At 41.0% G+C, this 139987-nt stretch overlaps 1 protein-coding gene across 2 annotated transcripts; it reads left to right on the plus strand.

The window, feature by feature from the left end:
* The first annotated feature begins 10710 nt into the window (after positions 1 to 10710).
* Positions 10711 to 118475, plus strand: NOX4 (NADPH oxidase 4). 2 transcript variants are annotated; one of them, XM_049823458.1, is made up of 18 exons: positions 10711 to 10767; positions 11504 to 11599; positions 22670 to 22780; positions 23795 to 23879; positions 24529 to 24626; positions 27165 to 27192; positions 30273 to 30345; positions 34925 to 35005; positions 39433 to 39661; positions 41717 to 41881; positions 42030 to 42092; positions 58850 to 58910; positions 82501 to 82582; positions 106834 to 106953; positions 110320 to 110428; positions 111011 to 111079; positions 113165 to 113265; positions 118355 to 118475. In XM_049823458.1, the coding sequence occupies exons 1-18, from the start codon at positions 10711 to 10713 to the stop codon at positions 118473 to 118475; spliced, it is 1749 nt and encodes a 582-aa protein (XP_049679415.1). The 2 variants fall into 2 exon arrangements, with proteins under 2 accessions (XP_049679415.1, XP_049679416.1); XM_049823459.1 differs by lacking the exon at positions 106834 to 106953.
* Positions 118476 to 139987: the final 21512 nt, after the last annotated feature.

Below are 139987 nucleotides of genomic sequence, written 5' to 3' on the forward strand. Positions count from 1 at the left end.
ATACAATTTGTGTTCTTCTTCCTTTTTGGTGCCTGAATTCTGCATCATTTACTGCACTGGATGAGAGTTTCTGTGGCATATCCACACTCCAGCCTACCCTGGAAAAATGGTGGTAGGGAAATACAAGTCTAAATTTCCTTGTGTTGAGGATACAATGCATAGGCTTAATATCAGATGCGACTCAGTGATAAGCTCTAGACCTAATGGTCATCCTCAATGATCTGGGATTCATTCAACTGTTTTCTTACTTGCTCCACTACCACCACAGACTGTGTTTTGGTTTCTTGGAGCGAACTGATCGTCTGTTTCCAAAAAAACCCTTCATGAAGGACCTACTTCCAAACCAGAGTTGAAATCTTTACAGAGATCAACTGTTACACACTGATCAAATTGCTCTATGTCCGGAAATTTTAGATGGGTAACTAAAGTCCTCAGTTTCCCTCAAGAGAACATGTCTTGGCAGAAGAAGGTGTATCTACAGTCCAGATGACAGGTAGCTCTACTGGCAGAGAAACCTGATGAGAATGTATCATCTGTGATTTCCTTTACCAATGTGTATCAAAACAAGGAAAGGAGAGAAACATTGAGAATGAAAGTGAGCAGCTAATAAAAGCAATTTTCTGCTGAATGAGCTTTTTCCTATTAAAAGCATAAAATAGGAATAATGTCAAATCAAATCTTACAGATTTACATACTTAAAAATGCCAGTACCTTAGTGTTCCAGCACTCTCCTTGTAGACGCTGGGGAATGTTATCTGATAAAAGACTCTGGCATTGAAATGAAAAATGTATTTCCTTTGGGAAGCAGTTTAATTACAGAAAAGTGTTTTTCATTTTCACAGAGAATTGACTATATCTTGTTTGTTTGTTTCTTTTTGTCTCCGATGTCAGTCAGTTACCTTTACTGGCAGGAAAATGTAAATGCATTTCATTCCTGGCAAGCGTATTTCACCTTCCCCTAGTGTCTCTTAATCAAATAGCAAAATTTGCTTTGTATTAAATTATTGAAAAATGATGCTGTTTACTGACCTTTGGATTTTAAACATCTTTATAAATCTTTCCACTCTAAATTCTTTAAAATTAATTAATATGAACTGTTTAGTTGATACCGCAATTCACATTTTTGGCTTCCAAAGTAGATGATGATAGCTTAAATTCCACTGAGGGTACAGGGCAATAAAAAGAACATCCAAAAAATCTGCTCAAGAATACTTGGTGTATCATTCATCATTTAAACGATTTAATGTGATTCAAATTGTGTATGTGAAAGAAAAAACTTTTCCTTTTTAATAACATTTAAAGAGTGAAACTGCTTTTAGGCAACAAATTACCAAGTAAGGAGGAATTACTGCTGTAATTCCAAAAGCCCAGCATAATTGAAAATAGATGTTATTCATCTATTCTAGTTTATAAAGCGTTCATAATACTTTAAACAAAAAAGGATGAATAACGATAGAAGAATTCTTACTTGGGGGAACAAGAGCAATTTTTGTTAAGTTAGTTATATCTTATATATTTTTGCTGAGATGAAAATTGGAATTACTGAACAATTAATTTTAAATGAATTGAAGAAACCATGTCATTATTATCTACACTATTCCTTTATTTTTTAATCAGTGAAGCTAGACTTGCAGAAAGAAAAAAATGTTTGAAGAGAATATGTATTAAGAAACCAAGCAATTCCTGATACAGTAAGTATTTGCAGAAAGTGTTTGTTCATAAAGAATGTACATTTATATTTTCCTAGCATGGGATCTAGTAACAAAAAAGGTTATCTTTGTAGGTACTCCACGCTTTTTTCATCAGCTACAAATCTTGATACTCTTATACAAGGTGTCCCAGTTTTTCTATTTCTTCCATTTGTTTCTTTTGTTTTTAGCTTGCAATACTCTTACCTACAAATGTAAACTTTGCTCTTCTTAATTGATATGTAGCAAACTCTCCCCTGTAATAAATTCGGCTTTGGCACACTTGCCTTTTGGAGCAGTAATGTGCCTCTTTTCTGGGGATATTTCCTTTCAACAACCTTTTTCACTGACAGACCTCTGTGACTTCTTATGCTTCTCTTATATGAGAGAAATGAGGCAAGTGAGTTGGTTACAGCCTTTAGTTTTAGTGAGGCTTAACATCACCTACAGTGGCCTTGTTCTTAGGGGGAGGCCTTTGGCAAACATAGTTTGGAGGTGCAATACAGAAAGGTGACTGCAGCAAATTTTTCAGAGGCACCATGTAAATAAGGAAAAAGAGAACAGTGCTGTCATAAAACATGGTCGGGGGGATACTAAATGTTTATGGAAATAGTTCGCTTACTGCGTAGCTGAGAGGTGTGACTGCCATGCAAGAGTATTTATTTCTCAGTTGTGGAATTGGTCTCACACAAACTCAAGACCCGGCTTTCATGATGCTCTTGGTTGGTTCAGTTTAAGTAGCCCCACCAGAAACTGTGTTTCATTAATTTGCAAGGGTTTGTGTAATGCTTGTGGCTCCAGAGGAATAAAGAACATTAAGTCCTTATTACACAGTGAGGACACCTTCAGCTTCTCCCAGAAGACTGTCTAGTAAGAAAGCCCAAAATAGTTTCAGATAACGAAGACTTGTCCTAACTTTCTACTAGATACTTTGCAAAAGAATGGCGTGGTCTGAAAAAAAATCATAACATCAGCTACAAGCATATCTATGCAAGAAAATCATAAGCCTCTAGATATTCAGTAACACTGAAATGTGTTATTAAACTTTAATTGCATTTAAAATTAAGGTTCTCAAGCCAGCAGCACTTTGTGTCAAGGTTTGTCATAATGGCTGTTTCTAATAAAACTGGCTCTGCTTACTCAGAATACTAAGGGGACAACAAGGAGAAATACCAGCCATATTTTGTTATCAGTCTAACTGACATAATTCCAAGCACTTCAGTAATATTGCTTCTCATTTACTCCTGTGCAAGACTTTGATTCAACAAAGCACTTACATATGTGCTGGAAGCCCTCACCAAGCAAAGAAATCCCTTTACTTAACTGTAAGGAAAGTGAGACTGGACCTCAGTGCTTGGTTTTTTTCAAGTTAAATGTGTGCCTAAGACCTTCACTGGATGACAGCCTAATTGAATAAAACAGGGGATTCGAGTCTATCCCCTATAATCTTCTCCATAATGTTCACAATCTTTCTTCTCTAAACTATCTTGCCTAATGCTGTTTACCTTGTCTTAGCACTAAATGCAACATGATCCACAGAAAGTTCCACATGTCATTGGGCTTCATCAAACTGAACAGGGGGTGGGGATCCTCTAACATTGTGAGATTGCCTCTGTAGGTCGTGCGAAGCAAGGAGTGTGAGTTAAATTCCCAGTGCAGTTAATTGCCAAGTAAGAATATTAAGTATTACTTCTACAAAAATAGTTGAATTCTGGAGTAAGGCTCCATAACTGTGACAATAATGGTTGCATTCTCAAGAAAGTTCAAGAGGATTTTAATTAAAAGAAGGAGAGAGAAACATTGTGTTCAATATTAAATTGAATGTAAAATGTCAGAAATAACTTAGCAGTTCTCACCCCAAAAACTGCTACTAAAAACAGACGGAGTGGTGAAGTCAGGACTGTGCGCCTGACTGTTGGGAGTCCTTGGTGGCAGTCCCCAGTCATTGTAGTGATTGCTGGAAGGTGTGTTTGGAGTGGAAGACATTTTCTGAAACTGGATTGTTTAACAGTCTTCCACTTACCTCTGGAAGATATTATACAGTCCTTTTCATAAAATGATAGAGCTCTAACATTTAACAAGGGGTTTTTTTTTTTTCCCCACTACTCTTACTGGAAAGCTGTTCCAGCACTTCACTGCACCTCGTCTAGTTTCCAGGCTAAATTTAATCATGAAGAGGGTATAAATATTTATTCACGTACTGGTGTTACCCTTTATTTAAAGAGTGGTAGAGTGCTTTCCCTCATTAGTATTTACACTTTTACTGCCAACTATAGCTGCTTTGTCTGACTGAATCCCATAGCACCATTTCTCTCCAAGCTAAGCAGATCTTGCTCTTTCATCATATTTGCATTACTCCTCAACTCCCCAGCAAGTGCAGCTGTATGGCACAGTCAACTTTTCCGCCTTAAGTTTGTACTATCGGCCTGGCAGGTTCCAGTCATTGATTATGTGTTTTTCTTGGGGTTTTTTTTTTGGTGGTTTTTGTTTGGTTGGTTGGTTTTGGTTTGTTGGTTTTTTTAATTGGTACTGTTACAACCTTTCATCTGCACGTGAGCATCTGGAGATTTTCATATCTCTGGCAATAGCATGTACTGCACTTCAGATTCTCTATCTCTGCAGGCAGCGAGATGCATCCTGAAGGCAGCCTAAAGGCATCTTTCAGAAGGCAAACTTTTTAAGACAAAGAAATTAGGGGAGAAATACCTGAATATCTCTTTTTCTGCATTCCCATGGGAATTTCTTTCTCAAATGTACAGGCGGCAGTGAACTTGAGTGATTTGAGCAAGTTTTACAAAGACAAATATAACCCCAGATTAAATAAGAGTAATAAAGTTGGCACTTTTCTAAGAGGATTCTGTGGTGTGACAATGTGAATAGACAAAGAATGAACTCTTCCTCAGGTAGTAATTTCTAGTATCTGGGATATTGGACCAAAATCTGGTCACTTTTTATCTTGAAGTATCAAAAGTGCTTTCCTGATTTTACTTTTTTTTGATCATAGATAAAAGTCAGCTTTAGTTCTCAGAGCTCCTCTGTTAGCTTTGTGCCCTCCTTTGCCCTTGCTTTTCCAATTTTTTGTCGTGTCCCGCTAACTTTGTAGTAAGAGTGCAAACACCAGTTTGGCAGAGTTAATGTGGAAGAATGTGCCAATTTCTTGGATCTGCAGTCTTGATGCTTTTAACTTTACAGTCATCCGAGGAAAAACGTTTTTCCAAGAATTGGGGAATTATGAGTGTTTACTCAATGCTGATATTTATGATGCTTGCACAAGCATGTTATTGGATGTTGCACTGTAGACTTCAAGAGTTTCTGTAAACTATGCTCAGTAAATTGTAAGAGCTGTAGTTTGTACTGTAATTGTTTAAAATTTTTCAGTTAACCAGGACTGACGTGTTCTCGATGAGCCCCCTGGGAAACTTGGATACTGCAGATTATTTGCCACTGACCTTCATGTCCTGGCACTGAATCAGGATGCCCTGGCACAATGTTAGCACACACTATGTCACCTTGGGATGCAAGTTACTGGAGATGTAAAAGAATGAATTTCTTGTCTTAAATTATTGCTGCACACTCTTAACCAGCCGTCCTCTTCTACCTGAGAAGTAACTGTGCTGATATGAGGCATTTCTTGCCCAGTTCTTACTTATTCCATGGATTGTTCCATGACTCAGTTATTAATGATTCCACTAAAGCTCTGGCCTCTCTTTGAAGGATATCACTTTTTTATTACGTGCATATCACAAGGAATTGTCATTCAGTGGTAGTGTGTTAGTGTGATTGTTCAGTAACTTTTTTTCCACACCAGCTCTGTTCAACAGCTTTTATTCATGGTCTGGAAGCATTAATAATCTTCAGTGCAGTGCTGCAGCTAAATTGGCAAATGCAGTAACTTAGCATATAAGCAGAGGAGTGTCCTGTAATGTATTAAGATACTCATACTCCTACCTATAGTATATATTAGTGAGCCTGGTTTCGGACTGTTATATAAAAAGAAGGAGTTTTCTCTTCAGAAAGAAAGATGAAATGTCTACTAAAATGCTTCTAATGCTGGCAACCTTGTCTTGGAGGGAAGAATTAAGAACTAAATGCACAGTCTATTCAGTTAACCAGGAAAAAAGTAAAAAGGTGACTTATAATAAGTTACCTGAAACTGAAGAGAAAAGGGATTTCTGAGGGTAGATTCATTTCCGTGTAACAGCAAAATACATGATAAAGCCAGTGCTCCCAAAATGTTTTTAGTCTTGTTTGGTCTAAAAATATGGTGCATCCAAAAAAAAAAACAACCAGAAAGCAAAGAATAATGAATTAAAGGATCATTTAGCTTGGTAGGTTGTGTTTATTTCCCTCTTCAAAGACTGTAAAATAAGGCTAGCAATTTTTTTTTTTACAGAACTGGTCGAGCTCAAACAGAGTTGATGATTGGCCAAATACAGAAATAATTGCTTGAGTATCTCTGGAAAGCCAGTGCGGGGGAATATAATAGTTCCTTTAACCTCTAAAATCAATGCAATGTACATTTTAACTCCTGTACTATTCTCAGACCTGGTCCCCACTCGCAGTGAAATCAAGGAAAGGCCTATAAATTCATTGGAAGCTGGATTTGACCTAAAACCTTTTAAAAGGTACAAGATGCTGCGTGTTAATGATCTGTAGATATGTGGTTCAATTTTGTAATAAGTGTTCAAGAAAATCTTACAAACAGTTGAAAAATAAATGTAACTGACATTTCTCTCAAATTGTCACGGAATGCACTCCAGCTGTATTTATTATACACATTTTCCCCATGTGCTATGTGCTTGCATTCTTTCGTGATGAACGATGTTGCCGTGTGTTGGAGTTGTCATGCTATCTTTGTTGTTTAAATCAGGAACGTGTAGGAGGTTATTTGAGGACAAAATACTGTAGGACCTCCTGTCATATTTTTGAACTTGTAGCGTGGAGCTGAGCAGTGGCTGAATGGCTTGATTTAGGAGAGAGTTTCAACAGAAGCAAAACACAGCCTGCTAATGCTAGCGGTGCACTCGCGCCTTGCTGCCTGTTTTGCTGTGTCTACAAGAACCGAGGATCAGATCTCCATCTGCCATTGTCTGACTTTTCATTTGAAGTCTTTGGGCATAGATTTTACTTTTCTGGTAAGGTAAAGCGTGGGCCTGGGCCATGCCCAGTACTTCTAGACACTACAGCAGCAGTAAATAATGCATTACCATGAATCACTGCAGCTTCATTGAAATTAATAAACTTGGCTGTCGCCCAAATCTGGAGAAGCATTTCACCCTAGGGAGGCCTCTGAGTCCGTCAGGGAGCGTGCAAGAAAGCAAGCTGATCTTGTGGTATGCAGCAAATGTAAAGATCCAGTTTAAAAAAAGGAAAGAAATGACACAACATGTAATGCCATAAAAGCCATATGCCATCGCACAGGATATTACATGGCACAGATCTTAAGGGTGACATACATTTTGATTGCTATTTTACCCTTATGTTGTGACTACACACTAGAGTTACAGTAAAAATGATGAAGGCAAACAGCATGTAGTTTAAGTTTAATGAGAAAGTTTCTAAGAAATACAAGAAGTTCATTTGTGGGGGAAACCTTTTTGTTTCTGGTTTCTCCTGTGATTGCAGTTTTCTCCTGAAGATTTTGAAATTTGTTCTGCATTATTTCTTCCAATAGAAACAAGAAATGAACCAGTATCCCAAATCTCCTTTTCCTAGATGATCCTCTCCCTTCCTTAGATGCGTGCTGTTACCACTTGGCCAGCATGCTTTTCTGATTTTCTTTGACCTCTCTTTCTTGCATTCCTGGCTGCACAGTGGCTCACTTGGAGATTGTTTCCTTCCTTAACCCTAGTGAAGGGCAGCAGTTAGGAAACTTTCCTGGGATGTGAATGCCAGGCTTCAGTTCTTTGAGAAAGATCCAGCTCTCCCACTGTTGGGCAAGTGCTCTAATCACTCAGCTATTATGCAGAAACTGCACTTTTCCCGTTCTCTGTAATGAAATCAGTGCCAACATTTCCTTCTCCTCCCATGAGCTCAGTGTTAAGGGAAAATACTCTGAGAAGGCATACTGGATCAACCCCCTTAGGGATGCAGGCAGAATTTGAGGGCCTGTCTGCCTAAATCTAGATTGCAACAGAGCAGAAGACGAGGTGCCTGGATCGCTCCCCAGACTGGAAGGACGCAGCGTTGTGCTCACAACACGTGCAGTCACTGCGGGAACTTGCAGGACGATCATGATAGGCTGAGTGATGGAGACATCCAGGAGTTTAGGTGATTTGAATCTGGATTACTCTCAGGTACTTAAGCAAAATTTTGGCAGCAGATGTCTTTTAAGCCGTGTCTGTAACATCAACTACAACACCCAGCAAAGTGTTGTAAAGTACCTCAATAAGCTCTGGGAGAGTAGACCTGAGTGTAGCGGATGTTGACAAGGAAGTAGGCTTGGAAGTCGAATGTGCGGTCAGGGTGACTTTGCTGATGCAGTAGAAGCAACGTTTTCAGAGCAAGTACGTGCTCAGTCTCTAAGAGGGACTGCCTGCCATGACAGTGGTCTGTCGGCTGGTAGGACAAAGCACAAAGACTGTCATAACTGAAGAATGGATGTTCAGGAGGCAGAGAAGAGGTGAGCTGGTGCTCAAGTGATGTTTGAGAGTCGTGTTATAACTTTTCTAATTATTCAGGTTATAACTAGCATCTATGGTAATTTCTGAGTGCTCTTACCGAGAAGTTTAAAACACATGCTCATAATACAGCTGGGATGGTTTAAAAACAGAGGAAGAAGACAGGAAACTTCCAGAGATCCCTGGGAAGGCATGTTTTAGCCATGTGCAAACTCAGCCTTTTCTACGGAGGAGGAACGCAGTTGTATTAAGTGCGTCTGGTCTCTGCCAGCCTCTTCTTGGCATACTGATTCAAAACCCCTGGTTGCTTCCAGGGAGAAAGAAAAAGGGGATGTTTTCTACAAAAACACACTCCTTGCTCTGTACCTAGATATGATGTAGGATCCGATGTCAACTGGAGCATGAGTCATGTACTCCACGTGCATTACAGCACTTGGTATGTGGGCAGTGAAGTGCAGTCACTGGCTCATGAGTCATCAGCTTCATGTAAGTGGGCAGTGAAATCCTGCATAAGCTAATTTTTCAGAGACATTTCTAAGAGTATTTTGAGGTATAGGATATGGCACGGGCAAATTATTTGGGTTTTGTTTGTGCTTGCTGCGGCGTCAGCTTTGGCCGAGGCCCCACGTTATTAGGCATGACATATCCTCGAAGTCTGTTCTGTCATTCCAGCTTTGACATGGTTGTCTAGAGAAGTTTCATCATCTGGTTCTCCATGAGCAGCTTCCGTTTCTCTTACGTTCCAACAGAAATGAGGAAGTGAATGGGAACAGCAAACAGGATAAATAAACTATACTATTTCTTCTGCTTAGAGCTGCTCTGGCATCAAACTGGCTCTGGTGAGCCTTAAATTCAAAATATGTATTTTCCCTTTCACTAGTTCTCCTTTTAGTGTCACTTGATGATACGAAATAGCTGTAATTCTCTGTCCTGCTGTTCCAGAACTTTACCTGGCACCTCATACTGCCACTTTCTGAGACAGGGCTCCTGCCGCAGACAAAGTAGCCCCAACGGAGTTTCACAGGAGCCATGCCCTACTCGTCCTCTTTACGCTTAGGGCCACATATGTGTCAGACGTTCCCTCCATCTTTATATGGAACTGGAGGAAGAAGGTATTTAGCCTCCTCCCAGTTTTCTCTGGACCTTTGGTATGTGGCTCGTGAGGAACACAAAACCCGGCAACTTTCCGAGTTGTAAGAGAAAGACAGCCAGCTCAGGCTGGACTGGATGAGGCTTTTCGGCACTGCTCCTTGGACTTGGCATCTCCTGGCAAACGCTGCCTTGCTCTGCTGCCAGCTGTCATTGCTGCCGCTGTATCAAGGAGCAGCCGTGTGTACCACGATGCCTGGTCTGGAGTGGAAGCTCCCCTGGTGACTCACGAGGGTGTTGTATTTAAAAGCTGCTAGCAACAAGGGGTTTTTTTTTAAAAAAAAGCTTTTTCTTAATATAAAAATCAGTATCCGGTGCAACTCCCACTCCAAAAAAAAAACCCAAAAACCCAAACCAAAATCCCAAACGCAAACCAAACCCAAAGACCACCACAAAAAGCAGACTGGTTGCAAAGCACAGCAATGGGAACTCGGGACGCGGTGGATGTGGAGGTGCCCCCAGCACCCCTTTCTGGCGGCTGCGGCAGGATTACACACCCGGCTGCTTTGTGCCGGGCACAGGACCCTGCCTCTTCCCCTGCCCCTCCGGGACACCTGATGGAGCAGGATCAAGCCCCTTCCAGCCCACTCCGGCCCTCCCCAGCTTTCGCAGACCTCACGTACAGCCCCACAGCAGTTCCTCGGACAGCCCAGCCCCTTTGTCTCCCCCCCGAATTGCAGTACAGTTGCATGCGCCGCTGCTCCCCCACTCCCTCCTGCCTTTTCGGATCACATTTCAGCCGGCCGAGAGTAGAGGGGGGGTGGGGGGGGGAGCCCCACGGAGGGGTTTTTCCCCACGGGGAAATGCGCTTTTCGAGGTGTGTGTGTGTGTGGGGGGAGATGCCAGAAGCCGGCCACGTCGCTCCGGGGCAGAGGCGCTGGCGGCCCAAAACGCCTTTGGGCCTCCCCCCCCCCCCCCCCACCTCCGCCGCGGTTCCCGGGGGAGCCCCCGCGGGCGGCAGACAAAAGCGGGGGGGTGAGGAGGCGGGGGGGGGGGGGGGGGGGGGGGGCAGCGCCCGGTGGTCCGCGGCGGGGCCGGAGCGCGGCGCGGCGGGGCTGGAGCCCGGCGGCCGGAAGACAGGGCGGGGGGTGAGGGGTGGGGAGAGGGGGAGGACCGGCTCAGCCCGGCTGAAAAGGAGGGCTCGATCGCCCGCCCGTCACCCCCCCCACCCCCCACCCCCCCGACCCACCTTCCCACCCGCACCCCCCCCCCCCCCCATCTGGGTGCTGCTGCCCCGCAAGGCGGCCCGCACCATGGCTCTGTCTTGGAGGAGCTGGCTGGCTAATGAGGGGAGCAAACATCTCTTTCTGGTAGGGGGGGCTGCCCCCTTCCCCGGGGCAAGGCGGCGGCGGGGAGGGTGTCCCCTCGGCGGGGCTGACCTGCGGGAAAGGCTCGGGGGTGCTGCCGGGTGGGCGGCCGGGGGGTCGGGGCGGTTCGGCCGCGGCAAAAGGGTGCAGGAGGTGCCGGGCTGAGGTGCCCGGGGGTGGGGGGGGTGGGCACCACGGCGGGTGGGATGTAGGTGCGGGGGGTGTCGGGGATGTGCTCCGTGCGTGTCCCGGTGGGCGGCGGGCAGAGGTACACGCGGGTGGCCGCGGCCCCGGGGACGAGGACGGAGTCCGTGGTGGCGGTGGGGCTGGGCGGACGCTGGACGTGTGTTTGCCCTTTGTTTAGAGGCTCTTTGGCGAAGTTTGGGGGAGAAGATGCGTCTTCTCGGAGGTTAAGTTCTTCCTGCCTTTGTCTCTTTGTTGGCAGTTTTTAGGCTTTGAGCCTCTAGCTGCGGTACCGAACGAAAGGCTGGAGTAGGGCTTTGTACGCGGGGGGGGGGGGGTCGCCAGCTCAGTGAAAGTGAAAATTTCTCACACGGCGGCTATTCCTTTTAATATTTTAAAATGTTTTACGCTAAATGCTTGCAGTTTGTTTTCCCTTCCCATGTACATGTGTTTATGAAACTGCAGGCGTATGAGTTCTGCGAATGAAATGAACGCTGAAAAATTTGCACGTGTAACTTTCTTTCACTTACAATCTCTTGTTTCTATTTCATTTTAGTTTTTCTGGCTCTCCCTCAATGTATGGCTCTTCTGGAAAACCTTCCTGCTCTATTATCAAGGGCTGCAGTATTATTATTTGCATCAGATGTTAGGGGTGAGTGACCCAGCCTTTACTTTTTGCCCTGAAAATCGGGATGCTGGGAGATGGGAAAGGGACAGAATGCATCTGCTAATCGAGGATGACACGAACTGCCTGTTAACTCTGCAAAGTGGGGAAAGATCAAGTAGGAAATTACTGGGATACTGTTGACAGTTGCTTAGGAGTAGAAAGGAGTTGAGTTGAGAACAGAGTTGAGAAGAAAAAGAGCCAGTCAAGTGTGGGACGGCTATCCGTCCCCCTCCTCTCCTCCCTCCCGGTGTTCCCAGCTGCAGGCAGGCTCGCAGGAACACAAACATGCTCAACAGAGGACTGAAGCTCAACTTTTTGTCATCAAAGCATCAGCCAAGCTTATGGGCTCGTGCTGGCAAATTCTTTCTAATCCCATTATTGTGATACATATTTGCTGAAGGAATTCTTCTGATAAGTCTTAGTTCTCTTCGGTCTGTGTCATCCTCAGAGATCCTCCATTCTGTGTAAATCATTGTAATGTATGTAATTTTAGTTTTGTTTTCTAATAACAAATTCTTGGAACCTGAATGGTTTAATGAAAATTTGACTATTTTGATTTAGCAAAGGTAACATCCACCACTACCAGAAGAACCCAAGAAGGTGATTTGGGGAAGTGAGATACTGGTCTGTCTTGTGAAGTTATCCACAGCTACACCATTGCAGTTCTTTGGAACGACTTCTATACAAAGGCATAGATTAAGGGTTAACAGCTTTCTGGAAAATGATCTAGGGTTGGTCAGAATTTGAGAATCCAGCAAAAAGTAGATGAATAACATGATGCTTTGTAACACTATGTCATACTCGGGAATGGATTTCGATGGAAAGTTGACATGGGGTTAAAGCACAGATGATGCACAATCTAACCTGCTGTAGAGCCTCTGGGTTTTATCTTTGGTAGATCCAGTATATATTTTTTCATATGATTTATATCATTGCCATAGCTAGCCAGTTCCATAAGCTTTTGTGAATTTGTTTGAAAGTAAGTTGACCTGATAGACTTATCTTTTTTTTTTTCTTTTTTCTCCTTCTTATGGCTGACTTGGATGTGTTCAAGAAATGGATCTTAGCAAAGGTAGTGCAAAAAAGAGGGAATGAAAATACTTAAAACCTTCATGATGATGACTTTCTTGACAGAAAAAGCATGAAAACGTGTTTAATTTTATCATAATCTCTAATGGCTTTGCAGCCCAGTGCATCCATTTGAAAACTGTGTTTGCTCATGGCAGAACAAGTTGGTTGCTTATAAAGCAAATGTTCTTGGGTCAACATGTTGGGCCAGTCTGTCAACTGGTATATCAATCAGCAAAGTTCCTCTCAATTCAGAAGACTCGTCTGCCTTGTACCAGCTCATCATCTGGTCTTTTTCTGGTTTTCTTATACTTCAGAATAAAAGGCACATACAAAGTTATATAATGTGTGTTCAGAACCTGTGAGATGAGTCAAGCAACCGATTCCTTGTCTTGGTCAGGAGATGAGGACCAGGAGGCCATGCATTTGAGTTTGTCTAACTGTGTCTGCTGCTGTGGGAAAAAATACCAAAGAAGTTTAAAGACTTTCTAAAATGAAGAGGAAAGTGAAGAGCTGAGTCTAAAAAATACTTTTGGTCAAAGTTCTAAAACTACTTTCAAAATTTTGAAAATGTTAAAGACTGTAAAACATTATTACAATTCACTTTTTACACTTTGTTTAAATATCATCCTTAGACCATAAAGTTTGCTTTCTCCTTTCTCTTCTCTCTCTATATTTCTATATGCATATAAATCATACAGATTTTTTTGCAAGGGTCGGGAAAACTGAACCCAATTTTAGTCTCGTCAGGAAGCTGAGTAAGCATATCCATACTATGGCTGCTGTTACCTTCCATGGGGATATTTGCTCCTCTTCTTTTTCTGTATCGGTTTGTGTAGCCACCGGCCCATGGCCCATCTGCATAACCAGTCTCCTCTCTGTTCCATGTGTGTGTGAGTGGCTTGTAGTGCCTCTGTGTGCCGTTTCTTGATGTTTGAAAACGTTGAGGTTTAGATGGAAATTCTTCATTTATAATTAAACAGTTGCTTTTTTTTTTTTTTTGTCTTAACAGAATGAACTTTTTTATAGATACTTTCATGAAAATTGATTCCCTTTTCTAGCCAGTGAACAAAAAATGGCAAAAAGGAATGCCATTTCTTTAATAAAAAAAAAAATTCTCTTGTTTTTCAGTGTGGTTTGCTAAGAAGCTTTTTTGTCTCTTTGTATGCTATGATAGCCTAAAATCTCCTTAAGAACTTCTGCACTTGCAGCACTGAAAGATTTACACAGGTAATTTTATTGTTTGCCAAGTAACAGGATGGAGAACAAGAAGAGTTGCTGTAGGAAATCAGATCGTGATATGAAATGAGGTATTGGACTGAATATTCTGAATATATTCAACTCTTGCCACATTTTCATACCATGTCTTTTCTTTCTGATGTGAAGAAAGAGAAAGAATGAGGTTAGTCTTTCATTCAGTGGTCACTGAAGTGGTTCACTTGCCTTCAGCCTTCTGCAGAAGAAGGAGGCTCAGTTTTATTCTTTTCCGATTGCATCCTCTGCAACCTTGAACGAGATACTTAGTATATGATTTTAAAATTATGTAGCTTCCTAATTCCCACTCAGTCTTTCAATGACAGTCTTTCTGATCCTGAATGCTATACCTCTAAAAAGGCACTAAGAGCATGGTGGTGTCCTGGAAGTGCAGAGAGAAGAAATAAGTCACGGGCACCGATGTGCTAGGAGGAGGAGGAGGTTAATCAGCCTATTCTATGCTACAAAATGTAGTGGGTAAACTTATGTTGTGTCAAATGTCACTGCTTTGCTCAGTTTGAGTCCAGTTAATGAGACCATGAACTCTTCACTGTGGAATCTCCATCCCTGGAGGTTTTCAAAAGCTAATTGGGGAAAACTCTGAGCAAACTTAGTCTGAGTTTGGTGTTGAACCTGCTTAGAGCAGGAGGTTAGAATAGAGACATCCCAAGGTCCCTTCCAACTAAGGTTGTGTAAATTCAACCAGAACCTAGTGGATGTAAACCCTTTCCCTTACTTTTGCCTTGATGACCATCCCTTTGGATACTTAATTGCTTATAACGCTACAGATCCTGTAGTCTTTCTGCATGAATGCATTCATTGCTGCTGGTTCAGGAACATGATTCAGATAAAGAATCTCAGTTTTTCATAATTTAATAAATGTTAACTTGTGGCCCTACATTGCTTGAAGAGAAACCTGGGAAACACACAACAGGCATGGATTTCTTATAAAAGAGTGCGGCAAAGGGGAAAGGAATATTTTCATCTTCATGTTGCTAATAGATACTACAAGATGGAGTAGGCATGAATTACAGAAAGGAAGGTTCATAAATTACTTGACGTGACTCCACGTCATTGTTGGAGGTTTTGTGTCTGCTCAGGGAGAGAAATTGTCCAGATGATTAATTTCTTTGCAGACTTCAAGATTTGTCCCTTTAGATTAGCTTGGCTGTATTTTTTTCCAACAAGTTTGCTTGTGTCTGACCAACAAATTCAGTCCTAAATTCAGTACTGGCCTTACAGAACTCAAATCTTGCTTTTGACAGCATTCAATGAAATGCCTGTTTCTTGTTGCTCGAGTTCCCCATGAATAGAAAGAGCATTGGGCTCATTTTATCATGGCGTAAAAGGTCTCTTTTTCCCTATTCCCTGTCTAGTCCCTGCTCAAATAACTCTAATGTCGTCAAATGGATGTTAATGCAAGAGATAAGCTTCTGGGTTTCAGACCAAAGTGAAGAAAATGCATCTCAGAACGATCTCTTTGGGAAAAGATTGAATAACTGAAAATGGGACTGAACAGGAAAAGTGCTACCTCACTTTTTTTATCTATACAGTTGCTGCCTTCTTACTGTGCAGTACTGTGCATCACATTTATCTCATCTTTATTCACTGCTTGGAATATATTCCAGATGTTCCAGTAACTTGCATGTGTCTCCTTGCTAGTTTATAGTAATGATAGAGATTTTATGAATTAAGGCCAAATTCTGCTTTCATTGATCCTTATGCAACCACACTGCAGCCTGCTTCCCCCACACATCTAAGCATTGGAGGGAGTAGTGTATCTTGACCCTTTATTTTCCTGAATGCATCGTGGTTTTGCTAGTTAATTGTCTTGTAACCAGGCTATTTTGGGATTTGCTTTTTAGAGTGTTACATGTAACAAAAATACAAGATTTATGTTGCTATGGAAGCTATATATTAGATATGCAGGACTCCTAGCAAAGACTGAGTGTGTTAATCCACAAGACCTTATCGTGATAGTCCCCTTGAATTTACAAGTAAATCTCTTCTTGAATTGCATTCTCTTTGACTCATTCTAGATTTTTTTGTTTGCCAAAACATTTTTTCCTTCAACTCTTTGTCCTTCCTCAGCAGCCCACAGTTCAGCATCATTGCTGAGATTATTCTCCATTATAAGCCAATGAAGAATTTGGGTTTTGTGCCATGTACTTCTGTTTGCTTGTTTGGGTTGGGTTTTTTTTTGTTTGTTTGTTGTTTTTTTTTTTTAACTCAAGTAGCAGTAATCCTGTGAAGGACATCTATATTGTTAACTTTTATGGGAGAACTTCCACCTTTGCAGAACTTCTTGTGAAACTGTCAGTAATGGTGGTTCAATTAGTAGAGGTACAACTCAAATAATTAACGGAAATTTTTACTACTGTATCAAGTAGTCTTGTGTTAAAAATAGTCTTCTTATCATCACTACCCCTCATTCTAAGATGATTATGGCATAATACTCTGTGTAGAACAGAACTGAATTATGGCCAAAATGTTTCTTTGCTTGATTATGCATTATATTCTGTATTATTGCAGGGTTCCCATGGTAGTCCAACAATGGCAGATCTTAAAATAAAAATAGCTGTATTACACTCCAGAAGACCAGTTTTACAGCCCATGTTACCTACTGTGTTGTGATAAGGGGAAATAATTCAACATAAAGGAAGCCCTTAGCAGCAGACGTTGCATCAGTTCTGTGTGATTGTGATTCAGATATGACAATAAGCAGCTTCCTGCTCTGGCCAAGAGTTGCAGTGTGTTGTGAATCTCTTGCAGGACTTGGGTACCCTTAATCCCTTGATTCATGACTGAATTTGTGGAGTTTAGATCATGCTGCATCTTGCGGCATCAGCCATTCAAGCTCTTGTTACTAATTAATGTATAAAATACTGTCACGCTTTGTGATGTTGCTGCGGAATAAGGATGGTCTGGAACACTCAGATCTGGAAGATAACTTGAGATCCCTTCCAGTCTGTGTGTGTGTCGTTCTGCCTGGCACGAAAAGAAAGCTGTAACTCAGCAACATCAACAAAAGTATTTTTTAAAATTTTATTTCCTGAGGTCAGGATTCTAACAGACTAAATTAACTGATTAATAGGTTAATAAAGATGAACATTTGGTCTGAAATCCTGTAAATGAATACACTTTCTTTGGAGATTGTCAGAGAAGTTGAAAGCTGATATTGAATTCCAGGTTAAGACAGTTGCTTTTTTCAGATTTAATGACTGATTTAAGCAGAAGGAGTACATCTAACGCAAAGGGTCTGTGTATAAAGTGAGAACGTAACCTAAATATGTGGACAAAAAGAGAAGGAAAACCTTCAGGGAATGCCTGTTTGGTGAGTTACAAGTGAATGGTAAGAATATTGATTCTTAGTAGTGCAGGGAAGATACCCCATACCTCATGAAACAGCTAAAAATATTGTTGCCATTGTCCACTCCTGATGTTTCTCCCTTTCTATAATATCATATCCAACTTCTGATTCATATATCCAAGCAGAAGACTGAAGTTGAATTAGCGTAGAGAATTGGGCTGCTGTTAAATTCTTTGTGTAAAGGATTGCTGTTTTTTGTTGTTAGTTTTTTTTTCTTAAATACTTAATACACTTTTTCAAATGTGATTCAGAAATATTATACCACTTAGCCTTAAAATAATTTTTAAAGGGGTGCAGTACATGAGGTTGGGATTTACAGAGTCTTGCCTCAAAACCTTCCATCTTCAGGAGCAAAACCAAGTCAAACTTTTGTATAAGTTTTCACATGTTCTGGTAGGTTTCTGCTACCCTCACATTTTCCTTCCCTTCAGCTGCTTCGGGATTTTTTTGCCAGATCTCCAACCAGATTTGTCAGGCTTAGGGGCAGTAATTGCTATCTGTACAATTCAGATCTCTCCTTCATCTTAGATTATCTGTGCTCTATTACTCAAAACAAGGAGTACTCTATCTATGAAGAAGACGAAGTCAGGTCAAAAGGAGGCACATTTGTGTAGCACAGTTTGTCCCACCTATGAAAATAAATAGTTGTAGCTCCTCCAGTACTGATTTGGGGAGGTGGTCTGTGATACTCTGCAGAGCAGTATGTGGCTTATGAGTCCGCCTGCAACCTTTCAAGTTACCCTGAGCCACAGAAGATTGAAAAAGTTCAAAGAAAGGCCTCCAGAGAGAGCATCAAGTGTGTCTCTACTGCCCCATGACCTGTTTAGGATTGTTGCTTGTAGATAGTGAGGTCTTGAGAAACAGAATCGCATCACTTGTAGGTGTGGAAGGATTTGTGGTTTTCTTCCACGTTTTTGCTACAAGATGGGCTTAAAAGGTGAGATAGGACAGTATTTGTTGAAGTCTTCCTGTATTCTCTCTCCAGTACATTTTGCAACCACGTATCGGATACTAGATTTATCTGCACAGCAGTTGCAGGTAACGTTCATCTCTGTGTTTATAACTGATGAACTTTCAGGGATTCTGTGGTACACAGTAAGTTACTTTAGCCCTCAACCTAGTACTGAAACCATTTGCCTAAGTACGGAGAAGCTCATTTCCCCTACTTTGCTGGCAGCAACACACAGGACATCCAACAAGAACTGACTCTTTACTTCTCTGTCCTACTTTTTACATTGTATGAGCATAGCCAGGAGTCCATCCTGATTTCTCTGGGACTGTACATCAGGCAGGGATAGCTGGAGGACTTACATTCCCACTATATCTCTGGCGCCCTTTGCTGCTGCTTTGGAGAAGGAGAATACGGTGATTGCTTTATACTTGTCTGGAGAAAAAAAATCTAGCCTAGTTTTTAGGATTTGACTTTGTAGTGGGTCCAGTTCCCTACTATCCTTGCGACACATTTCCTCTGTGAGTTCAATTAATCCTTTAGTTTTTCTGTGCCTCTTTGCCCCTCCATGAAATGGGATAACAGCATGTGTGGTACTGGGTAGGCAGAGTACAGAAGGAGGTTGTCAAGTGCTTGGATTTGGTATTGGCAGAAGTGGATAAAAGAGAGTGTCCAGCAGAGATTTTGGGGGTGGTTTTTTCTCTCTTTTTGATCCTACAGAAATTTCACATGTTACTAACATGAAATAATACTTTTTTTTTTTTTCCCTTAAGACAAAGATAATCTTAGGAAGAAAAAAGGATTATATTTCTCTCATTTCTTAGCTACTTCATAAGGATATATATTCCATTCTAGAACCAGTGAGTTGCCTTGGAGCAAAAATCATCTTTTATTCTACTATTGTTTAAAAATCCGACAACGCACTGTGTTAATTCGTTACTATGCCACCCAGGCAATGCAAAGGAAGTCAAGAAAGAGACCGTTTGGAAACCATTTGGAAGGAATTAGTTTCATGGGGATATTTTTAGCCTTTGGATATATGTTAAGAGCAAACTTAGTACTCTGTTATTCTTCTGGGTCTTGCATGAATTGTGATTCTAAGCATTGTTACATGTATTACTTTACCATTGTTTTCAAATTGGTCATGGACTTGTTGCAGCAAACATGCCCAACTTTATTTCTTCAGAATAAAACCTTAAGTGAACCATTGGTGAAAATATTTGAATCGCACTTTCCTAGAAGTGCACTGCATATTTGAAGAAGTCGTTTCCTGCTCTCCTTTTTTTTTATATGCTTTTTCCTTTTTACAGATGCTGATAGCATTGTATTAGAATTAATGTAAGGGCATTCTTCCATCGTAATTGCATTATGAATGAATATTTGCTCTTTGTTAACTAGTGGCATGGAAAACACAAAGGAAGGTTAGTAGGGTAGCTTTTTCGACTCATAGCTGATTCATATTTTTTGTACTAGTTAAATTATTTGGCATTGTCATTCATTTAATACTATACAGTGTAGAATTAACTATTCTAAACTACTCCAAACTAGACTGTTTTGTTGAAGTTTTGTAAGAAGAGTAGTTGTGCTTGATAAATGAAGTCTTGGATAATTGATACCATGCCTGGTGTATGTTTAAACTCAAAGACAACAAAAATTCTCAAGAAACTAATGATGCATCATGTAGGTCATATAATAGAAATTATTACATTTTTTTAATTGCTTTACTTATTAATTGTATTGAAACTTTTTTCAGCTTTTGGGTGTTAGTCAAGAGCTACACAAATGGTTCAGTTTACTTCTTGGTTTTGCATAATGTTACTTCCACATAATTCTTCAGTTTTTCAAATCATGCTCATTAGATCACTGAAATACTGTAGCATATCAGCAAGCTCTAATAAAAATGCTTATATGTGTTTAAGGATCATGGTTTTGGACTTACTGCTTTTATGAGGTGTATAGCTTATTTTTAGCTTCTTTTTAGAGGAATAATAATTAATGAAAATAGAGGCAGTCTTGTAGATGGAAACAGCACATTATAGAGACATTTTACTTGCCATTAAGTCCAATCATTTCAAGGGTATTATTGCCATTTTATCTGATAGTCCAAAAATATTTACGATGTTCTAAAGTCACTTTAAGCTACTGTGGGCAAGAATAGAGAAATATTTGTTGTGGTTGTTCACTTTTTTTTTTTTTATCATACTTTGAAGTGGAAAGTGACATCAGCATTCAGTAAAATCTCAGCTCAGTTGCTGAGTCTGTGGCCATTGTAGCTGGGGCTCAGTTGTAGTCATTGCACTTGGGCTCTGGACCAGTTGGGAGAGCCCAGGGCAGGGAGGAGAGGATGATCTAAAATATGAAGAACATGACTTGTGAGAGAAAAGCAGCCAGAATAATCTCTTATTGTGCATGTGAACAGAGTGTGAAGTAACAGACAAAATAGAAGCAAGGGAGGTTTTATGGGAGGAAAAAAAAGACTAGCAGTGCATTGGAAGAAGTAGTGGAGGAGGTCTGGAGAGTGGGAAAGAACTAAGTGATGTGGTTCATTCTAGTCTTACTTTCTATCATTCAGTAGGTTAGAGATGCCTCTGTTGTAAGTGTCACTCTCAGTGTAACTTTTGTGAGATCTGCTCCAGGGACGTGTGCCAGGGATCCCGCATTTACATGACAGAGAACAAGGTAGAGCACATTTTGTGGGGTAATTCCTCCTGCTTCTCAGGGGCGAATTTGAGAGAAGGTGCCCTTACGACGGCTTTGTTCTGTGGAAGCTGGTAATGTCTGGTGAGGAAGTCCCTAGCACTCAGGTCTAACTAACTAATGTAAAGTAGAGCCAGAAGAGAAATGGGATTGAGGTGGGGAGCTTGATGCTTCAGGCAGATTGAGCATCTTTACCTTCTGGGTACCTACTGGTTTTGTGCCCAGATGTACTGCAGAGAAAGTGGGGTACGTGAGTGTGACCAACTGTGACGGTAGGCAGTTTTGATGTTTTATGGTACTGAGAAGCTCCTGTCACGCCATCGTGCTTGTCATCTTGATAGACATGCTGAAGTCCAGTTATTTTGTTTACTTTATTTTTACTAGTTTATGTATTCATCCATGTCTGTGACATGTAGGTAAGTCTGTAAAAAACCAACTTAATAGCAATTATAAATATTGAAATTACAAGGCTTTTCTAATAATTTTTGTAAAAAAATATATTTCCAAACAAATGAAATCTCTTTGTTTCTCTCCGATTTTATTTCTTCTTCTTTTCTTCTTGATACAAAAGATATGAATATAATAAATTTTGCACTGATGAAATTTCTTTTGACTGAGAAATGGGGTCTTTTTTGACATAAAGTTTCATTTTAAAAAAACTAATAATCTTTACTAATTTTTATTAGATAACTTGTACCTGTTCAAATCATTCACATACCTCTGCAGTATTTGAGTTATCTTATAATATTATAATAGTTATTTATTAATTTCTTCAGGAGTTGAAAAACTTGGGGTTTAGAGAACATTCGAAGAAGTATCCTTCCAGAAATCTGTTGACAGTCTGAAAGCATCTTTTATATAAGCTAGTAAAATGGTAATTCAACCTAATAACTAGGAGAACAATGGCATTTTGCTAACTTCTTTAAAAATCATAAATGAATGAGAGAATATAATAAGATTAAAAAATACAGGGTTATGACATTAATGTGTGCTTTGTTCATTTATTTGACAAGCTTTTTTGTTCTGATTATGTAAGTTTCAAATACACCAGTGAAAGCATTACTCAAATTAGATTTCAGCTAGTGAGTAGTTAAAATGAAGAAAACCTACTTTCTTTAGGTCCAAATATGGCACTGCATAGTGTGAATGGATGAGGAGTTTTGTGACAATTCCATAACAGCCATTGAAACAATATTATCATTTCAGTTTAATTGAATCAGGTTTTTTTTTCACATCTTCTTCTGGCTTGCTTACCAGAAAATCATTACACTTTACTTAAGTGGCTGTCTAGTGTCTTCATAGTGTTTATCCCTCTTTCTTATTTAATTATGTCTGTTGAAGCTTTTGGGTAATTTCTCGGTGGACGCTTATTGTTGTCTCAGATATGCTTTGTTCCATATGGCTTTGAGCACTAATGAAGATATTGGTTGTTTCAGTAGAAAATTGTCATTTGCTGACATTATTGCTGACAAAATTAATTTTGACTAATTTTTTGATGCAAAGGTGAGAGCTCTTTCCCTCGGAGAACAGCATAGCATGCTGTGTGTACAGCGTTTTTTCTAGTACATGGAAAACATGAAACTCCACTATTCTGATGAGTCAAGAGAGCATGGGAACCCTTTGGTTTCACAGTAAAGAAAAGGAGGTTGAATACTGACACCTGAACCATTAGAGCATCTTTTCTCCCTGTAATCTAACTCTTGCTGTATTTGTTCAGCTAGGATTGTGTGTTAGCAGAGCTTCAGCATCTGTCCTCAATCTCAACTGCTGCCTGGTCCTTCTACCAATGTGCCGTGTTCTCTTGGCCTTCCTGCGAGGATCTCAGAAGGTAAGTACTGTCCTCAGCATGCAGCAGTTGAGAAGAGGAGGGCCCTGGTCCCTGTTTACTATAAAAATAATAGGAAAAAATCTGTTATATCCCTGTTTATTATACAGTATGTGCCTGCAGGGTGCACGTATCGGACCTTCAGCCTAGATTCATGACTCCTTTGAAGACAGTGCCGTGGCTGGCATTGTCTGGTTTGATTGGACTTGTTGTGAGCAAGCTTTCTTCAATGCATTTTTGAAGGACGGGAGTTGCTGTGGAAATGTAACCAGACAGAGTCTTCTCTTTCTTTCCCAATTCTAATATTAAAGACATCTGTGTCCTCTCTACTGCTTCCTGGTAGAATTCAACAGAGGAAAAAGAACTTCATGTCTGCGTAACCAGAAGTGTCCTACTAGAGTTGATAGAACTTTAAATAAAAATACCCAACCTGATATATTCTTTATCATGGGAGAAAAAAAAAAAAAGTTCTGGCAAAGCTAAGAGGGTTTGTTTTCTGTACCAGTATTCAGTAAACAATAGTTTAGCTTGTTTGTGATTCACCAGTTGCTTTTAGAGAAATATAAGTAATGCTTTTGAGGAACATCTGTTTTCTAGGTGGTTGCAAATTGAACCTGTGAGTTCTGTTTGTCATGTGACAGTACCTGTAAGATTTGATCCCTATAGATGCATTTATGTATGCAAATATACCTTTCCCTCTGATCCTGCTCACTAAAGAGTTAGTGAAGCCTACAGCAATTAGTGCTGGAGTTCCTAAGTTTTAAGGCCAGCAGGGACATAACTTTAGGTGCTTTTGACATCTATGTAATACAGGTCCAACTGTAATTTCTTCATTAAGACCTCAAAATTGGCTCATTGACATAATCCTGTAGTTTTAAATTTAGGTACTGTGCTTGCAAGGGTGTTAAACCTAGTAAAATCTGAAGTTGCTATTAAATCACCTCAGTTGCTCTTAGTATTTTTTTTTTATTTTGCTTTGTTTTCGAAGAGAGATTGCTTGAATTCTTTTCTTCCTAGGTTGCCAGCAGGAAAACCAGAAGGCTCCTAGATAAAAGTAAAACTTTCCACGTGACGTGTGGTGTTACAATATGCATCTTTTCAGGTGAGATCTTACTCGGCTTGTTTGGGAAACATTGAAGCAGTACTTTGAGGTTTTTCTTGTACAGTACATTTGGGGGTAGTCTTGCTCTGTGCTTCCCTGCCTTAAATTGTGAATGCTTTCTCGGATGTGTGTGGGGTTTCGTTTATTTTTTCCTTTAAACACATGGGCTTACATTCTAATGCTGGGCCTTTCCTTAAATTTCCAGTTTCTAAAAGGACAGGTATATGAGATCAGATCAAAATCTGCTGTTATGAGTGACCCTGCATTGTGCCTAAGGAATTAGAGTGAAGAAGCAGGGGGCTACAGGCTTATCTGCAGAAGAGCGAGCAGTGGAGACAAATACCTAATTTGGTGAAGAAGAAATATTCTTGGGTGGACACCTTTGAATGTTGTCTCCCAGCTGAAGCATTGCAGTACAGAAATGATTGCTGTAGTGTTAAAAAAACTTTAAAATACATACAGCTTTCTGCCATGAATATCTATAACCTAATTTACTTTAGAAAAAGAAATCCTTAGTCCCTGATGCATCTCATGCAGGTGATGTGTTTATAGCTTGGCATCTGGGTAGCCACTTTTCTTCAGGGGAATATCTACATCTTGTTTACGGATCTCAGCTTTACTCTTTTTTTTTTTTTTTTTTTTTTTTTAGTCCTACATGTTGCTGCTCATCTTGTGAATGCTCTTAACTTCTCTGAGAACTACAATGAAGATTTTCTGGCACTAAATGCAGCGAACTATCGTGGTGAGGTGAGCCAGCTGTCCTTTCATATTTTGCTTTTAAGTATATAATTTAAATATATGATTATCTGTATATTCGATTCCATTGTATGATCCATCTTTTGATCTAGACAGTGCTGCTGTTTTGTGCACTGAAAACTCACCATCATGTGGATTGCTGTGAATTTTACTTCTTTCTCTGGACAGAGCATGTATTAAGCACTTTCTGTTTAAGCCAGCAGGATTCAATCATATTGGATTATGAGGTGGAGAATGCTGTCATAAAGTCCTTTCACCTTGTACCTTGTTCTTCTGCTTCTCTTCTGCTTCTCTCTGTTCCTTGTGTGGGCCTGATCGAGACACTTCTGCTGCTGTTTGGGAAAATACATTCTGCGTTTGCGCAATTTAGAATGTAGTGCTATGTGACATATACTGGGCATTTTAGGATAGCCAGATTTGAGACTGATTTTGTGTTTTTAAACTGCTGTGGGTACTGGAGTGTATATGTTAAGAGTGGAATTAGTTACTTGCGTGAACTGGGCTGGAAGCTGATTTCTACTTATGAAATAGTTGGTTTGCGTGCCTTTCTCTGACTTTGGTGCAGATCTCTTGGAGGCATACCAGAGTCCTAGTCCCTCTTCCAGGTGCTTGCTTGTGCATTTGGCACTGCAGAGAGATTTGCATATTTGGGGAGGAAGACCAGAGTCCAGGACTCTTTCTCCTTTGGGCTACAATCAAGTTCTCTCTTGTTTATATTCATTCTAGTCTCAAGTCTGCATTTCTTTTTCTACCAGCTTCATTAGGAAAGATTTAGAATGACCCTATCCCAGCTGCATCCTTTCCTGGAAAAGGAGCTTGACTCAGCCCAGGCTCATAAGGACCAACAACCAAGGTCTTCCACTCCCTGGGTGAATGATCTAATCACCCAGCTATTCTGTGGCAGACAGACATGCCAACACCAACTATTGTGCTGAGGTTCTGGATTGAACTCCAGTGTCTGCATGTGTTAGGAGTGGTGTAATAGACTTAGCCTCATCAGGAACATTAGCAGGAGCTTGCCTCAGGCTAGAATGTGCCAGGGTGTGCATGGCAGCCTGTACTAAGCAGCCCTAGGAATTTTGCAATAGAAAATGGAAATAATAACAAGTTTTTAGTAACTCTAGGATTAAAACCTCTCGGATTTTAGGTGTTTTGGTAGCTCTTGAACCTTTGTTCTTGAATTCCACTTTGTTGTGGTTTAACCCCAGCCAGCAACTAAGCACCACGCAGCCTCTCACTCACTCCCCCCCCCCCCCCCAGTGGGATGGGGGAGAAAATCGGGAAGAGAAGTAAAACTCGTGGGTTGAGATAAGAATGGTTTAATAGAACAGAAAAGAAGAAACTAATAATGATAACACTAATAAAATGACAACAGTAATAATAAAAGGATTGGAATGTACAAATGATGCGCAGGGCAATTGCTCACCACCCGCCGACCGACACCCAGCTAGTCCCCGAGCGGCGATTCCCTGCCTCCACCTCCCAGTTCCTAAACTAGATGGGACGTCCCATGGTATGGAATACACCGTTGGCCAGTTTGGGTCAGCTGCTCTGGCTGTGCCCCCTTCCAACTTCTTGTGCCCCTCCAGCTTTCTCGCTGGCTGGGCATCAGAAGCTGAAAAATCCTCGACTTAGTCTAAACACTACTTAGCAACAATTGAAAACATCAGTGTGTTATCAACATTCTTCGCATACTGAACTCAAAACATAGCACTATACCAGCTACTAGGGAGACAGTTAACACTATCCCAGCTGAAACCAGGACACACTTAAACCTGTTTTTTAAGTGTGGCAGGCAGTCTGGATGCTACTGTCATCTTCTGTAGATGGGTGTGCACATCTGGATGCAGACAAGTTCAGGGAGAGGGACGCTTCGTTTTTCCTGACCTGTATGAAAGCTGCTCACCTCCCCTCACTGCATTTTATTGCAAGTTTAAAAAAAAAAAGTTTTTCTCCAAAGTGCAGACAAAACCTCATGAGGTGTAGGACTCAGGGGGAGTGAGGCAGTTTCCTGTGAGGTTGACATATCCCCTCTTCCTTTCACATGTGGTGAAGGACACAGGAACATCTGGCCTTGTGTTGTCAGCTCCTTTGTGTTCAGTCCTGCTTCACTGGAGTCCACTGTAAATCTCTTGGTGATGTAACTGGCAGTAAAATGCTCGTGGCTTGTCTTTCATTTTAATTCAAAATCTCTCTCTATTCTGCTCCCCTCTGTCCTCCCAAAGGTATGAGAGAACAGAGTAAAGTTAAGCTTTCAAAAAATAACTGTCTGTAAAATTATCTGGATCCTAATTTTTCGTAACAGACTGGGGGAACGCAAAGGCTAAAAGTTTAGCTTATGTTGAGTTGCAGTCAGTGTAAACTGTTACCAAATACCAGATCCATTCCTACATCCAGATTTAGGGATTGCTTATGCCTTCAAGTGTGTGCGCTTTATGAGCTACTTATTATTATTACATTATTCACATAGATGTAAAATCATGTGTGTTGATATTTTTTTTTTCTTTTTTTCCCCTGTCTGTTTTTCAGGACCCAAGGAAACTGCTTTTTGCTACTGGTAAGTCTGTTGCAAAACTGAGAAAGTTTGCTGCTTCTCATCATCACTCTCCAGACAAAACATTTTGATCCTGTGTTTGCATGCTCCATTTGTTGTATCTCAGCTAGGTTGAGATGTGTTGTGTTAATATAACCTCGGTTTGCTTATCCAGTAGTCAGGAGGGAGGAGTTGCATAAGCCCTCTAGTAGGATGAGCGGCATCTTCAAAGTTGTTGTTGTACAGATGAGTCAGTGGAAAATCATTAGTTTCAAACAGAGATTCTGCATAATCTTAAAACCAAATTCCTAAATGATCCAATTTCTAGAAAAAGAAACATAACAAAAAAGCCGTCTTCTTGCTTCAGCTGGTTTATTTAAGGGTTAGTTTGACTTCAGAGCAATCTAAACTGTTACACAGGAATTGGGCTTCAGCACTCATAAAGAATAAATAAGCAAAGACACTTTTGGTGCAGGAATTTAGAAGGGAACAATGTTTGGGTATGGAGGGGTAGGCAGAAGCCTGAGCTGTAGAGCTTCACACGCAGGTAAAGGTTCTTCCTGATGTTATCTGTCTTTCACCAAAAATCACAACTTGGGAGCATTTAGGGCAGGGTCCAAAGGAATCTATCTGGACAGCAATGAATGCGATTCTCTGTCTGTCCATCCCAATACGTTTCCTAGAATTAGCAGCCTGTGGGGACAGGCTTTCCAAAAACCCTAGGGAAGGTTTAGATCAGTTGAGAGTAGAGGAAGTGAGAAAATTATATTATCGAAATTGAGGTGGTAAGTTAACTGCGAGCTGGAAATAGGTTGGGTAACTGGTGTAGTTAGTGAGAAAGAGGGTTACCGATGGAGGAGGGAGTTAAAGAAGGGGAGGGAAAATCAGAACAAGCAGCTAAGGATTTTATTTAGTATCTTGGATGAAGGAGGACTTGGGGTGGAGAACCAGTGCAGAGGCCCCATCAAATATTGTCCCGGCTTCTGGGGACACCTTGAGACCTCTCTAGTTGCGCAGAGGACCTGCAAGGTGGAACTCCTTTTACCCTCTGATAGCCAGGAATATACTGCATTTCTGAAAGTTCGAGCACTCTGTTTCAAAAAGCAGTGATTCTAAGTCATCTTAAATTTTAAATTACTCAGATCACTCCCCATCCTAATGACTGGTAATTAACATTTATTATTTGTGCTGAAGGAGTGCCCAGACAGGGACCAAGATTTCGCTGCACTGCGAGCTGTACAAATATGCAAAAAAATGGTCTCTTCCCAAACAGTTCAGAACTAGATTTATTGGCTGATTTTTTTAACATAGTGAGAAGGAATAAGGAATTTGAAGGATTTATAGTGTGATGGCTTTTCAGATCATTCCAGGAAAGTGCCTCCTTGTATAATGGTGTGAGGCTAATTGTGGGAGGAATAAGTATTCAAGATTATAGTTAGTGGAGGAAAAGAGAGACAGGGACAGGGAGAAGAGGAAACACTGAAAATGCACTGATGAATTGGGACAAGGCTGTGAGTGATTTCATTTTTGCAGTTTGATGGAGAAGAGACTTGAAGAACTGGATGTAAAAGGTGACCTGTGGCTTGAGTGACAGTTTAGGAAGCTGGATCAAGTGCTGTACTGCAATTGGATTGGAAGTATTTGTGTCAGAGGGGAGATTGATTACATGCTACATATCAAATTAGATTAAGAAAGAAGAAATGAAGAAGGAGGCAATGGAAAGAATGCACATTTTTTATTGCAGCTGCTTTTAATTGTAACCTTTCCCTGAAGGGGTGAAATTATGTTTCTTATGCAGTCCATGGCAAAACTTCCGATGACTGTAGGACCAGGATTTTTGCTACAGTTTGTAAAACTGAGGAGTGATTTGGGATGTATCAGATTTTGGGTATCAGACTTTTCAACAAGTGGAGACTGAGAGGTTTATAAAAAGATAAGATTTGAAATTGTCTCTTTACTGCTAAAGAGTCTAAAATCACAATCAATTATTTCAAAAATTAGCTTGGTCTTATCATTAGGATGTGATCCTGCCAAAGATCCTGGACCATTAAAATCTTTAGGTTTGCCATTTAAGTCCATGAAAGCTGGTTGAGATGCTTATGTTCTGACATTAAAACAGCACTTATTTAGCTTTGTGCTTGGTGATTGGCCTGACTGACTTTGAAGCCAAACACGTGGCTTTTAGGGTGACCAGAGACTATGCTTAAAAACTATCAATCTTTGAGAAGTAAAAGGTTTTGATGTAATGCTTCATGGATTTCAGGTTCTTAATTCTTAATTAAGATTCTTAATTCCTGGGATGGCAATTTTGAAGATAAGGTGCTCAGAAAAAGTAGTAACTTTGGTTGGGATTTTTCTAATCTGTCTTTAGGCTGATGGTTTACTGTACTTTGTGGGCAGGATTCTGCTTTAGGGTGAGATGAGTCATGCTGTAGAAATACTTGTTTCTCTCCTTTGACTTAAAACAGAGCTGAGGATTGTCTAGTTCTGCTACATGTCTGCATTTGAGCAGATGAGTCCAGTCCTTAGTATTTTTAACCTTTCCTTCTCAAATGCTGCCTGTAGATCACTCTCACAGACTTTGCTCTACGGGCAGCGATTTCAAGCATGATACAATGCCATGGAGAGTAATTTCAGGCTCTTTCTCATTCCAGGATGAAACGGGTTGGCAAACAATTGTGGTGACAGCTTGCATAGAAATTGGTTTGCTTGAAATTTTGTCCCTGACCAGCTTTTTAATTGTGTTCAACAGAGTTTGGGGTTTGGAATAAAAAAGAGATACAGGAACTTGTACAGTCAGTCTTACAAATAAACAAATAGACAGGATTTGTCCTTGCTTAGAGACAAATGTCGTGAGCAAAAGATGACAGGAACAAAGACTAATAGGAAGTTAGTGATGCATGATGAAATGCAAGGAAAAGGGCAGTTTTCTCTGGGAAGGGGGGAGATAACACAACAGCTGTCTTCAAGAGAAAAATATCAAATGCAAAAGTTTGATTGAATCAGAATTTGTATGTCTAATAACTTCCACTTTCTTGAAAGGTCATAGGAGACAAATATACCTCTTCACCGTTCAAATATAAGTTATCTTATGTCCGTTTTAGTTCCAGGTCTGACTGGAGTCATTATGGTGTTAGTATTATTCCTAATGTGTACAGCTTCTACATATGCCATCAGGTAAGACATAACCTGATCATTATGCTGAAAAATGCCATTTGTGTAATCATATTCTCATACTGATTAGAGGGAATGAAGAATAAATGCAGTACGAGGCAAGGAGTATTTAAATGAGTATTAAAAATACCGGTTTTCTTGCCCTGTTTTTTTTTTTTTATTAGCTTGCAGGTAAATTAGCACAGTGAATTTTGTATTCAAAAAATTACAAAACCTGATTAAGTTGCCTTCAGAGAAAAACACTGTTTGAGGAATGCGCTCAGTCAAAAATCTAGGCCTTTAAAAATTCAAATAGTTCTTTTTTTCCTGTTTGTACAGGGATGCAGTAAACTAAGCATATGGGAAGTTCTGTCCAATGCATATATTAAGTCCACTGGAAGTAAAATAAGATGATATATTTATCTTAATTCTTTTCACCAATTAATTGTGACAACAAACTGTAAAAAAAAGTCAAAAAAACCCAGCAATGAAGCGAACTGGAACAGAATTGTTCTACTTAAGTAGAATGTTGCATCTTTAAAGCTCTGCTTCTGGTTCTCAGATATATTCTTTTAAACGTCGATTATAATTCAAAACAGCAATGCAGTATTGGCTCAGAGTAGCTGCTGGGATTTCTAAAGGTTTGGTCCTCCAGTGGGTTCACATTCTGCACCAACATTACTGAATACATATTATAGTATTATATATCATTTGAGTGACCAGCACCTTGGAGGATCTCGCCCTACATCATAGCCTTTTTAAGGCTTTGATTCTGCAATTGAAGCATATAAAAAACTCCTTGATTTTTATAGCAGTCTCTGATGAATTCAAAGACTGGTTATGTAAATACATCATCTCAATTCAGCAAACACTGAAGGATATTTTGATTCCGTATCTTCAAACGGTAATGGTGCTTCAATGATGTGAGCTAGGTATGTGGGTTTGAACTTTGAACTAATCTGTCTTCCCTGAGTAGCAATGTTATCAGGCACTGATTCAAGAAAGTAGTTCAGCAAATACTTGTGCACTTCTTGTAGACAAAGATACTTACAGGGTTGAGACCTTTGTGAGGCACTGTAGGCTACAGAGTGCAGGATAAGACTGCTGCACAAGATGTCAGACATGGCTGCACATTATGTAGTCCACACAGATGGCTCTACTTGCAAAAGAAAGCCAGTTTTGGGAAGATGGAAAAATATAACCATTACTTTACTCTGCAGCAGTGAGCCAGAACAAAGTCCTGTTTTCTCCAAGGCCATGATAAATTAAAAAAAAAAAAAAAGAACAGCATTTATTAATGATTGGGAAATTTAGGAAAATATAAGTAGTCGCAACCAAAGTCTTGGAAATAATTTTGGGATTCATGCAACAAAGGTTTCTGTCTTTTGAAGTTACATGTTTGTTATTTCCTTCTTCAGTTACTAAGTGCAAGTGCTTTCCTGTCTTTCTGCCATCTAGCCAGCAGAATCAAAGTCCTTAAGAGAGCACCTGCATCTCCTGTTACTCTAGCAATAATTCTTATTTAGAAATTTTATCCTGCCTTCTCCCTCAGGCGTATGGCTCAGGCTTATCTTTATAGTGTGTTTTCCTAAGCAAACAAGCTTCCTTGTGCATCTTTCTGTCCCTTTTCAATCTCTTTCCCTGTGGATTCTCACTTGCTTACGATGGCTAAGCTCATGCTATAGTCTTAGGAAAATTAATTGTAAATGTTCACTGCCTATCAGAAACTGGGCTTTTTAGAAAGTATTTTAGAGACTATTATACTCTGATTTCAGCCCTAATCTGCTCTTGCAGACTAACGTGCTTAATCATTTCTTCCTTCATATGTTCTTCCTGAATTTTTTCTATACATGATTATCCTGCTATTTTCGTCGTTTTACTTGTTCAGTAAACTGTGCGAATCAGTATTAGGAGATCAAATTAGCTGCTAATGTTTTCAAAGGGGAAAATGAGTATTGTTTGAAAAATTTTCCAGATTTTTGCTGTGTCATACCAGAGAACTAGACCAACATTTTCTATTCAGTAGTTGTTTATTGGAAGGGTTATGAAGTTATTAGAAAATACAATAAATCCTGTGAATACCAGACCGACATTTTCTGTTCAGTAGTTGTTTATTGGAAGGGTTATGAAGTTATTAGAAAATACAATAAATCCTGTGAATAAAGTTGACATTTCTGCTAACTTTCAAATTAGTGTTGTTCAGGGGTATTTCCATTGAACACAGTTACAAGTGACTTTGGAAATCATATATTTACGCTCCCGTGCCATCTCTCTTTGTAACCAAATATTCCAGTCTTCAATTTCATCTTCTAAACTACCACATATATCTTCCTTTTCAAAACTAGCTGTTACAGGGTTAATAATATTTTTCCAGAACTGTTCTGCTTACTGTGTCCCTTTAAAGCATGGCAATCTCCCCTCAGTTTTCTCAGTAAGTTAACTCTTGCAGGGCTTCACCTGCAAAATTTTAAAGTAGGTTAACCAACATTAAAATTAAATATTCAAGTTGATCTCAAATTTTCAGGACTTTGTGTTCCTAAGAAATGCGTTCATTCTGTGAATAATGTCTATTTTAAGCCCTAAGAAGAGGGGAAAGAAAGTAATAAATGTTCTGAAGAACTATAAAAATATATATGTAGCAGTAGGAAGATTATTGAGTATATTAGAATACTGTATGTATTTGTAGGATACACAGTTGAAGAAGGATACAAGTAAGAAGTATATAATTATTAAAATATTGAAAAATACGCTTCATGGTAAGAGGTTCAAGGATCTCCATTCCTTTAGTTTAAGAAGGTGAAGTTGGGAGGACTTGATTACATTTAGGGGAACTCGATACATGGAAGGAACCAGGATTTTATAGTAGAGATATCTGCAGGAATGCTGAAAGAAGAATAAAATGCTCAACTGGCTGGAGGCTGACATTTAGACATATTCAGAGAAGAAGCGTACAGTAATTTAATCAGTAATAATAATTAGCTGTTGAAACCAACATGTCAGAAGCTGGGAATGACTTTCCATCACTGAAATTTTGAAAAATTCTGAAAAAAGTGCTGAAGATTTAATAAAAATGAATTCAGTGTGCAGCTTTTGGTATTGTAGCAAGATACCAAATTAAACTCTGAGACCTGTTTCGGGTCTGGGGGTAAATGTTATTTTCTTTGTGCCTTCCCATCGTGCTTCGACTCCCCACACCGTCATCCTTTACTTTCATCTTACTGATGTTCTCTCCCACAACTCCTTACAGATACTGATGAGTGACTGCATGGAATTGCCAGCCAGGGTGTGGGCAGTTAGAAATAGTTTGAGCAGCCTCAGGGAGGAAAAAGTGTTAAGGTGGTGCTGAACGGAGGAAGGATGGCAGGGTGAAGGGGGGGATTCAGAGCCCCTTGCTGTTGCTGGCTTCCTTGGAACTGCCGTTCGTTGGATTTTATTTTGGTGGCCCTCAGATTATCAGCATTATTTTTTCTGTCTTGAGAAAGAAGACAAGTCCTGTATTGACAGAAACAAATGCAGTGTACATCTCAGATCTATTGAAGCAAGGGCAGGTAGCTGTTTATGTAAAAGGCCAGAGGAGGGGAAAAAAACTGTGAAAAAAGTTATCTATGTCAGAGGAGTAGCTTCTGAAACTATGTCCTTGAATTTAAGATTGTTTTTTATTGAATAATTGTTTTGGCTTATGAATGGGGGTAGGTTTTTTGGTTTTGGAAGGGACTCTCCTACCATGCTGTGTAGTGTGAAAGGTGTGTTTGTGTGCTATGAAGTAGACTATTTTCTTAACCATTTGGTTGTTGTTGTGGTTTGGCGAGTATTTTCCTCAAGAAAAAAACAAACAAGCTTAACAGAAAACAGTTCCAGATGGGTATTTTGTTTGGTCTTGGTTCTTTTTACATTACCTAACAAATCACTGATGAAAGGAAGTCCTCTTTCCCCTTCACCTCTCCTGATCCTCACAGTGGTAATGTTCTTCTTGTTCCTCTCGAGACCATCCGTCCTAGAGCCCCACCGTACGTGGCTTCCTGCCCTGAAAATTCTCCTACCTGTCCTCTTGTTGCCTCTTTGCTCTAGTTCCCTTTCCTCCTGTGTCTCCTTCCACTTCATAACCTCACGAGTTTCTTTCACCTTTCCCAGCAGCTCTTCTGCTGCTGTCTACGCTACCTGTTTGTATGTTGTACCAGTAGTGACACATTAAACACCGCAGCCCTGTACTGGGGCAGGGAGGACGGAAAGAGGCGCTTGCCGTAAAGAGGTTGAGTTTTGAGCCTGGAGATGGAAGAACTATTCTAGGCAAAGGATCTGACAGGGACTGAGTAGGACCTATGAAAGCAGTGAAGTCTCCTAATTTAGGAATAGTTCTTCAGCTGGCTCTGTACTTCTTTGTCCTTCATCTCTCTCTCAGCTTTTTCCTTCATGCCAGCCACCTGTTCTTCTCAACACTTAATTGCTTGCAAGTACAGTGGGCCTGTAGGAATACATACCGGGCTTTGACTGTTCTACATGACTACGTGGTGTATAATGATGTCCTGTGTGCACAGATCTGCTTTTCATTAGCAGTGATTCCATCTGAGTGAAACAGCATTGAACCATGGTTTATTCTTTTCAGGGTTTCAAACTATGACGTCTTCTGGTACACACACAACCTTTTCTTTGTCTTCTATATGCTGCTGATGCTGCATGTTTCTGGGTAAGTAAATGGAAAACACTGTCCCTTTTCCTGAAGCACAACCAGAAAGAGCAGTTCCCTTGATTGCTGCTTTTCCTGAGCTCGCTTGTGGACAGTGGGCCAACTTCTTGACAAGATGCTGTCCTCTTCAGTTTTTCAACAAGTGTTTGTTTAAATAAAGTTCAAACTGCAGCTTGGAGAACTTTGTGTTACTACAGCCAGCTAGCACAAACTTCTTCACTTTCAAGTTTATTCCTTGTCCATTTTACCAGTTTCTAGTGGGAAATGAAGAAAACGTTTCTTTTCTGCCCCCTCTTACCTGGCTGCCGAGAGGAGAGTGTGAAGCAAAGTTGGTCATCCCTTTCTCTTTCCTCTCTACCTTCCATTTTGACTCCTAAGGAGAGGGAAGGAACGGCCTCTCCCTAATTATCTCTTTCTTATTGCTATGATACAAAATTTATTTGTTTTTCTTCTTGTTTTCACAAACATCAGAGCAGTGTTCATGTGCCATGAAGCTGATGGCTAGGTCTGTATCGGGCACAAAGAAGTCCAGCTTTACCGCAAGGTAAAGCAGTTTCCACAGGTTATACTGAGTGAAAATCTGGTCCATTAACATCTCTGAAGCTTCCTTTGTGGATGTAGGTGCAGAGATTGGTATAGGGAAGGGAAGGTGTATTTGAACGAGGTTTATTTCGTCATGTCATCAAACATCTACTGAAACACAGGGTGCTGGAATGTCTGTGTGACACTGAGCACCGCTGCTTAAAGTAAACAGTGAAAGGTAATTAGGCCTAGCAAGATCACGGTAGGAATATGTTGTTGAACAAAATAAACGCAGCTTGAGATCTGGTGAATTGAAATAATGAGTTCAAAGCAATTGAAACTCCTGGACACAATTCTAGTTTTCTGTGTTTTGTTTTGTTTTGTTTTTCCGTGGCATAGCTCTTGTTCATGGCTGGGGAAGATGGATCTAACCTGTTCTCTCCATCCTGGGGCAGGGTGAACTTTTGCTAAATTATTCTAGTTTGTCTAACTTCTTGAAAACACCTGGTGACTGAGATCCTCCAGCCTCCATAGGCACTCTGTTCCAGTGATTGCCTTTGGAGTATTTTTCATGTCTGGTTTAATTCATCTTCTTCACTGTATTATCCTTTGCCCATTGTATTCCAAAACATGTTGCCACTTCATGAAGGAAGAAGTCTAGATGGAGAAGTTTGCAAACCAAGGCTGCAGTAATACACGAAGCATTAAACAGGCATCTTCTTGTACACAGCCTCCTTAGTATTGAATTGGAAAGTCGTTCAGTGCAAATCTGAAAGAACTGAGTGTCAGTGAAAAGTGGGAGAAGAATGAGTCATGAAGAGTGGGAGTCCAAGTTTAAGATGCCTAAATGTAGGTCTCTACATGTTTTCTAAGTGTCTTTTTCCCATTATAGTCTAATGAGTTCTAATAAATACAGTGAGTGGAGCCTGAAGGATGCTTCAACTAACCTGCTACTACAAAGACCTACATTCAAGTGAGCTGGATTGATTTCTGGCCTCCATTCCCGATAGTGATTAGAAGATCTCTTCTGAGAATAAAGCTTAGACACCCACGCTTAGGTGCCCAGATGACTCCTGCAGGGCATGTCTTAGAGATTTGCAGACGCATGGCCAGTTACTCTGCATAGAAAGGCATCTCCTGTGGCTGAACTGTGCAGGCAGATGGGGTGAGGATTTACCTGTCCTGGGAGTCTTTCCTTTCAAGTATTTCCATAGTATTCCTGGATTCTTGTTTTGTTTCAAACTGTTATGGGTATGTTCTTATAGTATCCTCTTCTTCAGAGTAGCCAAGCACTTCTCAGCAGTGTATAAAATGATATGATTCATCTATCATGTTATTGGTTTGTTCTTTCATCCCTACCCTAAGGGAGAGGACAATCTTTCATGGAATTATCCTTAAAGTCTTTCGTTGCTCTTGTACTTCTTGCAATGTGACTTTGAAATATTTTGGTGGCTTAAGGCTTGGTGCATATCTACATTAATTTATCTACATTTTAAGCTGGTAATAGCAACAACAAAAATAGTTTATGTAAAATAGAAGCTTCATGTTTCTAGTACCAATGTAAGGAGCTATAAAACATACAAAACATTTGGGCCCAGCTGATCCAAATTTGGTATTGCTGTGGAGTTAAATGGGTTATGCTGGTCCATAGGAGCTGAGAATAAGGCCTTTGTGCTGTCACTAGAGTTATTCAAGGATTTATCTTCCAAAGGGTGAAAATTCTTAAGATTCCACCCACACATTGACCTTTAGCAGACCCCTCAAGCAGCTCACCTTGAGCTGAGCAGCAAAAGATGGATGAGAAGATAGGAGCAGTGCAATTCCACTTAGAACCATTGACCTCTAGCTTATCACCATAAAAATCTCAAGAAATAGTGATATGTATTTTCCAGCTCTAGACAGAAGTGAATTTTGTCTGTGTTTTGGGGATGGAAAATTGGGGCAGAGGTTGATGTATGCCCATGCAAATCCTGCATGCTGTGTTGCTCAGCCTGTAGGACACTTTCACTTGACTCACCCTTATTGTCTCTCCCATTTTTGTTTGCTAAAGACGTCTGTCTTCTGCCTACTGATATCCACACTGAGTTTTTCTGTATTCGAGTGTTGCACCAAATAAATATATGAGGATATATCTTAGGCTCCTTAAGAGTTGTGCAGAACTCAACCTTTCTGGGAACTGATCTTGGGAGCGTAAGACACCTTGCCTTTCCTTGACAGCTTCAGAAATGAGAGTCACTGCAGCTGCTGTTCACAGGCAGCTTTGTCATCCCAGTTTGCCACTTAGTTAGCATGTTTGTAATAGTTTAAACAAACCAGAGATCACTGGAGGGGATGCTCTTGTTTGTGGTTCAGCTATTCATGTCTCAAGGAAAACCTGGAACCCTCTTTTGGGATGCTCTGAGAACAGGGAAGCTGTGGGAGCAGCTGGCAGGCATGCACACAAGGTTGATTGGAAAAATATTGCATGTGCTGTGACTTCTAGCTAAATCCGTGAGGCACCATAACATTTACGGAGCAGGGAACTAGCATAGTGCTAGGGGTATCTGTCACTTTGTAAATATGTGATGGCCAACGGTGATGCCAGGTGCAAGCGATAAGCATGATCGGGCAATAAAGACAGACAGAAGCACAGGTGTAGGCGCACGGACACTTCCCAAGTGATTCTCCCAGGGTCAGATGTGGAGTTTAGAGTGAGCAGGTTTAACTTCCAAGCTGTACATTATTCACTGGACCATGTGGGAAGCTTGTTACTAGCTGTCAGGACTGCATTTCAGTAGGGAAGATTGCCAGTAGCCTGTCAAAGCCCATTTAAGTTGGGAATATTACAGCTGTCCCACTTCTCTCTCTTCTTGTGAATTAAACTCTGTCACCGCTGCTGCCGCTGTGTGTGTACTTTGGGGAGAAGAGCGGGGAGCATATGTCCTTAGGTTTGATTGTATACTTGAGATGAGCCTTCACCACACGGCCTGGCGCTCAGAGGGCACGTCTCACCAGACGTTGTGTCAGTGTGCCTTGTTTCCCACCCAGCACCATCCTATACAGCTGTCATTTAGTCGTTTGGTTTTTTAAATATTCCTCCTTGTGGCTTTACTGTCATCAAATCCAGATTTGGAGGCAAGTAGTACTTCCGAGGAATTTTATTACTAGCATTATCAGTTCTTCCCCATTTTCAGTGATTCATTCATGTGTTGAGAAATCCCAGAGTGTCTCAGGTTTCCACTTCTTTCTTCATAGTTTCTAGCTGCAGCTGCAAAGTTCTCACTTCATTTTACTATAAATCTAACTTTAGCGTAAAAAAAAAGCATGGACCCCACAAAATAATTTGCAAGAAAGGTTCCTTGGCTATCATGCAGGACTTTCTTTTTTCCTTCTATCTATTTGACAAGGTGATATTTAAAGGAGCAAATTATACAGTTGTGTGCAAACCTGACAAACACTAAGTTGTGGGAACATTCCTGCAGTTTATGATTTGGCAACTTAGGCCACTTCTGCTACAGATTGCCTTAAAAAACACTGCTTGCTGACTGTAGGGTACAGATTGCCTTAAAAAACACTGCTTGCTGACTGTAGGGAGGATGGGTGAAAACAGCCTGGGTGTGATTGAACTGGAAATGTGATTATTTAATTTTTTTTCAAGGCTCCTACAATATCTTCCCCCTTTCAAGCAGTATTAAGCTTGAGGCTGTTCAGTGGGGGAGTGCCAAGTGAGCTGGAAAAGTTAAACCTTGCCTCTAGTGACAGAGGGCTCTATAGTTGCAAAGCTTCGATCTCACTGAAAGCAAACAGAATAAAAATTCTTGCAGAAGATGAGCCTTGTGACTTTTCTAAAACCCTCTCTGAATCAAGATAAGTTGCTTGGTTGTGACTGTTACTTCAGTGTCTTTGCTGTTTTTATTTTCCTGTAGGGGAGTGCTCAAGTACCAGACCAACTTAGAGGAACACCCTCCTGGTTGCTTTAATCCTAACAAAACACTTCGACAGAATATGACGGTGCCAAAGGCTTTTGACCAGCCGTTTCCTGACTATACTACTGAGCCTTTCCCAGAGGACTTAGCAGTACCAGAAGCCTTTGTACAAAATAACTTTATGAGAATTTGTTCCGAGGAACCCAAGTTCCAGTCACACTTCCCAGAGGTCTGTATGATCCGACGTTTCAGGTATTATAAGCCATGCCAAGCCTTTCAGTCAGCCATAACCACTAATTATTGCTTTTCCAGACCAGATGTTTTAATAATGGAAAATATTATTAAAACCTTTTCAGACATTCAAAGATTTGGTAGAGAAAAAACAATCTGTATTAAACCTTGAACTGCATTACAATGTGGTGCATAGAATAGGGCGGAAAAATGTCAAGAGATTGGCTGTAATGTTCTTTTTTGTGCGACATAAGAGATGTATTGGTCTTGCTATAAATGTGACTTTAAATTGCAGCATAGCACTTCAGAGAAAACATTTATATAACATATTCATAAGGTCCCTTTGTAAGCATTGTGTGGCAGTAGTTAATTGAAATAATCAAACTCCATTTGTTCTCTTTTTTGCCATGCGGCTGCAAGTCCTAATACTCATTTCTGGGTTGCAGTTGGTTGTGGTTTGGCTTTGTATAGCCTGTTGTTTGCAGACAGGCTTGTTTTATATGTGACATGGGTAAATGAGTATGATGATGATGGGGATAGAAAAGCCTTTTCTTTTCCTGTTTTCCGTTTTCCTTTTGTTTCTTTATGTTTTGTGGCAGCAGCTTTTTCTTCATACAAATTTTCTCTTTTCTTTTGAGAAAAGATGAGCTGGGCTGTATGGGCAAGTAGCCTGAGGAAGCTTGAGAATAGAGAGTTTACAAGTCCAAGGCCCACCATTCAAGGTGGTCCCATAACAGACCTCACAGGAGTTTCTCTTTATTATTAATTATCACTGTTTTCTGTAGAACGCGTATGCCCCTTACTAGCCACAGTGGGAACCCATTTTACCATGGAGCATGTACTCATAATAAGAAACAGTCAATTCTACACTGAATTTGTCCAACACAGTTCTTTGGGTTTGTATTTTGTTGTGGTAATACTCCTGAATTAAAAGCGTCAATGTATGTCTAGCTCCATGTGACCCACAGGACATCAAACAGTCTTTTTAGGGCCTTAAGATGCCTACTGTGGAGCCATTTATTGGAAAAGAAGAGCCATGGAAAGAAATGACCACACAGTGTTCTCCTGGTAGCTTGTAACATTATTTAGGACTTCTTTGGATTTGGAACTGTTTTATGCACTTAGCGATACCAAGTCTCAAAAAAAAGCCTTAGGTCTTGTGAGCTACTGAAGTTTTTAAGGCCAGAGATGCTTGAGGAAATTAAATACTCTGCTGGTTGCAAGAGAATCTGATGTGTAGCTTCAAAAATTGGGAAGGGAAGATGGATGACCATCGAGGGCACTTCAGTGCCATGGCTTGAATGACTGAGCAGGTGTGGAATTAGGAGTTATCTCTGCCATAAGCTGTTAGTAATTGACTCAGGATGGGATTTAGCTGAGCAGCTGCAAATGTTTCCATCTGAGGTAGTCACCCAGGGCTCCCTGTATGATCAGTGCAGGGAAATGGGCATTTCCAGGGGATTGTTTGTCTAGCATATACATCTTTCACAGGGGCAAATGAATCGTGATTCGGAAGTGCCCATTTCTCTCCCTTGTCTATGATTTTACACTAGGTTAATATAAGCATAAGTTCTATAGCACAGGAATGCTTCTTTCTTAGTTTTTTGCTTGTACCTGAGATAATTAAAAGGAGGTAATAGTCACATAATACTGCATGTCAGACAGTGTTTTTCCATGAAGGTTTTCCAGTTTTATAGTCCTCTGGTCTGTTGGATTTTGAAATGTACTGTGTCATTCACTGCTGAAACCAGTTGCAATCTAACTACTTAAAACCAGAGTAACGTGGTTGCAAATGAGGTCATTAGCATTTTGTTCCTGATGAGTTTTATGATTGAAATTGTTTGTGCTGGTGGATGCTGCTGCCGGTTAGACTGATTAAGCCTCCATAACGTGGTTGGATTTCTGCACGTAGAGAGATGTGGAGGTTACTTGTGACCAAAGCACTGTTCCACAAAAGATGTGAAATGAGGTCCTGCAAGCACTCATGTAGTTTTGAAATTAGAAAACATAAAATGAAAAGTCCTTGAGGTAACATATTTTTGTTCTCCCACAGACCTGGTTTTGGATTTCTGGACCTCTGTGCTTGTACTGTGTGGAAAGGCTGTACCGCTACATCCGCAGCAATAAACCAGTCACAATAACTTCAGTGATAAGCCATCCTTCCAATGTCCTTGAAGTAAGGATGATGAAAGATGACTTCAAAGCAAGGCCTGGTCAGGTGAGTTAATGTGCCCCTAAAAAATCACAGCTGTTCACGTAGCATTGTCTGTAGGGATGACTTTCACTTTGTATATACTAACCCATCACTGAATATTTTGAACATACCTTTTCTATCATTTTATTTTCTCTGGCTGATTTTGTTTCAGTATGTTATTCTACACTGTCCAAGAGTGTCTGCACTGGAAAGCCATCCATTCACGCTTACAATGGTAAGAAATATGATATTTTTCTGTACTTCCCCTTCTATTTATATTTGGTAAGCAAATGGTCTTTATTTCCTTCAAAGTGAAAATTCCCTCCAGAAAGGCTTATGTTTCATTTATGAGAGTACCAATGAATATGAAATGGCATGATTATTATGTATGACAGTACTCGATACATATTTAATTTTCTCCACTGTTGAGAAAGTGATAATGGGAACTTTTTTCAAAGTCTTCCATAAGTGAAAAACAATAATAAATAAATAAAATCCATGTGATTTTGATCATTGTTTCATAGAAGGGATTTCAGCCATTTTTGTAGACCTTAACACAGAATAAGCACAAATTGTAATGAGTTTTCTGTCGTCTTTCCTGTTCAATGAAAAGACATTCTTCAACTGCCTTTTCATTAAGTGTAAAAAAGAAGTTTCTGAAATAGTCTTCTGCTTTATTTTTATATTAAGAGATATATTGATGACTTAAAGTGATTTACCAGTGAAGTCATACAACATTGGGATTATTACTTACTTAGCTCAATTGATCTAGAACGGGAATTGGACCCCCGGGGAGAAAGGCTGAAATAAAGTGAAATTGTATATAGACCTGAAATTCTTCAGGAGCGAGCAGTGCAGAGGCCTGGGAGATGCTACCAAAAAAAATCACTGTACTGCACTGGCTATGTTGTTACGAAAAGCAGAGTCTAAGGTTGAATAATAGTGGCAGCCTTTTCCTTCCAAAGGTAATAAAGGCTTTAGGATTGCCTGAAATGGAAATTCTTCTTCAAGAAGACTATGGAGATAAATATTCCCATTTGATTCTTTTCTTTGGACTGATAACTCATACTTTATCCCCACTGAATTGTACCTAGCGCTATGGAACAGCTGAGATGTTTTTCTGTTACCTGAAACTCAGAGAGCACAACCAGGTCCTGTCCACTTCCAGTTCATTGGTTTTGTGGGGTGTTTTGGTTTGGTTTGGTTTGGTTTATTAATTTATTTACCTATATTCTGAGCCAGGAGGCAAGTACTGTCACAGGGGAACCCACACTAAATTCCGCCCAAAATAAATTTTGTGCTGTAAATCTGGGAGCGAATCACTTTAAGGGAAGCTGCCTCAAAGTCGGTGAAGCGGTATTGGCACTTGTGTAGCCTGATTTTTGCCAGGTTTTCCTGGCTATGCACTTTACCAGTAGAAAGCAGAGGCATGTGTTATTTATCTGTTGTTAACTCCAGCAGGCAATTTTTATGGCTTTCCTCTGTGTAGTGCAGGAAGATGACTAGATAAGCAATGCTGAAAAATGATGTGGATTGGGTATGATGGAATGGTAGCTGTTTTTTTGTGCAGAATGATTCAGTCAGTATTTATTTATATATTTTATTCACTTAGTGATCGGAAGGTAAATTTAAAGAGCTTAGTGTAAGTCTCAGATTGCTCTTTACACTCATTTGGCCCTAGCATAGCTATATTTAATAAAGTTAGACCTGTTCTATACCAGTGGACACATCTTATTTAAACATTAATCCCAAAACATCACGTTCCTAATTTCTGACTGTCCATCTCAGTGGAAATTAAAATAATGGTGGTAATTTGATCATTAGTAGTAATTGCACGGTTTGGAAAGTATGGGACTTTTAAAAAGATTTACTCTTTTTATATTAGGACACTGCTAAAACAATGGATCATGTGATTCTAATTTCCAGAAATAATGTCATCAGAGATTATTAGGCCTGGTTCAGTGGTCTTTTCTCTGGCAAAAATTCTTACTTGTTATGATGAGAGGTTTTATTGGAAGAGAGTCTGCTGACATGGACCTACTGGGTTAGATCATAGGATGAAGTTGAATAGGATGTTTTACTGAAGTCTGATTCTTTGCATGAGTTGAGGATTTCATCCAATACTTAAAATGGCATACTCTAATACTGCATGTTATGAAAAAATATTTTTGCACGAAAACGTCTAGATCTAGGAGCTATGGAAAACAGATCTCTTTTTGTGAGGCTGAGTTTTCTTAGTGAATATCAGTAACTCATTTATATTCAGATAATGTGCAGTATATTTCCGATACATAAGTCTAGTTGATAAATTACAGTTTGTGTAATTTTTACAGTCATGTATTAAATATGTAACATCAGAACTAGCAATTTCCACTCATGCACAATGCATTATATTTTAAGTATGTAATACTAGACCAGGCAATTCCCGTTCATGCTCAGTGCTTTACACTTTAAAGTACAGTGATATCGTTCAGCATAACAGCATATCCTTCAAGATCACATACATATTTTAACTATTACAAGATATGAAGTTGCCACTGAGTTACTGAGCTTCATTTTTATTGCCACAAACATATTTCAGTAGAACATCAACTATGCTGGAGAAATGCTCTTATTGGGTAAATGGCTGTTTTACAGCATAATGAGGATTTGAAATGTCTAGGTTTATGACAGTCTTTTTCCCCAGCCTAAACAGGGGACAATCACTTCCACTTGTCTTTCTAGGTCACAGAATATGCCTTGGGCTGCTGTCCTGCTTAAAAAGCTTTTTTATTGTTGTTTAATATGATGCCGGGCATGGGACTGTGCTTATAGAGTGTGTAGGCAATAGTTTAACTCAGTATTTTTTCTGCTCCCATCTGACCTACTTGTAGTTACCAAGAAGCTGGAACACTGCTGCTGCTTCTTTTCTTGGGTGATGATAACCCCAGGGTTATTTTTCAAGGCTGGTGTAGGAGCGTGGGACTCGGAGCCACAGCAAGAGCAGCACAAGGGGCGCGTGGGGCTTCAGATACTGGAAGCGCGGTGCAGCGATGACTGCAGCAGAGCTAGGGGGAAGACTGCAGCCGTCTTCCTGGTGCTGTTGTCCTGCTTAGAATCATAGAATAGTTGGGATCAGAAGGTCAGCTCGTCCAGCCCCCCTGCAGTGAGCAGAGACATCTTCAACTAGACCAGGTTCCTCAGAGCCCCATCCAACCTGACCTTGGATGTTTCCAGGGATGGAGCATCTACCACCTCTCTGGGCAACCTGGGCCAGTGTTTCAACACCTTCATTGTAAAAGATTTCTTCCTTATAGCTATCCTTATATCCTTATATCTAAATTCACTTTTAGTTTAAAACCCATGTCCTATTGCAACAGGCCCTACTAAAAAGTCTGTCCCCAGGCTTTATGTGATGTCCTGTCTAAGCTGATGAAACATCTCACTGTGCCTGGAGTATGCTTAAAAGGCAAGAAGTGACCAGTTCTGGCATATCTTTTTACTCTAAGTGAGGACTAAAGTGGAAAGGAAGGGGTGAGTCAGCGTGAAGAAGTCATGCAGATATTTTAATGGTCCCTTCCCTTTTCGAGGTTGTGTAATATTTACAGTTTAGCTCAGTTTCTTACATAATGCCGGGGTGGAGGAAAACACTGGGAGGCTGTGTAAAGGGCCTGAACCCCCTCCCATTGCACTCTGGCAAAGCTCCCACATGTTTCACTTGGAGCCAGAGGGAGCGCTGAATCGTTACCGAATGAACATAAAGAGGTAGGCATTGTTCAGAAATGTGTGCAGTGGTGTTTATTTTCTTTTCCTGTTTGTCAATTGAAAGCATCATTCCCCCTGCTGATGGAAGGAATGAGGAGAATTCATTGGTGCAAAAGGCACATGAGAATTTGAAGAAACAAAATCCATGTTGCTGTGAACTCAGAGCTGCCAGTTTGGCTTCTCTGCTAACCTGTGACCTGGCTCTGCCATCAAAGGTTCCATGTCACAGAATCACAGAATGGTTGAGATTGAAAGGGACCTCTGGAGATCCTCCTCTCTAACCCTCCTGCTCAAGCAGGACCACCCTGAGCCAGTAGCCCAGGACTATATCCAGATGGCTTTTGGATATCTCCAAGGATGGAGACTCCACAACCTCCCTGGGCAACCTATTTCAGTGCTCGGTCACCCTCACAGTAAAAAAGTGTTTCCTCATGTTGAAAGGGAACCTCCGGTGTTTCGGTTTGTGCCCATTGCCTCTTGTCTTGCCACTGGGCACTACTGAGAAGAGCCTGGCTCCATCCTCTTTGCATCCTCCCTGCAGGTATTTGTAGACATTGATAAGGTCCCCTTGAGCCTTTTCTTCTCCAGGCTGAACAGTCCCAGCACTCTCAGCCTTTCCTCATAGGAGGCGTGTTGCAGACCCTTCATCATCTTCATGGCCCCTGGTTGGGGTCTCCCCACTGTGTTCGTGTCTCTCTTGTAGTGAGGAGCCCAGAACTGGACACAGTACTCCCAAGTGTGGCCTCCCCAGTGCTGAGGAAAGAGGAAGGATCCCCTCCCGTGACCTGCTGGCAGTGTTACTTGTACACTCTGAAGTTCAGGCACTCGGAGGTCTCGGTTTTCTCTCATGATTGATGTGGAAGGTGACATTTTTAACTCCATTTTTGAAGTGTGCTTCCACCGGTTTTTATTCACTAGTGACTTTGTGTTCACTACTGTGACTCCTTGACTTTGTTATACATTGGAAAGGCTGGGAGTGGTAGTGAAGGGATGGATGACCCAACGTCTGGGATTCCTGCAAGTGACCTGTTGGCCAGTTCTAGGTAATTCATAGTGGGCTACTCACTTCATATTGTCTTCATCGCTCCATTGTCTTTGATTTCACTTTAGCAAAATGCTTTCTTTTTAACATGTTTTTCCGTGCTTTTTTCACCGGTTTCTATACACAGCTGTACGTAACTGTTACTATGCTGTTTAAAACAGTGTGAGTAATGTTTTCAGTCCTGTATGCCCTTCAGTCCTGTACGTCCAATTTACGTACTTTAGATAGGACATCGTTGCATCTTACAATTGAACCTGAGCAGAATGCAGTCAGCTCCAAGATATTTTGAACTGTAGTGGAGAGAAACATTTTCTGTAAATATTTTAATTGAGGGTTTGTAAAGGGACAGATGATTTTTGTGTGTTTCCACTTGAACTGTTCTAAAGAGATCTGTCTTTCAGACCAAGTGTACAATACGGTCTGGAGATCAGACCATCCAAAGAAATATCAGAAATCTTCTCTTTAGTGCTCTGCTTCCTGAGACTGACATTTCTTTACACTTTTGTGGACGATAGTGTGGAACTCATCTGCTGTGGAATACAGTTTAAATGTCATTGTCTATAACAATCTTTAAAGCCCTTGGAAAAGAAAACAAGCATCAGCAATAGTACAAATTTCTGGTAGTAAGGGTGGTCCTTCATTACAGTTCATATATCCAAAACATTGCTTCTACTCTTTAGCACACAAAGCCTCACCTGTTATCAAAACTAAGAAAAATAATTAGTTTATGGATATTCTTCCATCTTTTTTTTTTTTCCTTTTTGGAAAGTGTTTGTTTCCCTGACTTCATTTTGGTTGCTCTTCGTTTTAACCTGTATGAACAAGGAGAGACTAAGGCTTGCTGTTTACAGTAGCATTGGTTTTCTTTCCACCTCCATCTTACATTTTTCACTTTGTATCGAGTTCCCTCTCTTTCCAGACACTTAACCACACTACTGGTTATTTGCAGCAGCATGAAACCATAGTACTGACCATTTATGGCTGCTCGCTTCCTTTTTTTGCTAATGAATGACTTCAGAAGTAGCTTCCCATTTAGAATTAGTGTCTTAGCAGAAAAAGTGACTTCTCTTCTATGTTTTTGGAATTTCTTGCATTGGCATGCAGTGATTGGCAGTAAGCCTCATGGAAATAGCCTTGTGTTTTGCAGATGTTAAGTGCTTCAGAAGATGTTCTGGGTTCTTTCATGTGGTCTCTGCTGAATCTACTGCAGCGTCGATGCAAGCCACAAACTCTCACAAGCTGCAGTTTAGACATCTTGGCTACCAAAAAAGACTGGTGTCTACTCCCACCACCTCATAAAGCTTGGTAACCTTGTTGTTTCAGCAGTGTTGATTTGCTTGTGGCAAAAGAAGGTAGGAAACAGTTACATCACTTCATGTGGAACTTAGAGGAGCCAAACTTAGATCCGCTGAATCGCATTATTGCATTGACTAGAGAAGGTGCTACAGTTAGTCCCTGGGAATCCCCCCTTGGATGCTGTGGGTGCTGGAGAGGAGAGAGTCTTTAGAAGTTTCTGGGAACTGAATTCTGCACTCTGTAGTTCCTGTCTAGTGATTTCAGTGACCTGAGCACAATTCCTTTCTTCACTGAAGTCACTCAGGCAAATAATCCATATTGAATTTCTCTGAGATTCAGGACATCATTTTGTTGGAAGTGGTGAAACAATAAATCTTAGCCCGCTAAGCTCAGGCTCTTCAGGCAGAGAAAAAGCATTGCCTGGTTTGTATAGATCAACCTTCCACTGACTGACTGGACATAGAAATTTCATTCCTTTCTCCATCGTTCCTCCTGACCGAGCACCTTTGGTAGGATGCCCCCTCCCATCCTGCAGTTCCCCTTTAAGCATCCAGAATCCCTTTTGGAATCAATTAAAAAGCCACCTGTTATTAAGATAAAAGGCTTAACATGAAGATTTTAATCTACACTGTAAGAAGTTGACTGTCTATGTAGTAAAAGTACCACCTATTCTGCTCCTGTGAACAATGCAACCTTAAATATTTTGGATAAATGTCCTTGTACTTATATCTATAAAGCTGTCCAGGACCTCATTTGTCATTCCAAGAGATCTATATCCTGAGCTTGATGTTTGTTGTCTTTTCAGATTAATAGTGTTTTAGCATTGAAGTCATCCATCGGTGACTATTTTTTTAACACATACGTGCATCCCAAGATACTCTTGTTGATACTCGGACAAAGATAACTTGCATAAACTCCTGTTGAGCTTTCTCTGCCTCTCTGTTTAAGACGTACACTGCATATCCACTGATTAGTAGCTTTGTGAGATAGAGTTAATAGAGGCAGATGTCATGGAAGTGGCACATATAAAGCAAAAAATAAAACCAAAACAAAGAACCCAAAGCAAAGACCCCAGCCTTCAGACTCCAGGACTTTATGAAATATCTGCTTTATATTATGTGAGTGGCTGCTTCTTCAGATCCTCCAAAGAGTTTTGGCTCTTCATTCAATATCTAGATCTTAGTTCTGGTAGTAGGTAAGCAGAGACCAACTACCTGCAACAGGTAGTTTGAAACTTTATTTGAAACTAGAAGTTTTCTCCTGTGTTATAATGTGCTCTGCCCTCCCCTACTCAAAGTACTGCATAAGAAATCTGGTTTTAAATCCCATTGAAGTATAAGCTGGAAGAGTCTGGTAATAAAAAGCTCCAAGAAGTTCTGCCCTTTTGCTGGTTCTCCATTATTTTGCACAGATGGTTAATTTGAAGCAGATCATATCAGGAGGATTTGTGACGTTTTTCTTCCTGTCCTTCCACACAGAGTTCTGTATGAGTAAGAAAAGAAAGTCTGGAGGGAGTTGAATTCTCTGCTCATATAAATAGATGGTCAAATCCTTGCTATGTCATTTACGGCATGTAGCAAGTTAGGAGGCCAGTATGTGTGTGATTTTTAATAAATCAAAGCTGAGTTTTGAGGAGGGGAGAGGACAAGTTTGCATATGCAAATACTCAGATCCACAGACAGAATCCAAATATATATTACTGAAGAAGAATACTTGACTGATTAGTATCCAAATTAAAATTCTGTAAAGTAATAATTGCTTAATCCCGGGCAGAGAAACACTTAAGTCCATTAATCATCTCAGAATAGGTAGAAGAATTACCTGAAAGAGGCTTCTGGATGTACATGAACTGTACCTAAATGTCTCAGAGCTATTACTTAGTCATACGTTTTCTACCTTTAAGGTTTTTGTTTTGGTTTGGTTTGATTTTTTGTGGATTGAGTTTTCCTTGTTACCTCCACACCTCTAAGTCCATTTGGTATCTGGATTTAGGCATGATGGGATTACAAGATGATGGCCCTTATCTGTACATTTACATTTTTGGATTTGATGCCTTGTCAGAAAGCTTTCAGCAAATAATACACGAGTATAAACAATGTCACAAGTAACACATTTGGTTTTGTAAGAGAAAACCAGTGTTTTGTGGAACCAAGGTTGTCTTTATCCCTGGATAATCCAGAGTTTATTTAAAGTCAATAAAAATATTAACAGTTTGGCAGTGAAGTTTTAGCTTTAAGCTTCTTTTAAGCAAGAAATTTTGTACTGCGCAAGAAGCAAAACCAGAGATGATGGAGAAGCACATGTCCGGTACTGTAAACTTGAGAAATAAACTATCCACAAGAGGAAAAGCCTAGGGGTCAAATTCTGAAATACGTCACAAAAAAGAAAAAAAAAAAAAAAAAAAAAAAAAAAGAGAGAAGTTATTGGAAGTTTCCCTGAGTAAAAAGTATGTAAGGACATCAAGAGCTAAGTTCATACTGACAGATAAATACAATAAAAACAAGATCTCACATGATGACATTCTAATAAGATTTGTTAAATATCTTGTGCAAATGGTTATGAAACTTGTCTTTATGAGATGACTTACAGAGCATTTAGGGAAATGCAGATATTGTGAAGTATCTTGCTGGCAAACTAAAGAAATCCCTAGAGCTTGTCTGCTTTTCATAGAAGTAGTAGAAAATCTAGCAGCTGTTTGACAAAGAATTTAAGTAAAACAAAAATAAAATAGATTAATATTTCAGATGCCTTTAGTACATCCTTAGACTTGTTTGTTTGGTTTGGTTTTGGGCTTAATAGTTTTGGGATCTGTATAAAAACCCTAAGTAAACCTTCACTTTCATTTAAACTTACAAATCTGACTCTTTTGGGTCAAGGGAGCACAGAAGTTATTACATTCAAGTTCACTAAATCCTGAGTCCTCCTTCAGCAGATACTTTAATCCAAAGGTGTCAGATCCCTCTCATAAGTAGTTTTTTTCTGATACTATGAAAGTAAATTTACGATGTATAACAAGCATCTACTGACTTTAGCAGAGAAGTGTGTTTTCTCCCATCAGAGGTAGCGCTTCTAGGTTACCTGCTAAGTCAGGTCAAAGAAAGGTCTAGGAAGTGCAAGAGAACGTCAAAATGAAAAAAACCAAGCACAACTTTTAATCATAAATACAGTTAACATGTGGACAAAGTATTAGAGGAGATGAAGTGCCCTGCCTTTCTGTCCTAAAATTAAGAGCAGCTGACTGGCTGGGATCTGTGTTGTAGGCTGGCAAAATACTGTGTGCGCTGGTAGGGTAGTTTGGAGAGACACAGCAGTCCTCAAGGTGTTGGTGATCCGACTAGAATACCTATTGATGCTTTGATGGTTCTTTCCATGAGTGCCTCATACCACTGGGAGCCAGTTAGTGCAAGTCTGGAGGTGCCCTATGGTTTCTGCTCAGGGATAATGGAGAAGGAACGTTTTGTGCCATTCAGTTTTCCCTGTTGGTGCATTTGTCAGCTCAGCACAGTGTTGCTTGGCAATGTGTCCGCATACCCTTGGAGGACTTGGAGAGGCAGCCTTGGGCAGAAATGTTGCTCTGCTGCTTTTCACTCCTTTAGGGACAAAGGCTTGCATCCTGAGCATCCCATAAGGAAGTGGTTTGGTTTTTCCCCTAGCTAGCAACTTGAAATGCATAAATTATATGGGCTGAATATTGCTAGGATTGAAACATTTTTACTATATTATAGGGAGTTGGACTTGATGATCCTTACGGGTTCCTTTCAACTTGTGCATTGTATGATTTGTGATCCAGTGAAAAGTAATGTGTCTCCTGGGGTGAAAGGGTAGTCAGCAAGTTTTTTACTGTGATTGAACTGCAGAGGTAAAGAAATACTGACTCGTCTGTAGAAGTGTATCTTTGTAGTGCGTCTGTAGCAGCAATAGAGTAGCAGTTGGGCTATTACAGACTTACTAGAAAACAAACAAAATAATTTCATATTATTTTTCAACAATGTGTGTATTTTATGCAACTATTGGTCTATTTACAATCCTAATCTATTACAGTAAAGTTCTGTGTTTTCTTGTGGTGCAAGAGTGAAATCAAGGAACAAATGCTCACAGATTGAGACCTAGAAAAAAAAAAAAAAAAAGATAGTTGAGAGTAATTTAACAACTGAGACTTCAGGGAGTGAAGTAGCGAATGCTGAACTACAGATTCACAGGAATTAGTGGGTGTGGGTTTGTGGTTTATGTTACAGAAGAAGTTAGACCCCAGATGACCAGAACAATCCTTCTTGGCACTGCAGCTGACCAGTGATGCATCTTGAGCATCCCACAGTGTTATGGCGTGGTTTTTCCACTAGCTACACTGCAGGTGTTTGGGGTTGTACAACAAGGAGTATAAGGGAATGGAAAGTGAAAGGGAAAATTGTTTGGGGTATGTTTCTGCAGCTGGACTGCTCGCAAGCAGTCAGCTCTGCAATGGGAGGGCTCTGGCTGAAGCAATGAGTATTCAAGGCATGGTGGTCTTGCCTTGATCATCCAGACACCCTTGACACTTAAATCATGCTCCATGGTTAGGATTTCCCCACGTTCGGAGATGTTATAATGTCTGCTGTTGTCTGCCAGTTAAATTAGGAGAGCTATAAGGCCAAATCTCTAACAGGGAAAGCTCTTAGACAAAATCCGATCTATAAAGTAACACGACACAGAAAAATAAACAGAGCCATTTTAGAGAATCTCCTCGCCTTTGAGGCAGAGAGGTATTTAGAAGAGCAACTCCTCATTAACTTTTTTTCCTGTGAAATTTGCTTCTTATGGGATTCATTAGTTAAAACAGGGGTAACCCGGTGTAACAGGTCACCTCCTGTGAGTCAGACTGAAGTCTAGCTACTATTTTTTGGCTACCTTTATATAGCATGCCTGTGTTTGTCATCACTCCTCTTCATTTTCTGATGTCAGGATGAATCATTTTAGGAATGTTTATATCAGTTCTGTATGAAACCAGACAAGCTACAGCTTACTGAGCTTCCGAGGTTCACATTTTCTTGTCAGTTGACAAAATTGAAAATCTTTTCTTTCTTTTTTTTTTTTTCCCCCCCATCTACAGGAGGGAAAATAAGTTGGTTGTGTTTACTTCTTTTTTTCCCCCCAATTCTGCCTCTTTCCCAAACATGCTAAGTCTTTAATGTGTTTTTCTTGATCTGTGTAAGGGTTCATCTGAGTCTGGAGCAAGGATATGCTGATGAAACAGGGTTCGTGGTGCAGCTGGTTTACCCTGGCAGGTGGGCAGAGGGATGGAAAAAGATCAGGGGCTCAGCAGTGTTTACAGTCCCTGCCAGGATATCTGCAAATCCATATTAGGATCGTATCGTGGCTTTTTCCCCAAAGTGAAAGCCGCCTTTGAAGGAGTTTCCCTATATTTAAACAAACTCCACAGTGAGATTTTTAGTTCCCCAAATCAGACGAAGATGAGGTTTCACTTTGTTCTTCCAGCTGTGGCATAGATATTCTTTGTAACTTTGGGCACTGTTCAGGCCACCTACTACAGCATCAAACACAGAAGTTGGTGTTTACTGTGGTGTATCAGTTCGAGAGCAGTATCTCCACAGGAACTTGTAAGGAGCTTTATTTGCAGAGCTACATGGGGGTACATAACCTGGGCATCCCTTTCATCTCCTTTTTTCTGATAATAGGTGTTCTGCAGTGTTATCCTGCTGTATGCATTAGTGCTTCTGAGAGAGTGCATGTAATCGTGTTCGCAATGTAAAACTGATAAATAAAATACATTTCAAGTATGTATTAATCTAGTGGTGCATTAAACGTTAGTTAATTAGATTATTAAGATTGTTAAAAACTATCATCTATATTTTATCTCAGCATAGAGATAAATAGTAGAGCTACAGCTACCGGTGAGTGTAATTAATTTGGTGGCTTATAAGCGTAAAATTCTCCAGGGATTGTTGCAAATTCCCTATGTGATAATTTGCATTTGTATTTCAAGTTAGATTGAAAAAAAAGGAAAAAAAAAATATGGAAAGGTGTTTTTTCATCAAGATGTAGAACAATCTGTATTCCATTAGTTTTAACTACATATAAGATACTATTCTCACTGCTTTGAATGTGAAAATACATTTAAAAAAAACCAAAAATAGGCATTGTAAACTTGGTCACATGTGATCAACAGCTCTGAGGAAATCTACCAACTTTCCAATGCTAAGAACATAGTTTGGTTCCTCTGAGGGTGTAAATCTGCACAGCTCTTTTAAATTTAACAGAATTCCTTTGGTTTTCAATTGGTTTTGGAGGATGACAAATGCTGGCAGATATTCTGATTAGTGTAGACGTTCCTACCTGTGAAATCTTTCACTTTTTAAAGGTATAGATAGCTTGAGGTTAGAATAAGATTAACTTAGCTTCACGTAATTACACCATCTATCTGCCAGTTAGTTTGTGTACCACAGCATTTTAATCAAATGAGTGCGGCAAATGAGGTTCATTTAACTCTTCAAAATGCAGAAAGAACTACTGAAAAACTTACCACTTGTGATCTTTTGTTTAACAACGTCTAATGTCCCTTCTCATTACAGACTATTCAAGTTAGTATTTTACCTGTTTGGAAAACATTGTTTATTTAAGGTAAAGGAAGTAAGAGAAAAGTATTTTTTTATTTCAAGATTGGCTAATCTTTACAATTTCCTCTTGGGCAGTGTACTGGGCAATAAGGAAAAAATAAGGGGCTGCGTGCAGCTCTTGCTACAGAACAGTTAATAGTCACTGGATTTTTTCTTAGGGCTCCCACATTAAAAGGGTCAGGGAAATCCAAGCACTATTTGCCAAAACACATTTTAAAAACAGTTTTAATTCTTTTTGTTTACAGCTGCAGACAGGACATCATGCGTTGCTGAGGCCACTTTGATATGCCTTTATTTGACCAAGGCTCATATCATTATTCTCTTGATTTCCAATTCAAGAGGCTGCTTCAGCTTGTGCTTTTCTTCCTAGAACATAAATAGATGTCAATTTAAATGTGTGTATGAACTGACTGTAATAAGGATCTTGAAGCAGTATTTAGCTATGTAGTGTTTTAAAGATGAGTTATTAAAAGTAAAATTAAAAGTAAAATAGGTGATCAGAGACTTAGATATGTAAAAATGGACAAGACCATCATAATCCACAAGATTTTTGACACTTTCTCATAAAATCCTCATAGAGAAATTGATGAAGTGCAGAGTAGATGAATAGGCAGGGAGGTGGGTGGAAAACTGGCTGAACTGCTGGGCTGAAAGGATTGTGATCAGTAGCATGAAGTCCAGCTGGAGGCCAGTCAGTAGTGGTGTACCTCAGGAGTCGATATGGGTTTGCAAATGCTACAAAACTGGGAAGAGTGGTTGAAACACTAGGTGGTTGTGCTTCCATTTGGGTGACCTTGAGAGGCTGGAAAAATGGGCTGACAGGAACCTCATGAAGATCATGAAAGGGAATTGCCAAATCCTGCCTCTGGTGTGGAATAACCCCAGGTACTAGTCCGTGTTGGGAACTGACTGGCTGGAAAGCGGCTCAGCAGAGAATGACCAGGGAGTCCTGGTGGACACCAGGTTGACCATGAGCCAGCAATGTGGCCTTGCAGCAAGGAAGGCCACCAGCCTCCTGGGCTGTATTAGGCAGAGCATTGCCAGCAGGTCGAGGGAGGTGACCCTTCTCCTCTGCTCAGCACTGGTGAGGTATATGTGGAGCTATGTGTCCAGTTGTGGGATACCCAGTACAAGAGAGAAATGGGCATATCAGAGCACAAAGGGCCATGAAGATGGTTAAGGAACTGGAGCATCTCTCATATGAGGAGAGACTGAGAGAGCTGGAACTGATGGAAGAGTGAAGAAAACAGAGCCAGACTCTTCTCAGTGGCACCCAGTGACAGGACAACACGAACTGAAATACAGGAGGCTCCATCTGAACATAAGAAAAACCCCCACTTTTTCTGTGAGGGTGGCACAGGTTGCCCAGAGAGGCTGTGGCGTCTCCATCCTTGGAGACATTGAAAGCGCAACTGGACACTGTCCTGGGCCACCTGCTCTCGCGTACCCTGCTTGAGCAAAAGGATTGAAGTAGCCAGTCTGCAGAGGTGCTTTCTAGTCTCAGCTATCCTATGATTCTGTGTTTTCATGGAAAAGGTTAAATATCTGAGATGATATTTTCATTGCACTTCATTACGCATGCCCAGTGGTCTGTTAATAACATGGGAAAGTTTACCCACTTTCATGATTAAACTTCTGGAAAACTGTCTTTGAATGTTTTCTTAAGCTTCTGGAATCTATTCTCTAGCAGTTTGGAAAAAGCCACAATTTGGAGACTTAATTGTGTTTACGGAGATGAGAGAGGTAAAATAAGCGTTCCGTGCAGTAAAACCATACTTTTTTAAAAGTTAAAATTACAGGTCCATCGGAAAGTCTTAAGTTGGAAGAGGCCTCTGGAGATTGTCTGGGTCAACCTTCTGGTGCAAGGGCCGTAGATTAGGTTATCCAGGGACCTGTGAAGCTGAATTAGCAAGAGAAATTGCACCATTTCTCTGGCTACCTATTCCGTGGTGAAGAATATTTTTCTTATATCCAGATGAAATTTTCCCTGAATCAACTTGTGCCCCTGGTCTCTTGTCCTGTCACCGTACATGGTGCAGAAGAGAGCACCTTCATCTTCTCTACAGCTGTATTTTTAGGTATTAGAAGAGAGTGGTGTCCCTGAGACTTCTCATCTGTGGGTCACACACATTCGCTTTTTGACCTCTCTTTGTATGTTAGGTTCTCCAATCTTCTCATTGTCTTGGTGGCCCTTTGCTGGACCATCTACAATCTTGCTGTCTCTCGAACTGAGGGAAATTCACTCTGTGTAGCGTAGATGATGCATGTGTTTCTTTTGGTAAGATTTAGCAGCACAATAAGATTTTTCCAGAACTCTCTGAGGAACTCTTATACCCAGTTATAGGTATCAAAATAGGCTTCCTAAAGTCCAAAGAGAAATAAATCTCTTTTTTATTAGATAATTTTTCAAAGTAGTGCAGAAAGGAGTTAGTCAGAAGGGTAATGTAAAGGATAACAGGTTTGAACCTATTCTGGCTGGAGACAAGGGGTATTCTGCCATTAACTTTATTGGAAAGAGGGAATGACAGACAATTTTATAGAAGATGTGCTGAACTGGGACAGTGCATAGTTGGGCTAAGAAAATCACTCAACCTCCTGTGAAACACAGAGAGCCCTGGGACAGCCCAGACTGAAAAATAAACTCTGCTAAATGCTTTTATAGAAGCCCCCAGGAGAACAGATCTTTTTGCTGCCAGTATGCAACTTTCTAGCTGAGAGACTGCTTACCTACTTTTATATGGAGAATTGGTCTTGGTATTTTTGTTGGCAGATATTGCAACGAGCCACAGCAAATACTGGCCTTGTTGTGGGAGGTTTGTCTGCATCCCTCCCTTGATGCCATTTTTTTGAAGGCTAAGGCTTGCTGAAATAATTCTGATTAAGTTTCTGTACCAAATTTTTATAGGAAGACTTTAAAGATGGCAAGGAATTGAATATTAATCTGTCTAGTAATTGGTACTCTTAACAAGAATGCTCTTCCCCATCAGGAAAATGGAGTGACTAGCTGGGACATTGTATTCCCTGTTCTAGGTTTGCCAAGGCGTAGAGAATACTAACCTTTTATCTGTGTCTGCTGCTAAATAAGGAACTGATAGGAACTGATCCTCAGCCCTGAGACCAGTGGTTTCCCACTGCCTAACAGATAGATTATCTTGGGAATGCTAATGGTAATGGTCCAGAACAGAGCCGAGGAGTGTCCTCACAAGCACGATGGATGATTGAGTATTTGGTGCTTGGATTCCCTACCTGCGCCTCTTTTATTTATAATATAGATGTGTTCCTTGAATTTAAGCCCTCTCCTCAGAATTCATATTTGTCTGTAGCAGTAGAAAAAAAAAGACAGGAGTGTCATCTGTTGGGTGTTAGATTCATGATGGAGCTTGGATCAGTCATTAACAGGTTCTAAGAAAGGCATCAAAACTCAGTAGTAATATCTTCTATCAAAAAGAAACCAATGCTGTTGGTTTATAGAAGGAAACTGAAGAATCTTTTCTTGAAGAATGGTTGCTTGCCCTGTTTATCATTTGGTGTACCTGCAAAAGCTGTCCAGACAGTGCATTTGAAATCTCCCTGTAGCTAACAAAGAACAAAACTGAGGGGGCTCCTTAGACTTTTGACATGGCTTGACTGGAGGTTTTTAGATGCCATGGTGTGGATAAGATTGTGAATAATATCATTCCTGTGTTGATAGTCACAAGTAAGTAGCCCTGAGGTGAGGGCATAGGTGCAGAGTGAGAGAATGGTGGCTGTAAAGTGATTTTTATGATGTGCCATGCAGTCTGGTCTTTTTCCTTTGCAAACTCTAAGCTCTTGTGAAATGCAGCAAAATTTCAGTTTCCATTTAGAAGAAGGCATCACTTGTGTGAGTGATCAGCTTGAAAGCATGTGCCCTGACATTCAAGAACCAGAAGTCTTTTAAATGCCTTGTTTTAGGAGTGATGGGGCAATTGCTGATTTTCAATGATAAGTGTCAGTAGTAGAGGGAGTAGTTCTGTGCTGTTGTATCCTCAGTTGGTATCATTGCTGAGTAATGCTTAGTGAAGTGGCTGTTCCAACGCACCCCCCAAGACAAGCCCATCCCAAACTCCTCTGTGACATGAAGAAAGGGTTAAGACTGTAGGGAGACTAGCCATGCTTGGCTTCCTGAACTGTACTGATGCTAGACTTGCTTTTTAAAGGGTATGGCTGCTCAGGAATGACCTATTTGCATCAGGTTCTATCATAACAACTGTACTTTGAATGCATTTTGTTATTTTCTTGTTACTCAGAAGTGGTCCTTAATATATTTAATATTTTTAGTGCCCTACAGATACCAAAGCAACGTTTGGGGTCCACCTTAAAGTAGTAGGAGACTGGACAGGTATGTAGAAAAACAATTCCTTTTCAGAGACAAATACCTTTACTTGAACTGTTATCCCTTTCTGGCTTCAGTACGATTGTACCTTGATTGTGGTGTATTCTTACTAGAGATCGTTCATGCTTGTTTTCCCAAAGTTGTTTTTATTACATTCTTGATGCAACTCCTGCTTTATTCAGATGTACATTTCTTCAGGTAACAAGTTTTCCCAACTACTAACAGATCTTCTGATGGCAATGTAACGATTTTCAGCGGTCCTCCGTTTCTGCCTCTTTTTCTTATTTTTCGGTAGCCTGCTACCCCTGTGCAGTGCAGTGCCTCTCTGCGTAGTAGTGCCTGCAGAAATGCTGAAATGTGCAGCTCCCAGATAAGCGGATTTTGATGCCAGCAGTTTGGATGGCAGCCAGGTTAATTAACGCCTATGGTACACTGAGATTACAGGTTGCTTTCATGTTCTTCCATGCTCTTCCATTGCTCTTTGAATGTCCTCCAGACCAGGAGTGTAAGCCAGGATTCCCTGCAGAGGAGAATGATAATTCGCTGCTCCCTGTGACAGTTGTATACTCAAGCGATAGTTGTCATTATTCCTTGGTGGCTGACTTTTTTCTTGCTTAGCATAGCATTTCCTTGCAAGGAAGACAAATACGCAACACCTTCTTGTTCATTTCTTATGAAGAAATGTTTTTCATGTTAGTTTGTATCAGCTTGTGTGTTTGTGGAACTGAGTCAAAATGAGCTTGTCGCCCTAAAAGCGATTAGACCAGTTCTGGGAAAATAAGTCCATGAATATCCGTTGAACTTGGTCTGGCTGCATACTTGGCTATGGAAGTCGCTGAAACTTTAACAGGCAAAGGTTAGGAGGGCAGTGCCATATGCATGTGTGCTCCTTAATCACCCTGATGTTCTGTTCGTGCTCCAAGTATAGGGTGTTGGCCAGACAGAGGCAGATTATGGGCCTAATTAGCCTCTGGCCTGCCCCAGTATGATGGCTCTTCTGTTGTTAAGCATCATTCCTACCTGGGAGAGGACTGGAGGCTATTGGGACAAGCAGAGTGGAGAAGTGCTAAGTAAATCAGTTTTCCAAAAGAAGCAACATCTTTTAAGTTTTCTGATTGCTTCTGTGGCATGAATTGCCCTCTATTAGCATTTAAATGTTATTCTCCCAACTCAGTGTCTATATTGTCCATTGAGAGACAGGTCTGCCTTGGTAGGACTGTATGAGATTCAGGACGCTGTCACATTACAGAGACCGTTTGTGGTAGTAGTTTTGCTAAACGGGGATATCTCTCTGTGACGGGTTGACCCTGGCTGAACACCAGGTGCCCACCAAAGCCGTTCTATCACTCCCCCATCCTCAGCTGGATAGGGGAGAGAAAATATAACAAAAGGCTCGCGGGTCGAGATAAGGACAGGAGAGATCATTCACTATTACCGTCACGGGCAAAACAGACTCAGTTTGCAAAATTAACTCAATTTATTACAAATCAACCAGAGCAAGGTAATGAGAAATAAAATGAAATCTCAGAACACCTTCCCACCACCCCTCCCTTCTTCCCGGGCACAACTACCCTCCCGGATTTCACCACCAAGCCCCCCCAGCGGCACAGGGGGACAGGGATGGGGTTTATGGTCATCACACGTTATTTTCTGCCGCTTCACCTCCTCAGGACGAGGGCTGATCACACTCTTCCCCTGCTCCAGCGTGGGGTCCCACCCACGGGAGACAGTCCTCCACGAACTCCTCCAACGTGGGCCATTCCCACGGGCTGCAGTTCTTCACGAACTGCTCCAGCATGGGTCCATTCCACGGTGTGCAGTCCTTCAGGAGCACACTGCTCCAGCGCGGGTCCCCCACGGGGTCACAAGTCCTGCCAGAAAACCTGCTCCGTGGGCTCCTCTCTCCACAGATCCGCAGGTCCTGCCAGGAGCCTGCTCCAGCGCGGGGTTCCCACGGGGTCACAGCCTCCTTCGGGAACCCACCTGCTCCGGCGTGGGGTCCTCCCCGGGCTACAGGTGGAGATCTGCTCCCCCGTGGAGCTCCCTGGGCTGCAGGGGGACAGCCTGCCTCACCAGGGTCTTCATCCCCACGGGCTGCAGGGGAATCTTCGCTCCGGCGCCTGGAGCATCTCCTCCCCCTCCTTCTTCACTGACCTTGGTGTCCGCAGGCTTGTTTCTCTTACATGTTCTCACTCCTCACTCCGGCGGCAGTTTCTCTCCGTCCCAACTTTTTTTTCCTTCTTAAAAAATGTTATCACAGAGGCGTTACCACTATCACTGATTGGCTCGGCCTTGGCCAGCAGCGGGTCCGTCTTGGAGCCGGCTGGTATGGGCTCGCTCTCTCTCGAACACAGGGGAAGCTTCCAGCAGCTTCTTACAGAAGCCAGCCCTGTAACCCCCCCCCCCCCGCTACCAAAACCTTGCCAAACAAAACCAATACACTCTCCCGGGGTCAAATGTGCTGTTGAGAAGCAGACAGTTCACCCAACCCTTTATGCTGCATCTGTGCCATGGAGCCCTGTTCTCACTCGGTCCCTTAAGCCCTGTGACAATTAATGGTTTCTAATCCTCTGACTGTTTGAGGAAGGATTATTATATTTGCCACGTTCCTTATAATCTTTCTGAAGTGTGCTGTAATGGCTGCTTCTGCAGACAGAATATTGGGCTGGAGAAGTTTTTATGCGACATACTGTCATTTGAGCTTTTCTCATGACCTATTCTCTCAGCCTTTATCCTATTTATTCAAATTCTGTTTTGTATCACATTTTCACATTCCTGACAGTTTATGCCTGTCTCCAAAGAGAGTTAACAATTTATTTCAGAGAACTCAATTACAAGCCTAAATTAAAAGGATGCAAGAAGAGTGCAGATATGCTGGGAAATGCAGAGAAGAGCTAGTTAGATTTAGACATTTCTCCTGTTGCTGGCTTCAGCTTCTGCTGCCTGCACCTCGAAGATGTGAAGGAACAATTTCCTGCCATTAGTTGTAAGGACTTGAGTGGGGATACACACTGCTGGCAAACCAATTCTGCAAGTTATGTTTTGGGTCAAGTCTCTGACACTGAGTCTTATGTTTTGAAAACTTAATAGAATACCTCGTGGCCTTAGTGACTTTGTTTTGTAGGTTGGGAAAGCAACTGTGTGTCAAGAGAAAAGATAGCGGGTAATAGAATTATCATCTCCTGATGAGAAGTTGCTGTTATGGAAAGTCATTTATTGCCCATATCCCAGTGCATATAATTTTAAATATCCAATAGAAGAAGCTGCAAGAAGCAGCTTCTGAAAAAGGCAGTCACTCTAGAAATAATTTTTGGCATAGAAGCAGATATTTAGTAGATTTTCAGGCAATACTGTTATTTGCTTTTTAAAGCAATGATTTGAATAAGGAAAAACATAGGACAGAAAAGGTAGGGAAGAGAGGAAGAAACCTCGGAAATGGTAGCTCTGAGACCTTTGCAAACCAAGTGGTAATCCAGACTCCTAACTGATGTATTCTTGCTCCATTGAAATCAAATGGTACTATCTGAGCTTAGAACAGCTGAGAGCCTGCCCTTCTCGGAAACAGGTTTGGATAAAGGCACAACATTCCCTCCCATTATGTAGGCAGTGGCATCCTTTAGATAAACTTCCAATACAAATCTGAGCTCTTTCTTTTCTCATCTGTGTTATGGTGGTGTTAGTAACTGTATTGTGCTTAGCTTTCATGTTTGTCACAGAAAACAGAGACACACAGGCACTGGTATTGCTGTAATGTGCCCTCAGATGCCTGTGTAGCACATACTGTCACCTGGAATACTTCCATGGCTCCCTTTTTAGACCTCTGACCTGTTTATGTGTCTAGTTTAGGATGAGATGAGCCAGGCTTCATTCATTGTGAAGAGAGTCTACATACATACATCACTACCTCAGAGGTAGTTAGTTTAGTTAATTGACAGTCAGTTGTGATTTTTCCCATGTGAAAGTTCCTAACGTGAGTTTTCCATCTTTTGTCATGTGCCCTGGGTATTGTGAATAGTAGAACAGCTATTACAGACCTCCCTTAAAGAATGGGATAATGTAATTACTATCCCTGTGCTGACATGTGACTACGTAAGTCAGCACCTATTGTATTAACAAAACAGTTTATGGCATTGTGGTGGCTTGTACTATTAATGCAGTTCATCATATTACAGAGACGAGGCCTATGGCCGTAGACCACAGCTTAGTTAGCCTGTCAGGATTTCAGGACATGGTTTAGTGGGCATGGTTCATGGTTGGACTTGATGATCTTGAAGGTCTTTTCCAACCTAAATGATTCTATGATTCTGTGACTTAGACACCCAAGGTACAATGGGTTTACAGTGGCCGATCTGTGGTAATTGCAAACGTGAAGCCCTGCAGGTTGGCTTCGCCCCGTGGCTCAGAGCTAAGTCAGCGTGTCTTCCTCTGCAGCTGCCTGGCAGTTACTGCAGCTGAGCTGGTGGATGGCAACTTTAAACCCTGCAGTAACATTGAAGTCCCTGCAATGGCTCGTGTACGGATCAGAGCTGCGAGATCCATGAATTAGCTAATAATCTGATCTTGCTACTAGCCTCCCCTCCAAACACCTCTTTTATTCTGTTTCTCTCCTATCTCTGTGGTCACCCGTTTCTCCTTCAGCTTAGAAGAAATTGTTGGCTTGGTATTTACAAAAGGGTTTTTTGAAAGTTTTTTTTGTCCCACTTACTGTCTAGTTTGTCGTCAGCGTTGTCACCTATCGGCCTTATGCTTCCTCTGTCCTTGCTGCTGCCTCAAGTACTACTGCTTGTTTAGTTTTAAAGCTGACATTTCATCTGGCACCTCCAGAGGGAAAAAGAGAGGCCACCGGCCATGCCTCATGTCCAACCACTTGACAGCAGTGAAAAAAAACCACGGCAGTGTTTCAAGTCACTGTGTCTCATTCACTAGACAAACTTCAGGGTGCGAGACAGAAAGTGATATTGATGATGCCGAAATAACAGACTTCTGAAGCCATGCAGCATGTTTTTGTGGAAAACAAATACAGAGCACTCAGAGGTGTTAAGGTGAAGTGCGTGCCTTACGGCAATAAAACATTGCTGTTATGTTGCAGCCTGTTGCTGGTACAAATTGAGGTGGGACTGTGTTTAAAACACTGCTGCTGTTCTGCTCTCCACGGTAATTTTTATCTTGTAGTGACATCATCCGGCTGTGTAGTTGCGTATGATCCTAGAGACGTCTGCGAGGCCTGTCCACCATTCTGAGCAGCATGGTATTTATGGTGGGGATGCCATAAGAGCACTTTAATACCACCCATTGAATCTGAGACTTCTGTCCTATAGGTTACTAAATGTCATGCTGACAGGAGGTGTTGACGTGTGTCGGAACTCTCCAGTTAGAGCCAGAACGGACAGATCATGGGGTACCGATCCGCATCACTCTAGTAAACTCTAGGTCTCATCAGAAAATACGTATCTTTGCTTAATTCTTACATACACAGTTGCTGAGTCATTTAGGTAGTGACTACCTTATTTTGAATCTGATGTGGTACAATGTGAATTTTTGTCAGATAGTTAGATATATAGATATATCTATATGTCAGATATATTGTCATAGTCCTTTTTCTGGAAGGTCCAGATTTGGAGCAGGAAGTTTCGGGGAGAGGGAATATTTTTCAGTTAAAACCAACAATTTTCCAGAATATGGCAAATGTATGAAAGCATGGATCTTGTTTAACTCCCTATGGAACTAAAACCTGAGACAACTTAGAGTACACACCCCAGATTTCTTATTTTTAAACAGAGAGAATTTTTAAGGCAGTTGTTTGGGATGCTGAAGGCTGACTAAGGATTTTTTGCATGCTTCCCAGACGAAAATAAACATACCTTTTGAGTGGCTCTGAAGGAAGAATGATCTAAACTTGCTGGGCTGGGAGGGTTTGTCAAATTGTTCAGGAGTATCTATGTGACCTTGTTATGCCCTTGCAGCTCCTGGTTTAGAGAATGCCTGAAGCATCCCAAGGCTTGCTGTGCATTGCTGCGCTTAGCTGGAATTTATCAGCAAGTGTAAGAGCTAGCAAAGAAGCAATATTTTATTGTCAGGAACCCCAGGGACAGTTTTAGAGATATTGAAATAGTGGATCATTCAGTCAGTATCTAGTATATTCTTAGTAGATCTTGATTCAGACTGGACAAATGTGTGAAACAGAAGCTGACAAGAAGGAATAATAAGACTACAAAGTCTGCCTGCAGGATGTGACAAGGTTGTCCAAGGATCACTGTAACTGCTGCTGAGTTTCTTTAAAAATATCTAGTCACTGGTGATGAACAGTTGGTCAACTGTTTTATTATTACCTCAAGCTCTGTTTGATTTCGGCCTTTTTTGTTCCATAGTAGCATGTATTTTGTTGTGTTTGGTTATTCCATGAGATTCCTGCCAGGGTGTAGAAGTGTTAATGTTGTGGTACTGTTGGTTGTTCCAGCAAAATCAACATGTGGTTTTGGAAGCAGAAGTCAGAGATGGGATAGATGTTATTTCCCCCTGTTAGATTTTATGACTACTGATTCTTATATTGTCAGTGAATTCTACTTACACTTCTGATAGCAGAAGATAGCAGAATTGAGTGCTAAAAAGGTTTAATTGTGTTTCATTTTATATAATTTGACATTAGTAATAAAAGTAATACTGTTACATTACTGGGAGGTTAAAATGCCTTAACAATATAATTAGCTAAAGTGTGCCGTAAGGAATACTAGTTTTATTCTTTGTTGCCATTAACATTCATTAATTATTTTATTTATGACTGCAAACAAGCTCACTAAAAGGATTAAGAGAATGGAGAAAAAGGAGAACAGATTTAGTTTACGGGGTCAATGCTGAAAGCCCCTTTCTTTTGATTAAAGAATTAAGGCTGAAGGTGAACACATCTGAATTTTTGGCTGCAGTCCTGGATTGTTTTACATTACTTGAACTCCAGCTGACTTAGTACCAAAACAGTATAACTTTCGTCAACTCCAATTTGAACAGTTAATGAGTTTTACCTCTACAGGGAAAAAAAGACTTTTAGATGAGAAAGTTGCCTGGAAGGAAATTTTCTCCTACTCTGAAGTATTTTCTTCATGCATCCTGTTATTTGTAAACTTCCACCTTTTTACATATTCCAGGATCTTTTTAATCATGTAACTATTATAGAAAATGGCATGGCTGAGTGATGTAAATTATTTTTGTCCTTTGACATAATATGCACAGGATGTGTGGATGTTGCTGTGGTTAAGAACTGATCCAAGAATACAAGGCTGAAAGATTCCTTGCCATGCCTCAGATGTTTTAAATGCCCTTATGAGCTACAGGAATGAAACCTGTGGAGCATATTAACATGTAGCAGCTGATGGGATCTAAATGAATGTAGTGAAAAAAAAAGGCAAAAAGCTACTCTCTACTTTGAAAATAGAGTCACAAGATAGAAAAGCTCTAGGATATGTATTTGAGTGGACTGCCAGGCGAATTTCTGGTTTTGTAATCACTATCTATATGCTGTGTTTGCCTGTTTAAGAAGGCAAAGTTGCTGTTCTGGAGTTGCCTGTGTTTCACCATTTTTCTGTTAATCTTTGCCTAGGGAAGCAAGTCTTTGCATAGTGCCACCATTTTTCTGTTAACCTTTGCTTAGGGATGCTTAGGGAAGTCCCATTCTTGTGGTAGTTTCTGTGCAGGGGTACACCAGCTGCTTCAAGCAATGAATATACAAAGTCTGGCTGGACTTTCTGGTTCCTTTGTATGGGCACCTTTAACAAGCTCAGGTGTGTAATGGATTCTAAAGAAATGAGAGAGTTCACATCAAAATGCCAGCTCTTCATGCATGCCTGCACTTCCCTGGGGGCAATAGTGGAAACCCCTAGATGCCACTCAAGTTTTACTGAAGAATCCCTACCAAACATCATCTTGTTTTGTTCCCAGTTCATTGAAACTTCTCTCTCAACGACAGAAGAGAAAAGCAGAGACACTTCAACTTGGAATTATGAGTTACCACACTTTAACTATTGCTAGTTAAAATAACTTAAAAGTAGATTTGAAAGGTTTCTTTTGGGGATCATTTTAACAGGTTGTTAAAAATGCGGTAGTTAATTAGGAAAAATATATTTCAAATTTGGAACATTAAAAAAAATAGGAAAAACTTCTGTAGGAACTGCTGATATTTATAAACTTTATGGTCAGAAGGGACAGTTGTCTTTCTGCACTCCCAATTCCCACATCATGCTTTAGAATTTCTTAGAATAATTTCTATGCAGAAGTTAACATAAGCCAAAACCAAAACTTGGGGTTGAAATAATCTGCAGATTTTTCAGCTTCTACCTTTGGATGTCCATGGACTCTTTCTGTGCTGTTTGTGAAAATGAAGCTCAACTTTGTGATGATGTCATAATTTAGTGGGTTTTCCTGTTTGGGTTTTTTTGTTTCCCCCTTTCCTCCTTCATTTCAGAGCAAGAACCACCACTGGATAATGCGTGTGCATTTTAGTTGTTGCCTCTTTGTGTGCAAATACGTACAGAAAATGAGCATGGCACCTTTGAACCTTTGATTTAGTTGATCTGTTGTTCGAAGTTCAAGTTTTGAAACCTTGCATTTGCCTGGCTCTTTGCTTTCTGCACCCTCTCCACTTCTAACATTCCTTTTAAATCCAGAAGCGGGCTTGCTTTCAGTAGAGGTCTCATCATTGACTGGGGCTGTGCTATGATTTAAAATGCCATAAAGACCACCAGCAGTGGTGCTTGCTGGGCTATTCAGAAGACGTACCTATCCTGCTACCTTGTATTGCTCCTTATTCCTTGGTCTCTCCTACCTGGCTGCTTATCTCTACAGGTGCCTTGTCTAAGCTTGAATCGGAAGGGAGAGGGCCCATCACTTGCTCAGAATTTGTTCTGTGCTCAGCAGGTTAGCTCTATGGGCGTTAATTAAAACGCCTCCAACATTGCAAATGTCGTCATGATCAAATAATGTGGTCAAATGACACTTTCACCCTATTTACACAGCAAATATTGTATAGCTCCTTGTTAGCATGATATTAGTGTTGAAGTTCTGCTTAAGATATCCCACCTCCTTTATTGCATTTTTTTTTCTCCTTCATTCCGTAAGTATATTTACCCCACTTTTCACCAGCTGCATGTCCTCACCCCAAACTTCAGAATTCCTTGAAACAGCAACTGACTTCCAAAATCTTTTTGTATCCCAAGATGCATTAAAATCAGTGCTGGCCTTGTTCATGTGAAGCAAATCCTACACCACGAATTTTAGCATCAACTCCCTACAGCCCCTTGCAACCCAGCTCTGCATTCGTGTGCCACACACCTTCCTGTTGCTTCATCCAGTCCTTTGACTTTCGTATGTGCATTGTTTCTCCGAGGCATCGAGCAGTAGCTGGAGAATTTGGGTTTCACCCTAAGGAAATACAACCAATCTGTGATCCAAGAATTTTTGAGGGGAATCTTGCAGCCACAGCTCTTCTCTGCCCCAGTCCTCCCCTGGAGATCTGTCGCATGAAATCATAAATATTATTAATAAAAATCTGCCACCAACCAACTGTATAGTTATCAGCTGCAAAAATAGACTTCCTGTGAAAAAAAGGGGTGTGTGACAGCTGCAAAAGTGTTACTTCTTCCTTTAATGAAACAAACCAAACCTCAGAACCTGCATGGATAGCACCATGTCATGACAATAGGCCAACAGCAGGTTTCCACAACTTCTCAAAATAGAAATTTTGGTATCTGCTATAAGCAGAATAGAAGAGTTTAACTGAAAATGTTTATGGCTATGCAGTTTGTATGTACTTAAATGACACACAAAACTGCATGGTAGTCACAGCTCTGTACTGGGCTATGAACCTCGTAATCCCATGCCTCAGAAAAGTGGATACCCCATGCAGAACACAGATGTGGGGGCAAGTTCCTAATGTGAATGGAGTCAGACTGCCAGTGCAATCCATTTTTTAATATAAAGGCCTCTTTTTGTGAGTGTCAGTCCACTAAATTAATTTGTAATTACAACCCATTTTTTTTCTTTTATCAGGCTTTGAAATTTCAGAAGGTGGCGAGGCAGAAATGCCTTAAATACTCTATAGAGTTTAAGATGCTGCAAGGTAAATGAATTGCTAGTGCATCCGAATTTTGAGTGAAATTTGAAATGGCAGTTGCTACGTGCTGAACGTGGCTTTTCTTAATGAGGCTCAATTATCTCAGTATTAACTAAAGCGCTGCGAGGAGAAACTGTAGGAGGGAATTCATAGGCTGGAAATGACTTTCTAAAATGTGAATGGGATTGCAGCCTTGCCCGTTGTGGTACGCAGAGTAGAGTGTGCCGCGACAGCAATAAACGGCACTTTGGTATGAAATACAGCAGCTGATGGGCAGGGTGCAGTGTGTATTTTGTTTCACTGACACTATAACCCACATTTCTGCAGCTCAGGCATGTTCTTGTTCTTCTTTTTCTTCTTTATTTCAAGTGCTTTTTGCTCAGAATAGGGATAAAGTGACAGAGCTTGTTTCAAAATGGATATCATGATTCTTCTTATTTATATAGTTTGCGACATTTGTAGCAGATTAGACCAAAGTACAGTATAATGAAATAATATTCCATGAGAGGCCAGTTTTGTAGGGAGAGGTAATATCTTTTATTAGATCAGCTGAAACAGCCGGAAAAAACAGGTTGTCTTTCAGGCATGCAGTGCCTTCAGCAGGTTTGACAAAGAGGCAGCAAACTCAAAGCAAAGAGCGGGGAATGAAGTAACACTCCCTGTTACTTTTTAAAGCAATTTTTTTCCTTGAGAAATATGAGCCTTAAAATTGCCTAGTAAATGAATGGAAGATGCCCCCCTGCCTTTTTTTAAAAAGGTTGATTTACCTTTTCCATGAGAAATAATGTTTCTTAAAAAATACATATGGTCAAAAATACTGTCTGAAAGCCAAAAATATCGCTTGTAAATGCTCTCCCTACTGCCTCTTAGGATTTGTACGTCTCCAGCTTTCTTTATCTTGTCTTGGCTGGCTTCCCAGTTTAGGGTATATTTGTTGGAATATGCCATGGTCTCACTCCCTCCTGGAGAGAGAAAGCATTTGCATCATGGCAGATACAGTCCGGCTGGCAACTCTAATTGGGGAAAGAGACGGGCACGTGACAAAACTCCACTCTGACTTGCATGAAGTGCTTATACATGCCCACATGTATATAAACTTCCAGCATTTGGGTGTGGATTTTACATTTTAATAGGTTTTTTTCTCTTAAAATCTCAATATCCCACTCAAACATTTTGATTGAAAATGTTTGACCATCTACAGAGAGTAAAAACTGGACAATGCTCTACGCAAAGCCTCGCTGTGTTTTTAGTAATTTGAAGGGACCCTGTTCTGTATGTAGAAGCCGATACGCAGTGGATGACTGTTTAGCTTTGTGACTTACCTGGAACCAGAAAATATTAAGTTATGCTGTAGTAAATACCATGATCATGAGTAAGAGAGAGTGCTCCTCTGCTGGGGAGAGAGCCTCTGAGGTCTGTGCATCCAAACAGGTACATTTGTGGGTTTATGTGTGTTGGACAAGGGGGGACTCACTCAGTGGAGGGTTGTCGTTACCGATGGCTGTTGACACTTTTTTCAGAGTTGAAAGGGGACTTGGGGAAGGGGAGGAGTTTCAGAGATTATTGGCTATTTTGAGTTTTGCTGAAATGGCTGCCGTGATGATTTTACTGTACTGTCGACGATAACTAGTGCGCCTACAGCCCCCGAGAAGCCTCCTTGTGTTACGTGAAATGAAAATAAATCAGTGGGCAGGTTGTGCTCTTCAGTGCGATCAGCAGTTTTAAGGACTATCTCTGCCCATAAATTTAACATATTCCCTTATTCATTACGCACACTGTAAGTGCCATTTCCTCAAGGAAAATGCCACAGACACCCACACATGTTTTCAAAGACGAAGCTGTGATGCTTTGCTGTGCTTTGCCAAGTGGCTGGTGCCAGCCCGACTGCACAGGGCTTTCCCTCAAGGATTTCACTTACACTGTGTTAGCTGAGTATCTCTTGAGCTTAGCTGTGACTGGTTTGAAAAAGGCAAAATTTATAATTAAAGGAAGACATTTTTATAATTTCTGTTATTTGATGTTTGCATTTTTTTTAATGGGTTGAGGGGATTATGCTAATTGTGCCCCATTATTAACAAGCATGGCAAATGAAATTTTCTCAGTGCAGTTTCCAAATAAAGCAGCATTTCATTAATCCAGAAATTTGTTTAGAAATAATATTTCTTTATAAGTCTCCCATACCTCTCAACACATGTACTAGCATGTGCCATTTCTACATGAAGAAGTTTTTTTCATTTCTGTGCCGGTTTGTATTGCTGAACTTGTACATGGATGCATTGCTATATGCCAGGTCATGACTGGTAACTAAAAGAATCAAAAGATAAATATCTAATCACAGCTTATAATGATAAGAATTGGCAAAATCACACTTTTAGAAAAGTACATGCCAAACCGTTTCCTTGCAATGCTATGAGGAACTGTGCGATCTAAGTCATGTTAAACCACTGGTTCTTTGTTCTAGAAAATAGTTATCAACGTAGTATTACATGGTAACATTTTGAAGGTTTTCTTTCCTGTCCAAGGCTGGGAATACTTTTTCTGTTGACTTCAGTCGTAAAAGACTTTCTGTCATGTAAAAACATGTCTATTTAATATTTCATTGCATTCATAACATCGTGATAGTAGAAAGGTGGAGACGACAATCCGGTAGAAAATCCTACAGCATATTTTAAGGAGAGTCTACACAAGAGCTAGTGCTAAGTAAGCAAATATATGTATTTTTAAGAAATTATTAATTAAGAATAAACAAAAAGTACCTGGACTAGGTTATATACAGTAGTTTATTTCAGGGAGTGGGCAGGCTTAAGCTCTCAAGAATGACTTGTCTAATTCAGATGTAAGAAGAAATAACAGAATTGCTCACAGCAGGCTGAAATGAAACCAAACTTTTGATACATTTCCTATTATACTTGTGTACATTATGTTTATCACCTACCCCCCCAAAAAAAGAGGAAAACAATATCTAATAGCTCATTTCATTTGCTAGTCATTCAAATTATTTCCTGCTAAGGTTTTGATATTGCCCTTTGAGAGATGTTATAAGAAATGGAGCCTCAGATGTGATTAGATCCTTGGAAAAATTGTGCATTTCTTCCCAGTGGATCATCCCCAGTTGCCTAGCAAAATTTATATAGAAAATAGGATCTGGCTGAGCTCTGATCACTTTATCCTGTGTTATGCTTCAGCGCAGCGAGTGCTAGGAGTGCTTTTAGAGAAGAACTTGTATGTGTTGTCTGAAAGACACAGACAGCTGAAAACACAGGAGAAATTAGTTTTATATATAAATGGAGTTCCTTTTGTTTCTTATTTGGAGTCTTGTTACTGTTATTTCTAACATTTTAGTTTAGCTAAGTGGTTGGCTGGACAAGGGTTTCCCCCACAGGGTGTCTATCAGAGCTGTCTCTTCCAAGCACCATCTCTTAAGTATTCAGCATATTTCAGCTTTGTGTCTGGCCCTCAGCACAGACCCTGAGAATAACTTAGCACCTTCTTCAATGTATGTATTCACACAGCTTAGCTGTGAGGAAGTAAAAGTTATGCTTAATGACCTTACTAACATCAGTTAAGCCTCAGTGATTAGCAACATCATTCACACCTGCAGCTGGAGGCAAGAGGGCTGGGCAATCTCACCACTACCTTATATTGCAAGGCAGGCAGCCAGTGTGCATTAACAAGGAAACTCCTATTCTTTTTTGCAGACTCTTTTTCTTTAGCATTTTCCCTTCCTCTCCCATCCCCGCCCCAACTAAGAGAAGCCAGCATCTAACTTGCCCAGCATCTATGAAGCCTATGGCAGGGCAGTGTCTTGGCTGTGTTTATCAGCTGTGGGGACAGCTGCCTTCTAACCTGCTGTGTCCCTTTTCTCAAATAGGTGTGGTTTAGCAGTTTTATCCAAAGGTGGCGATCAACAGAAACAGCACAAAATACTGGTATTAATATTTTTTCTTCCCATAAGCAGACCTGCTCATTATATCAGTTAGTGAAATTTAGGATGACTTTTAGGAAAGGAGCTGACATAAAGGACTGGGATGTACTTAGCGGTGATGTGTCTATAAGGCATCCTTTGCTAGGCCAAAATCTGCTAGTGCTTCTCTCTTGTTCTGCTGTAACGGAGGAGAAGTGCTTCGTACAAGACCGGCCTGTTGTGTGGTTTGGGTACGCAGAGCATTTTGTGCATCGCCCGCCTCAACAACAGTGGCCAAAGATAAAATATAATTTTGTCAGCCTTACATCACCCCTTGTGTTGCACAGAGAAACGTTCATTATCTTGACTCCAAGTCTCATGGCATGTAATTTTTCACTCCAAAATCTTTCTTCTTGCCTACTTTTACTTGGGAGGAAGTAAAGCAGATGGAGCCAGGCTCTTCTCAGCAGTGCCCAGCGACAGAACAAGAGGCAAAGGGCACAAACTGAAATACAGGAAATTGTTTTTAAATGTAAGAAGAAACTTTTCCACTGTGAGGGTGGTCAGGCACGGAAACAGGTTGCTCAGAGAGGTTGTAGAGTCTCCCTCCTTGGAGATATTCAAGACCCAACTGAAAATGGCTGTGAGCACCCTGCTCTCGCTGACCCTGCTCAGAGCAGGGAGATTGGACCAGACAATCTCCAGAGATCCCTGCTACCCTTAACTATTCTGTGATTCTCTGAAATTATTATACAGTAACTCATCTGCATATTTGACTTCAATAATGAAGCTGTGTCTGTATCAGTAAGAGGGTGAAGTGGTCCCATGCTTACAGTCTAAACTGAGACCAAATATGAATAGGCAAGAGCTCAAGAATGAGTTCCCAGTGACTGCTGATGGTGTTGTTTTGATACAAAATTTTAGCCTTGGATGGGATTAATTTCATTATTTTGTGACAGCCATTTAATACTTTTAATGAAAAGTTCTTGTAGCTTGTTCAAATGCGTAAAATATATTACACTCGCAAACCTATTTATAGACCTGGCTAAAAATACCAGTGCATGTGTGCATGTGGGTACATACTGGTGTTTGATATATTTGGTGACAAACTAATACACATGGCTGGAGATGATATGACCATGACAGCCCAAGAATAACACTTTGGAGTCATGATAATTTTTTCCATGGAGACATCAGCTCAGTGCTCAGCAGCAATAAAGAGAAAAATTATTAGGAGAAGAGTAGAGAATAAAGCAGAGGAGATCATTGTGCAGCCGGGTATTTTTGTGGTGCTCCCAGGACTTTAATCCCCTGTGCAGGTCTGGTCCTCATCTCTCAGACAGAACACTGCACAAGGTTTGGGAAGGAATGACAAAGATGATCAAAAGCATGGAAAGGCTTCCAAACACAGGACAACTGAGTATGCAGGGACTTATTGGCCTGGAAAAGAGATAATGTAGGGGAATATAGCAGTGGTCTACAAAATCATGCATAGCACTGGAAGAGTGAGTGGGTAGGGCCTGGCTATTCACGGTTTCTGCCAGTATCAGAACTTTTGGCTATCAAATACAGTCAGTAAGACGCCATTTCAGAGCAAACATAAGATGATGGATCTTCATGTAGTAGGTGAGAGACACATGGAACTCCTTGTCAGAGGATGTGGGATAGACTAGGAGGTTTACATGGGGGACTGGGCAAGTACTTTAAAGGGAAGTCAAGGCATTAGAGACAATAGACAAAGCACCGTAGGCTCAGGAGATCCACTGAGATAGAAACAGTTGGAGGCTGGGAAGGTGAGAGCAGGAGGGTCTTGCCCTGTGCGGGTTCTTCCATAGGTGTCTGCATGTGAAGCAAGATAATTAGGGTAGGGGGGCCCTTGGTGTAAATCTGTACAGCCTGACAAATTGTGCTTTTGCTCAGCTTGTTAGAGGCAGCTTTGCGGTGCCGGATAGTATTGCAGTAATTGCACAGCTGGATGGTAGCTCCATTTCAGTGTTAAAATCCCTTGAAGCTTTTGAAAGCTTGGGCTTTCTCTAGTTTCTGTATCGGATTACAAGTTACAAAGAGAGAACCAGTTGAACTCCCCCTTTGCATAATTTGAGTCTTTTCTTTGTGAATGTAAGGATTTTTTAGATCAAGTGTCACAACTTTACCTTAAAGCCAAACAGGGGTATACTGATGCCTCATCATTTCTTCTGGCATGTTGTAAAAGAGGAAAGTGCACCACTAGTGAATAAAATGGTAGCTGAGCCTCCCTGCACTGGCTCGTGGGAAGTTCTAACATCAAAGTATGGCCCTTCATGGCCAAAGGGAGATACTGTAGAGCTCAGCGCTAAAAAAATCTGCATAAATAACATTCGCTTCAGAACATGTATCTATAAAGATATTTTTTGAAGTTAAAGTTAGTGGTTTGTGTTGTTTCTAAAGCCTGTTTTACTGTTGCACTGTGTTAGTGTTGAGTTGTGGAATGCACTCCGCTGTCATGACTGAAATAGGCTTCAAGCATAGTAAGTACCTCTGAGAAAAAAAAGTTTCTTGATTAAGACATTGATTTTGAACTCCAGCAGTGTAGCTAATCTCCAGCTCTGTCAGGGAATTGCTGTATGACCTACAGAAGAATTTCTGACTCAGTATTGAGCATCAAGGCTGCTTAACTTTGGCGTTGTGTCCACTTCTCTTCACTGGCTGTCTGGGGAACCTGAGTCTGGCAGCGTAGCTAATAGGCGCTCTGGGTTACTCACGGCTGTCTTGTCAAGTTAGACATACAAAATGCAGTCTAAATATGGTCCTCAGCATCTCTCTTCCCTGCTTTGAAACTAAGCAAGTGATGCTTTTTCTTTCCCATCATTCATCTTCCAACCTTTTAAGGTTCCTTGGACATGAACTGCCTTTTACTCTGTTTATTCATTGGCAGATATATGAGTATACACACAGAAATGATGTAGTATGTGTGATTATAGTGTAAATGAGGGAGGTCTAGATAGAAATAAATCTGTCCAAGCTAATTTTGACATAGTAGGTGGGGTATTTTAAAGGCGTGGGAAAGCACCTAGAGTTCCAGCAGGGAAAGGATGTGCTGATGCCAGAATCAGGGAGGGAGAATGATTTCCAGCTGGTAAGCACATAGCTAGAGAATAAGAAGGAGCCGACTACTTTTTAGGAAGCAAATGCAGGTTAGGAGGGAAAGCAGGGTGTACAGAGACTTTCTTCAAAGATAGGAGGACTATTCTGCAGGTCCAGAGTGACTGGAAGGGTCACTGCTGACCTGTGTATTGATTAGTTGATTTCCTTATTTTGTCCCCTCTCCTTAAATAAACTAAAGTCCTGCAAAAGAAAATGTTGAACAGAAGGACGATCGCTGTTTACTCACCTAGCTTAGAAAATGAAGAGACCAGTTGCCTTTCTGTAAAAGCTTCTCTATTTCCCTTAAATAAATTTAAACAGCAATTTTTAAAATAAAATTGTCAACTTTTGGGGGTTTTGCTATATTTTAATTTTTTTTTTTAGTATCTCTGTAAATGGTGGGTTCTAATTATTCTTTCAGATGACTGATCTGGAGGGAAGGAAATGGTAGTGAAAAAAGAGGAGAATTAAATTCTGTGAGGCTTAATGGACTGAGAATCATGGAGTTTAAAGCTGGTCAAAAAGCTTGTCTCTTCGTATCCACAAAATATGTATGTTTCAGGGGAATTCCAAGGCTTATGATGTAATCATTTTGGAACCTTTAGCTCATCAACATTACTTCATCATTGTTTTCTTTCCTCCTCTTTTAATATGATGGAGGATATTTGTAGCACTGACTCTTCAAGAGAAGTGACACTTCCTTAACTTCAGAAACTTTCGCCATTAATGAGCCACAGGTCAAACTAAAATATTGGACATTTCAGTTTTATGCCATCTTGTTGCTCATCATAGTTTTATAGCCCTTAACTGGCAAAGTCTTCTTCCTAAATGCTTTTTCTTTTTACAAGGCACTGAGGAACTACTTATGACAGCATTTCCAAATTTACAGAGCTTGAAAACAAGTCAGATTAGTGGGTCTCAAATCCTTTTAGATGCAGTTGGCAGTCTTAAGAAAGCTGACTTAATTTTTTTTTTTTTTTTAAATGATTGCAAGGTGCTGAGGAGCTATTCATGACACAGAAGGTGCTCCAGACCACTCTGTATTTTGCTTAAAACTAGGCAGATTTTTTTAGTTTGAAGTTGCAGGGCTTTCAAGTGTCCATGTGGTGAAAGATGGAACTGAGATTTGTGTCTCAATGAATGCAGAAGCGCTACAGGTACTTACAGAAACATGACTGCAAAATACCAAAATGCATGAGAGTGTCACTATGGATAGACCTTTTGGTAAACAGCTAGGCTTCTGGACCACAATATTCTGTACTTTATAACTGATGACACTATTCTGTTCTCCTATTCTCTGGTTGCTTTTTAGTCCCATATCTGTTCATTCTTACGAACTTTGATTTTAAAAGTAATCCATAAAACTGATATAAAAAATCTTTATTCCATAAAAACCAATTACCATCAGTTTTACAGTGTTCTTAATTGAGTCAATTGCATGCAATTCAACCTGTTTTTATTAGAGGTTCAGTGTGGTCTGAAGCTGTTATTTAAAAGGTGGTTTGGATAAACAAAACAGTAATATCTCAGACTTCAGTTATATACTGCTGTGGCCTCATAGGTACAGACCCATCAAACTCTGAAAGAGCAGGAATTTGATTTTTCAAGACCCTTGGAATTCAGCGGATTGACTTTGCTGTTATTTTCTGTAAAATATTTTGTAACAAGAAGGAGCAAGGAAAGAAGAGCCACAAGACCTGACTTTTAAAGTCAAACCTGACAGAACTGCAGTGTTTGACTTTTGGCATCATCTTCAGAGTGCTAAAGCAGTGAGAGCTTCAGGGATGTGACAGCTTCAGAAAACAAGGGCAGTGCTCCCTCTGCCATAGTGTCTGTCTACAGAATGTGAATAATAATGGGGTTTAGTTCACGGGGACCTTCTATACAAATTATTTTTCTTTGCTTTGAGAGCCCCGGATATTAAAATATTATCATAAAACTTCCCTTTGTGTCTCTTTTCACCTCTCTAATAGTGTAACCTGGAAAAAAGGAAACTTGACTGTGTAAGCAGTTTGAATGGGCTTCAGACCATAGGTCTATTCTTGCACACTTTTTTCTGGCATTACCGTTTACTCACCATGGCGAGCAGAACCCCATTGTGCTTGAGATCAACAATGTCATGCATCTAAATATTTCAAAGGGAAAATTTCCCTTGAAATGCATCCTTCTGTCCTTGTAAATTGGTAACTGGTTTGTCATTACAGGTATTACAAAGACGTTAGTGGGCGTTTATACTGAGATTCCAGCAGCTGACTTGGGAATATGTTGAGCTGGGAGGCGGGAGGAAGAACAAAGGGTGGAAAAGAGGGAAGAAGAATTAGATGAGAGACAGGGAAGAGAGATATATGTAAGAGGACAGATTAAATCTCTAACGCTTTCAATGGCAAACTTTCTTTTCTCCTTTATAGTCTACAACCTTCCTGATTTAGGAGGACAGGGTATAAGATTGTGTTATTACATCCAGCCCTTAGTCATCACAGGTAACTGTGCTACACATTTAGCTAAACATATATGATCCCAGTGAGACTGCCTAAATTTAACTGAGGACTTATCAGTGTTCAAGGATTTGGAACGAACTCTACGCTCAAAATGAAAGCCAGGAGGAAGTGAAGACACTCAGCATGTTGAAAAGAGAAGTCTGAACATAAGGTGTGACTGTGCAACCATTCCTGATGTCTGTGAGAACTTTGTCCTGTCGACAGACTTATGGGGGAATCAGTGAGATGATGTCTGCAGTGTCACACTCAGCAGAGTGACAAAACAAAAAATCATTAGGAGACTCGCTAGCACAGACTTAACCTAATGCAAATTGCATGGATAGAATGAGGGACAGAGAAGATAATTGCAGATTTTCAGAAGTAAGCCTTTTAAAACTTGGTTAAGCAAGTGTTGTTCATGTTTTGTTAACAAACCAGACCAACATGTAGACAAAAGCATCACATTTTGGGTACTAAACTGTAGGAAGTGATGGAAAAGATTCAATTTTGGGAGTTGTCTCTCTAAAATGATCCAAGTAATGGTAAGATTGCCTGTGACTTGGTTTAGTTCTATTGATCAACTAGTGATTGCAAATCAAAATAATGTAAAAATGCTCTAGTTACTAGTTTAATCAGTTCTCAAATCTTTCATTTGTTGTTGTGGCATGGATTAGAAGAAAATCTTAGGTTTTTGAAAAAAATCCCCCCCTTGGAAGGAATCATTGTGATTTTTTTTTCTTGCAAATTGAAAAGCCTTCTCTTGTCAAGCGTTAGTTAGGCTTCTGATATTCACTTTTGTTAAGAGTACCAAAAGCACCTGTGTTCTGTCAGTAGCTGCCAAAGCTCTCACCACCCCTCTCATCACCTTGCTGCATAGTTCTTAGAGGCAATAATGTCATTTGCACCAGTGTGACTTTTGTACTGTACACACATATATGTAATATCAGAATATCATAGACGTGGAGGGTGAAGCATGTACATAATGGTCCTATGGGACAAGTTAATCCAAAAAGCTTCTGTTCAGTGTCCCATTTCTCTTAAGAGGATTTACAGGACATGGAGGCTACATGTGCTGGAGGAAGTTGTAGTATGTATTTGAGATGAAGTGGAACGCTACCATATAGCGTAAGTGTTGCCATGGAAAAATGAGTAAAGTCATATGGTGAAAAGAAAATCCATCTGCCTGGGAAATTTGCCATAGTGGGGGAAAAAAACCCCAAAAGTTGACTTTAACTAAAACAAGATCCAGTAGGGAAGCTGTTTAGGCCAATTTCAGATGCCATAAGTTGGCTCCTTTCACTCCAGTATTGGCCAGCCCTGTCACATTACTATTCAAAATATTTTCAAGATCGTGGCTTGTTGAACTGAGTCCTGGAGTGCAGCCAGTGGCCTGGATCAAATGGAAAGGGCAGCAGCACAAGAAAAAAAGAGTCACGGAGTAGGGGATAGAGATGGAATATGGCTGTCTGCCTGGGTGCTGTCCATCTCGGGCAGAACAACGGAGCGGGACATATCTGCGCCCTCGCCAAGATGTGTTTTGTCTCTCCCAGAGAGTTACAGGTCCTTTGCAAGGTCTGCCAGACCAGCCTCACTCACTCACATGTAATGTGGTGTTGTGCAGTATTGAACTGAAGAAGACCACGTCTCCCAGTGCTTTGCATTGCTGTCGCACCTGGTTATAAGCCCTAAAAAATAAATAAATCAGACCGCCCCAAAGACAAATCCTTCATTGTGGTGACTCGCACCGTGTTCTGGAGGTCAAAACCCTCAAGTCGTGGAAGGAAGTACTGTCGTTTGGTGTTTGCCATTAAAAACTTCATCTCATTCTTCCACCAGGCACACACAAAGTCTGTTGTTCCCAGGAAGCCCTTTTATAAAGGCTTCCTAGAAATACACGGTAGCTTCAGTTGCATTGGGAGATTCCTGAGGTAGGGGTGGAGGTTAATGTGCGTGCTCTGAAACATACACAGTTGGATATTTTGCACCAGTGGAAGCTTCCTGAAGCCTTTCCGTTCTCGTCCAGTGGCTTTTGAAGATCACAGTGTATCATCTTTAAGGATGACAGGGCATGCCCATGTATAGTATATTGCTATGTACCAGAGGACTGAGGAAAAAGGAAATCTCTGCATCTTCCTAAAAATTCAAGAAGAGGTCAAGAAGTAGCTGTAATGGCAGGCTTTTTGTCAAGACAATGAGCAGGCTGTTCCCTGAAGGATGCTCACTTCCATCTTTACACCATTGCATTTACTGTTGTTGGCCACATCCAGTCTCTGTCCTAGCTAGGCACAGGGAAAGCTAAGTTATATTTTGAAGGTGTGGTAAGAATTTTGGAGGTACAAGTGGTTATTTCTTTCAAAGTTGAACCTGAAGAGGTGTACAAGTAAAGGAATGAAGATACTAAGTATCAACCCTTGTTTCTTCACTGGCAGATCCTGGTATCTTCTCCAAGATGTTTGCAATGCATCTTAGCCAGGTGATGAGTGACTAGATCAGACCATCTGAGACAATTGACCTTTAAAACTGAGCCCTTAACAAGAGAGTTTTTCTTCTGAATTTATTACGCTTTCTTCAAAGTGTTATAGAGTTTGTTTGGGGTTTTTTTCCCATTTTAGAGGCTACATAGCAGAATTGTATACAAATTAATGAAGCTTAATTATGATGACATAACAGTACATAAAGCTGAATGATAAGAAAGCCATCATATACTAACCTGTAAGAAGTAAGAAAGCTGCTATGGTTCCTTTTTGGAGCTGGGAGATTCAGATTTTTTGTCCACTGATTTTCTGTCCCTTGATTTCCTTATCTGTAAACCCAGTGTTAGAGGATATTTTGAGATACGTAGGGATATAAGGGGAGGAAGGACTACCCTTATCCTCAGGTTCAGTTCCCAGAATGAAAAACTTACATGGAAGAGATAGCTAGTGTAGAGAAACACTTAGCACAGCTGTTACACACAACACAGGCTACAAACTGTGGTTTAGGAAATGAAGGGTAAAACCCATAGCTGAAGACTTCAAGCCACAGTTTAAGGTATTGCGGGAAGAGTAGGAGATGCGAAGGTGGGAAGGGCATCACCAGTGTCCTAGGTTTCTGTGCCACTGGAGGACTGGTTAGATAAAAGTTGCAGCTGATGGAAAGAAAGCAGGAAACAAAGCATGTCCCATGCGATGGAGAGCTACGGGGTGTGCTAAGGGAATTTGACCTGGATGGGAAATTCCCTTCTATCCCTGAATCTGTGTATCCAGTGAATTTTGAGGAGGTTCCTATGTTCCAGGAGCTGAGAAATTGATACTTACAGAAGCTTCTACAGATCTCGCTTACATATTGCATCTAACCACCTCAAGAAAAAGGCATCACGCAAACCACAACCACACCTTCACTTGGTGGTTGGTGAAGCTAGGTTACAAAAAACCTTACCTACTGCAGATGATCCTATAATGCAGTTTTTTAAATATATAGTAATAAACAAAAAGCAATCCAGTCTTCCAGCCATCCTTGAAAATACCAATGAGTCAGTTACCCAAGGACTCGTACTGCAATTTAATTTAGATTAATTAATTAATCTGTGTTTGTTTAGATTACTGTGATCCTTGAGTGACTGGTGAATTGTTAGTTGCTCCTTCTTTCTGTTTAGACTAAGCTCTTCAAGGCAGGGATTGTTTATGGCTGTCTGTGTATGATACCCAGAAGACCTGTATGCAGGCCTCAGAAACTTGTAAGCACTACTAGCATTCAATATTGGATGAAAAAAATGACATTTTAAAATATTAAAAGGGTTTACAGGAAACAGCGATTTCTAGTCTTAGCAGCAGTTTTGTATGAATATATAGATTGTATTCCCTATACACTTAGCTTTGTCCTCTGGTAAATATTGCTGGAGAAGAGAATTCACTGATATTACTGCTTGCTTACTTGTGGCCTGAACTTATAATGCAGAGTCACAGTCTGGGTTTGTTTTTTTTTCTTTTCTTCTTTTTTTCTTTGTCCTGACAGAAAGATTTCGGGATTTACTGCTTCTACATTCAAATCAAGATACAGAGATTCTGCCCATCTTTCAGCAGAGGCGCTATCCCAAGTAAGTAAGATTGTCTTCTTGGGAGAAATAAAATCTTTATCTATTTGGAGTGAGGGAGAGCGAAGCATTTATAGCACTGTACATGCTTTTGGTGTGAAGTCCTGAGGCAGAGCTGCCAGGGAGCCACACTTACACTGAGCTTTGCAGTCTTTCAGCGGTGCCAGGGAGAAGCAGACATGCTTTGCAAGCGTGCCCAGCTGTCAGTGGGGAGGTGGTGGTGGTGGAGCGCAGACGTTAAGTTGCCTGGATCAGTGTTTGGTGAAGCTTTGTTTCACTTGACACTGTGTTGACATAGGCAGATGTTTTGTCAGGCTAATCCCCACTCTTCTCTTGTGGGATTCCGTCATTTATGGTGACAGATTCCCTTGGATTTTAACAGGGTCCCCTCTGGAAGCCTACAAGCACTAGAAAACATTTTTTTTTTTCTGCCCTTTTTAGGGATGGATGTACAAGCAAACCAAAAGAGTAGTGTTGTGTGTTTAGGAGGTCTTGCATGTATTGAGTATCCTGGATGAAACCTCTTCTCCCAAGCGACATACCTGAACAAAACAATAAATGCTCCTTGTTATTATACTGGTTAAAAGAAACAGCCACTTTCAGCTAAGTCTTGAAAAGAGGCAGTGAAGGGGAAAAAGAAGAAATAGCCCTTGCATAATCCATGGCCAGAGTGAGCCATGAAAGAAGGCTAGTGCAGGATGGACAGAGGGAGAAGAAGCAAGAAAAAAATGTCTGGAGCCAATCCAGCAATGATGATGGAAATAAGCAAAGTTATTTATTTTAATTATTGTTAGCAGGTTCCTGAAATGCACAAGACACCAGTGGAGCTAAGTGCTAAATACAGCTCCTAAAATCCAATAATACGATTTTTTTTAAGAGCAGACAACAGATAGAGGGGCTGAGTGCTGAAAACCAGTCATCTCCTCACTGTGAATACTTGAAAATAAAAGCACTCAAGGCTGAAATCCTGATTCTGAAAATGGTGACATTTTGCATTGACTTCAAGGGAGGCAGGATTTTATCCCTCTAAATTTACTGATTGCATGATCCGTTGTCACTGGTCTCCTGGAATACTATGGAGGTACAATATATGAAACTGTGGGAGGCACCTTATGTAGATGGACTGGTCTACTTGTTTTACTAGGACTTCCATGAATTATTACTTTTCTCCTTATCCTTTGGAGCACTGGAACAGTTGCTCTTCCATGGCAGTCGAATGCTTTGCTTGGCTTAGATGTTTTCACTTATGGTACAGACACTGTCAGACTGATCTTGAGAAACTAGTTTATTGTCCTTCCTCAAAGAACAGACTTATTTCTGTATAAATCATTCCTAAGGTGTCTGACTTTCCATTTCCCTACATTCAATTTATTACTAGCATTCTTGGCAAGTACAGTCTACTAGCAATATTACACATCGTCACATTCATGGGTGAATAAGTGCCTGTTGTCTTCTGTTCAGTGGATGCTTCAGCTCTTTGAAGATCATACAACAAATAGCTGGTAGTATGGAGCTCTGTTGCTATTTGAAGTTATAGTGGCCTTGCATGACAAAATGATACATGTTTTCAGCCACATTACTTGGCAAGATTGACTGATTCATCTACTATATAAAATCAGTCAAACTTTGGCACCTGAAAGAGAAGTTTGCATATGTTCTTAAAAGCAATAGATTTCTGTTTATAGCATCATTAATTGATGCAAATTTGCTTGCTTGTTACAGAAATGTATCATTTATTATAGTTAATTTAGAGACTGGTTGAAGACTATGGACATGTCCTAATTTCCCTAGGGGTTGTCTTTCAAGTGAAATACTTCTGTTCAGCAAGGTAGAAAACCCGTTCATCTTCATAATGTATTTTGTCTTATTCCCATGTCAGTTTTTTCTATTCCCTATGCTCATTTTCATTGAAAGATCAGTTAACAGAAATGAAGACAATGAACAGACAGGTCTCTAAATCAGTGTCCCTTCATTGACTTTAGCTGAGCAATGGCTGGTTGTACTACATAAAACCTGAGCAGTAAGGTAATTTTAATGAGACATCGTCATGAGGCATAAGCTGGAGCTTGTAATGCTGAAGGAAATCCTAAGAATATGGAAGGTTAAAAATAGAAGATAAATTTTATTAATGACATAGCTGAATAGCTTGACTAAGCAGGATTTAGTAGGTAGAAAGGACAAGTTTGCCCATATTTAAGAGACAGACGTCCAAAGGAAGTAGATTGAATAGGAAGATGTTCAGCATCTCTCAGGATATTCACAGACATAGTAATAAATATTAAAGGCTAAATGAGCAAACTAGAATCCATCAATTCTTGAAAGAAATAGAAACCGTGATGTTCTGGCCTGAATTATGTTCTTGCACATTTATTATATTAAGACCCGAACTCTTTCCCAGGAAACAGCAGTATCATTATGGGTACATGTTGGTTCTCAGAGAAGATGTCTGTGCACTGGAATGGCTAGAAGAAGTTTTCTAGATTATGCGTGCCCATTGTTCTGGATTTGCTGGGGTAAATGTGTCAAAGAAACATGCACTGCACCCCTGGTTGATGAAGGGAGAAATGCAGGATCTTTTTACGCCCGAATTTATTCTGCTGGTCTTGGCTTAGCTAAGGAGCAAATACCTATTCTGGCACGTGGAGGAGATTATAGAGGCGCCTGAGTTTACAAAGATCAAGGCTTGTAAAGTCACACGACACATCACCTTGACTTTGTTGACTTATCGCTGTGTGTCCACAAGTAGCGTGGCATCATGAGCACTGGCTCTCATCACGGCATGTGGGCTGAGATGCAGTACCATGCCAGCACGTCGGTACAGCATCCACGCAGTCAGCCTAACCTGCAGTATGCGTCCTCTCACTTTTCTTTACAAGGCTGCAGAGCAGAACAAGCTTGGCTTTATCTTACCCTTCACTCGCATGAGAATGGAACTGTGTCTTGGAAAAATTATAGTTATTGGGGAAGGAATATGGAATTATATTCTCCAATAAATGTCCACAGTAGAGTTTCTTAATGAAACATACTGCACTGCACGTAGCTACAGGTTACTGAACTAGCCAGACCAGACTAACCCAGGCAAAGCTTTTTGCTACCTGAAGTGACTGTCAGGGGATGAAATGCATGGTTCAGAAATCAGCCATCTCTAGGCACCCCTAATCCACCTCATCAGGAAACCCAAGCATCCACAGAGAGTAATATTTTGAGGAGAAAATCTGTCTCCTAGCTGACATGAAGCCATCGCTATGTCCGTGAGGATTTGCATTCCTGAAACTAAGAATAAACCTGCAGCTGTGGGCAGCCAAATGGGTTGGGGTGCACAGCTGCTTCCGAGCCGAGCCGCCTGGGAAGAGCCTCTGCACGAGAACCAAATCACAGGCATACTTGCAGCTTGTTCCTTCTCTCCCTCACTCCATGAGCGTGCTGAAGTCACCGAGGTGAGTTACACCAACATGATCAGGCCTGTCAACAAACTAAACTTCTTGCAATGAGTGTTATCAAGACTCCTTACTTGGACAACGAGCGTTCGGGCTCCTATATCTCATGAAAAACTTTTCAGAGTTTCACTCTTAGGACATTTCTGCAGGAGCTTTCCTCACGTTGGTGTCAAGCTTATGCTTTCCTTAGTTGCCTGCTTCACCCATAAGGTTCCTACATGGATTCACTCATGAAATGCAAGAACTGCTGAGGTGCTGACACAGGCTACAGAGGATTGCTCCCGAAGAAGAGACTATTATGCTCATTAATTGGGCTGTAGGGTCCAGCGTGTGACAGGATGGTTGGTGCTAGCAGTGGGGTTCTAGGTCACTCCATCCCACCAGGGTCTTTTGGTCTTTCCCTGCTGACTCCGCTTTGCTCCCGACCCCCTGTGCTGTGTGCACAAGGGAAGGATGTGCAATTACCTTGCAGCACTAGAGAGAAGTGTCTCTTGTAGCTGGGCCTGATAATGTCAAAAGAAAAAAACCCGAAAGAACGGAACGGTAAGGGAAGTGATCAAAGAAGTGCAAGAGTGAGAAATTAGGTTGGTGGGTGAAAAAGGCAGGAGAGAGGCTGACACTGCATGAAACAGTGCTTGAGAGGGATGCGCCAGAAATGCTACTGGCATTAAAGCTTTTTAGCAAATTTGTCTGTATGCAAGTGACTTGACAGTTCAGCTGTACGTCATATTTTCAAGATGTTGCTGAAATCCTCAAATACGTATGTGTGTCTTTTGGAGGGATTATTTGCTTCTTTTTTTTTTCTCCTTCAGAAATATTTGCAGTCTTCATTCTTATCTTCTGTGGGTTTGGTGGAAATGTTCTTGGATGATTCACAGATTTTAAGAACAGAAGGAGCTGTTATGTTCCAGCTAATTTGAGTCCCTTCTTAACATAAGCCATAGAGCATTACCCGATAATCCCTGCAGCAAGCTTCTGGTTCAACTGGAGCATGAATTTAGAAAGACATCCGGTCTTTAAATTGAGATGTTAAAAACTGGAAAATTCACAAGCCTTTAGATCAGCTTGTTTCAATTGTCAATTACTTCACGTATGTAAAACATTAATTTCTTTAGCTTCAGTTTCCAGTCTCTGCTATCTTACTATACCATTTTCTGCTAAACAAGAAAGTCCTGTACCATCTGAAATGACACCTACATACAAGAGGTTGGCGGTCATTTTAAAACTTACCCTTCTTTTGCACAAATTAAATAAATAAAACTTTGTTGCAGGATAAGGCTTACTTAAAAGGTCTCTCTCTAGTAATTTGCTTTTTCAAACCTTTCCAAAGTTTTCTTTTTCAAACCTTTCCAAAGTTTCCTTTTTCTTTTTTTTTTTATTTTTTTTTTTTTTTTTAAACACAGGCAGGAAATAAGAAAGTATTTTGGTAACTATTTTCATAATGTGCACATAGAGAAATAACAGCACTTCTTTGTAGTCAAATAAGGAGACAATGTAAATTGAGCACTATCTTATTATTTAAATGGTGTGAAAAAGCGTTGAACTTTGGAGAAAAAAGAAGAACTTAGAACCTAGCACGTGTAACGGAATAACAGAGTATTCCAAGTACATTTACTTGCCATCAGTTATAAACTTGCAAACCTTTCTTTGTCATATATTCTTAGTAAATTAAGGCAGGCTTCTTGTGTATGAACAAAAATATTGGTAATTTTCATGTCACAGAAAACCAGAAAATACAAGATCCTGATTTTTATATATATATGTATCTTCAGATACCTATTTTTGAAGGTCATCTTTGAAAAGCTGCTGAAAGTTTCAGCTCAAACAAAGCCAAATGGTGTTATTCAATTCTTATCATGGAATAGTCTAGACAGATAGGCTGCAGAAAGTTAGTGCCCTAGACCATTGTGCCATCTGGTTCCCAGTTGCTACTCATTTTAATGATAATGGATCTGTAATGGATCCATGCCAGTTTAGTACAGCTTAAGATCTGAGCCAAGAAACAGATAATATTTCATAAATAATACCCCAGGAATAAAACTTGTATCTTATTTGTAACTGTCTTGAGAACATTTTTCTTTTTAGAGGAAAATAATTTGTGTCTATCTAGAGCAAGTAGTGAGTCGTGGCTTCTGGAAGTGGTGATGCTCAGACAGTGCATCCACTGAGATTCCCCCTGAATCCTAGATTTAAGCACGTAAAAGAGCAAGCAGCTAGCAGGATCATGGCCTAGAAACCCAATTCAGTTCGCATTAGAAACAAAGGCAACATCTTCCTTGGTGTTCAACAAGAGGAAAAATCGTGACCTATGCGATGTCATTCAGTCTTCATTGTAAAGGCAAAGAGATTTTTAATTTTAAAAAGAGGTGGAGAACTTTCATGGAGTGATTTTCTGTAAAAAGCTTTCTGTGAAGTGCTTTACAAAAGATGTTCTCTTGTTACAGAGGAGAAACTGAGGCATGGCACTCTGATGTGAGTTACCAGTGTCACCCAGGAACAATTCTCCTGGGGACGAGGCCAGAAATAGAAATCAGGTCTTCCACAGTCCTTTCAGTTGTGTGCAATTGGCTCTCTCATCTAAAATAACATCTATCCTGTTTTCCACTGAAAAAACCATGTGGCCTGCCCATATTGCTGAAATCAGATGGGAAAGTGCCAAGTGAAGGAGCCTTTCAGAAGTGCCCACACAAGCACTTTAAATGCTTTGTGTTGCATTGTACATTAAGCCTGAAAATTACTGTTTTTGAAGCGCTCCAAGATTTATTTAAAAATGCAGGCTGGAAGCTAACTATCTTGCCAGCAGCACTGAGCCCTCGGAAAACCTGAGTCTCAGGGAATTTTGATTACTTGATAAAAAAAAGAAATACCTGCTTAAGGAATCAGTAATGACATTTAAAAGAAACTCAAGCTGTTTATAGAGAAGAATGTTTATAGATGTTTTTCATGGTTTGGGATTTTGTCTCTTATTTTTCATTCTTTTTTCTTTTTTCTTTTTTTAATGTGACTTGCAGTGTTACCAGGTTATCCTATTGAGTTTGCAGACCAGTGCAGGGTTGAGCTCCATGACAATAAAACCTCCACTATAAGTAAAGGGCATTTTCCTGTCATTTGGGATTTTTACCAAGTGGTAAGAACAACAGTGGCAATGGGGTAAAGGCTTTTATCTGTTTATAAAAAACAACAGTCATGTTACAGGAGTAATCATGTCACTAAAAATGCAAGTATTGGATCTAGATTTTGTTGAAACCATAATGAAAATGGGAAGAAAGAGGACAGTAATTCATACTGTGCACTACAAGTTTGGGCTCAGATCCTACAAAGACTCATGTGGACACATCCACATAATATCAAACAAGACCAAGTCAATATCTTGGAATATTTAGGACTGCACATTAAACTCAAATCTGGGTCATAAATTCCTCGAGACAGAGGCTATATTTGTTCAGAGTATCAGTACAATGCCCCAGTAATTTCTAGTGCAAAATAAAGACACTTTTGTTCTGTTTCTAAAGACGTCAAGTACCGACAACACAGAGTGAATCAATCCCCTTAAAGTCAAGGGGAATTTTGCTGCTAACTTCAGCAGGGCTCAGACCTGAAATGTAAGAAACTTTGAAGAAACAAGTACCAATCTTTCAGATGTAGAGAGATGTGAGGAAAAACCTGTATCCCCTGAGACATTTGTGCAGCAACATACATGCAAAATCTAAGCTCCATGTGCATATATTTTCTAAGTACCAAGCAGTCTAGAATGCAAGTTTGACTTAGCTCTGTTTATCATAGCATAGTTGTGGCTTATTAGCAGTCATGAACTGTTTTATGCAAAATATTGCAATACTCCCAGTTGAGAAGGGGAAAAGCCGACTGAAAATAAAAGATGCCTAAACCTTTCAAAATATTTGGAAGATGAAATCATTGCTTTGTTCGAAGTGAATGGTATAAGACAAAACATTACAGCTGGTTTTCATTCTGCAGTTTGGAAGCATGAGCATAGTTGGTGATAAAGCCTGTTGATGTAATTGATATATACCTGCCTACTACTGAGCAGCAGTGTGAGACTGGGGGGAATTATCTGCCACTGAATGTCTTGAAGGATTTTTTTTAAACAGTTCAAACAGAAGTTATAGTAGGTCGATGCAGAAATTATTAGTGAAGTTCTTTGATTCATTATGCAAGAGAGAGTTACAATGATCCCTTCTGCCCTCATATCCAGTTTTATCATAGTTTTAAAAATGGCTTCTATTAGTTTAAAAATAGTTTCACAATTTCCATAGTTACAGAAATCCAAGCACCAGGCTTTTGAAAAAGAAAAACAAGTGCTAAAGAGTTGTGGTTGTTGACAGTAGTGACTTCATCCTTGACTCTCTGGGTAAAAGGGAACAGCATCATTCATTCACTCCTATACGCCTACCTGCACATTAGCAATTTAATTTTTGCCCCCATGCTTTCAGTGAGGGACCCTGGAGGCTGGTTTTTTTCATAGAACCTGTTGAAGGAGGCAGCATCTTTTGTTGGTGTTTTATTAGTAAGTGTTAGTGAAAAAGGGAGAAAAGAAAGTTTACAGCTACAATAAAGGGGAAAATGGACAATATTATGCCCCTAAATACATGAAAGAAACCGGGAGGGAAAAAGGAGTTGCCTACCGTGTCATCCTTTATATTTCATGTAAAGACATAAGCAAAAACTGTATTTACTGGCCTCTAAGGAGGGCAGAAATTTAGCAGCACTCATTGCTGTTCTGGCCCTTCCCCAAACAAGGTTTGAAGAAGCAGGTAAACTGTTAGATAAGTGTCTCAGCTGTACCACAAGTCCCTCTTCACGCTGCTTAATGCCACAGAAAACAGCATACGCTGCTGCTCCCCCTGGGGTAGCAGAGCAAATGTACGCTCTGTGTAAAAGCAGAGGGGAGCATGAAGAGTCAAGCCAAAGGAGACAGTTATGATGATCTAGTTTTGCATAAAATGGGCAAGGATGGCTCTTTCTCATCAGGACATGAGCCTAGATTTCAGTTTTAGCAACATTTTGGTGGGCGGCACTGGTGGAGCGGTTCAGTTCTGAGTGCCAGGCTCTTCAGTGTACGTGAGGGAGACACTTCACATTTCTTTTTCATGCAACAATTTGGGCTTTAAGCTCTGGGTGCTTAAAGGGGCAGCAGAGGCCCATGTTGATCTAACAGCCATCCCGTCTCTTCGGAGAAATGGATGGGAGGTCTGGGTTGTGAGATGCCAACTGGACCACCCTGAGTTGAGCACCCCTAAGTAAACACATATGCCAGTTCCGTTTCGTGAAGGAAGATGTCTTGGCATCTATGCTACAGCTTAGGTCAGAAGCAACTATCAAGTCTTAAAAACTGGCAGTGGTAGAAAATCCATCTCATCCTATAGTATGTTATTCCAGATGTTAATTATCCTCAATCGTGGGGACAGGAGTTGGATGCTGGGAGATTGTGCCCAGTAGGGCAAGCCTAGCCCCAAGGAAGGTTCTTCTACAACCACGTCAAGTGGTTTGTAAGAATCACAAGTGCTTTTGAACGGCCAGACAGCTAGCAGCTGGAAAACATTGTTAGCAGCTGCAGAACAGCGACGGCCCATGATATTAGCTGCCAAATCCTTTCTGAGTGTTGCCTAATCAGCTAGCTGAGGCTGTTCATGAGCAGAATTGGAGAGTAAAGTAGATAAGTCCTAACACAAAAGCTGTTTGAATAGAAGATATGTACTGAGTTGTTGGATGGGGAAGATAAATTGGGTGATATTCAGAGTTCCTGGTTGTTGTTTTTTAATAGAAGATTTTTGTGAGTCACAGATTTGACAGAAAATTACCAGTCTAAGCATCTGCACCTAAAGTGAGGCATTACATGTGTCGAGTGAGGTGACTAGCAATGCTTTTCTTTGGTGTCGTGAATGTAGTGACATTTTTTCTCCCCCCAAAGCAATGAGAGAAGCTGTGTTATACGCACTGACCAGAAAGAAAAAGATACTAAAATCATTTGCTTTAGAGCCTAATAGCTTTCATGTAACACTTTGCTTTATGACTTAATTATCCATTGCTGTCAAGGTATCTTTGTAATACGAGGTTTAAATTAAGTTTGTGCATGGTTGAAACTCATTTAGAACCAAACTCTGCAAGGAACTTGCCTCAGTCCTCTGGGAGCTTGTAAGGCAAAATTGCTGCATAGTTCAAAAAACCACATGGGAGCAGGGTCAATCCTCCTCCCTCAAATCCACTTGACCAGTATGGAAACAGTAACCTATACTACAACCTACAGAGTAGTTGGTGTAAGTGTTCTCTGCATCCTCTCTGGTTTCAAAAAGTACTCGGAAGTGTCTAACGAAAGCCAAATGCCTGAGCACTTATGAGGACCGGGGTCTTGCTTTCCTCTGCATGGTGCATCATGATGTTACCTAAGGATATTATAGCTTTTCTATTTCCCTTCGCTGTGTACCATGTCTTTAAGGCTTAAGACAGTTCTGTAGATACATTACTGTTGGTGATTTCTAATGGTTAAGGTATAATTACTTCCTCTTTTAGACAAATCACCATAAAAGATTGAATTTCTTTATTATATTGATTTCCCTTTGCTAAACCAATTCTGAAGGTCTTAAAATAGATTAAATTGTCCTTTTTTGCATGGATAGCTGAAGCTTCCTAAACAATATTTGAAATGCGGGCATTTATTTCCAGTGTTTTCTCCAAAATAAAGGTATTTGCATCCCCTCTCAAAAGACTTTGAAAGCTATTTGTAGTTTATTTTTTGTGCCATACTTTCTATGTTGTTAGGGAAAATAGAGCAATGGAAGTGGTTGGTGACAATTTCTCCATCACATGGGGCTGTTATTACCAGAGCAAGGCCAAATAAATGGTGGCAGAACTGGGCCATACATTTCCTTGTGCTTCATCCCCAGATGTATTTTCAGTTTGTATGAGGCAAATCATGTAGATGTAATGTTATCCTGTGAAGGAGTCATAAACCTGATGTTCTGGGCATTTGGGCGCTGTGAAGATGAAGCTCTGTGATCTTAATAACATACCTAGAGTATCTCCTGTCACTGCAGTTTTCAATGGAAGCAGTTCTAGGATTTCAGCTAATTGCTTCATCAGTAAGAGTTTGAAGTGTGTTGGAGAGATCCCACTCACTTTGCTCAAATCTAGGAACCTGGCACTTCATTTAAGCTGGTATAAGATGAAATCTGGCAGAGTTGTGAACCGAGCTCATGCTTTCCATTATTTTCTAGTATAAGCTGCAAGAAAGACTAGAAAGTACCAAAATCTGTTAGTTAGGGTAATATGGGAGGCGATTCATGGGCTGTGCAATGTGTCTGAGTGGGAAGGGCAGGGGCTGCTGTCCTGAAGGATCACAGCTGATCTGAAGAGTGTAAAAGTCCCTGGTTACGTATTTCAGTTATGTCCAAGTGAAATGCTATGCTGCTTGCCATCAAGAAAGAGCAAACTTTCTGTGAAGGACAATCATTACGTGCCAGCCTCTTTGTTGACCCTGTTTTGTTTCAAGGAGACAGCATGAAATTTTGCTTCAGCTCACGTATGTCAAGCTTGCTAGAGAACTGAAGAAAAAGAAAAAAACTCTTAAGATAAGTCTGGTTTCTGAATAGCTCGGAAGGGAGCGGTGATGCTGAATATTGTGTGGTCTGAGCAGGAGGATGGAGGGAGGGAGGGAAGGAGAGCGGGAAGGAAGACAAGACAGATGTAGCTTTCTGTTTTGTTCACAGTCCACACATTACATGCAGGAGGATACCTTAATTCAAAAGAACAGGTTTGCCTTATGGGATCAGCAGAGCAAAATATAATGAGCTTGTTCAGCTGCATAGGGCTCTGACTGTAATGAGAGCCCCTGGGCACTGCTCTTGTGTGACAGGCAAGCAGCGCTGGTACTGATGGACAACTTGAGTTCCTTCTGTCTTGTGCCGGGGAGGAGGGTTTAAAGAATGTCTTGCTAATTTATTTGCGGATTGCTGTGTCCCCAGGAGAAAACAGGCTGGGAGTTCGGCGTCTCCAAGGCTTTTTTCACCCGTGGTGCCATTAGTACGTACTTGAGCATCTAATTCCAAGCTCTCAGTGCAGCAGAAGGGCTGTCCCCTGGGGCTCAGCCCCTGCTTCCCTCTTTCAGATTCAGCACAAGCAGCACTTCTGAGATGGGGAACTTTTCTACCTTTCGCTGCCCCATCTGCACCAGCGCTTTGCTGTCTGAATGCATTTTTGTGTGTGTGTGTATATGCATTTTGCCTTCGCGTTATTAGATCGCAATAACTAGCTGTGTAGTCGTTGATGGTTAGCTTTTCTTTTTCTTGGTGCAGATTTGCACTACAGTTAAGGAATCCACTTTAAGGGATTGGTGCAAACAGCCATTATTGAAATTTGAGCTGATTCTCTCAAGCCATGTGATAGCAAAATAGAGCAGGTTGGCTGCAAGCAACTCTAAAGCATCACTGGAGCTTAAGAAATCCATTTATCTCTGCATTGGCTATGCCAGCTATATGTGGTGAGATGAATCCCCCTCATTGAATTAACTTTGTTGTTAGTTCTTTGGCCCTGCACTCAGATTCTAGCACCAGTGAATAGCATCTGCACTGTGTGGAAATGTTTTGGCAATTAAGAGCCAATTAAATTTGGCTCATTCCCCCGTTCCATTCTTCTTATGATGTCCAAGGAGAAGAATCATGACTGAAATATTTCGCAGCTATTAAAAAACAAAAAGGGTGTCTTGATTTTGCTGAGTCTGGGGTCTGTTTTTCTCTGCCCTGAAGGTCCCTTGGAGGATGAAAGTTCAAGGGACATTGCACCATAAAACTTGTTCACAGAAAAAAAATAATATCAGAATTGCTTCTAAATCATGTATGGTTTTATTGTCATTGGGTCACGGGTGGTAAAAAACCCCTGTGCACTCAAGTATTTGAACACCGTCATGTAAGGTTAACCAAACTGATGAAATAGAATTAACAAGGAAATAACAGGGCTGGTGCCTGTGTCCACAGTCATTTTTACCCTTTCTTTCACTAGTTTGTCTTGGCAAGACTTCTCCAATGAGATATGAAGCTATCGCTTACCCTTTTTTAAACTGTGCGTCAGTCAGGTCTGCAGATATAGCCATCAGTTGGACAGATGGAAATGGTAAAACAATGAATCTCTAGAAACACTCCTTTGTGTAATGTTGTCCTTCCTTTCCTTTTATTTGCTCATTAAGGACTGTGATCCATATATTGGTGGGGTTTATGACCACCGTTACAGATATATCTATGGGCCTCACAGACTTTTAATGAAGTATTTGCTGAAATGCTCTTCTCTGTTTGAGAAATAGAACTATTCCTGTCTAACAGGTAGATGCTGTCACACGGTGCTAAACTGACTTGCCCCAGTTCTCCTAAGGAGGGTATGGCAGAGAGTGGGTTGGATCCAGCACAGCACCCAAGCTGCTGCATTCATTCTTTCTCTTTATAAAGTTCCTACCCCAGGGTGGAAGGTACCTTTTGATTAGGGACCTTTGGGCACTTCCACAATAGATGTAGCTGTAGTAACATTAGAAGCATGTGGTGGCGGTTTAGCAAATGGTTGATGAATGCGACCGTTAGGAAAAACATAAATGCAGTTTTCAGAATATCAGAAAGGAACAACCAGAAAGTATTCACCTGTCAGTCCAATTTTTACTTTACAATTTGTTTAAATTACAATTGTTAAGGGAACCCTTAAACAGAAAGAAAGTAGATGGTATCTGCTTGATAATATACCTTTCAGTCCTGCAGAACTAAATCCTCATATCATGGAATTCAGTGGCATCTATGCCATTTGTTTCGTCCTGGAATCAGTTTGGGGTTTTTTCTATAGACAGTTTAGCAGACTATTGTCTAAATAAGAATACAGCACAGTGTATTAAAAAAAAAAAAAAAAAGAAAAAGTCAATGCTGACAGGTGGCAAGCAGCAAATAGTTCTTAAGCAGACAGTTTTAAAAGGGGTGAGATATCAAATATGCAGCAATTCATCTTGGGACTTGTTCTTTTCAATATATCAAATAATGAATGACAAGGAGGGAGATGTAAACACCAAGTTAATTAAATCCTGGGATGATATTGGACCAGGGAGGATAGTGTATTTCAGAGCAGATGGATTAAAATTTCTCAATGATCTGGCAAATTTCAGGAGGTGGGTGGAAGAAGAGGAAGATGATTTGGAATAGGCAGAAATACCAGACAGTTCACCAAGAGAGAAATTATCATCATCGAGGAAGAAACAGTGACATGGGGTGGGGAAAATGTTAGGATCATACTTAGCACTTTATAACAGCCTTTTGTCTGCACGTATCAGAGTATTAAACCTATTAAATTAAGCGTTCCTGATCTTGTGGAGGGGAGGTCTGAGAAAGTGTTGCTACTTGGTTTCTCCAAAAGGGAGAGCGTAGCTGAGGAAGTAAATGACATTCTGGAAATGACAGTGGATCAGCATGAGGGAGATGGGATTAAAAGGCCAGACTTCTCTCTCTCTCTGACTGATCAAAACTGGCATTTGAGGTCAGACCTGAGGCACAGGCCTGTGATCTGCACTTCACGATGACAGTGAACATGACGGGGATCAGCCTGAGCAGGGTGGAGCTGCAGGACACTGATTTTAGTAAGAAGGGCCACAAGTCAAGATCTGCTGTGTCTCTGTAGAATGACAAGACCAGTCACACACGGTGGGGTTTCTCTGTACACGGAACAACTTCAGGGGGCCTGGTCAATAGGAACTGGTATTGGACCTACAGGAGAAGCTCCTTCAGCTTAGACCCTGACTCTGTGCCAGATGCATTCTGCTGTGAGGTCCGGCTTCTCTTCTCTTCAGTGCCTTATAGTCACCTTGCCCTACAGCAGTCTTTCACACCCTGTGGGTTGTAACCCTTGGGATATTCATGGAAAGTAGGGGTGGGAAGGGTTGTGAGAGGAATGATATATTTGAGGTACTTACTTAAACGCTAGGCCCCTCTCTCTCTGTCTCTCACCAGGGCACTTGCTCATCTGTCTTGTTCAGGGTCACCTGTTCTCTCTCAGACTCTTAAAACTCATAGAAACACTAAAAACTCTTTCTGGTATCACGGATACTCTTACGGCATAGAAAGGTAAGAGCTTGAAGGAATTTAAAAATTCAAGGGATGAAAAATCCTTTATTTTGAATAACACAAGAGGCCAGAGGGCTGTACAAAGGCATCTTTGTATGTCTAGAAAGGTAGCAATGATGACAGCACCACCTATGAATTATGATGCCATTATATACACCCTTGGCAGGACTGAAATTTGAACACTGCAGACGATAATGGGCCGTTCACTCTAAAAACCAGAACTTGAAATAAGAAGTTGGAGCATTTTCAGAGAAAAACAATGAAGAGGTCAACTTAGTCAGGGCTGCATTGAGCTCATCTGTGATGTAATACAGTATATTCTCTGGTAGCTTGATAAGCTTCTGCCCATGGATCTATACGCAGACTCTTCTATAGGCTAATGATGACTTCAGAAATTACTTCTCCAGGTTGGGTGATCTCATCCTTAAGCTGCCATTTTACTGCAGCTGTGTATGGTTCACCCTAGTGTTCAGCAGGTATTCTTTCTTTCCATTTTGGCCTTGCCATTTTTCTGCATCCCTTTCCGGATAAGAGACTGTGTGCCTAAGGAAATGAGCTTGTCTGACCATCACTGAACATCTGGAAGCCATCTGAAGCTGCCTTATCATTCATTATCTTGCAGACCTCACTCCTCAACTGTCAGAGCAATATGTAGAGAATTTCTTTCTAGGCTTCCTGGCAGCTAAGTTCAAGTAACGGTATTTTGCAGACCCCCAAACCAGTAATTACTTGCTTCATAAAGCTGCCCTGAAGGAAACCTACTCCTGTAGGCACATTCACTGGTGTGTATAGGATGTGAGGTTCATGGAGAGCATCTTTCCTTAAAGGAAGTGTAGCTGTGAGAAACATTTCCTTACAAAGAGAGTTCTCCAGAGAAAAGATGGGCTTGTGACTGGACTAAGTCACTTTGCTTACCCAAGGGACACCCTAAGACCGAAAAGAGTCAGCAATGAGACATGGCAAATTTTTCTTGGGGGTTTATTACATTTTAGGTAGCGTATTTGTGCTTAGATTTGAGGATCCCATTTTACTGCAGGATTAAGTACTTCATTCCAACTGCAGAATTTGTTGGGATTTGTCCTTCTTTGTTCTTTCTTCTTGTGGAATTTTAAATTCTTCATCTGTACTTAATCTAGTCCAAGGAGCCTGAGTGGGCTGCCTTTGGAGGGGATCGTGGTTTGCCTGGCCTTGTCTTCAGATTGATCTGCTACCAACTATATCTTCCAGCACTCTACTCAGCTGCTGCTTTCTTCCCTTTTTGTTTCTGCAGATACCTAACTAGGATTTTAACTTCTGCACTTGTCATCCTTGGGATTTGTCAGCTGGTGCCAACTTTTCTTTCCCCAGCCCTAAGGTGTATTGGAGCTTGACCGGGAAAACCTACCGGCAGTGTGGATGTCTAGTTAGAGCGGTGGTCTTTTTCCCCCAGCCTACTCTATCAAAAAAAGTGTTTTGACCTTTGGTATAATACACCCCCTGCGTTTATTTGTAAGTGCAAAGCAGCTGCCAGGGGTGGGGGAGTACTACGTCTTTTATATGTACTAACTGTCAGGCTTTCCTGAGTCCTAAGTAGTAGTCCCATATAGACTTTTTACTTAACTTGAAAATACCCAAACCCTGGCTGAGGTAACTGCGTTAGACCTCTGATGCTGGTTAATATGTAATAATTAGAGGTGTGGAAAACTTGAATCGGCATCTGAAATCTGCAATCCATTTGCATCAGTATGCTTCAAAATGCTTCGGTTCCTTCAGGTATCCCATAATACCCTGAGATACTGGTGCTGCAGGTATTTCCACTGACGTGGGGACATGGGATATCCTGTCTTGGTGAGTATAATTTACCAGGTGAGGAAGAGGGCTCAGTGCTAATATCAGCACTGCTTGTGAGAAGGACCCACGCCAACCACCAAAGGGAACAGTACGGGCAAGAAGGAGCTTCATGCAAATATTGAAAGAGACCAAAGCTCAAATATGGAAGTGGGTTGCTCTAAAGCAGCAATACTCTTTGCAGTGAAACGGGCAGATAACTACTGTGCCAGTGAATGTGCTGTGGAGAAACATGGCCAACATGTTCAACCTAACTGTAGTTGCTGATCTGCAGTGTCTTATCACTTAATGATGTAACAAACTAAATTTTCAAAAGATGAGTTACAATAGGTGGTGCATTCATTACAAATACTCTTTATTTTACTTTATTGGCTGGGGCAAAATTGGTAGGAGACAAGTTTACAGAGAATCAAGGCACCTCACAAAGTAGATACTGTAATTGGTAAGGAAATAAGTGGAAAATTGGTTTTCTTGTTACAATAAAATTAAATCATGTGTGATCTTTAATCAAAGGAATACATTTTGGAAACATTTTATAAAAATGACAGTAAAAAGGCTGCCATGGAGAATAATTAATACAATGATGATTAAGAATATTGACCCAAGAATTTTGTATAGAAAATATGTGTGCTTTCAGAGAACAAAGTTGTCTGAATACATAATTATACTTGATTGTAGTTCTCACAGTGGTTTTACAGACCTTTTTAATGAAGTAAGTGAGTGGTTTAAACTCTTGCTTCTCTCTTGTGATAGTCAGCAATGAGTAACAAGAAATACCGGTTCTCCATAAATGCTTTGGGCAATATGTAAACACTTTTATTCAATTCTGAGGAAAATTTACTTGGTCTGAGAGATTGCCTTCAGATTGCTCTAGGAGTCCTGAAGAAGAGCGAGCCATGCTTACAAGGGTGTCTGTCATTTGTGCAAGTCTGTTTTCTGTTGCCTTCAGTGGAAGTTCAATCTCCATGCTTTTTTTTAAACTTTCAGTTATAGTTATGAGGTTCTTTTCTCCTCCTCTGCCATCCTCCTCATTCCTCTTACAAGTCCAGCTCCCCCATAGGTAGTTGTACAACTTCTGCTGCTGTAGTGTTCCAGTCTACTCCAGTGGGATCTTCTCCTTGAACCTGCGCTGTGTCTCAGAAAACCAGGGATCTCAGTTCAGGGTTTACAGAAGGAGCCTTATCCATGAAAATGCAGGAGCCTGCTCTGCTTTTCCACTTTCTTGCCTTTGTCATCATGCCTTCAACATATTTTCTCTTGCTAAGGATGTTATAGAAATGGAAATTCTTCTTCAGTCATCTCTGGGCCCTTGAGAATATAATAAGTGGAAGAACAGGTGATTTCATTTTGTTTTGCCCAACCAGGGAGAAATAAATGGAACTAAGATGTGCTAAAACCAATGGCTTTTGCAGAATTTTAAAAATAATAATAATTTGGCATGTTTCTATGAGTAGAAAATCTGATGCTAATTGATTCTATAGGGTTTTGAGCCAGCCATCTATGTTGTTATAATTGGATGTTTCATTAACAGGTAAAGAAAGCAACTTCTGTAGAAGAGAGAAGAAAACTTCTACGAACTGTAATATATATTGTAAGAGTATGTTTGAAGTTGAAAGGAAAAAATGTGAATAATCAATCAGAGATTAAATTCAAACTGTTAAAAAAAAGGAGAGGATGCCTAATGAAATCTGAATTAGAATCATAACACTTTGCAATCTTGCGCAAAATAGTATATAAAGTTAATTGGACCCACTGGGTTTTGTGAGAGCTTACTTGTCTAAGGGACTGCCATTTTCTTTAATGAAAACATCATCTTTCACAATGTCAGGAGAACACATGGGAATATCTGATCTCACATGCCAGATGTCACATTTTGTTACACTTTTAAACCTCGAAAGCCTTTGTAGTTTCGGAAATCCATACAAACCAAGGATGATGTGCTTTGTTCAGTGGTGGTTCTTCGTCTATAAAAGACTGTTGGTACTGAAATGCTGTCAATAATCACAAGCCCTCTGGAAAAATAGTGTCAAGAGTTTTCACTTACTAATTGAGGTTTAAATAATGACATAAAGTGTCATATGTTGACTTCAAAAGATGTAGTAGCTGTCTTGATTTTTGGTGCAGAAAATACTTGAAAATCTTTGATAGTAGTAAGTACAGCTCCTTTGAAAAATAAAATCATGTAATTCGTTGTAGCTAGATTTTTACTGAAAGCTGTGAATTGAGCCTTGGACTCCAAAGTGGTCCAGAGCCCTTCTGTAGCCAGTTTTGCTTTCTGCAAGCCTACCATATGAAAGATTGACTCTGATATAAGTTTCAGAATTGGATGGTTTCCAGTAATTCTTTGCTTATCTGTATTATCCTAGTGCCCTGAGGAAACAGTTGTGCGTCAGGAAGCCATCCTGATACACACAGTCACACAGCAGAGAGACTGTCCTGACCAAACCAACTCAAACTAGAAGAACAGGAGACAACAGATGGATACAATCAGACAGCAAAATTCAGGGAAACAGTGAGACGGTGCTGGGCCAGAATATGACTGAGCTACGGCGAGCCCATCGGCAGCCTAACTGCTGTCAACTTCTGGTTTATTGGTTTTTTAGATATTAGAGGAAAGAGGAGTCTTAAGAAAGAATTTGAAGGGGAAATGATGAAATAGCTGTGCAGATGTTTACAGACATTTCCTCCCAGGCATGAAGGGCAGTGTGGGAGGAACATGAAGGCACTTGTTTGAATATTTATCGCGTGGGGGTGGAGGCTGGTGTTGTGGGCTATCAGAGGGAGGTGATGGCATCTCTCTGGTGCATAAGAATTACAGCAGCAGAAGAGCGTAAGGAGACTGTTTTAGCCATCAGACAGTCAGTTCCTTGGAGTTCTCGGGCTGTATCTATCATGGCAGTACTGAGCTGTGGTGTTGGTAGGACAAGTTAAGAACGAGCGTGGGAGGAGGGTTGTTCAGTCGATTTTACTGTGATTTTGGAGAACTTTATCCAAAACCCATTGAAGTCAATGGCATGGGCTTTGAATAGGGAATCAGGGGAGGGATTCAGCTCCAGCTGAAGACATCTAGATGTAGGTGTCTGTGTGTGAGCTAGGTATCAAAGCTCCAGTTATATCAGTAGATATCTAGGTCTGGATTCAGGTCCCTCAGGTTAGGTGCCTCATGCCACTTCACTTCTGCTTGGCCTTCAGCTGCCCTTCCAGAGGGACACTGATCTGTACGGTCCTACTGAATTGAGTCAGCACAGTCAGTAGACATAGAGAGCAATTCATCACATCCTGAATCTCTCTCTAGGCTCCATTAACTGTATTGGCTGCATCTCTTTCGACTGCATCGGAGACTTAGTATGCTCACACAAAGATACCTACACCTAGGTCTTTGTAACAGACTGAATACTGCTCCAAGGTTATAAAATCTCATACTGCTGGGTGAAATCCTTACTCTGTTGACATTGGTAAGAGTTTTGCCACAAACTTCAGTCAGACTAGGACTTCTGTGCTCTATGCAGTACTTTTTATCCAAGCATTTTATTCAGCTTGCAAATGCTGATACATCTTTAATTAAAATTTCCTGCAAGCTCTTGAATTAACTCCCCTATCCATCTGTTATTCCACTAATTTCCCAGATAATGTCTCACAGTAGGTCCCAAAGAGCCTGGAAAAAGTGTAGTATCAGCATTTACAGTTGGGTAGTGAAGTACAATATAAGCATTAAACTTTTCTAACGGCACCTACACCCCAAAGTAAAGCATGACGCTGAGGTCCAAGTCCGACAGAGGTGTGAGCAGGTGTCTCCACACATCACTATGCAGTTCCTTATAGAAGATAATAATTTGGGTCTTAAGAGCAGTACAGCGCTCTGTGTCCCTGAGACAGTGTCCCTTGGTTCAGGGACAGCCCCACGTTGGTGCAGTTGCATTGCCCAGTGCTGGGACAAGCTGTCTCGGTGCTTGCTGGGATATTTCTGTACCGCTGTACTGTCGAATGTAAGTGCGCTTTAAATAGAAAATATGTTCACCAGCTATCTGTAAGACGCTTTTTAATAATGTGCTGTGGTATTTTTTGTGATATATTCTGTTTTGAGGAGCTTTTTTTCTGTTTGTCAGCTAAGAAATTGCGCCAGAGTAACTGAGAGCACTCCTAAGACTAGAAATGAATACAAGTGAAGAGAACAACTCGTTATTGGAATAAGTTTGCCTGAAGGGGGAATTTCTAAACTTCTAGTAAGATTCCATTCCCTTCCTTCATGTTAATTAAATTAAAGCTGGGGGTGTGGGAGAGCATAGCATGGTAGTGTGATATATCTGGGGCACAACCCAAGAAACAAAAAGTCATCTTACCCCCCTTGGCTTGTCTGTCTCTTTATTGAATGCTGTGATATTTCATTTGCAATAATGAACGGCTTTTATGCAAAACTTCTCAGTACCACCAAATGAAAGGAGGAACATGTTGACAGGAAGTGAAAGTTGCATAATCTCTGCAAGAGCCCATGACTGAATTGTTCATCGCTGCGGTGTTTGATATGGCATCAGGAGGTTTCTTTCTTCCACTGACTTGAACAAAAGATCAATTCCTAAATGACCACTTCCATCAAGGCAACAGAGCCACATTTTTTTTTTAGTTATAAATTATCCCCATTGTAAAATGGGATTAAACAGTGTGTGTTTATGACATCCAACAAAATCTTCCAGGGAGATCATGTTATCTTTGGAATCAGTCTTTTCAGGCAGTCTTGTGGAGTGGGTTAACGCAGTAGCAGTATTTCTCCAGCTTTTTCCCCATTTCTCTTTCTCACACTTGGAAGCGGTGACTTCTGGCTGTTCTGTGCTGGACCACATGCAGGCACAGCAGGAGACTCTTGGCTTCTCTGACTCCATTTGCTGTCCAAACAACTGCTCCTCACTCCCTCAGAGGAAGACACAGTGGGCAGATAGAAATATTTTGCAGGCCAGATGGGGCTAATGGGCCACAAACTGGAGCAATCTGACCAAAATACATATTTAATTGAAGGTTGTTTCTTGAATTTCTGGCATGGAATTATGCACCAAGCTTGACTGGTTTGCAGTGAACAGATCTAGTTTTGCATGTTTCAACTCCTGATCATGTCAGTGGTATTCAGTGGCACTCAGACTTCACAGGAATTGCTTCATCCCTTTTGAGATCAGACATACATACATACTTCAGATAGATAGTCCTCAAATCGGCTTAAGTGCAGTTCTGCCAAGAGGCACCCCTGCAGTATATGACTATTGTCACATCCGCTGTGGTAATTTCTGGAAAAATCTCCTTTGCTAGTTTGCTTTTGTTTTGCTTGCTTGTGCTTTCCCCCCAGAATGTTGTCTTTAAGTCTGTATATCCAAATGAAAGTTAGTGCTGCTTGTGCAAAATGCAAGGAATTTCCCTCAGGCCTTCATACCTTTAGGAGCAATTCTCCAGATTTCACCAGCTAGGCAGGGTGTGATTAGGGTAACATATGTGTAAGAGGTATGCCAGGAATGACAGTGGACTTCAGTTGCTGGTCTTTGTTAGCCAGCATTTTTTTTTTCTTTTTGCCCCACACTGATATCCTGAAATTAGATCTCTGTTGAGATACACATCTGAGACCCATAACATTTGTGGACTTCTTTCAAAACGTCCCCTGGACCAGATTCATTTCAGAGTAATGACCTGCTTCTCTACATTTCCCCTGTTGCTTATTTAAATAAGAGATGCTCCTTTCCCTCCTCAGTCAATGTTTAGAAGATCTTTTAAAGCAGCTGCTGCTGCACTCTGCACCAGCAGTGGTATAATTTCACTAGTGGAAAATAACCCCTTGTTAAGCAAATGGGGTATAAATTGTTATGTAACAGGAGACATTTAATGAGAAGATACTTAAAGTTCTGGTTATATTGTATGCACATGTCCAGTTAAGTTTTTCTTGGCCGCGTTGTACAGAAGAATTTATCTGTCCTAAGTAAGGAATAAAGTTGTTTTTCTAGTATTCTCATCGTGCTGGAACTAACATACCTGACATTGAAAAGCTTTGAGATTCTCCAAGAGAACATTTGTAGAATACTGTAGTGACTTCAGAATATAAAGACAGAAGTAAGAATAAGCCTATTTAGGTTGCAGATTGCTTAGTTATGAATATCAGTGATGAAACATCTACTGCCAGCACTTCCAATGCCTGCTGATGATGGCTGTGGCTGGCCCAGTGTTTTCTCCCTTTCTCTCCAGGTAAGACACCAAGAGCCAAGAAGGGAGTTTATAAGACAGGGCATAGTAAGGGTCAGCCTGTTTGCCTCCAGATCCATTAGAAAGTAGGTACTTATCAGTGTTCAAATAAGACACCGTAGAAGAATGAGCTTAACATATGAGGCATCAAGATCTCAGCAATAGCAGAGGTCTGGAAGAAATTTCCTAGAAAGGACCATATTGGCCAAAGACACCGAGTCAAGACGTTGTCTTGACTGGTAAGATGCCAAGGGTCAGACCACAAAACTAGAAGAAATGAGATCAGACTGAGATCTTAAGTTGTGGCTGAGATCCAGCCCTCAAAAGGAAAGAATCAGATGAGGATTGGAAGACACTGTGTGGGAAAAGAGACATCTCCTCTGCTTTTAATTCTCTGGCTGATGTTATAAAGGAGAAGCTTATGCCCTTTCATTAGATGTAGAGTATGTGTAGCTTAGTTGCGTAAAAGTACCAGTATGTGCGTGTACAAAACTAATATATGTTGGAGCTTTGTTGCGGACTCAGGCCAAAGGTTGATCTCAGCCTCGCTGTGAGCACATACCTAGTCACTGAGCTGCTGAACGTAGCGCTGGTCCCACCACACTTTGCTGTTTTCACCGGTCACCTAACGTGGTGATCCAGTGAGCCGCTCATACACAGAATGGACCTTGACTAAATGTACTGTTCAAGTTCTCTTTATAATAGTTTCTAAAGGTGAATCTGTTACTGAAGTAAGATATGCAGTTGTTATTCCATAGGAAGAATAGGGGGTACGTAAATCTTATTGGAGATCTTACAGCCCATAAATTTTGAGCTATCTATGGATGACCTTGGTCACACTTTCAGCAGTGTAGGAAAGATTTGGAGGTCAAACTTTTGAAGATGTCTAAAAGCCCATTCTTAAATTATAGTCAACTGGCTTTCTAGCAGTATCTGAAATACTCAAAATGGGTTGGAAATGGAACTTAGTCTCCTAAACAGTCTTTCAAAATCGGTGCACAAAACTGTTACAATAATTAGAGGCATGAGTCAAAGGGGTACAACTCAGCGATTTTTCTCCCTCTTCAAATACCCTGTATGATTGGGAGAGATCACATTCTTAAGGGTCTGGACATGAAGTGAAGGAGTAGACAGATGTTAATTTGTTCCTTTTGCACATTGCAGGATGGATATGTGTCACCTCATTTATTACGTGGAGGCCCTTGAAAAACATTATGAGAAACCAGGAACAATAGATTTTTTTTAACCATTTGTCCATCTCAGCTCTTTCTGATGTTCAAGAGATGAAGCTCCTAGGCAAGCCTAGCCAAACCCTTTTTCTTCCTGTGTGTGACCAACCAAGTTGTTACTGTTTCCAGTGCAGCACTTTATTTACCCTCTAATATCAGACACAAAGGGCAGTCATAATTTAGTCATCTCCACTTGTTGGATTAAAAAATAGATTGTCTAATCATGCAATGTGCCAAGAGATTTTATAGAACAGTTTTTCATACCATCTGTACATTGGTTTCTCTCCACATAAAGCTTTCCAGGAGAAGGATTTTCACATTCTGCATCCTAAGACTAATAAAAACTTGAAACAAATTCTTTGTAGGGTTTTAATTCCAGCTCACTTTCCTTTTTCTCTCTCTGATTTTAGCAGCTTTCTCTAAAAGTGTTCTTTTTGCTTTTCCTGCAGACTGTATGTGGATGGACCTTTTGGAAGTCCCTTTGAGGAATCCCTGAACTATGAGGTCAGCATCTGTGTGGCTGGAGGTATTGGAGTTACACCATTTGCATCAGTACTCAACACACTGCTGTAAGTGAGCTTAAGCCTTTTAAAGCCATTTTCCCCCAATTTACCATAGTAGTGCGTGTCAGAAAGACTTTCAGAGTATTTAAAAACTTCCGTTAGCATAACATAAGTGAATGATTCCTTGGAGAGAGCTAGAGGACTGGGATGTCCCCTGAAGAGCGTAAATCCTCTCACAGAGGCTTTGTAACCCAAAGAGTTGTGGCAGAGTTGTACCAGTAATGCACCTGAACTGGGATGGTGTCACTAGCCGTTACATCCTGCCACCAGCCTAGCCTGGGATTAATGTAGTCACAGCTCTTCAGCTAGGCTTGTTCCCCTAGTCCCAGCTTAGAAGAGGCTGTGGGCTATGATAGTGAGTTTTTGAGAGTCAGGAAGTTGTGACAGTCTTTCTGCTGGAAACACAGGGAGGGGTCTTCTGGTCTGTTTGACTTCTGTAAATGTGTAAGCTTAAGGTTTTAAAGGAAAGGGATCAACTTGGATTCAGGTAGCATTCGGATGCTCTATTTTAAAAGTTTAAGTTTTAGGTATGAGGTTTTCTTTTTTGTTATTGTTGTTTCTCTCTTTTTTTTTCTTTTCTTTTCTTTTTTTTTTTTTTTTTTTTTTTAATTTGAAGCCTTTGACATTCTACTCGGACCAAACCTTTCACCTCTTGTTTCTCTGTCCAAATCTTGGTTCCCACCGAATCTTACACTCTGTGAAATAGGCTTGCTTTTATGATTGCTATAGATTTTTTAATTTTTTTTTTGCTAGAGTATTGGCTAAGAGCTCCAGTCACAGGTTAAGCACCTCTGTTTCATAGGCACTGTATAAACAGCCAACCAAAACAGCAAACCTTCCCTGAAGTGTTGAAAGGCTAAGGTAGCTTTGGGAGGGTTTTACGCTGCACAACTGAAGCATTTGTTCTAAGATGAACATGCCAATGGCCAGCTCTTAACTCCAAAGTGAAGTTAAAGCCTGGAATTTAGATGCTGTGCAAGTTCTTCTATCCTTGGTCTGGACTGGACCTGACAGTGCTGAGCGTTTCTGAAAATGATCAGCCCCGTCTCATAGTGCTTCAGCCCTCAAAGACCACCTTGGGCTCCCTCATTTTCTTTTCCTAAGCGTGGATTGATCATTCTCTCAAAAAGAGAAAAGCTGGGGGCCCAGGTGGGTAAGATGACCATTTTCCTTGTGATGGATTATGCTTGACAGTGCTTAGCAAAAATGTCACAGATCATCATGATGGGCTGGCGGCAGGTAATGAGATATTTGCCTCTGCCAGTCTGTTATCAGAGGCTGTAGGAACTTGCGCAGACGTTACCATACCTTTGTAGCCAGCCTTTCCCTTGTGCGCTGTACAATACACAGGGGAATCATTCCGTGATTCTGGGAAAAAGTAACGGTCTTAGCATACTTGCTTTCTCAGTATTTAAACGTCAACGAAGCACTAGTTTAGTGGATGGTCTGCCTGTTGTCTTTGCCCTGCCGTACAAGCAGAAATTGGCAGGTGTGAACATGCAAACTGCCTTACGATGCCAGCGCGGCAGAGCAGCGGGACCAGTCCTGTTGTGTCAAGGATGTGCTGGTCTGGGGGAGATCAGAAGTAGTCATTTATTTCCTGCTCATTTGTGTTCCTGTTGTATGTACACAATTTAATTCCTGCTGCTGCCCATCCTTCCACTTAACTGTTGAACGCTATGCGCTATTTTTAAGAAAATATAACTTACATTAAGGAAAGCTAGTGGCTTTCATGCAGAAGGGTCTGTAAATAATGGCTGTTATTACTGGCAGTGGTAACATAGAAACACACAAAAAGTGCTATATACATGTGGATTTGGTTGTAATGGGGGATTGCACCTTTGTTGCATAATATATCCTGCTGGAGGTAGACCCAAGCATGTGTGTCTGAGGTGCTATTTTAAATCGATGCTCAACTTGTTTCGTGAAGTCTTGCAGTCCAGCCTCTCTGTCCAGCTGCAATGTTTCATCACTGAGAGTGGTGGTTTGTTACTGAACTACAGCATTTCAATACAAAATGTCTTGCATTTTTCTCTTCTTTTGTCCTTTTTCATGGTGAAAGGCACTTATTTTCCTTGCTACTGCTTATAGTCATCTTGTCACATCTGACCAGGTTGTGACCCTTCCTAAGGGCTTGTCTAAATAGGCAGTCAGAAAAAGATGGAGAAAATCCTGCTCTGCATGTCAACAGTTTACAAATAAAAAGCTGAAATCAGGACTTGAAAGACACTATACTCCCCACTCTTAAAGCACCTTTTTTCTCTCTCTGGGGGGTTTACACAAAAGGTGAGTTCTTAGCCTCTATATGCTGCTGAGAATGTCACCACCCTTGTTCCTCAGGCTTACAGTGGAGGTTAGGGGTATGGGCAGGTAAGACAGTGGTTGGAGCCATCACTTACGTAGATCTATTAATACTATACCCTTGCTGGATATGCTGGCAACACTGGAGGTTGAAATAATGCACAATGGGTATGGTGAGATGTATCATGAAACTTTTCAACTGGGGTTGGCTGCTGGGACTAGCATTTGAAGTTGACAGACTATGGCCTTCTCTATTTGAAAATTATTTTAGGAGGAAAAGGAGGAAACATTTTAGTGATCAAAACACCAGAAAATAGCGTTGGCCAACTAAGAAACTTCCTGGATATTTGTGCTTTATTTGAACTCATTAATCGTCAGGATTTTTTTCACTTCTTTCTCTGTTCATCCCAATCCTTCCTTTTTGCTATATTTGTTTTATTTGAATTAGAAATCTGACACGAGAGTCCTGTTTTTCTAAATGCAATGGCAGAATCTGCCTATGACTGCACTTTACCCACCAGCATTTTCTGACGACTGTAATATATCACACAGTTCCCTAACACAATGGAGCTCTGATTTGATTTGGTCTTTGTGTTTTCGCTACAGTATTAATTATAATCAACCAGAGCCTTTCACATGTAAAGGCAGAATTAAGTCCTGACATTATTGCATTTGTCAATATTTTCCTCTTAGGGTCGCTTTATAAACCTAATAAAGAATTGACATAATGCACTTGAACTTAGAATGTCTGCTTTGCTTTGAAATAAAAGTTTGATGATGATGCATGAATCCATATTTGCTGCCCAAATCATCTGTATAGCTGACAACTTCCTAATGCAGAAACAGTATCTGTGAAGGGTATTAGCTCTGTGGGAGAGATTTAATATTCTCAGGATCATCCTAATAGGCTGCATTGGTCATTTCAGTGTCTGATGTATCATAGGATGAAGAACAACTTAGCAGCTAGCTTCTAATGGAAATTCATGTTTTTGCTAATGAATATAGAGCATCTTAATTAAAGTTTCCTTTTTAAATGATAATTTTTAATTAACCAAACATTTTATTTTCAAGTGATGGCTGGAAATGCTACAAGCTCAGAAGACTCTACTTCATTTGGGTGTGCAGGGACATTGAATCTTTCCGCTGGTTTGCAGATCTGCTCTGTATGTTGCATAACAAGGTAATGGGTATGGCTTGGAGGGATTCTGACACCTTAATGAATGCAAAGTACGTCCACACCACACAACTGGCATGCTGTAGAGAAAGGCAACCTTGCTCAAAACGAGCAAGCTCCAGCAGTACTTCTGCTTGGGCTACCTGACCCAAACTCCATTTATTCTTGGAGCGGCACAAAACAGTTTGAGTGCCTGTCAGGAGTATTTCATTGCGCAGTGTTGCCATCTACCAGTAATCTGGACACTTATCTGTGAAATTTATGAGATGGAAGAAGAACATGCAGGCTGGGGAGTCTGAGTGGCCTTTAGCCGTTTGGCTAGTCACAGATCAAGAAGGGAGGGGGTTTTACAATTTCAGGTGGATTTTAAGAGCAGCGTGGCTTCCTAAAACAATATTTTGTACACAGCATGATGTGCAACAGTCTGAAGTTCACAAAGGGCTGCTATGCAAGCATGTCTTCCTCATTAAAAAGCTTACTTCACTGATGCTGAAACCCATGTCCCTCAGCATAGTAGACACAAGTGACTTTGCGCTTACACTAAGAGAAGGGATATTATTTCACTAGTTGTTTTTATCATTCTCCCAGCTTTGGCAGGAGAATCGACCAGACTATATAAATATCCAGCTGTACCTCAGTCAAACAGATGGAATACAGGTATGTGGCTAAATGCTGTTTGTAAACCGAACTAGACCTTGGGGTAGTAGACAATGCAAACTGTCAGTCAAAGGCAAAAGGGAATTACTGCAGATGGTAAAAACAGGAAATGAGGCCATAAACTCAAGTGACTGATTAATTACTAGGTCATGAGAGAACAAGTCCATGCCCGCAGCATTAAGAGAATCTAGTCGAGTAGCCTTAACTTGATCAGAAGTGGGCAGAAATCCATATCTTCCTTTTCTAGGAAAGAGGTCCTTCCAGGCCAGGCCACAGACCAGACAGTTGGCCATGTTTGATGGGAAATCTGCATCATTTCTGGGCTAAGAATCAAACCAGAATAGTTCTAGGAGCTTCCAAGCTCAAATCTTCTTTTCAAATAAATATTTTGAGAGAAACTAGTGTTTTTTAAAAGCTTTGGATTCTTTGCCTCAAATACAGACAAAAGTTACAAATTTCTTGATGTACGAGACTGGAAATTATACTGAACTGTTGATTGTCATGTATTACCAACCCCAAAGCTGGGCTAATTCCCCAACTCTTGGCATCTCCCGTAGCAATTTACGCTTACGATCTTCATTTTAAATTATTTAGCACATGAGCCCAGGCCTGATTTTTTACCCTGCTGTGTCTGGAAGCCTTCCATTGACTGCAGCAGGTCCAGAACCAAGCCTAACAATTACTACAAAACATGAAATGCAGTGAGAAACCATGCCCAAAGGATTTTGATCTGCCTGGTATCAGGTGGAGACAGCATAACACTCACAGCTCTGGTAGGAACACTATCCAATAGTCTCAATGATGTGATAGCTACAGTAGTTATGAACAGTGCTCCACAAATTTAATGTCTGGATGACATATGTTGATTGAAATGGGGTTCTTGAAAACACCTAATTGATGAACCTGGTATGTAACCATTAGGTTAAAATTAAAACCCAAAGCAGGACTGCATGGCAATGACACAGCAAGGCTGTAATAGTAGACAATTCAGAGCAAGTTTTCTAATATTGTATATCAAGCAGCTACACAATTTAAGCAGAATTTATTTAAGTCAACTTTGTTTTAAGTCTTTCTTTAGAGTCACTTTTCTTCTGTGGCTATTGAACAAAACTGGCATGAACCATAATGCTGCTCGTGATTTTTCAAGGGGGAGTTAAACTCAGCTCTCTGTTGCCGTACAGTTTCTGCGTTCACTGATGTTAGTCCAAAGTGCTGCCTGCTACCAAAATTAGGGCAGTTTCGCTTCATGCTCCCTTTGCTCAGAAGTAGCATGCCTGTGTGACAACAGGGAACCAAGCCCGTCCTTCAGCAAGTGCCTCTTGATTATAAAGGGCCAACGGAGGATGAGTTAGCCAGGACTCTGTGCTGGCACTGGTATGAGCGATGTTTCAGGTTGTTCAGCAGTGGAGTGAATATGGGAGCCTGGAGAAGATGTAACTTCTCTCTGCCTTTCTGTCGCATTAGGACAGGGAACCAAGGAGGGGTGATGCCCTGCAGTGGAAGGGCATTTGACCTTATCAAAATGCTGGTGAGTTAGCATTGCTGGAATGGGTCAGGTTCCATCCGGGGAGCGGTTTTGGCTGCTTTCTGCCATTACGGCAGCTCAAAACAGCTGGCAAACTGCTCTCAGGGAGAAATGTAAGATATCCCTCGTTACTTTTTCAGATGTAGTCATCTTAATACTTACTTGTACAAAGTTAAAAAAAAGTCTTCAGACAGAAATACGATTTTTGCATCAGCAGTGTTTCTTCCAGCTTAGCATTAAAAGCCAATAAGGGAATGAGTAATAGGAGCATGGTTATTGTTTTATGGCTTAAATAAATTGGTTTAAAAGTAATGGGGAGATTAATGAGCAGCTGCATGAGGAACAATGTATAACGAACACCAAGGAGAGCCATTGAAGCGGCAGTGAGCAGAGGTATTGGTGCATGAAATGGCTGCAGTTTTAATCACAACTGTCTGATACTTGTGCTCAGGTTTTACACCTCAGCGATACGGTAAGCCAGCCAGTGTCAGAAATGGGAGCCCTGGGTGATATGAGGCAATTTGCAAATCAGGCAGAATGGAATTTTTTGTTTCTTGCAGAAAATAATTGGTGAAAAATATCAAGCCTTAAACTCAAGGCTTTTGCTTGGACGACCTCGGTGGAAACTCCTTTTGGATGAAATTGCAAAGTGTAACAGGCGGTAAGTACCAGTCCACTTGAAGGATGCCACAGTTTGAAGGCTGGGGATAGTATCTGTTTATAGCTATGTTTGTATGAAAATACTTTCAGGTTTTATCTTAGAGTGTAATGTTTAAGCTACTGATGTTGAAATTAGCTAATATTTTGCTGTGTGAGATAGCCTGCACAAACTGAAACATTTTTTTTTTTTTACACTCAGAACAGTTCATCTTTTCATGCAGCTAGGATGTTCAGTGGCCCAGAAAATAAAAGTAATAGATTTCCATCTCACTGCACAGAGATTGCATATGTTTTTGTCCGTGGCAATATCTTGCTTGCAACATATGCTGGTTTTATATATAAAGTTGCATTTTTAAAAATTGTTGACTTCTCCTATAATTTTCCTAATTTATAGTGCTTGTTTACAAACAAAACGCACAAGGAAGAATGCAACTGTCCCGTATTGTTTTTATTCAGAGGATATTGTCTTTGGAAATTCCTGGCACTTTTTTATTCTTTGTTAAGACCTGGCAATGCCTTTTTACTGTGCTAGGCAAACATACTGTGGTCTGAAACAAGACAGTTGTAAACCAGAGAAGACATGCAATTAGACTATGGAACATCTTTGTCCAGATCCAGCTTTGTTGCTTGAGTATTTTACCCGCCGCTGGCAGTTTTTGTGCCTCAAAAGCGGATCTGGTAGAAGGGTTTGTGTGAATTGTCCCTAATTCACTTCTGGCAAAGTCAGTGGGGTGGGCGCAAACCACCCTCAGTAGCTGTTCATAGTAATGGGGTGCACCAGGTTGAGAGGTGCTCTCATGGTCACCTCCAGAACTTTCCCTCAAGAACTTTTTGTCCTCTGTTGCACTTGCCAAGTGAATATCTGCCCATGGCTTAGTGGCGCTTCTCTTCTGAGGCTGGATATGACTAGGAGACACTGAGCCCTGGCTCTTGAGAAGTACCGAGTGCCAGTATGTATCACTGTTGGCAGTGTAAGCCGCTGACAACATGTACCTTGGATTCAGGTCCTGGAGGATGTTGTGGACAAGGGTCCCTTGCCAGGACGCCCCAAAGGCTGCTACAGAGGCACATCCCTAGTAGGATTCTCACATTGTGGAAATGAGCATCACTTAGAGAAGGGTGTTTTAGTGAAGAACCACGGGAAAGAAAGGGGAAATTGAGATGTCAGAGAAGCAAGTTGACTCTGGCTCAGAGTCCTCTGCGTAGGGGACTGTTGACCTTTTATGCTCCATTCTAATGTCTTTTTTGTTTAACTGTGTGAATGTAGTTTTAAAATACAAAATTGGTGAGGTTTCTGCCACTTTCTTGCGAGGCTGTAAGTGCACATAATATAGATGAAGCTATTAGTAGTAGTCATCCTCGCTTTTTCTGTGCTTTCCATCACATTACTCCTAATTAGACTTCAAGTACCATTTCCTCTGCATTTTCACATCAGGTCCGTAAATTGTGCCACCATTTCCAAGCAAGGTGTCTTTTAGTACCTAAATAATGTTCTGACTCTTTTGATTATCCTGCAGCTTGCTAAGAGGTAGGCTTCCTCACCCTTTATCACCCCTTCATCAGGGTTTATAGATAGAGGTCTGTATCTATAGGCGTAGTTACACGTAACATGATAGACAGTAGTGCAACCTGTAACTCAGCTATGTTGTAGGTAAATATTCTTCCGATTTCCCTGGATGAGAAGGGAACTTTAGTATTTCTCTATAGTACAATTTCCTGGTCTCCTACTCGCTTTATTTCAGTTCTTATTTCTCTGTAACTTTCCACCTAAATGACCCTGCTGCAATACAGAGGCCAAAAAAAACAACCCCCCCCCAAAAAACCCAAAACAGGGCAACCAAGTTGTTTGCAACATCTGGGGCCAGCGTTCAGGCTTTCACATGTATTTGCAGTCATCCCCTTGGGCTTGTTCATGGGCAGCCAAGATATTTTCCACTTTTTTTTCTTGTGATCTTAGTAAAAGCCCTGCATAAATAAACACACAGCTGGCCAACCTCTCATCGGTTTAACCATCTGATTGGGTTGTGGTTTGTGAATTGTTGCTGTTGTTGCTGTTTGGGTCCCAAATAAGCAAAGTGCGTTTGTAAGTGTCTGAGCTTTGCCAGACCTTCAGAGTGTGACATGGGACAACCCAGCATCAGGTTCCCGAGTCTTGCTTCTGGATTAAGAGGAGCAGACGCGTGCCATCTACTGTTGATATTTTATATGACAGCCGCAGTCCCAACGGCGGGCGTTGGGACAGTTTATATAATAAATTACTGGTCTTGTTTTTCGTGCTCTCTTTTTGGGGATGGAGCAGCAGCCTTGTCCCTGTTCAGTGGTGTCCTGGATGAAAAGCTTAGACCGTGCCTTGGCTGCCCCACTTTGTCCATTTTGCTTAGGTCAAATGGACGTGCTTTTTTCCAGATGGAGACTGACCTAGAAAAAGACATGAATATCTGTAGGAGAGAAGGGCGTGGAGCACCATGATACATTTCTCATGCACTGTAAAGGCCAAACCTCTGTCTAGGAATGAATGTGGGATTTAAAACTGGAACATTTCAAGTCCTGACTGTCCTTGCTAGGTAGCAAAGTATTTCACCTCTCCCTCACTCACCTCCTGCTGTTCATAAAATGGATGTAAGAATACGTGCTGACCTAGTCATCCCATAGGAACACCGGGGAGTTATTTGCTTAGTGCTCCGAATGAGTAAAATCCTATATTAACGTTTATAATCATTACAAAGAAAGGCCTATAACACATTTTCCCTAATTGTAAACGTGTTAATGGTATTTATAAAGATTTTCAGACACAGCACTACCTAGCTGCCTGATTTCATCTGAGCAACAAGGTGAGCAATTGACCCAGACAAGTGATAGACAATTAAAGCCCAGCAGCTCCGGGTAGTAGCGTGCTGCTCCGGGTAGTAGTGTGCTGCTCCGGGTAGTAGCGTGCTGCTCTGGGTAGCAGGGTGCTGCCTGCTGGTGTCACAGCAACGGGGCAGGAGCCGAGCGCGACAGGGAGGAAGGTGTCTGCAAGCAGGGAATTGGGGGACGGAGGTGAGGGAGGACGAGGGACGTGAACTGCGGGAGGTAGGTGGTTCGTGGAGGGATGTCCAGGACAGATGCTGATGGTGGGTATCCTGGGAAGAAAGTCGGAGAGCCTCTGGCTCACCGCATGGGGCAGTGGCTCGGCTGGGTTTCAGGAGACTTTTTTAGCCAGGGGTCTGTTGTGTGACCTTAGGCAAATCATTGAACCTTTCTGTGATTCTGTTTACTAGCCAAAAATTCTGTTTACCTTGGAAGGATGTTGCTGAGATGGGAATACATGAGCAGTATGTGCTGCTTAGACGTGTCTGTGCTTTGGGGGCTATATATATGTAATAAAAGGGAGAGAGACGGGTGAACTCTTTGGGTTTTATTTATCAGTTGTCTGTACTAACTAGGCTAATGAAAAAAACCCCAACATTCATTTTCTCACTTAAATACACAGTAAAAGACAGATTCTTGCTGGCAGCTCATGCACCCTTTTTCTCCGCTGTGCACAGATTAGAGGGTGTTCGGAGTCTGCAGATGCTGAGGAATCTTATTTGAGAGCAACGAGCAATAGCGCTCTCATCAGTTCTTCAAATCCAGCCACCAACACAACACCCCTTACCATTAAAAGGAGTACTGCCAGGATAGGAAAGTTTAATAGATATACATAAGGGTGAGAAAAGTACGAGTTATGAATATTTGCCATGGATTGTTATGAGAGATGATGCAGTTGAAGGCAATTAAAGTCAGCATTGTAAGGTGCCTGCACAAGAACACCACTGCAATTACCTGCGTAACTTTGTGATGCTTTTTAATGTTTGAGTCCTCAGTTGTACCACGCCAGTGTTGCCGTGCCCTGATACGGCGCGGACTGCCATGCTATTCAAGTGCTGCGTAGCATCAGGCACATACACTTGACGGTATGCATCAAAGATGTCTTCTTATATGTATTAGTTCCCTTCTCTCACCAAACACATACACAGGCAGCTTTAAGCTGTGCTTTTGATTATCCTGCATGTGCCAGAATTTTTTATATTACATAGTTACTGGATAAAATACTGAAACAGTCCTGGAGGCAGGGACCAGAACTCAAGCCTCCAGCCTCTTGGTGAGTGCCGTAGATCACAGTAGTTAAAGCCATGTTCCCTCTTGGGTGCTCTCTCTCCATCTCAGTAAATCTTTAAGGTTTTTCTCTGTAGTGGCACAATTTCAGCAGGAAGGTGAAGAATTATTTTATTTTTTCTTTTTTTTCATGATATAGAAGAGGCAGCACCACATCCTCTTTCCCTTCTCCTTCATTTCCCTTCTCCTCATCTTTCAAAAAAAGGGAGATGATGAATATCATGAACGGCTCAGTCCTGCTGTTGTGGATGCTGTATGACTGTGAGTCTGACTTGGCAGCCTGTGTTTAAGGTGAACAGAGAGCAAAGAGCTGTTGTCAGTGGAGTGGTGTGAATGAAAAAGTCAGGTTAACTAATGAACTTGGGCTGGTAGCTGTGGATGATGAACAAGGATCATATTCTGTGTTTAGCATTTCATAAGAATTTCCGATACAGCTGTTTAAAGAAAGATTGCATGCTAATATGAAACTAAAGCGGTAAAATTACTCTGCTGCTGCCAGAAATAATCATGGGTTAGTAGTGCTCTGGTTTCATTAGTGTAATGAATCACCATTTGTGACTAGATCTCCTGCTGGTGTAAATCACGAGTTACACAAATGAAGTCATTACAGTGAGACACATTTTTAACAGAAAAAGTGATAAATTGTGAAAGAAATTAGAGCGGGAAGTAGGAATTTTTCATCCCTTGGTATCCTGAGACTAAGATGAGGTGCTTTTTTCTAAGTGTTGTCTTAGTCAAGTAAGTAATAAGGCTCGTTGTGGGGATACTTGGGAGAGATCTGGTGGCTTCAGTAATACTAACTCCATGACCTAGTGAGCTGTTCCCACCTTAAAATCTACACATAGTTGGCTTACATATAATACAGTGAGGCCAGAATCCAATTCTGTCTATCATTAGAAGTTACTGTTTATTTGCAGTGTCATAACTGTTTTCTTTTTTTTTTTTTTTAACAGGAAGACCATTGGAGTTTTCTGTTGTGGACCAAGCAAAATCTCTAAGATACTTCATAAACTGAGCAACAGCAGCAACTCCTATGGGACAAGGTTTGAGTATAATAAAGAATCCTTCAGCTGAAAGTCTGTCGGACTAGCAAGACTCTCTAGAAGATAAAAGTGCAATTTTTTGTTTGTACAACTTAAAAGTTCAGCTGTGTTTTAAGCAGACAGAAATGTACCAAAGAATAGCACAGATTTTCTTATTTATGATTATTTAAGACTTTGGAAAATGATGGATGCAGCAGTATACCAACAAATAATAAGTGTTTATGTTCAAACCCAAATGCACTTGCACCGTATTTGTGGCGGCAGTGATTCTTTGGAGTTGATTCTGTTAATTAAAAAGTACAGAAGCTGGGGAGAGACACAATTGCTTTAAAAGCTGATGGAAGAAGAATCTGTGGAATGTTTGAACTTCTTCCACTTCAGTCCTCTGAAGCTGGATCAGTAAACCAAAACCCAGGTTAATCCAAATGATAAAACATAGTATATTACAAAGACTATTGCTTTTGTTGGTATACAAATCTCATGGCTTTGGGGTGGAAACACTCCATATTAAAGATTTTATATACTGCAGAAATGGGATTCTGTATTTAAAAATATAGAGTGTTGCTCTCGCTAGTCTACTTCTGTAATGGATGTGAATATTCCCACCCTGAATGGAAGGGTGGAATATGGGGAAAGATGTAAGTTAACCTGTGGAAAAGTGAGCACAACTGCGTAGCACCTGTGGGCAGACTCCACCGTGATGTAAATCACAGCCTTTTGGCAAGCAAACGGCTGTATGTGGAGAACTCTCTATCTTGCATCGATTCAGCATTCAGTGAGTTTGCAAAATAAGTGTGATTTATGCAGCCAGAAAGATGGAGCAAGAAAAGCGATTAACGGGAGCAAACAGGATATGATGTTTTATTATACTATGTGCTCAAATTGGAAGTTGCACTCCCTCTGTACTCACATGCCCTGCATGTCAAATACTTAAGCATTCAGATGCTCTCACTGATTACTTTACAACGCAGTGGGTTGAAATCCAGTTTTAGAGGTCCCAGAGTATGTTTGGCTGACTGTGATCCTTTGAGTACCTTCCCTGGAGTCACACTTGTTTGCACTGATGTCACTGAAAGCAGGATCGGGCCAGATCTACAGCAGAGTAAGAGCAAAGCCCTCATTACTGTGCCTCTTTGCATCATGTGTGCAGATAGGAACCTCGCAGGAGCTGCGGTATGGTTTCAGTGTGTTCCAGAGGGGAGGATCTGAAACATCCAAATTTAAGCTTTCCTTCCCTTCTCCTCCCCACAGCTGTTTTCCACTCTGCTCGTAGTTGCCATGGAGAGGCTAGAGGTTGAAACAGGCACTTTATAACTTTTTGGTTCTGAGGAACAACTTTTCTTTCCTCCATCCAATAGCCAGTGCAACTTCCTTTATGTCTTCTTTACCCCCTTTTCCTTATTTTGCGGAGATGAGAGAATTTACACAGGAGTCAGACAGTTAGCTGGCATAAATAGGCATCGTTCTAGTGCATCTTAGTAGAGCAGCATCACTTTGCACATGCTGAAAACCTGCCCGTTATTCTCCAGCAGAAGCTTGGAGACTTGCAAACACCCTGTGGTGTTTGCAGCACATCCCAACCTAAGATAGCTCAGCGTCTCTCATGCCCGTGCTTCACCTGTATTTAGCACAGTGCATTTGATTTGGTTTACATCTTTCCAATGAAGACCTTTTTTATTGTAGTAGGAAAGACACTAACTTTCAGCTCACAACTCAAACTCTGTACAGGGGTCTACAAGTATCAGTATCAGTGTTCAGAGGGAAGCATTTTTCTAGTAAGTGGTGTATAGGCATGTTGTATGTGTAACTAGTGAAAATGAGTTTAGTCTGTGCCTTGGCAGCTTCTGCTCAGGAGTTGCCCTCAGTGGAGCAGCAGGGCAGAGCTGCAGCAGCGAAGGCACATGGGGACATGTTCCTCAGTGTCTGGACTTTGCACTGAAGGTTTTACCTCTGGCTTTGCCCAATTTGTAATTCAGGGGGGAAGGAAACAGCCAGAGTTGGACGTATTCCTACTGATGAGAATTTTCAAAGTAGCCTAGAGGAGAGAAGCCAAAATAGAAATGCAGTGTGAGGTGGAAGCCTACATTGCAGCTACTGATTTTCTTTTTTTTTTTTTTTTGAGGCTGCAAGGATCATTATTTTCCCATTGGATCTCATTCATCCATCACTGTAAAACTGAAGGTATGCAGCAAAGGATTAGATCCTTTTTAATCATTAAGATTTATTTCTAATACTGCCTTCATGGGTTTAATAATAAACATAACACTGATGGCAAAATGCATAGATATTGGATATTGCTGATACTGCAGGCTTTTTTGTTTGCTGGCAGTTAGCTTAAAGCATGATTGAAATCATGACTGCATCTATTAACCACAACCAGACAGTGATCTTTTACCACTTGTTTTAGGATCTAGTATCTAATGTTTTTTTAAATATGGTTTAGAGTCATCTAATCACGGTGTTGTTTGTGGTTTCACATCTCCTCTCTGATAGATATCGGTTCCATTACCATATAATGAGCAGCTAGTTTAGTAGTTAGCTCTGTGCTAAAACAGATTATATGTTCTGGCTCAGCTCCTATATAGGTAGCGCTTTATAATTAAAATAGTAATATTAGTACTGCGCTCTTGTTCTGCATTGTAGCAGGAGCTGACGCAGCGTGTAGGCATATTAAATGCCTGTTGTTACATTAAGCAGCGCTGTCAGGCCAAGAATAAGCAGAGCCAGGGACTCCTCTTTCTGCCTTCGTCCTGTACCAACCTCAGCTGACCACTTGTAAAACAGGCTTGGGACTGTCGACCTTTCTGGAGTGTTGTGAGGCTTAATTAATGTTTGGGGCTCGCTTCAGTGCACCTGCAGTGAAAAGATCTGTCTAATTGCTGTGCAACTGTATTTGTGTTTTATTTTGTGTAAAACCTTTCTATTGCTGATACGACTAATTGCTAGACCAGGTGAGGAAGAGTTTGGGGAAAGGCTAAAAGTCTCAGTTGCTTTTTCATTTTCCTTGAGCTATGCCTTTTAGAGGAGCAAAAAGTTTAAGGGTTAGCGACTGTGACTTGGCTTCAGGAGTGGCAGACGTTGTGATAAACATGGTCTTTCTACAGGCTGCATTGTCCTTGCTGCTTCTGAGTGTGTCGCCAGCTTGCAAAACTGAGCCGAGCCCTCTTTAAAACTCCATAGCTTTTTTATCTGTGAGCCAAGTGTATGTGAAAATACAACTCCATGCCAGAAAAGTAAGTGAAGGCTGACAGCACTTAATTCCACATTTACAGATCAACCGGATTTACGTAATTGAACATCTTTACTCTTTAAACCGAGTCCTGTAAGTGAGTCTGTCATTAAGTGTCCTGCTGGCAGGGGAAGGATCCCACCGTGTCTTCTGCCACTTCTCGCTCAGTCTGTCACAAAACTGCAGACCCCTCACTGTTTGCTCAGCAGGAGCTTTGTGTTATATTCATGATAAATGTTTCAGGACTTTTCTTTAAACTAAGAATGTTTTCATGCCATGGTGGAAACCAAGCCCTTTCCCTGCAATGACAATCCAGCCCACGTACAGCAGTGTGAGACTCGGGGCTTTACACAGCTAACAGCTGGATTAATCAGATTTACCAGAGAAATCCTATTCCCATAGCACTGAGATTACTTGTGTGAGTAAATGTTAACTGCCATAACAAAGGACTGCAGAGCGAGCCCTGATGGAGCACAGGAAGTGATGATGAGGAGTGACCTTCACCTCTGAAGTCTGCAGGACAGCCCGTCCCTCCATGGTGGTTACTCCAGCCCTGATTTGGAGCACCGCTTCCCTGTTTCAGCATATCATTCTAATAGCATGTGAGTTCTTCCTTGGTCTTTTATCTGATCTTCTAGGAGACCGGACTGGAAGGAGTATGAGAGATCACAACGTACAACCTTGGACCTGGGCTGGGGAGAGGACACCAGTGCGTAGCACAGACGCCCTAGCCGGTGACTGCACTGCTTAGGATAGAAAGTTTAAGCCAAATCCATTTTTCTGCAAAACGCTGATTGTTTTGCCACAACAGACTAGAGAACAGTTGCTGTAAAGGGAAAAAAGATAAACCCAACCCTCTCTCTGTTTGAAGACTCCTGCCCACACAAGCCCGATGTGAATATGTGTATGAAAGCACTGCGCACATTCAGCTTCCACTGCATCCCCATCGCGGACTTACTCCCTCAGCACTGAATCCCCATCGTTTTCTTTGGTTGCAGATCTTCACCTCTCATGTTAGCAGATGTGTCTTGCAGGTGAGAAAAGTACTACATATACTTGCATCTGTGCACAGTCTGATATAAGCATGGAGCAACCTGTGAGCACACTTTGCAGCCAGTGCAAGCAAGTGCAGAGTCGTCCCTTTGCTTCTAATACTTCAAGCACATAAGTGAGAATGTGATTTGGAGCTGGCTGAGAAGGGGCAGATGATAATACGAGTGGCAGACCAGCTGCATTGGGAACAGTAATTCAGCTATAACGGCCTAACAGAGCAGAGAAGTAATGGTTTGGTAAGACATTTGCTTTTAGAACAGCAGCCTAAGAGAAAAGCCTCTATGCAACACTAACGCACCAGGTTATAGTTTCAAACTACAAGACATTGCTTAGAGGAGCAGGCAGGACTCTAACTACTCATTGCCTGTAGCAGTTCAAGCCCTGTAAGTCAGAGAAGAGACATAGTTATTAAAATGCAATGTTTACTTTTTTAAAAAATAAAAGGGCTTCTAGGGAGATTAATTTTCACTTCAGCCTGGCAATCATTTCATAAACACGCCAGCATGATTTAAGACAAGCTGGATCTGTTCTTCTCTGGATTATGCATCTAATTTGTCTGCAGATTTCCCACCCCTCACAAATAAAACTGTTTTTTATTGTTTTAACAAAGAGGATTTAACAGCAAGGTTTAATCAAAATGCCACTGGTGCCTGTGCTGAACTGAGCTTTTCTGCAAGCATGTACATTTTTCAGGGATATATATAATACATCTGATGACTCAACTGCGAGCAGTGATTTGGGGTTTGCATCCTCTCTGCTACTGGTGTAGTTCATTAAGGCCACTATAGTGATGTACTGGTGAAATGCACGGAGCTGAAATGACACTCTTCATTCCCATAAAGAGCCTGATATGTTAGTGCCACTTCTAAGCATAGCAAATCCCAGAAACTCTGGAATTTCCTTTGTAGATGCAGTAGATTAATTAGCCAGCATCTTTTAGGGTTGAACCCCGAGTCCTCTGCTGGACTGACATGTATAATGAATGCTCTTGCACGAAAGTTTTGAGCAACAAATGCTGCTCCTTAAAGGGCTGGAGGAGTATTTGTGAAGGTTTAGTATCCTGCTAGTTGTATTACCCATGTTGTAAGAGGGATCTGTTTTGGTACCGTGGAATGCTGTGCACTTTCTCTGAGGTTACGAATATCTCCACGCTTGCAGTGGACGCTCAAGGTTTGCCGAGCCTGAAATGTTATATTTTCTAGAAGGATCGTATTTGTAAGAGGCAGCTGCTGGCGCTGTACTAACAGCAGTGGATCAGTCCCATTAGTACAGGGCACGGAGAGAAAGCTGGAGAAAGCCACCCATCCCAATTGTAGATTGCCTCTTAAAAAGCCCTTGGATTTCTGAGGATGTCAGACCTTGCAAAAATATTGACACACTGTCTGCTTCTTCCGGGCAAAGCCTGTCCATCCCACAGTCCAAAATCTGCGGTTTCTTCCTAATGATCTGTACTGTTACACCAGGAGGGGGAAGCCAAGAGTAGCTCCTGAAGCTTCAACTGCTGTCGACTGAGGAGCAAACCAAGAAGGGCAGGAGAGCATGATGAATGCCAGCAATGAACAGGATGAGATATTTTGAATCTGGGAGCAAAGGGGAAGGAGTGAGACATTTTTCCTGGCTCCACAATTCTAGAAATTACAAGCAAGCCCCATTTTCTGGATATGGATACAAAGTCTCCGTGGGATTTGGGAACTAATATGTGCAAAGACATTGCATTTCTATGCACAACTTGGTGGTAGATCACATAAGAGAACTAGTATATTTGAGTAAACACCTTGGAAATAAGCAATTTGCAATAAATCCACCATTGACTCTTTCTAGTTAACCTGTTTCAAAAAACCATCTACTTCTGTTTTGCAGCTTTGGGGTTGGGAATGGCTTTACCTGTTAATTTCTCTTCACCAAAATACCGAAGCGTGTAGTTCTCTGTGCTAGCTGTAAGTAGCTTTGGCAGTTGACTAAATAAATTCTGTGTTCGTTGCTGCTGACCCTAGGTGAGGACAGCCTTGAGGATGAGAAGCAGTGTTACATAAATGTCTAGTGTACATAGCAACACTGAGAAGAGAGACGCTGCTGCATTGCTTTTGGTGCACCAGTCACACATTAAAATTCTGTCATTGCAAGGTCATGTTGCTCATCTCATACTCTACAACCCTGGGGAAGAAATTTGGATGAGAGGTGGGGGAGGAAAAGGGAAAACTTCCTCCTTGTGCTGTAACCAAGAATATATTCATTGACAGCAGGGCATTTCTTTCCATTTCAAAAAAGCATGTCATTTCTTTTTCAGGGATAACAGATTCTCTCCTGGTGCTGTATAGTGGTGTTTGCATGTTAGATATGTAACACAGTGATAACGGGTTGCTTCTGAATTGAATAAATAACGCCTCTGAGCCTTTTCTTATCCCTTTAATAATCCGAGAGAAATGCAAAATACCAGAGAGCACATAGAGTGGACTGTGTCCTGAGATGCACTCAGTGCAGCCTGGGTAGGATTGCTTTACAGAAACTCTGCAAGCTACTGGGAAGAGGCGAGGTTTAAGGCAAAGAACAAAACAACTGTTTTAAGGAGAAATAGAGCAGTGATACATGACCTGTAGTCAGAAGCAGGCCGTGTCACAACACTGGCCATCGCGTCTTTGAATGGTGCTGAGTCAGAGCCTATCCGAAAGGTACGCTTTGGCATCGGGGAAAGTCGAGGGCTCTCGGATTGAGTCTGCAATGTGAGATGAAAGCAGGTTTAAATGCAGCCGGGTGAGCCACCTGTGTGCACTTTCCAGCTTGGAGCTCAGACCTGTCATATCCGAGGGTGAATTGTGTAGACAACGAGCTGGTCTGACTCTTGAGTGCGGTCTCGGTTGCGTGGTTAGCTGAAGGTATGGACATACCCTTCGTATTTCTGTAGCTTTGTAGAAGCACGTTGTTCAGGGCCTGGGGAGCAGGGTATGTTACTGTACCTCATTAGATGTTAGATGCCTGAAAGCATGTACTGTCCAGAACAGATGAGGATGGTGAATGCCAGCTTCCACTGACAACTGAATATAACCTGCCCATATTTGCACTAGTGTTCATGAGGAATAAATGGCAAAATCTCTGCAGAGAAGATACAAGTGCTGTGTTTTTCCTTTATTGTGTCAGAACAACGTAAGTAACTGTTAAAAAATATTTGATAAGAATGTGAAGATTCACCTGCGGCATTATTCTTTCTGATTGCTTAAGCACTTGTAACTGTTTGATATACGCTTTTTGAGAAAAACATAGTGTCCCCAAGCAGAACTTAAAAACATGGCTGAGATGCAACTTGGCAAAAGGTCTCCACCTGATAGTGAAGTATCGTTGTCTCTTGGAGCTGGATGCATTGGTGCTTTCATTAATCTCAGTCTGCTCCCTCTCCGTGGAAGATTAGTGGGAGCTGAGCTTTCAGATCCATCTCATCCTTTCTGTATACCCTCAGCCTTTATTCGGAGATGTGCTTTAACCCTTGGTTCACTGGAAGCAGCCTCATCCACGTGTCACATAGCTCTTCTTTTCTGCGCTCTCTCCCTCCATAGCACGTGTTGTGTCAAGAGGTTTCTCCCACCCTCTGCTTCCCTTAACTCAGGAAAATGCCAATTTGGGAAATGCAGAGGTCCTCAATTTTAATCGGCATGCATCAGCCTTTATAATGCTCCTAATGTACACAAACCAACGGGGGGTTTGTAGTCACTTTGATGAGCTTTAGTGTACTGATGGGTTGCAGCATCCTACTCCTGGAGATGCTTTTTAGAATGAGAAGAGGGGCAGCGCCCCAAGGACAGCTGTGTACAAAATGGGGAAAACTCATAATAGCAAAGATTATGTCATCTTCTGAATGAGAATCAGGGATGTGCTTTTGTGAAAGTCAGATCTTTTGTGGCCATCACTGAAATTAAGTCACATTTCTGCTTTTGCACGTAGGCATTTCAGGACAGCGGGCAGTGATGGAAAGGGTTGCTTTTTTCAACTACATTCTCTATTTCCTTACAGCCCCTAGTTTATCAACTGCATATAAATTCCTCCTTTCACTGATTAAATATTTCCTCGCCTGGTTTCTTTGCTTCAGGGAGCTTGAGAGCTCATTGTTTATAAAGGGAAAGAAGAAGGATTGTGCTGTTAAGCAGACAACTCCCAACACATATGTTCTGCTCTGCATCTTTGAGAAGGAGGCACTGATGCTGCTGCAACTGCAGAAGGGCAGAGCTTTCACTGAGATTCAGATGTGACCAAGTCCCTCTTCCAGGATTCCTATGTCAATGAAGCTCTGGGCTTACTAGTTAGCTTTTTCTGAAACAAGTAGCCTTAGCCCATATGTGCCAGGCTGTGAAACCCTTAATCCCACTGAGTTTTTCTCTCCCTGAGTTCCTTCTAATCACTTGCAAGGGCACATTTGATGAAGCACATTTGGCTAAGAAATGGTTCCCTTGGTCTGTGATAGCTGAGGAGCAAAGTCATAATTCTGACATTTTTCCTCAAACCGATGTCCGAAAAGGTATTTTGACTGGACCAGCTATATTAGTTCCATAATGGGCATATGGGGTTTTTTCATGTTCTGTAGTTTTACCCTGTTTAAATATATTTGCATTTCAGATCAAAAAAGCAGAACGAAAAAACCCCAAACATCTTTTTACTTGGGCTAACATCTTTAGCATGTCCAAAACATGTCTGTTTTAAAAAAATTCCTCCAAGATGCTTAGAAGGAGAGTGGAAACCAGCTGGAAAAAAATATTGTTTTCTAATGGCAAAGCATTCTTCAGTTTTTTTTCTTTCCTACCTTCATTAGTGAAAAGTACTGTTCAAACTAAGCAATACCACCACAATCTGAGCTTCGACAAGTGAAAATCTTTCTTTTAAAGCAAAGCATCTCTCTAGGACCCTGTCTGCACAGTCAGCTGAACCTTCAAGGCAATGTCTGCGGCAGATCTAGACTTGGGTCGCTCTATAACTTGAGCCCAAAGGCTGAGCCGGCCGCTGGAGGCTCGATGGGCTCTTGGGCGCACACCAGCCCTCGGGTGAGAGAGCTGTGTGTTCTGAGGGCAGGGGGCTTGTTGGGCATTTAGCTTTCTTTAGCCACAGCTTACCTCACTTCATAATGGTTTTCTGAAGTGATGAGGATATAGAGTTAGGAATTATTTCATAAAGGGAGAAGGCAAATGATCTGGTTTTTTCTCACTTTGGATGCTTACGTGGGACTCATAGGCCATGTGAGAATTTGACATGGTAAATGTCCAAGAACTGGGCACACTGGTACGAGCGTGGGTATCCTGAAAAGACCTTAGCCTGCGATCCCACTAGTCAAAGGAATTCTTTGAAGCAGAGTGCTGCACAGACAGAAAATAATTAATCAAAATCCAGTCTCACGAAGGAAGATGCGAACCCCAGACGAAATTGTTGCCATCCCTAAAATCTGGAAAAAGCAATAAACTAAGTTCAACTTTCCGATTTTTCTTCTGAGAAATAAGCCTTGGAAGTAGTTATTTCCAGTTAACATGCATAATGTGATAGAAAAAATTAATGCCCTGTTTTTTCTGTAGTTGCAGGTCTTGACTTTTTTCACTACAGACTACATTCTTCCTTCACTCTTTCCTGTCCCGAGAGAGAGGCCATAAAATTTGTTCTAAATTTCCAATTCTGTAATTATATATTTTTTTCCACTAGAGCTGAAATAATGTATTAAAAAGGAAGGTGGCATTTTACTTTTTTATCTCTATACAATGTGCAAGATAACCATTTTGGAAAGTACTAGCATAAATGTCCACAATTTTGAGTACGCAATGTTCTTTTCAGAGATGCCTGTTTACATTAATGTAATTTCAATCTGTTCTTATGTTTTTATAGATCAGGATGTGGTACAATTCTTTGAAGAGAAATGTCTGCTTAGTTTCCAAGTGGAACAGAAAGCAAAATTTGGTCTTGAACTTCCATTTTTAATTTTTTCCTCCAGGCTTGACTTTTAGAAAAAGAACAGTACTTACTGGGTTTGTGCCCATAACAAGTCACACTTTTGTCATATGAAACAGCCCATTTTGTAGCTTCAGCTTGCTGCCCCCCAACACAACAGAGGAATTATGTTTCACTGGCTGGAAGGATTTAAATAGGTCACTATTGTAACTGCATGCCTCGTAAACCTTCAAAGAGTAAGCAGTAAGCTTTTCGACTCTGCTAGTTCCCATCAAATGAAGCAAAGGGTTTACCAGTTAGCTGTATAATAAGGCAGAGCTAGAAAATTGATTATAGAAAAAGCTTTGGGATTTTCTTTTTCTTCTCTTGCTTTTTCCTGAGTCCTTTGGGGTTTTTTTCTTCTCTTTTTCCTGAGTCATGTGCAGAAATCTTTTCCTATAGTGTCCCTTTCTTAATTAGACACTGTTATGGGCGTAGATGCAAACCATTGGCTAAAAAAAGGTTCAGACTGGGAGAAATACTAGGCTTTATCCTATGGTCTTCCGGAGTTTCCCTCCAAACCAGTCACTCTGCTTAGGATTTTCAGGGTGACATGAAGAATTCAAGTTTGCTGAGGTTTTGATACCCAACTGCATTAAGCTTCTTTATAAAATCCCATGTTCTTTTTGCCTACCTGTAAAACGGGGACTGCCACACCTGAAAAGAGTTTTATGGGTTTGCCTGGCAAAGATTCCTTCATTTCCAGTTTGTTTAGTTAAATTGCAAAATCCTGGTTGCAGTATGGAAAGGATGCTTCTTTCCAAAAACACTACACTGAATTAGCTATTTTATCTTAATGGCAATCCCGACAAAGTATTTGGCTGCTGAGTTCTGTTGCTGTTCAGATGTTATTTTTACATTCTGTTATATTAGCAGGATGCCCTAACGTGAGTTTATGTCTCTTATTGTATTTGACAAAGCACCATACATTTATTCATCATGTAATTATGGCACTGTACTCTCAAGGTATTTACTTTACAGGAAGCTTCGTGACTTTGGAATAAACAACCATTCCAAGACTGAGCAAAACATGGTTGAGTTGCTGTTTGTGACCTGCTTTTAATTAATGACATACTGCTTTAATTGTGGAAGCATTGTGTATGTGCATATGTGTGTATGTATTATTGCTGGCAGGGGAGGCTGGGATTTCACTGCTTAAACAGAGGCTCTAATACTGTTTGAGTTGCCCTAAACTAGCTGAAACATCCACACAGGGTTGGTAGATATGCTGCAGGAGACCCAGGCTCCTCTGGAACGACAGCAGGAGGCTGGGTAGGATACCCAAAGTACAAAAATTCTACTAGGCACCCTTGTTTAGCCACCCAGAGTCATGTTCTGACTTAAAACATTAGGCATATGCTTACTTCGTATGCCACCTCTTGAAATTTCTGATAAATCCAGACCATTTGAAAATAGGGACTGTGCCAAATATATTCTGTTTTTATCTTCGACTATGAGGCCATCTCAGAAGCAGAATAAAGTTATCATATTCTCATACACAGTCATCCCACCACTGGAACTTAGAAGACCAGTCCGCTGCGCTCTGCGTATCTTTGTTGTGTAGAGCACAGGGGGAACCGAAGACAGCACCTGCCTGACCCTAACCCACCGAAATCAATGATGAACACAGTTTTCCTCCCATACCAGAAGTGTGTAGAAATCCTTCCTACTTAAGATGAGCACTTGAGAGCCTGACTGAGGGAAACATGATCTCTACCAAAGGATTTCACCTTGTGTTTTATCTGAAGCACATGCTCAGACCATACTGCTTTTGAGAGCTCTTAATGGAGAGCTAATGTTTTATTATGATCTTCAAGACACTGCTGATTCTACAGCAAATCCGAAACAATTGTTTTAAAACTCATAATCCACGTCCCAGTAATGTGGTTGGGGTCTTTCTGGTGCAGACCAAAGCACCCACTCGATATCTCTGCAAGACGTTGAATGTCCTGGTGGCCATCCACCTAATCGTTTCTGCAATTGGCAGGGTTGTGGTTCTTTAGGAAAATTACATGCGAAACATGGATTAATACAAGTTTGCAGGCTTCTCTGGGATTTTTCAGAATTGCTGTCAAAAGTTCTGGTTAATTGTTTCTTTTTGAGAAGTAAGGATATACAATTAAACTGCATAAATTAATTTCAAGGTTCTATTTTTTTTGCTTTCTCATTCCAGAGTGGTGTCAATATAATGATGGCAAAAGGTACCATCCCTCTGGAATGAGGAGTTTAACTGCAGCAAGGTGAAAGCAAGCCACCCCTGTATGTTCCTTCTCATTTATTTTTAGTTGTTAGGTTAAAAACATGTAGAGAAAGTTAACATCTCCACTTCAGAGAAGTTCCTGAGCTGTGGAAATGTTAAAGGTGTTTATTTATAGTTAGCACAAGGTCAGTGACATGCTGGGCAGAGCTATCAGAGGAAAAATTGAAACTTTCCAAAATTATTATGGTGTTTTTCATTAAGAAGAATATCCTTTCCCACTCACCTTCCCCTGGCCAAGTAATGAGGTTTGGCAAAATGTGTTTTGGCTCATGAGCATTGATATTTCGTCTGATATTTGGAGAGGTTTTATGGGAAACAATACATTTTGCAAATGCATTTGATCAAGAGGGCAATCGCATTGTTCATACAAGAAGAGTAGGGGAAGGGAAGCGCAAAAATTGGGGGGGGGGCTATTTATTTTGACAAAACCTGGCTAAAAACGCTGAAGCAGATAAGAAACTCGCCTTACACTGAGCAGCAAGCAAAGTATTGCAGTCTGCTGCTTTCCTTAGCAGAAGAGAAAAACTGTGCTTCTTCCTCAGCGCTGTGTCGGCATCATTGATCATGATAAATTCTTGATAACAAGGTGAGCAGAAGGGTGGGCCATGGCAGGCAAAGACTGCTCCTGCTAATAGATGAGCTTTTCTAGAGAGAAAAACAGCAGCCGTGGGCTGAGCAGTAGCTGTCTGCCCGATCCAGGCACCAACTTCTCCTGAATTTCAGTTATTTAATGAACCAAATCTAAAGTAAATGAACACCTTTCTCACATAATCAGTGGGGAGATGTGAAAGCCTTTGAAGACCTCCAGGGAAATCTGGTTTACCTGACTTGGATTTTTGTGTTTCAGCATGCAAAATCTGTTTCAAAAGCTTCTTTTTCCCTCCATTGATGTTATAAGGAACATACTCTCCTGTTTGGAGATAACGGCACATTACGAGCTGCAAATGCGGGTGCTCATTAGGTGTGAACTGTCTCTCCTGTCCTAGAATATCCCAGCTGGAGAACCACCTGAAAAAGCACCATGCCTTACAAAATTGAGACTATCTGAGGAGCACACATAGGTGGTTCCTTACCTGTTCCAGATTCTGAGTTCTGGGGTAAAAGCATTGGTACCCCATTGCTGGTCCCACCAGCCTCCTGAAAGCTGGGGAGCAGCCGTGCAATCCAGTTAGAGCCTTGTTCACTGCAGGGAACCTGATGCTTGGCCTTAAATGTGCCCTGAAGCTCATTACAGCCACGTGGATGTGACGGAGGGCCAAAGAGTAGCACACTGGAATAATTTCTAATCAATGCAACTTGGATTGTTTCTCCTGAAAACCCATCATCATTCTTGTATGCGAGATGACTTAAAATAATCTGTATTTCTCATCCATTTCCCTTTTCCAACTCCTCCCAAATTTAATTCTCATGAATTTAATGGATCCATGATTTATCATTACTCTTTCTGGTGTCTTGTTTAGCATATGCATAAGCATTAGACTGAGCTTAATAGCAGTGCACTTTCTAATTTGAAATTTTGCATTGTGGACTGATGACTGATGGTCTGAATAACCAACAACTATGTCCTGTCTCCCTCCCCAAAACCATTCTTCTGGTTTTCCTGAAAATTAATTTTGTTAGCCCAAAGTTTCTGATCTTTCTACAGATTAATTTTCCAAATGAGCCTTCCTGTAACTTTTTAGAGTAGTATGTCTCCTTGTAGGAGAATGTCACCTTAATTATGGTGACTGCAGTGATTCCCCAATCTGTCATCTGTACCCAGACCGCTAAACAATTTCTAAAGTGATAGCCTCCCTGCAGACATCTCTGTTTGGAGCTCTAGAGTGCCATGGCTCCTAGGATAAGACAAGAGGCCGTAATTTTTAAGTCTTGGTGTCTAGACTTGTGGATTTAAACATATTTGTTCCACTGAAAGGGAAAAGTCTTTCTGGCTAGAAGTGATCTGATTTTCTGAAGGGACAAGCACCTTTTCTGGTAGCAGTAGGGAAGACAGAAATGCCTCATTTTCATTTAGGCACTCAAATGAGAGTTGTCAAGAGCCTGATTCTCCCTGAATGTTAATAGGACGTTGATGCTTTGAAAGTCAACCCTCTGAATTAAATACTTGGGACCACAGACTGTAGAATTAAAAGACTAAAATGAATTTTAAAGTAGCGTCGCAAGTCGATAATGGTGTAAAAGAGGACATGGAGCCTGGATTCTCTGGTGGTCTGCATCTTCCATGGTCACTGTGGCATTAATTGACAAGATCAAAATTGTGACTTGACAAATCATATATTCACTTGCTCTTAAGTGTCTGTAATGTCATCCAGATGAAAGGGGAGCTGGAAAAAGAGTCCTTACAGGGCTTGTCTACACACATATACATACATGTTGTACAAATTTTATTACTATAGTAAGAATACAGTTATATACCACCTCTGTTGCCATGAATATAAGTATTTTGCTATCAGCTAATGGCTGTAGCTCTGTCACTTCCAGGATGTGTGTTATGCTTCAGTTAAAAAAAAATATATATCACATTTTCTCATAATTACACCAATAAATAATTTTGTATACAGACACTGTCATGATCTTGGTCATTTGATATTTTTCCAACTATCTAACCATGTATATATTTCATTCTATACAGCCACGTCATTTGACAATGAAATCAGTCCATAGTAAAATTAGCAGAGCACCATTAATGGACCAGTATTTTCCACCCTGCCAATCTCCCAGTAAATTTATGAGAAGATTGTCAAGGCCTTCAAGTTCTCATTACCTGATCTTCCTGACATGTTCAGCTCTGTGACAAAATAGCCAGCACATTTTTGTAATGTTCTTGTCTTCGCATGAAGGGGTCACATGCAAAGAACTTAAGCTTTTAGCACTTCTCCCAGAAATGTATTTTCTTCTGTGGTAACATATGGACTATTTATTTGCAGGAGCTTCCACAAAGGGATGAAGGTGAGTAATGACATTAATGTTGTAGAAAAGCTCATCAGCATCAGTCACTGGTGGGGAAAACCAGAATCTGATTGCAAGGAGGGTTGTATTGGTATGCAAGGCAAGGAAAGCCTGGTGCGTGGCTCTGCCCCAAGAGTTAAAAGGCTCTGCAGACTACTTACCTGTATTCATATTTATGGCACTGTTTTCAGAAGTGCTTGCAGAGATGTACGGCAGTTTGAAAATGTAGCACAGGGAAATGGTTGTGCTTAAATTTTTCAAGAAGCAATTCTAACCAGAAACACTTTAACATTCTTATGATTGCAGGAAAATGTATGAAAATCTGTCCACAATATGTAATTGACCTGAAAATACCTTATTTGCTTATTGCTGCCTGAGCACGTTTCTTTTACTAGCAAACAACGAGGAAAAACAGGGAGGTGGTTTTATACATCCAAGTTCTTTTAAAATCTGTATGACACACTCAGACAGTAACAGTGTAGGTACCACCCCTGTGGATTGTTTTGCATTACTGTCACTATTCCAGCCTCAGGAATGTGGGACAATCCCACCACTGAGCCCTCAAGGATCCCTTTTCCTGATGGATAAAACTAGTTTGGGGTGCTAGGAGAGGGAAGTCGTGTAAGGCTGAATCAAGTTGCATGAAGGGAGATGATCCAAAGTGCCAAGGCACAGTTAGGGTCCAGAATTAATGTTTATTGCAGAGTTCTTCTTTCAAAGCGGATTTTGTCTGTATGCAGGGAACGAACTAGTTTCTCTACACACTTTACTAATCCAGCAGATTTCCGGAACGGTTTGGCACCATATGAGTTCTGCATCCCTGACACCCTCAAGAGAAAGAGGTAATGGGCAGAGTCCTGGAGAAATGTCCGTATATAAAATGGGACATCAGAAAGCCTGATGGGTGCAAGATGGATATGCAGAAATAAGTTGGTTTTCTGTAGTTATAATAGCTACTTCATATCTAATTCAGAGCTTATTACAAAAATTATAGTAAAAGGCCATTTTTAATGACAAGGTCTCATTGCTGCCAATTTTCAGCTCACTATGGGGACTGATTCAAAATGACTGGCATCCCTTCACACATGTATACACAGATGGTGAATTACAGATTTAACTCAATGGAGAGGACAGGTGCTAAAAATACAAATTTGGGGAAAATGTGGGAGGGAGAACACAATGAAAAGGACTGACAGCTGCTCATTGTCCTGCCTTGACTAAATGTGTCTCTTAACGGTACAGGGAAGAAAGAGACCAGGCTAGAAAATGAAAGACTTCACAGAGGTAAGTCTCCTGCAAAGGCCAGAGACATACAATACTGAGTACATTATACTGAAGCTGCTGGGTATCCTGCTGAAGATTTCTGAACATCAGCCATATGGTATTTCTGTTTCATTATGTGAAACAACATGGTGCTGATGCTGCAAATACGTCCCTGGATGCTGAAGCTGGTGGGATCCTCATCTAACAAGTACTTTCAGATAAGCCTAACTTCGATGCCCACGGGGGTCGGGGTTTACGTGATTGCATGGTCTACATACACACGATCTAGATTTTATGGCACCAAGCACTGTAATGCCCCATTTTCAGCGCTGATCCCGTCAGAATGAGCCAATGCCAATGGGAAGTTTCTTGTTTCAAGTCACCTTGGCCAGACAGATGAAAAGGTAAAGGCAGGGTTGCATTTAAACTGCCCACCCTGACTCAATGAGATTACATGGCAAACACAGCCTCGTGGCATTACATTATTCCCAATTAAAAAAAAAATAATGCAGGCACTCCAGCTCCCATCTCGGGGAAACATCTATGAAGAAAAGACGTCCTTCAACACTTAACTTACATATGTCTGAGTACAGGAGAAAGCACGACCTTGAACATGACTCTGAGAAGAAAAACGATGTGCCACTGCATTTGTAGCCGGCAGACAGAAAGCACAACGTCTCCTTTCGGTGCAGGTGAGGTGTGCCAAGAAAACATTTAGTGCCGTGGTGCTGAAAGAGTCCTCTCCCTCTTTCTGACCCATCCAAAAACGAGGTGGCTGGTCCAAGCTAACATGCAGGGTCCCCCAAAAGTCAATGGGAAGTATTAGGCATGTCCGCAGGACAATTTCGCCTCTCCCAAAACAGTTGCTTTGAGGCTGGTGCAGTCAGTCCCCACCTGACAGCGGAGTTCACTTCCCACTCTGCAGGAACCTACACAGCTTGCTCAGGAAGGAGTACTAGTTGGGTTTTCATGTGCTCGGTCACATACAACTCTGAAAAGTTTTAACTCCAAACTATCATCAGGCCAGTGGTCTAAGCAGAAACACCACAATGATGGAGCATGTATGGCTTGTACCTATTTTTGTCCTAGTTACTAAGATTAATATACACTGTACTGTTTATTCCCTGCCATAGCTCATGTTGGCTGTTTGAAACAAGTTTGGTCTTTGTTCCCTCTCAAAGCAGACATGGTCTCCAGGTCATATGGTGAGTGGGAATTAAAGGGGAAAAATGCTTGGGGGTATGCCTACAAGTATGAGGGGGATACAAATTCCATTTCACCAGTTAGAGCTAGGTTAAGTTCTTTGTGATGAAACTTCTGGGGGAAGAAAACAGACTGTTAGATTCTCCACTGAAGGAAAGGGGAAGGGAAAGGCAAAGGCTTGCCTGGGAATTGGTAGATGATCTGAGTAGACCATAAAGAGACTTTCATTAATAGGTCATACATGTGGTCACAAGGTATGAATTATGCATTCCATGCTTTTGGGGAAGAAGGGATGATCAAGAGCTGGCAAAAAGGAGGATTTAGAAGACCTGATGAACAAAACCTCCACTTTCATCCTTCCATGCATGGTGACTTGCCATGGCCAAAGAAGGGAGGCCCGGGGAACGCTGGTGAAGACCTTCTGTGCAGAAGACACCAAGAGCTGAGGAGTTGAATCAGAAATGACTTGTTGACCATGTCCTTTGCAAGGGGGTGACACTACTTTGACTGATGTGAAAATGAAACTCTGTCACCATGGAATATTGCAAAGGCTGAGGTAAACTTGCTTGTTATAGTTGGAATTTTTCTATCAGAGCAACTTTTCAAAGGATAATATCACTTCACTGACACTGAAACATTTTGCAGAAAGGCATTTTTTTCAACAAACTTCGAATGAAACACAAGAGTTGCCTTCCTGCCAGGGCATCCACCCAACCAGGGATCATGGCTCTGCTGCAGCCTGTCTCGTATAGCCGCGGCCATTCAGACTGTCTCAGAGCTGGACGTTTGGGATTTTTAAGGTGCACAACTCCAACATATGCCTGTCACGTTCTAAGTCCAGGACTGGGGACCCCAGAAGCATACCAGCTCCAGACTCCCGCAGGAGACACCTCTCTGCCTGGGAAGCCCCTGGGAGCTCGTGGGATTTCCACTCTCCCTCTGTAGACTGAAAGGGTCTTTATATCTCAACTTGACTGTGGTTGCCATCATTTGTGTGTTCCCAGCTCTCCATCTGCCCAGTAGAGCCGAGTGGGAGCAGGGAGACTGGGATTCCCAGGCAATCATGCAACTCGGGTTTTTGTGAACAGTTACAGAATAAAAAAGCATTTTTTATTTGAATCCCACCCTCCTCTGTCCCCAAAGATTTCCCTTTCAAAGTTCTTCTGTTATCTTTTTCATATTTGTTCGGAAGAATTTTGCAAAATAAGAATTACATAATAGTTTTAAATATTTTAGCCAAACCATGGTTACTGAAGGCAACAAGCAAGGTTTTTAGAAGAATCACTGAGCACCAAAGGGTGTTTTTCAGTGTGTGCCTATCAGAGGTTTTTTCCTCTGATTTTTAATTAGTGAAGTAGTCCAGAGGCATTAAACAAATAGTTAGTAGTTGTAGAATTTGAGTGGAGTCCTCAAATAGACTGCATAAAAATCTTTGTGTTTATCTGACTTAGAAACCAAAACATTTATGAAGTCAAAATTTAAATATGGGTGGTTTTCCTCTGCTGCTAGTATTTATTTCTACCAATAGAATATTCTGGGTTATATAAAATGCAAATTAAATGACTGAACTGACCACTTGAAATATTATCATAATATAATTCCTTTCCTCCTGCATATGCCTCAGTGCCAAGAAACATTTTAAATTCCATGCATTGTGTTTGTTTTTAATACTTTTTAAGATACTGGGGAGCATTCATCTACTAGTATCTCAGATCATCAGTCAGAAACCATAGGAAAAGAGACAACTCTTTTGGATTTAAGACCGGAGTCTTTCATGTAGGAGAACAGCTTCTTTCAGCAAAAGGCCTGCGCTTTGCTGAGCTGGAGGTGATTTTAACCCATGCCTTCCTTAATCAGGCCAGTGGAGCAGACCAGCAGGCACTGGTCGGTCACTTAGCTCCTGGGGATGGGATATGGTTGGATTTGAGGGTGTAGACCTTTCCTTCTATTACTATTGGAATACACTGGTAGTTTTATTCCCACCTTCCATTTTGCCTGGTTTTGTGACTACTACTGTTCAGTCAAGGATAGTTGGGAAGACTGCAGATGTCCTGGTATGCTCCTTGAAAGCAGGTTTCCATAGCAGGAGAGGGATATTAACACTTACATGTGAAAAATCACAGAAGGACATCTCCTATAGAAACATCTGCTCTAGGTGGACCCTTCGCAACAGACATACCAACCCGTTAATGTTTTGTGTCTCTTCTGCTCTGTAAAGAGCTGTAATTTTTGTTATTCAGAGGACAGTTCCAGTGCAAATGGAAATGAATCCAAGTAGTTGGGCAGTTGAAAACTATCAAAATAATGCCTTTCAGTGCTCCATAAGGATGTTCACTGGAGGCAGTTGTGAGAGAAAATGCCTCATCTGAGAGGTCCCATCACATTTGTTGACTAGGAAAGAGCACTCAGACCAATGGTCAAAGTACGTGTTTCCCCCATTTTCAAAAGATGTCGCGTTCTCCCTTCCTTCCCACTCATCTTTCCTCCCTCAGCCTCCCTGAACCTGCTTGTGGCTCCTTGCAGTCTTCAAGGTGCCCTTGTCTGCAGTTCCCAACTGCTGAACCTGTCACTTTAATCACAAGACCATCCCAAATACCCGGAATAAACCCAGATGGCAGCATTGCCATCAGTCAAGCAGGTCTCTCCAGCACCAAAGGCATGGCCCTTGCCCTGTTCTGTTAATTTTTTAAAAGAAGGCCAAAAAGTGATGGGAATCCTCTGAATCAGACTATCAGTATAGATCATTTTGGGACAGCTGTGAATTTATGCTTTTGGCTGGACATGAGCTTTGGAACTATAAAAAGCCAGTTGGAGTCACCATCCCCAAAATAGGAGTGATTCTTTTTGGTTAAGGCTCATCATGTAATTAGATACCTTGTGTGTTGGGTTTGCATGGCGAGGTTTTGGTAGCAGAGAGGCTGAAGGGACGGTTTCTGTGAGAAGCTGCTAGAAGGTTCCCCCATGTCTGACAGAGCCAATGCCAGCCAACTCCAAGACGGACCCACCACTGGCCAAGGCTGAACCCATCAGTGACGGTGGTAGTGCCTCTGGGAGAACATAAATAAAATTAATTTCCCCAGGTCAAGTCTCTTTTGCCTGTAACAGTAATTGCTGAGTGATCTCCCCGTCCTTATCTCCACTCATGAGCCTTCCATAATATTGTCTTTCCCCTGTCCAGCTGAGAAGGGGAGCGACAGAGCAGCTTGGTGAGCACCCGGCAGCCAGCCAAGGTCAACCCACCACACCTTGTTTTGATATGTATGGGTTACCTGTATGGAATATATGTATACTGAGCAACCAAAAGTCAACCATAATATGAGCAATCATTAAGTCAAACGTAACAGAGGTGGACACAGTAAGACCAGGTTTCATCTCCTAAAAACTTCTCAGCTCCCCAGAAGAATGCAAAATGGTGTAGAAGACGACTACCTGAGCATTTGAGACAAGTGAGCAGTGGCTTCTGAGAGCCTGCTTTCTGCTGCTTATGGCATTCGATCAAGGACGAACAGGACGTTACGGGAGCTTGAGCAAAAACATTTCTATCCTAGAAGAAAAATGTGCCTATGGATCATTCACTCTACTCAGAGACAGCACATATTTTGCTCACTAAACTAAAGGGCTCTTTCTGCTCTCA

The sequence above is a fragment of the Accipiter gentilis genome, chromosome 19 (assembly GCF_929443795.1).
Source record: "Accipiter gentilis chromosome 19, bAccGen1.1, whole genome shotgun sequence".
Lineage (NCBI taxonomy): Eukaryota > Metazoa > Chordata > Aves > Accipitriformes > Accipitridae > Astur > Astur gentilis.

Excerpts from the sequence above, each read along its gene's own strand:
- NOX4 (XM_049823458.1), top strand. The coding sequence starts at position 10,711 with ATGGCTCTGTCTTGGAGGAGCTGGCTGGCTAATGAGGGGAGCAAACAT. Across the intron at positions 23,880-24,528 it reads TACAATATGCATCTTTTCAG|TCCTACATGTTGCTGCTCAT; the intron begins GTGAGATCTTAC and ends TTTTTTTTTTAG. Across the intron at positions 39,662-41,716 it reads TCCAGTCACACTTCCCAGAG|ACCTGGTTTTGGATTTCTGG; the intron begins GTCTGTATGATC and ends GTTCTCCCACAG.